Below are 113,230 nucleotides of genomic sequence, written 5' to 3' on the forward strand. Positions count from 1 at the left end.
CGGCTTTTTACTTTTTCTTAGGGAACATTGAAGAACAACATATTTCACAGCTTCAAAATATAAACTTATGTATTCTTGTAAAAGAAAAGTTCATTAAGAAATATAAAACTTACAAGCAAGTTTTAAGACCGTTAATTCAGGATTTGCTGACATTGCAAAATGAAGGTATTTTAGCCACAGTTGATGGTAAGCAGATTCGATTATTTGGAGGTATTGCAACTATATCTGCTGATAATCTTTCTGCTCATGCACTTGCTGGTTTTCGTCGCGTTTTTAATTCAGGGCGTTTTTGTCGTCAGTGTATGACTTCTTACGCTGACAAAAATAGAGTTATGACTGAATGCGATACGAGAATTCGAACTGATGAAATGCACCATTATCACTTGGCTGCGATTTCTGGTCAAGGTCTCATTTCTTCAAGTATGTATGGAGTTGAAAAACGCTGTCCTTTACTCGATCTATCATACTTTAATGTTACACAGTCTTTTCCACCGGACATTATGCACGATGTGTTAGAAGGTATCATACCACAATTAATAAGCTTAATTTTAATAAAGTTTAAAGAGCAACACCTTATTACAGTGGAACAGATTAATACGGAACTTAATATTTTTGAAATTGGTAGAAATGACAAAAAAAACAAGCCGGTACCATTTGTTGCACGTAATGGTACTTCTATCAACTTTGTCGGTTCTGCGTCACAAAAGTTTTGTATGTTTCGTTTACTGCCGTTTATAATTGGCAATCGCATACCAACATCCAATATGTATTGGTTGCTATATTTACAGCTTCGAGATATTGCAGATTACATATTTGCTCCAAAAATTTCCAAAACTGTATTGTCGTACCTTCAATTTTTAGTAGAGCACTTTTTGCAGAATTTCATTGAACTGTTTCCCAATAATTTAACACCTAAATTTCATTTCATGCTTCATTATGCTCGTCTAATCAATGAATATGGACCTTTGCGGTATTTATGGTGTATGCGTTTTGAAGCAAAACACTTGTATTTCAAAAAGTTGGCTTCTGTTATTAGAAATTTCAAAAACATAAGCTACTCGCTTGCAAAACGACATCAGCTACGACAGTGTTGGGAAATGACATCCTCTGACTTCTTTAAAGAAAATTATAAAAGTTCTAATCTGTGTTCAATTACTTTTGATAGTTTGTCAACTTGTATTCAGGAGAAATTAATGTCTTTTTTTGTCAATGATGTTTTTGATAAAAAAGAAACTCTTTGGAAATGTAATGCTATTAATATAAATGGGATTCAGTTTCATTTGCACGATACATTTATTTTATCTTTATTACACACTGAAGAAATTCCTTTGTTTTTCAAGATATTTCACATTATTCAATTTCGACAACTCTGGGTATTTTGTGGTAAGCTGCTAGTTTGTGACAAATATAATGCACATATGCATGCGTTCAGAGTTAAAGAAGATGAAACTTTGTCAATATGTTTACCAAATGAAGTTTGTGACTATCAACTGCTTGATACATATATACTACAAGATGGCTACACCTATATTACTCTTAGAAATTTGTGTTTTAAATAACTTTTTCTGTTATGTTTTTTATGTGAATATTTTGTTATTTAATAAAAGCACAGTAAAAGGGAAACTGGAATAATAATCTTAAGAGAGTCAATTCGAAATAATATTTTTAAAATGATTATTATTATTTGTTGAATAAAACAATTATTTAAAATAGTATAAATAGCAAATTAAACATTTGTTGAAATAGTAAGTAATATATAAACAACTATTGAAGGAATGCATTTCCTAGTTTAAATTTGCTGCGTTACCATGCTATTGTGAGTTTCTAATTAATATTTCCAAAATAATTTGTATTCTGTTATATATATACTTCATATATGAAGTCCACAAGACTACAAAAAGTTAACCTCTAATTTTTTTAAAAATATATTTTTAACTATAATTATTTTACATATTAAAATATTAAAGAAATGAAATGATACAATGAGATTTAGTAAATATCTTGATAAAGAACTGCATCAAACGAAAAGCTTTATATGGAAATGGACGCAATAGACTGTATGTGGCAAAGTCGAAATTTATAAAATATAAAAAAAGTTGTTTGATATTAAATGTTACTGCTTCATTTATAACTTAATTATTGCTTCAATATTAACAAAAACAGGTAAAATAGTATATTATGTATATATTTATATATTTCAAATCTCCATATTATAGTAATATGGAGATTAGAAACAGCATGAACATGTGAAACAACATGAACATTATATATATATATATATATATATATATATATATATATATATATATATATATATATATATATATATATATATATATATATATAGTATATATATATATATATATATATATATCATTATTAAATTTTAGATAATTCTTCGATCGAATGCGACAACAGAAATCTCGCGTTTATTTGTACATCTAAAAAACATTTATATATTGGACAATGGATTTAACACTAGAAAACATTTTTATTATTTTTACAATTGAAGACCAAGTCAAATTGGATTGTAAAATAAAATTTATTTTTGTTAATTGTTTGAAAATATTATATTTAAAAAAGTAGTTTTTTTTTTCTTTATTGCCATATATTGAAATATATGTTAAATATTTAGAAAAGTCATTGTTTACATTTTAATTTTGGCGTTAAGCAACTAGCTTAAATATCTTAAATAATTATAATTAAATATTAAAAGTCTATTAAATAATTATATATCATATTGATATTTAATAATAAAAAATGTTCAAGAAGTCTAAAAAGGATCCGTGCAACGTTAGCAAAAATATCGAACGGTTGGATGAAGAACTATAACGGCTTCTTTAAAGAACCTTATTTTAAGGTTCTTCCAAATAACCCTTTCAAAGGGTTCTTTGAAGAACCTCTGCGAGTACTCCACCAGCGTCAATGCGAAGAACCCTTAAAGGTTCTTTAAAGAACCTTACTTTAAGGTTCTTCCGAAGAACCTTTTCAAAGGGTTCTTTAAAGAACCTCTACGGGTGCTCCATCAGCGTCAACGCGAAGAACCCTTAAAGGTTCTTTGAAGAACCATTCGGCTTAAGAGTGTAACAGCTTTCTCATCCATCGTCCTGCTTCTTAAAATCTTGTTTTTAAGTCTGTAATCTAGTATTGTTGCAAAAACACATATAGGTTCGTTCTCGCAGCCTCCGTTACGACGATGAAAAGATTCACACAGAGATTCTTTAAAATTCCCGTAGTCCTCGATGTGATTAAGTGACATGTTAACTGCATTTATTATTGGGATAACTTCTGATGTGGTCACTTTTGATGAACTTGCAGTAAGTGTGACGTTTTCAAAAACTTTTATAGCTGCAACAAGAGAATCCAAACTGTCCCATTCTTTGGTTGACAATTCTTTGTTTTGTTGAGCAGCTTTTGGGTAATGTGGCGTTACCAGCAAAACTGCATCTTTTTATTTAATTAAACGGTTTGGCATGTGGAAGGTGCTATTCCATTTAGTTGGCTCATCTTGAATGATGTTGTGTTTAGGCTCATCTTGAATGATGCTGTGTCCACATGTCGATAGTTATACTAACATGATCAGCTTTCTTTGCAAACAAATGAATTTTACTTGATAGTTCATATAAAATGCGGACCACCAGATTCAACAGAGTATTTTCCAAATGCAGAAATTACAGCCATTCTAAAATGAAATGCACAAAATACAATTAAGACATTTTTAAAGCGTGGAGGTTCTTCATCTTAAGTCTGCATTGCAATTTTCTTGAAGCTGCATTTGCAATTTAAAAATTTTAATAAGAAATCATTAATTTATACTTCCTTTATGAAATCGGCTATAGTTTAATGTTCGGCGATGGTGGTTTTTTGGTTTTCAGTATAAAACGTACAAGGGCAAATGTAGCATTTCTGATTATAATACTTATGTTTGTTTTCACGGAGTGTTCTTTCCAAAGTGTTCTTTCCTTGATTTCATCTTTCCTTTTTGATTTGTTATTTTTAATCCGTAATTTTTCTTTAGTTTTTCTTCAGGTTTTTGTGAGACTCACCATAATTGAATTGCTCTCCAAATAATTCTGGCAACAGCATTTGGTACCGTTTATTTATGTAATTGGTTAAGTGTACCTCTTTCTTTTTTAATATGATTTCACCAATGTAACAACATATATTTACAAATAAATTAGAATGAACTTCTTATGTCAATTGCAGCAATATTTTAAGTTGATCAATTTTGTTCCGTTTTATCATAACTTGTTCCCTTTTTTCTTCTATTGCAGATAGTGTATGTTCAGCTTTGTTTTGATAATTTACACAAACTTTATTTGCAACAAAATTTGTGTTTTGTAACCTCATTATCATTTGTTAGTCATTCACCCAACGTGCATATGTTTTTATTTTACCTTGTGATGTTACCAGCTTTTGCTGATACGAGTTTTTGCTTGGCACTTTTTTGCTTTTTGTTTTCCCCCAAGCAAAATTAGCAAACCTCTTCAAACACAATAGTTGAAGATGACTTTAATGAAACAACACTCAAATTTTAATACTCATAAAAATATATGTGTAAAGATATGCAAGTAATGCTACAAGGTTTTGGATTGATTTGATCTTCTTTAGATTTATGTTTATCCGTTTGTGACTTTGAATAAACAACAAATCTTTGAAAGCACTCTATGTAGAAACCAGTAAACTCATCTGTTGTTTAAGGTAAAAAAGAACTCTTTATATTTTAGATTATCCACTTTTTGAAATTCTAATTTAAGTTTATTTTTTTAAAGTAGTTTAAGTTTAAATCAAATCAAATATATTTCGAAATAAGTTATAACATTTCAAGGAAATTTACAATGGTACAAATACTAATATATAACATAACAATATAATGTATAAAACACTGAATATGCAAGATAAGAATATAGACAATGATGAAAATAGTAATATTAATAATAACTGATACCAATAATACTAATTATAATAAAAAGAATATTAATAATAATATTAATAGCAATAACAATAATAATAATAACAATAATAATATTAATATTAACAAAAATAATAACAAGAATGATAGAAGAAAAGTTTCATTATTAAAGACAATAACAGCAGCAACAAAGGTTTAGTAAATAATGACAGCAACAACAAATATTTAGTAAGAAGTATAGAATAGATAGTTGATCGAAAAGAGATAAATAAATAGATAGATGAATAAAGAATGTCAAATTATTAGTACTAACAGAATACAAAATTTAATACAAGTTTAAAAACGGCAGATTGAAAACCAGAGGAATTAGATGTAGATGGATTAGTAAAGAATTTCAAAATGTTAAAAATATTAAATTAAAATCTGAAAGATCACGAATTGGTAGATATAATAAAGAATTTCAATATTAAACAGTAAATCAAACAGTTGGCCAGAATTGTTTAGAAAAGGCAAAACTATTTATGGGTTAAGTATAGACATACGACACATATTTATAGATTTTTGGCCCAAGGATTTCATTTTTGGGCTCCATTTTAATTTTGGAGTGGTCATGACTACACAAGTGGTTATTTTATGGGTTGTTAAGGGTGGTCATTGGGTGTCTCAATGGTTTTTAAATTAGATGGGACATGGTGTATATTTAAATATAGGTAACTGCAGTCAGGGAGGTCAAACCTGGGTATATTCGGTCTTTAGAAATGGTCATGATGACTCATATGGTCAATTTAATGGTTGTTAAGGATGGTCCTGAGATGTTTTGATGTTTTTTAATTAGATGGAACATGTAGTATGTCTAAATATAGGTAATTGCGGTCAGGGAATTCGAAACTGGGCATATTCGATCTTTAGGAGTGGTCATGATTGCTCAGGTGTTCATCTTAAGGGTGGTCCTGAAATATCCTAATAGTTTTTTAATTAGATGGTACATATTGTATGTCTAAGTATAGGTAATTGATACCAGGAAAATCAAAGCTGGCCATATTTAGTCTTCAGGAGTGGTTATGATTGCATAGGTAGGTGTGGTCATGGGTTGTCAAGACAGTTTTTGTGATTTTTATTTATTTTATGTACTTAACTTCTTTGATATTGTGAATATAAAAAAATAACGTTCAATAAAATTAAACTTTCTTAACTTTATATATATATATATATATATATATATATATATATATATATATATATATATATATATATATATATATATATATATATATATATATATATATATATATATATATATATAAGAATCTTTGTGATTATATACATCATACATTAGTAAATCAAGCCTCTTAGCCTTCTCATGTTGATTAGATTCTTTGACTTTTCCCTAACTCCTCCTTATTCTGGACACCTTAGTAACGTAGCTTACTAAGGTGTCCAGAATAAGGAGGAGTTAGGGAAAAGTCAAAGCATTTTCATCATAAGATCATAATTTGTTTGAGGCCGGGAGAATTTCATTGTGTAGCGCTCTCTATTTTTTTAGTCTAAAACAATAATATTTAGGTGTATGAAATTACTATTTTTCATAATTAATTTACAATTTTTCCATTTTATGGGCGTTATTTAAAAGAGCAAAACACATTTGATACATTTAAAATACAACTTTCTAGATGAAAACGGCATTTAAAAAAAGTTATTTAGACGGCATTAAAACTGAAAGTACTAGATGATGTAGTTTTCTTGCTTTCAACACAACGAGAAATTAAAAATCATTTTTTCTCGTAAACAAATTAATTTTTCTTTACTAAACTAAACTCCTCTTTTTCATAAATAAAAACTTTTTGCATATATACAAATAATAAATTTTTTCCTCAGTGACGGATCCAGCATTTTTTGGTGTTTGACTTCCAGGCATAGAGCAAACTCCAAACATTTGTATGTTTATGCTTATGTCAAAGAATGATGCTTTGCAAAAACTTGCGATGATTGGAGGCTGGGAACAAATAAGCCTCAGAATTTTCTCCCCCCACCCTACCCTAAACGTGAGGGCAACAATTGTTGCCCTCACGTTGCCTTACAAGAATAGTAAAACAAATATTTTATCTACTTAAGTAGATAAAATATTTGTTTTACTATTCTTAACTAGACTTGAATTTATCGATAAATTTCATTGTACTACGACGGGTAAATTAAAAAAGAAATTGGTTTTACTCAGCCTTTTTAGAGTAACTGTTCAGCTTTACGTGAATAAAAATTTAATCAAAATTGATCAAGTTTTTATTCACGTAAAACTAACCAATTACTGAGTAAAAATAATTGCTTTTTTTTTTTTTCACCCGGCCTATTATCTTGAAGCATTCAAAAATTATGACCATATAAAGTTTAAAACCTCCTCAATTTGAGGGGGTCAAAAATCTTATATGGTCATTATTTTGAAACGCTGGGAGATAATACTAATGAAATGTAAAAAGAAGTAATGTAAAAATAAATTTTTCTTCTTTTTATTTCTAACTCATTCTGACTCATTACTGCCTCGTAAGATCAGCAATTTTGCTCAATGTAAGTAGATTTGAGTTGTATTTGTTTGACATCAGTTGTTTTGATGGTTTCTTTAATGTACATTGCTAATCCTCCTCCACGTTTGTTAACCCTCATTTAATAATGGAGGTGGTACCCTGCTATAGAAATGTCTGCTATGTTAGTAAACCAAGTTTCTGCAATAAATATAATGAGTGCTTGACAATATGTTTTAGCATCAGCAATACGTGCAGTTCATCAAGTTTTCGGTCATTTAGCAAACAAGGGTTGTTAGCCCAGAAACGTAGTTGATTGAGTTCAGAATTAGGTTTAGAAGTAGGAAAACTATGCTGAGCTGGTGTAGTCCGTGTTTTGAGAGGGCGTTGTTTTTTGGTGTTTATGGTACTGATAGTCAATTAGTTATTGGCAGCTGCATTGGTTGTTCTTGTTGAGGCATTGAGCTGTTGTTTTTTGGCTTTAACTGTTTCTCAGACTTCATTAAGTTTAGCAAAGTTAGTTGATTTTGCTATGGCAGATTTATTACTGTCAATTGGTTTAATAGTGCATTCCCGTCGGTCCCGCCATTTCCGTCCTGGTGTATGAAATAACGAAAGGGTCGATCGAGGATACCTAGGTTGTCTAGTTTGGTGGTTTTGTATATTTATTTTATTCCTTTGATTAGCTGGTTAAACTGGCCCTGTTGTGCTGATGTACGGTCTTCCCTGACAAAGATGTTTTTATAATTTATGTCAGTTTCCTTGTAGTGCCTAGCAACAGAGAGAACTTTAATCTGATCTTCAGACTTATCTGATCTTTTTGTCTACTACATATTTTCGACACGTAGTAGACTTAAATTTGTTGAGGTCGGCGTTTTTGGTTTGACAAATAACTTCGCATTTTTTGTACGAATTTTTGTATTTTACCGGTGAGACTTCGCCTAAATTTAAAAAAATCATTTGCAGCTCTTTTGTTTTCATTGTTATTATTTGTTTCAGAAAGATTAAAGCCTGTAATCATTTCATTTCTTTTATTTAATCTTTTATTTTTTTCCTCTGTTGCGCAAACGTGTATCACTATATTGCGAGCTGTTTTTTGTTGAGTTTCCATTTAGATTTGTTTCATTTATGACAGTATTCTTTGGTCGTTTATTATGTTTTTCATACCTGTTATTTCATCTCTCATTTTTGAAATGACAAAGTGCAAAAGCACACCCAGCTGACCATATTGGGAAGCTTTTTGATAACCTTCAGTTACTGATAATTGCTGGAGCTCGTTTTCATCAATCACTGGATACTGGTGTCAGTTGAGATATTTGCTTTAGATGCTGCCATCTTCATAGCACAACAAAACTAATCTTGTCAAGTCTTGATCGAAAAGGAGGTGAATTATTTATTAGAATTAGTTAACTTATTAACACAAATAGAACTGTTAGTTTTTTGTTTGTTTTTCCCCGATCATGATTGATATATTTGTTCATTTTTTTTAAGTGATTTAACAACCAATAGTATGTTAGAATCATCAGCTAAATGGTAAGCAGTTGCAAATTTTAAAGAATTTAAGAAGAACAAAGGATACAGACAGGGCCGTATTTAGTGGGGTGTCTAACCCCCTACAAAAATTTTTTTTTTTTTGGATTGCTTTCTAAACTTGTGAATTAAACAACATTTTGAACTAATCAAGGGTTATATTTTAAGTTTAAGGCTGTTAAAGTGTACACAAACTTATTTATAATTTAAAATGTAAGTTATTAAAATTATATACAGTCTTGTGTAAATAAAATATGTTATAATTTACTCAAAACTGTGGTATTTTAATTCGAATTTTTTATTAATTTAAATGTCAAAAGTAAGTTTAACCTCCGTTCAAATATTTAAAATGATTTTCATATAATCTTTAATTTATTGCAATATCGCTCGGTTTTTAAATTATTTCCAACCTTTTCAAATAGTTAACCATGCATAATTTAACTATTGCTTTAGTTTAGTTTTAGTTGTTATGTATATAGTAGGACTTTTTCCCAACAAATATTCAAGTTGGAAAACATTTACTTGATTTTTTCGGTACATCCAACGACGTAGCAGACACGATTATTTTTAAACAAAAATAAATAAATTATATTACGAGATGGAGAGTTAAGTTCTACATAAATTCAACTAAAAATAACCATTAAAAACAAATCCACCATAGGGTATGTTATCTAAATAATACGTTATGCTAACAAACAATCACAATGTTTTCTTTTGCATGCCACACAGTATAGCGACCCCGACCAGTGGCGGGTTTTAGTGGGGGGGGGGGGGGGGCGGGGGTCTATGGGTAATTTGTCCCCCCCCCCCACTCCTCCTTGGGACTTTTTTTCAGAAATATTCTTTTGTAAATTGACTATTATACAGAATTAGGATATGCTTACAAATGAAATTGACTATAATACGTTATTATACATATATGAACTTGATTATTACACTAAAGTACAAAAAATTAAAAAAGAAAGTTACTTTTAAATGAAAATATGCGGACAAATTTTTTTTATTTTTTTTTTATTTTTGTTAAAGACCTTTTTAGCACCCTCTTTGGCGAGTGACAAGACCCGCCCCTGGCCCCGACTTTTAAACTTTTTGTCTAAATAAAGACGTGGATACTTGCAAGTCATCATGGTTCTTTTTTACTTTTCTATAAAAAAAAACCCTTTTTTTTTTATTTATTTAAATTTGTTTTGTTTTTTTTTCTAATTATAAAACCAGTTTATTTTTATTTTTGCTATTTTATTATTTAAACTTATTGAATAAAAGTTCAAGATTAGAAACAAACAAACAAAACAAAAATCTTTTGAATCTAATCGTTTTGTGTTTTATGTTGGTATGAGGACGACTTTGAGTATGTGTAAAATTGCACGAATATATCTTCTGCGGCTCGAAAAAGAATTAATAAGGATAAAGACCTGGGAGCTAACTAAGAAGTCCTTTTTCGATTTCTTACCTTACTCAAAATGGTTGGTGTTTACTATGAATAAATTGTTCTTACTTGCTTATTAAATCTATCTTAACCTTCTTAATCATGTAAATTTAGTCTTGTATAGTAAGCTTATTTAATTTGCTTGACTGTTATTTTTTTTATTACATATTTAATATTTGCATATATTTACCCGTCCATATAATTCTTGCGTAGTTACGTATTTTTCATGTTTTTTTCATTATGCATATTATATATTATTTTCATTATATAAATAAGTATATTATATAAAGAATAAACACATTAATAAAATTCAAATAGCAAATAATTAGGAAATTTCTACTGGTAATCTCACCTTTATTGCGAATACAGAATCTAAACTTTATTGTATTAAGAATCTTCATAATCTAACCTTAATGGTGTAAATACAGAAGAAATTTAAAAGGAGATAAGATGTATTGCAAAATATATGCTGACAAGTATACATTTAAAAAAAAAGCAGTTGTTCGGTTGTTAATGATATTTCTAGTATACATGCATTGAAAATTCAAAAACAAGCCTTATACAATCATTCTGCATCTAGTTATTTGAAGATCGTACTGATTGGAACGCTCTATAATAAAATTTTGGTTTTGCAGTTAAGAAATTAATATTAAAAAAAAATTTAGTTCTATCAAGTTTAATTCTATTGTATCAAATTCTTTGTAACATAAATACTGTTATCACAAGTATTTAGTGCTGATACAAAATTTGACTGATCATTCAATCTTTACTGAAACAACTACTAAAACTTATTAAAAATCGATATTCATAAATACGCCTAAATATGCCTAAAAAATACAAATTGTAAATCTTTTGTTCACAGCAATGTTCTAGCAAATTCGGAGAATAGCATTAACTTTAACAAATGTGTCTATGTTGTTTAAGTTTCAATAATAATGTATAAATAAATAAACTATAAAACTGCATTTTAGGCCAAACGAACAAAGAAGGTAGGAATAGTTGGTAAATATGGTACAAGATATGGTGCCTCCCTCAGAAAAATGGCCAAAAAAATTGAAATCAGTCAGCATGCCAAATATACGTGTCAATTCTGTGGAAAGGTTCGTATTTAATTGTTTTTAATGATTTTAGTTTTAAAAAAATTTAACTATATCAATAAAATTTTATGTCTTTTAAAATGTGACTTTAATATTCTCGTAACTTATTTTCATGATTAATTTTAGGATGCTTTGAAACGAACTGTAGTTGGTATTTGGAAATGCAAAGGATGTCGTAAAGTTCTAGCTGGAGGTGCCTGGGCACCAAGGTAACTATAATTGTCTAATTCAAATTTTTTATTGTTTATATAGTATAATAGCAGTGTATTTTTAGGACCATATTGGTCCTAAAAATAAACAGCTATTATAAATTAAAAATACACAGTCAATTGTTAGTTAAAAATTTACTATATAACTTGTAAGTAAATACATTAAATAATATTAACTAATAACTTGCCTGAAAACTGTAAAAGTCTAAAGCTATACCATAAATCATGATTCTTCTGTGAGTTAACTAAGTGAATAATGCAGATTTTAAGTCTTATATGAAACAAATATTGTTGAAAACCATACCCTAATCCTTAGGGTATAGTTAAGATATGGCTTTCAATAAAATAAACATGATTATTGGGTTCAGAATAATAGTATAGTATTCGATAAATGTTATGCATAAAATGTGGAATTACTAAATGGGGGGGTGCCTGTAATACACATCTGCCAATTAAACATTGTATTTTGTCTGTAAAATTAAGCATGTAACAAAAGTTTATTTTCAGGTACAGTTAAGCTGCCTAACTTTAGACACAGTTTCAGTTGTCTACCCTTATCATTTTATAGTTAGTCATAATAGAGACTTTAATGCAGATTAAGAATCATAAAACATAGCCCTAAAAATTTAAATAAAATACTCTAATTTAATGGTAAAGTTGATAAAGTTATACTTAAGGCACTAATATCACTATCTTTTTAAAAACATCTTTTGATTGGTTTTAATTAAGAAATCAATCGTTTAGAATTTAGTTGAGAATCATCCACAGCTCCTGCGTTTAGAATTCAGTTTAAAATTGTCCATTAGCTCCTGTGTTAATTGCATGTTTTCCAATGGATGTAATTTTCCATCCTTCTTTTATGTACTTAGTTTAATTTTTTCGTCCATCAAAAGAAAATTACACTGAATATTATCATTCATTGTTGTCTTTTCAGCTCTACTTTACAGCTTTACTTAGATTTCTTTTATTAACTTAGTCTTGATTTGTTGTTATCACTAAAATATCAGTATTTTTCTTTGAAAAAAATAGCATCTTTGTCAGAAAGCAGCAGTACCTATAACTGCTGCAGCTCTGTTAGATACTCCATGCCTAATAGTTGCTTGAAAAACCCTGGTAATATCAAAATAAAATATTTTTTTCAAACTAGAGTAATCATTTTTTGGATTATTTTTGTTGCAATTGTCAGAATTGTCTATTATTTGAAATTCTACTGCTAAAGAGGAGAATAAGTGCTCAAATTACATTAATCTTAATAAAACAGTTTTATTATATTTTTTAATTCAAGTTTCAACAAAAATGTTTTTGATATTCCAGCATTTACCTATATCCTCACTATTTGTTCCAGGTATTTTAGAGTCTGATTCTTTTCTATCTAAATATCTTGTTAACCGATATGTCTCTGATACATCAAATAATCCTATTTGTAAAGTTTTTTTGTCGTCAATTTTATTTCTTTGAGCTTGTAGGAAAAAAATCTTTTTGCACTTGCAAAAACTTTGGTTGTCGCATAAAAATTGCTCTTTTTTTTGAGAATTGCAATCAAACATTTTTGTTCATTTGTTTAACTTTTATCAAAAAGGCTTTTCTTTTACCAGTTTTTTTAATCATTTTATCTAATATTTGTTCAAAGCATTATTTTTGCTTTTTTTATTTAAATAAAAGAACAAAGGTTTTAAACCATGCATGTTAACTTGAATCCTGCCAGCGCTTTTTCGTAAATTTTGCACTTACATTTTGTCAAGTCAAATAATTTATCGAGTTTGTTCATATACATATTTCTTTTTGACATAGTTCTCAATTTTCTGATATCTATTGCAGTCTTGGTAATGATTCAACAAATTAGCTATAAGACCAACTTTATAACATAAAAAATCATACCGTTTCCTATTAGCCAATTTTATAGTTTTTAATAATAATGAAGAGCAGGATATAAGCCTCAAGCTTTCAAATTTTGATCGCCGTGTCTTATGATTCACCTCATTTTATATGCTAGTTGCATTATGTACATTTAAAATAACAAATAAGATTCTTATACTAATATTTTAGAGTTTTTAGTGAAATTGTTATTTTTCAAACGCCCTGCACCTATATGCAAAACAAACTTTAAGAAAAAATTATTCACGTTTCATCTGATATCCTACTACATAATTAAATTATTACCCACTTTTTTTAACATTAATAAATTATTTTTTTTTCTTGTAAAATCCATAATGGTAGACAACTTTTCTTATGTCCACCTTGTTTATATGGCCTTAAGTAAAGTAGCGCACCATAGGTGATATTTTATGCATAATTGTTTTTTGATCATTATATTCTCGTAAAAAAATTTTAAAAAGAGCAGAAAAGTGCCTTTATGATGAGTTTTTAGTAAAACTTACATTTTTCCAAGGCCCTGCGCACCCCCTAGATAAACTTTTTAAGTACGAAAAAGTTATTTGTGTCTCTTATAATATCCTAGTACATTAAAAATTATTACATGTGCTCCCATATCCAAATATTTTAAACTATGACCCACCCAAATATGCTCACCTAAAAAGCAATGCCTTGGTAGTAAATTATTTTGAAAATATATACTTATTAAAACATTCTTTTGAAATTAATAAATTTTAGTTTATTTTTAAACTTCTAAATGTAAATAGCTTTTGCGTTTTACTTGTTGTAACCTCAAATATTTAAATGAATTTGTTTATAATTATCTAATATGTAGTTTGCTAATTAGGAAAAAAAGTAATCATTTCATGGTTATTATATTGAAAAATTTCTACAGACTGCCGATCTGTTACTGTTTGTTGGATTGTGCACCAAACAATCTATGTTAAACGGTTCAAATTACTTACTGATTGATTTGATCCGAAAATAATTCGTTTTTTTTTTTTTTTTCATCAATTTAAAATCAAAAATTAGTTTGGATTATTTTCACAAACTGGAGTCCAAAATGATATTATTTATATGGATTTAGAATAAAGAATGCTTTTTAAATAAGATTCATTTTTATTTATAATATTCAATGAAAAAAAATGATTTATATGTTAAGTAAAATTATTTTTGGTGTCAACAGAACTGTTAATGGTGAATTCTTTTAATGGAACTTAATGCACTCAATGTTTATAAACTTAACATATACCAAGTTATGCTTCTAATGTTTAAGTCAAAACATGGTTTATCTCCTAATATATTTCATTCTTCGCCAAAATTACTCACCAATACCCCAAAAAGTTTTCAACTAATAATTTTGTTGTTCCAAGATCTTATTTAAAACTCAGTTTATTTTAAATTCAATATCATGTGGACCATTTAAATAAAGTTTTTTGAAAAATATTAAAAATAAAACTTTTCTAAGCTTCTTCCCAGACCAATTCAAAAAGAAATCTAAACGATTTTTATTAGAAAATAACTTCGATCTTTAAAAAAAAATTTAATTTGTAATTAAACTGAAAAAATTTATCATTACTCGCTTAATTTTGTTTTGATTTGTTTCTTATTTTCTTATAAAATAAAAAAAAATAGCTAAAAGAAAATATAGCTTATGATACGATTTATTATTTGTAATATATTGTGTTTTACTATTTGTAATATATTGTGTTTTACTAAATTTGTTTCATAAACTGAACGGGGCTCGGCGGTAAAACAATATGCGTCTTGTTGCTCCGGCCATTTATTATATATTTACGATCTTATTGTAAATTTTATTAACGCGCAAAGGAGAAAAAAATCATTAAAAATTGATTCATAAAAGTTTTTCGGATTAATAATCCGAACAGCAAAAAGAATCCGCAAAAAAAAATCGATATTCGTAATTTAATTTTCGGGTTATGGTTTGTAAAATATTTTACGATCACACTGTTTAATCCGCAAAATTAAGTCGGATTGACTTTTTGCGGATTTTACGAACCGAATCGGCGGCGATTTTAAGCTATTTATAGGCTTTAATTTAAATTCATAAAAAATCAAGTTGTTGAGGGTTTAAGTTTGTTCCGTGTATTTTCATATTTATTGGTTTTTATAAATTATATAATTATAATCAATTTGTTTACTTTCTTCCTAAATCAAATTTTTTTTTTTTTTTTTTTTTATCATAAGTTGTTATACATATAGATACGCGCATGCACTCCATTCTTGACTTGATACAAACTCTCAAACACTATGAAAATTAATGTTTTACTGATGTATGCGATAGAAAGTGAACGTTTTTTTAATGTTATTTACTAATTCTTGAACACCATACTTTATAGTAAATGTAACTTGTTTAATTGTTAACTTTCGTAAAACGCGAAATACTATTAAGGTTCCTAATATGTATATTAAAAGGCCTATCACATTTGAAGTTTCAAGTATTATATTTTTAAGCTTTGATTTTAATATTGTTTAGTTAAAGTTAATTACTTAAAAGAAAGGTTTACTTCAAAGTAAACTTTTTATTATTATTAAATTATGTTATTTTAAGTTTTTTTGTTTCTGTAAAGTCGCTAAGTTTTTTTGTTTATTTTTTTAGCACATCTGCAGCCGCTACAGTACGAAGTGCAATTCGTCGTTTAAGAGAAATGCAGACAGTTTAAAAAAAAAAGATAATTTAAAATCGTTGGTTTTTGTTTTAAGTAAAATAATATTCTGACCGCGCGTTCAATGTTCCTTTGGGGTCGTAAATGAACATCGAATTTATTAATAAAGCGATCCAAATCAGCCCATTATGCATCACAGTGCGATTTTACTCGCTAAAATATTTTATAACCTATAAAAGTTTGTATTAATAAAAAAATTTATTTCAAAATTTTAATTTGCCTTTAAGTGCGTGATTTTCATTAGGTCTTTATACGTTTACGAGTCTGATACGAAAAATAACTTATGTTGTTCATTTTTATTGCATATGACAGCATTTCTATTGCATTTTGACAGCATTGAGATTTATGCCTATTTACAATAACTTAAATGGCATAAAGCTCAATGCTGTCAAAACGGAGGTGTTGCTTTCGGGAAAAAGACAATTAACTAATTGCAAGATAACCCTAGACGACCATCAAGTAATACCAAATGAAAATCTAGGCTTTATTTGGGATACACAAAAATCTATTTTTGCCTCACTCAATAGAACAAATATTAATAGGGCAAACTCTGATTCAATCCGGATTGTACATCCATCTTCAATTATTCAGTTACATCGTTAGCAGTTCCGACCCTAACGCATGGTCTGAAACTCTGTGAAAATAAAGAGTCAACAATGCAAAGACTTGATAAACTTGGAAGAAATGCAGTTAAGTCATTTTTTAATCTCTAAGTATAGCAAAAACTATATAAACTATTTAAAGTTCGGGAGATATCGACTTACAATAAAATAAACCTACTTATCCGTCTGTTAAATAATAAAGTAACTTTTGAAATCATCAATTCTCAGCTTAACTATTGTTCATTAAAATATTAATTTAGATGATATAAAGGAATTATGTAAGATCCATAAAATAAATATGGAAAACTTAATTCAGGATAAAAAGAAAGTGAAAATTAATATTTCAGAAAATATAATTCCTAAAGATACTTATCAAATTTTAGTCCAGGCAATTCAATGTTTAAATGCAAAGAACAGCGAACAATTTTTAAAAACACTCTTGAAGAAAACATTCCAAGTGATATACTTTATTCTCTGTTTATATATCTTAAACTATTTTTGTGTATTTTTACCTTGTAAACACATTTACAGAGGGTGTTTAATAAAATAATGATAATATTAAATATTTAGTAAATTAAAATGATTGGATCATTGTTTTGTGTCTGTAGAGGTCGTCTGGTTGGGAATTAAAATAATTTTCAGAACGCTAATAACTAGGATCCGTATTTGGAGCAAGTATCAAAAAAACTCCAAAAATATCTACGTTTACCTTATGCTCATTCGGCAAAATGCCCGAATCGTTCCTAAATTATTTGGTCGTCTATAAATAACTAATTATTACTATTAATCTCTATTTTTCTAATGTGATAGTACAAATTTTTTGTTTAGATTGTTGTGTACCCTGGTTTTTTTTCATGTGTTAAAATAAAAAGATTTCGCACGTATGCGAAAAAAAAAAAATCCTTTTTTGCGCATTGCGCAACAATTTAAGGCATTTTTCGGGGTATTTTGCCCCTTAAGCACAAGGTAAACTTTCTTTTTGTAATTGCAGTTTTTATACTTGTCTCAAGTTGCGCTTCTTTTGTATTCGCGTTTTGGACATTTTTTTTTTTTTTGAACACCCCTGTTGTTCATTATATAAAGTTTTTTCATAAATTATCTGCAATAAATGGACTTTTTATTAGTGAAATAATGTTCTGTCTACCTATTAAGTACGATATTAAATCATTTCAATTGTGGGTTTTACTAAATACAGTTTAGTAAACAGTTCCTGTGCATTTTATGTCAATCTATATTTAAATCATCTCCATAAAAGTTACAAATAGTTTTTGGAGAGACTTCTAAATTAATTTGATATTTGGTCTTTTTCACGTTCTGCTCGATTTTCATTCTTCAACATTACATGTTTGGAAAATTTTTGGGTTTGCTCCTCAGTTGGATTTACTACATTATGGTATTCATAACATGTATTACATAAATCAGTTTTTAGCTTTTGAAATTCGATGTTAAAGTCATGCTCAAATATGAATCTATACATATGCTTCTTAACAGGGGCAATATTCTTTTCTTTGCAATAGGTAGATTAAAGTTCATACATTTTATTAAGATTTAAAAAAGCTTCAAAATGTTCTCTTTTTGTTCTTTTACGACAGTAGTGTGATGGTACACGTGGAAATTCATTGATATGATCTTTAACACTTTGTTTTGATCTTTGATCAAAAACCTTTTTGGTGTGTTTCCCCCATTTTGAAAAGGCTGGGCTTCCAGTAGCATCATACTTGTTTTCATGTTGATAATAAACTCTTCTACTACTTGTATTTAAAGTAGTGAGGTAAAATTCTTTACAAACTCGAGTTTGCAAATCACCAACAAAAAAGCTGTAATAAAATGAATATGTTTTTCGCGAATTTTAATTGATGGTTTGATGACGTTTCTTCTGGAGTCGTTCAGTAGTTCTACTGTAGAAATGCTTTTTTTGGGTATCATCCATAGACCAAAAATCAGAAAGTACATGTGCTCGTTCTTCATCACTGATATGTTGTCTACATTTAAATTTTCAAGAATTTAAACAGTCTTTTCTTATGGTTACTGACTTGCATGGAACATTTTCTCCTTTTCTATTTTATAAGCTTGACCAAATTGTCTCAACTGCTTTCTCACATTCTGTATCCAAGTTTTAGGTGCTGACTTTCGTTTCCTAGTTTGGCCTCCATGTGGGGGCAGACGACTAGCTGATGCTATTTCAAGTGCACCATTAGGATATCCAAGAACAGTCAGATCAGTTTCTAAAAAAAAAAATATATACATAATAATAAACAAATAACAATAATACCCAAACCATGAACAATATATATATAAGAAAGTTCAAATGTAATAACTATGATCTATAAAAAAAAAATTATATATATATATATATATATATATATATATATATATATATATATATATATATATATATATATATATACATATATATATATATATATATATATATATATATATATATATATATATATATATATATATATATATATATATATATATATATATATATATATATATATTTAATTATAATTTTAATTTATAAACTGCATTAAGGAGGTGGAACAAAATGCAATGTCAGGTATATTAAGAAATAATTTATTTTTTACTGATTTGGTAGTAAAAAATAAATATTTTAACTATAAAAAGAAAAAAAATTTATCTAACTCAAATTTTTTGATTTGTGGAGATAGAACAAAATAATTCTTTAGTCAATTCCGAAAGTGAACGTGATAAAAATTAAAAATGGCGAAATATACTGTAGTGCAAATTAAAGATTTATTAGAGATACATGAAAACACATTATTAAAAATTTTTAACGAAAAGTTTGAAAAATTAGAAAGCAAATTAGTGAATTTGCAGGAAGTAAATACATATTTAAAAAAAGAAGTATGCGAGTTAAAGAAATCTGTTGAATTTGTAAGTGAGAAATATGAAGCAGTAAACATCAAACTCACCGAGCAAAAAAATGCAAAAACTGCATTAAGGAGGTGGAACAAAATGCAATGTCAGGTATATTAAGAAATAATTTATTTTTTACTGATTTGGTAGTAAAAAATAAATATTTTAACTATAAAAAGAAAAAAAATTAATCTAACTCAAATTTTTTGATTTGTGGAGATAGAACAAAATAATTCTAACCTCGCGATATATATATATATATATATATATATATGTAATAAAGTATATATATATATAATAAAGTATATATATATATATATATAATAAAGTATATATATATATAATAAAGTATATATATATATAATAAAGTATATATATATAATAAAGTATGTATATATATATATATATATATATATATATATATATATATATATATATATATATATATATATATATATATATATATATATATATAAATATATATATAACAAAGTATGTATATATATATATATAATAAAAAAATATAACTTTCAGTTATATAATAAATATCTGCCTTCTCCAGTCGCTTCATGAATCCGTTTGCTCCCATTTCATTTTTTTCAGTATTAGACAGTTCTGAAAAGAAGTTTCGTTATTCCTCATAATTGTTCAGTATTGTAGCAAGCCTTTGTCTTACGATTTTTCTCCAAGACATATTTTTACGCTAAAATGTATCTGCATGTGCTATAATTTTTTTATAATAAAAGTTTTCCTAAGTTTTCTATCACTTTATGCTAGTTACATATTAAGTTTTAATATCTTCATGAGTCTGGCTTTTAATTTGTGGAAAAAGAAAAGAGTTGTTTCTTATTAAATAAAAGCATTGGTCCAATATCAACACTGTAAATATTTTTTGTAATTATAATATATTTTATATATTAAAATGTTATTCTTAAGAGTCAGAGGTAAACCTTAATGCTAGGTCGCCTAGAACAAAATCAATAACTTCTTTGTAGACTTTATTGTAACGCTATTTTACAGCGAAGAAGTGTGGCTCTGTAAATCCACAGTCAAATCAAATTGGTGTCTTTCTTTTCCTTGGTTCTTTAGGTTTATATAAGCCAAAAAGTTTCTATTTTGTTTCCACAAATTGTTTTTTTATCAGTAGATTCATCAGGAAGTCTAATGAACCTACTGATCGAGAAACTATTTGTTGAAGAAAAATCTTGATAAGTGTTTTTACTATTTATATTTATATATATTGATCACTTAACGTTCACATTTGCTTGTGAACAATTTCTTTAAAAATTATTTATTTCCAGAATATTAATTTTAATCCTGATGTGCTCTTCCTAACTTCTATAGTATTAAAATTATGTAACTATATTTAACTTTTAAACTGTCAATTTGTTTTAAACCCCCAATACAATAACCTACCTTCCATCAACTTTTTTTCCAAAAGTGCTAACACTCGTTATCACCTTCATTCCAATAGTAATTCAAACCTGTCTGTCTCTAAACACCGCTCTCACAATTACAGACATAAATCGATAAAATATCAAAGCATTAAAACTTGGAACAACCTTCCTAATTAACGAAAAACTCTCAATTAATCAACTTTTAAAACCAGTTTATTCTACTTTTTATTTAAAAAAATACAGTTAATATTTATAATTTCTATAATCAATTTTTGTTGTCTTTAGTATTGTTTATTATTAATGTTATTAATAAAACACGTTTGATATTTCTAATTTTTATAATATTTTTGTTGTCATTACTATTGCTTATTGTTATTTTTATAAATATTTACATTACTATTGTTACTAACATTAATATTGTTGTTGTTATTACTAGTAATTACTATTGTTATTATAAGTAATTATTATTGTTATTATTAGTATAATGTTGGTATAATAATAACTAGTTTTATTACTATCGTTATTGTTGTTGTTATTTTATTATTGTTATACTTTTATAGTATAACTATAATATAAATTACGACTATTAATGATATCTATATTATATTTATTGTTGCTATAATCATTTTATTATTATTGAATTTGACAGGTGTTTACTTAAAATTGAATTTGACAGGTGTTTACTTAAAACTGAATTTGACAGGTGTTTACTTAAAATTGAATTTGACAGGTGTTTACTTAAAATTGAATTTGACAGGTGTTTACTTAAAATTGAAATTGACAGGTGTTTATTTAAAACTAGCACTCATTACTGTTTCACTACCATTTTAAGTAGGATTTTTTATTTTAAAGGTAATAAAAAGTTTTTATGAAAAGTAAATAAAGTTTAAATTACATAAACTTACACTTTTTATTATTTGAAAAGTAAATTAAAAGTAATCTAAATTAAATAAGTAAGTAAATTTACTTATATTCTACAATAACTTTGAAAGATCTTGTAAAACAGTGATGGAAAAAAGTAAAGCGTTTTTTTGCGGCGACATTTGGACTGCGTGGTTTTAGGTATTTCTTCCCTGCACACCTTTAAAATATCAATAATAGATTTCTGCCCATAATCAAAACCCTCTTTAGTACCGGTCCATCATAATTATGTCAATAAAAACCATGCTTTGAATCAAACCATCTCAAAAATATTCAATCTCTTGCCAACTATTTGAAAGGTCTGAAATTTAGGCATAACTGAAATATGGCATTGAGCAGGAGACGCATATACCCTAGGAAGACTAAGAAAGGGTAGACTATTTGAAAGACATAATTGTCATAATTGTTAGCTCTTTTTTACAAGCATTATGCGTAAATGTTTTTATTATTTAAAAACTAAGGAGGAAAACCTATAAACCCAAGCCCCTATATGAGAATCACCAACTTTTTAAGAAAATACCTAATAAACACCTTTGTAAATTTTTAGTATTTGACATAAATGATTTTTATCCGTCAATTGATGAAAACATGCTAAATAAAGCAATTGCCTTCGCTGAGCAACATATAATTATAGACGAGCAAAGCAAATCCATTTTACATCATGCAAGAAAATCTTTCATTTTTAATGGTGGCATATCATGGATTAAGAAAAAAGCAGGATTGTTTGATGTTACCATGGGAGCCTATGATGGCGCGGAAGTTTGCGAACTAGTTGGGATTTTTCTTTTAGATCAACTTTCGCAGTCTTACAACAAAAATGATTTTGGTTTATATCGAGATGACGGGTTAGCTGTTTTTAAGAACAAAAATGGCCATCAAACGGAACAAATAAAAAAGCATGTCGTTCAAGTTTTCAAACGTAACAATCTCAACATCTCTATCAATTGCAATCTTAAAATTGTTAACTACCTTGATTTAACTTTTATTCTTACTCAAAATTCTTTTCAACCATACTGCAAGCCTGAAAATAACCTAAGTTATGTGCATGCTGATTCTAACCATCCACCTAGCATAATAAACAATCTTCCAAAAAATATCGAGCTAAGATTGTCCGCCAACTCATCAAGTGAAGTTATTTTTAATAAATCGATACACCTTTATGATGACGCATTAAAGCAATCGGGATAAATTTATAAATTGACATATAAACCAAGCATAAATAATGTTCCAAAAAATAACCGCAAACGAAACATAATCTGGTACAATCCTCCATTTAGTAAAAATGTTACAACCAACATACAAATACAACGATAAAGCATACATTGAGATAAGCGAAACCTCATTTAAGCTACGTTATGCGAACCATCAAAAAACTTTTAACATAAAAAAATACAAAAATGACACTGAGTTGTCTAAGGAAGTATGGGAGTTAAAAGAAAACAATTTTACAACTTCAATCAAATGGAATATTATTAAACGCTGTAAGTCATACAATCCTGCGTCAAAAATTTGTAAGCTTTGTTTAAATGAGAAATTCGCAATATTATTTTACAAAGGAATCAATCTGCTAAACAAAAGAGACGAACTAGTTTCTAAATGCAGACACAAAAATAAATTTCTCCTTTCATTATTTGATAGCGGAGATTAGTTTTCCATTACGTCTTCTTGTAATAAACGTCAGAACTCATTCTACCGTAGTTTGTAATTTTTAAACGGATTTTTATATTTTTGATTTTGTACTTCATGGCTGATGATTGCCAATAGGCATGAAGCATTAAGTTCCATTAAAAGTTGTTTTTTCTAAAATTTGATTATATATATATATATATATATATATATATATATATATATAAATAAATAAATATATATATATATATATATATATATATATATATATATATATATATATATATATATATATATATATATATATGTTATAAATATATATATATGTTATAAATATATATATATATATATATATATATATATATATATATATATATATATATATATATATATATATATATATATATATATATATATTTATAAATTTGTTGCTCTCACGCAAACAGCAAAGGAAACGTTTTAGAGGTTTATTTTTAGCAGAGTCCAATTATCGCAATATTTTTGCAAAGCTTTGTTTTACAATGAAGTTATAAATATTTGGAGTTTGCTCCGTGTCGTTACATAAAGTTAAATTCTCAAACAAAAACAAAAAAATATGTTACGGGCCTGATTTAAATATGTGATTGGGATTTGGTTGTTAAAATATCGTAATTTGCATTTTTGTTAATTTTTTACTTTTAATTTTTGAAAATTTAAAGTTAAATAAGTTACAAAAATTTACTTAAAAAAAAATTAACTTAATGTTATTTTATTATAGAAAACGCTTTTCTTCACCATTTAACCATACAATTTTAAATTAAAGAGTGTTTTTTGAACCATCCTACTGCATTCGTTATATTAGGCCGGGTGAATAAAAAGCAATTGCCTTTACTCGGCGTTTTTGGAGTAAATGTTCAGCTTTACGTGAATAAAAATTTTACCGAATTCGATCAAGTTTTTATTCAGGTCAAGCTAAGCAATTTCCTCCAAAAACGCTTATAATTGCTCAACTTATCACGTTAAGCTGTTTAAAAGTTTGAGCAAAGTTGCTTAAATTTTTATTCACGTAAAGCTTATCAATAACTGAGAAAAAGCAATTGCTTTTTTTATTATTCACCTGGCCTATTATATAGATTAAACTTAGCGGCTGTTGTGGGTTTTTTATTTTTATTTTAATTTTTTTTTTTTTTTTTGATTAATTTTGATATTATTTACATCAGTTATTTAAAAGTGTGAAAATTTAATTTTTAATTTGTTTTTAAAAGACTGTCTGGTTTATTGTTCTTACTTTGGAAATGGCTCTGCATTTTGCCATTTTATTCTAAATTTTGTATTTTTGCTTCTTTTATTCAGCCGGGTTGTTAATAAAAAACAATCTAACCAAAATGAAAGTTATTTCTGTAAATGACTAACTGTAGTAATTGTTATCTGGAAAAGACTAATTGAAATTAGTATATTCCAGACAACAGTTTCTGTTTTTAGTTATTAATAAATAAACAAAAAATAAATTAGTCAATTTTCATTTCTGTCAGAGTGGTTGTTAACAACGATCACGTTGAATAAAAGAGGCAAAAAGCAGCAGCGTAGCTACAAATATACCCGGCTCCTTTATGGTAAACTTTTATCTGGGCCACTAACTTAAGTCTTCCTGACAAAAGAAACTAATACTAAAACAAGTAAATCAAAAAAATGCTTTTTTAAAGCTATTTTGTAAAAAGTCTTTATTACTAAAAAATTATAAACCAACTTAAAAGAAAAAAATATTTGAGAAAAAATGTTAGCGCACAGCCCCCTTGCCCATGAAACAGATTTTAAATGCATGTTCATTGGGACTACGCAAATACTGTCAGAGTTCTAACAAATATGAAAAATAAAATTAAATAAAAGAAAAAGATTCAAAAAAGTGGAGTTTTCTGTTTGACTCTGAAAACTATTTAAACATGCGCATTCATCAAATTTACACAAATGTTGAAAGTTTCAGAGCTCTAGCTAGTCTGGAAGGTATCAAAAGAACAATTGCATGATTCGGGGACAACTGATAACCGACAAACAAATTTGAAGAGATGCAACCTTATCAGATGCTAATTTTGCAACTGATTTGATATATGGTTTCCAAGAAAGATCGGAAGTAAGAGTTAATCCTAGAAGATGAAGTGAAGATGACTCATTGAGTACATTACCGTTCATAAATATAGGAAGATCTAAATTATTGAGAAAAAAATTGGCTGAAAAAAATTGGGTTTTATCTGAATTAAAGTTCACCAGGCACTGTGAGCCCCATGCTGTAGCAGAAGTGAGATCCTTTTCAAGCTCATATGCCCCTCCAAGCGATCAGAGAGTGTTGGCTTCTTATCAAGACGAGAATAAATGGTAGTATCATCAGCGAACAATACCACCTTAGATGTGAGAATATCTGGAAAATTGTTAATGTAAATTAAAAAGAGTATAGGGCCAAGGATTGAATCTTGAGGAACCCGTGAAGATACAGAATAAGAATAAGAGTGCTGTCCATCAATTACAACTTTTATACTACTGTTGGAAAGGAAGGATTCAATAATCTTAAAGATGTTACCAGATAAACGTAAGAAGAAAGCTTATGGAGAAATCATAATTATCAAAAGTATGAAACAGATCGCTCTCCAGAATTTTTGAAGATAGGGATAACAGATGCCGCTTTCCAGTAGGCTGGAAAACAAGACTCTGATAAGTACTTGTTGAATAGTTTTAAAAGTATAGACGACAGCTCCGGAGAAGTCTGCAAGACTATAACAGGTATGTTGTCCGGGCCACAAGCTGAAGAAGAGTCTAAGTAGGAAATCACTTTAGGTACAGAAGCTGGAGTGATACAAATGTCAAGCAATAGATCAATCTGTTTGACGGCTATATCAGGTAGAACTCAACTAGTGGAATCAAGAGATGATATTGATGAAAAGTTTTTAGCAAACAATTCAGCTTTGTTTTAAGGTGAGTTGATAAAGTCACCATAAAAAAGAGGTGGAATTAAAGATTTGTCCTTATTATTGATACTATTAAAGATTCTCCAGAGAGAGAGAATAAAAGTTTCAATGCCTACCTGACTCCACAAAGTTATGTAAGAAGTACATTTGTCAACAGGAAGATTTCTATCCAAGGAAGAAAATCACAGAAAGAGTCCCAGTCAGCTTTAAGGTTGTTATAAGAGGTACTATAATAGAGGGATTCAGATGATAAAGAAGAATGAGATATTAGTTTTAGAGAGATTAAACTGTGATCAAAAGCACTTAAGGGTAAATGTGGAGAAACTGAGCACTGACTAAGATCAGAAACAAGACACAAGTCGAGTAGAGAAGGTAAATGATTCGAGTTGTCTAAAAAGCGAGTTGGAAAGTTGACTATTTGAGTTAGGGATTGAGAAAGGCAAAAGTTGTGGGCTTTAATGGCTGCAGAATTACTGACACCAGAGCCAAGTCATTCAGAGTGGTGAACATTAAAGTTACCGACAACAAATATGTTAGCTGATGGATAAAGAGAGAGGGCTTGGTCAATATGATCAGAAATAACATCAAAAATAGTGCAGTCTTGAGATAAAGGAGAGCGATATACAACAAAGAGAAAGGCAATAGAGTGAAATGGTGCTAAACAAAATCACATGAAAGAATAGTGTGCGGATTCAAACCTAGTTTCAAGACAAATGGGTGAATTCTTACGAATGTAAATGCCCAGGCCAAGCTTGTGACTATTGGAGTCTTTACGAATTAATGGAAGATAACCATCAACACCAAGATCGCAAGATCATACAGCTGAACTCAAATTAGTCTCACAAAGAGCAAGTAGGTTTGGTGAACTTTGCAAGAGAATAAGATTCAACAGAAGAAAAGTTACTTCGAAGACCACGAATATTAGTGAATGATAGGTTTAGAGAACTTGGTGGTGATGATGGTTTTTTGTGTTTTATAGTTTTTGGTACTTTATTCATTTTTAAATTTGTTGAAGAACTTGACTCAAAGCATAGATAGTACTCAGAACACTGTTTAATAGCCCAAGCAATTGCCTCATTACTACTAATAAACCCTAAGCCGTAACAAACGGCTCCAAATGTGGCCTCGGCAATGCACACCAAAAGTACAAACAGGGACACCATCCATGCGCAACATGGCACTGTTAATACTTTGATAATTTTCAGCTGTTGATGGAATCAGCTCTCTGAGAGTTACCACAGAGTTCGGGAAACCTGACTACCAGCCGGCCTCAGAACCATAAAATAAAGTTTTAAAGCTGTACCCTCATTAGAAGATAATAGAATGAGTTGCCTAGTCATAAAAACAGAGACACAAGCAAAACCCATGGATTGAGTCAAGAAGATCCAGCATTCAACATCCTAAACTGGAAACAATGTATTAAAAATACATCTGCGCCAGCCTAATAAATGAAGAAGGGATGCGAGCCTGGTCATTAGATAGAATCTGTTTACCCCTTAAAGTATTATGTATATATTTATACACATAAATATATATATATATATGTATATAAATATATATGTATATATATAAATATATTTGTATATATATAAATATATATACATATGAATATATTCATATAAATATGTATAAATGTGAATATATATATATATATATATATATATATATATATATATATATATATATGTATATATATATATATATATATATATATATATATATATATATATATATGTATATATATATATATATATATATATATATATATATATATATATATATATATATATATATATATATATATATATATTCCTAATTAAATTCTGAGACCTTCATAGATAGCACAGATGCTATTTTCGGTATTTTGTAACATATCTGTAAGTAACATAAATTTATTACCAATTACAATTGCTCCTCTCTAAATTTAAATTATCTAAACTGTTTTCTTCCAACAAAGGTTTAGTTCTTTTAGATTTGAAAATGAACATTACAATTTTAAGATGTGATACACAATATTATACAAAACCTGTCTATATACAGTAATGCAGTTAATTTAATAACCAAACTTGTGCATTTAATTATGCAATTATGAAACTATTTAATTATTTTTTTTTAATTTCAGTAACTCGCAGAGTAGAAGTTACTAGACAAACAGAAACTAGACCAACAGGTAAAGTTATGGAATAGTTTATTTAAAACTTGCTTATATGTCAATATATAATGAGAGTTAAAACTCATTTTTTGTAAGAATCAGGCAGTCAGTGGAAGTGAAATTGCTCTAAATTGCTTGAATTTTTTATATATTGATCAGAATATAGAGAAAACCTGTTGGGGAAAAAAAAAGTTTTTAAAAAATGTTACGTTCACTCGAAATCTGGGTTTAAAATTTTGAGACTTTTTGAAAATTTTTTAGAAATTTAGTTCCACCTTTGAATCCATTTTTTTGGCAAGACAAAATGGAAAGAAAGTTTTGCGCTACCTAAGGCCTATTCATATATTAAAGTGGTACACCACGAAATATTCTAAATTCTTTAAAACTTGAAAAAAAATAATTAATTTGATATTAATACAAAATATATAAATTGAGAATGCTTTTTTATACTTAACTTTATTTTGTCTCGCTTATTTTGCCTCGTTTATATCAAAAAACCCGTCTTTTTGATGGGTCTATTCAAAACACAATATCTTGAAATATATTAATGCATAACCTACGAAGTTTTTTGCAAATGTTCTAGACATGTAAACTAAGGGATTGACAAAGGGATTTTTAGATTAGTTGGCTGCATCAATAACTATTGCAGTTCTTCTATAGAACATTAAAAAAAATTTTTAGGCCTAAAAACTAATAAATAAAGAGATGGGAGAATAATTTTTGAATTTTGAAAAGTCATTTCTTACAACATAGTATAATAAACATTTCCTGAAAATTTGAAGTGATTTGCTTTACTACTTCACAAGATATCATGTTTTCAATAACACCATGTTTCACAAAAATCAATTACAGAGAAAAACGCAAAAGAAGATTTGATGACAAAAAAAAGTAAACTATAAAGTATGATAAACTAATAAAATCCAGCAGAATAAGCTTGGCATGGTTCTAATTGAGCTTCCTTATCATTAAACCCTTTTTTTTGGTAGCGCAACTTCTGTCGTTGGGATTTTGCAGTAAGTCAAGACTTGATTGTACATTTTTTAATTCTGCATTTATCACGGTTAATCAATCGGATATGAGTAAAACGCCCAATACATATTCCCAAATTTTTTAAAACATCAATAATTCAATGGGTACCTTCATTAAAATTAATAGTTGCAGAATTTACTGACATTTCAATAATATTTCTATTTACAAAAATATGTTTGGGGCATCGTTTCCAGATTATTGCATTTAATGCTTCATTATTGTTTTGTGTAAGAACGTGTAGACACTTTTTAAGTAGTTCTTCATTGCTTAAATTTTTGAATACAGGGACAAGAATACTTTTTATTGCTAATGGCAAGCTTAGCTTGGGTTTATATGTTTTATGTCCACTTATATGGTCACGTTGCCATTTACACCAGCTGGCAATAGTTCGTGGGCAAAATTGATGACGTATACTCATGTCTTTAATATCAGAGTTGTGAAAAAGTACTGCCCATACAGCCTTTTTCATTTGATATTTATTACCTAAATTTTGTCTAAAAGCCATTCCAAAACAATTTTGTAAAAGGTTAAGTGCTTTATCGGTTAACCTCCCTTTTCCTGCTACCGGTTTTCCATCACATAACTTTTTTCCACGTAGACGTTGACGCAGTACGCGACCACAACTTCCTATCTTTTTTTGGATTTGCCCAATACATTCTGCTTTTTTGATCTCTATATCTTTGTATGGACATGAAGTTAATACTGCAGAATACGATGAGGTATCACCATCACCCAAATAACTAGTATATTGTAACTTATATTTTTCGACAGACCGATGGAAAATAGTAATTGCACCTGCACCTTCCATAGCACCAGATGATCTTTGATGATTTGCAAGACATTTATGGTATGCTTTCCAATCCTCATATTCTGGAGTTCCTTTTTTGCTTTTCCTAAGAATACTTTCTTTACAATGTTTTGACAACACAACAGCATCTATACATTTGCCTGTTAAAGTAGATATGGCTGTGACAACACCATTAAATGATGAGTGACCTCTTTTTTGCTACGTTCCGTTAACTGAAACCTGACATTGAATTGTATCATCATGTGAAGCATTATTATTAATCAAGTTTCTAGTTTCTAATGCTGCTTTGTTAGTAACATGTTGAGCAACAGTTTCATAAGCATTGTATAATTTTTTGTTAATTTTATCATATGCATTGTAGGTAATTGAAGGAATGTTCATTAGTTGGTCGTATAGTTTCATTGGTTCATAACCTTCACCTATTTCTCTAAATGCTAATGCAGAAAGAACATCTAATTCATAGCTATCTCTTCCTACAAAATTATTAAAAAGATTTGAAATAGGTCTGGAAGTTTGAAATGAATGACACCAATCACAGGAAGTACAGCAAAGTTCCAAAGTCAAACAAAGTCCCATTCTTTTATTAGGACGATTTTGTATAAAAATTGAAGAAAAGCAACTCGGACATTTCATAACTTCGAGAATCATTAAATGAAGTAACTCATAGTTCATTATAAAGTTGAAATCATTATAAACAAGTTCTGGATTTTTCTTTGCAATAATTTTTTTTGCACTGGCTATTGTTGTAAAAGAATTTGGCTCTTGTGGTATAACTGTGCTCTGGCATTGATTTTTTTGTGCTTTGTCGTAAAGATTAATGCCTTGGTAATGTCTTTTTTTCCTTCTAGCATAGGATCTGACCATTTTAAGGCTAATAAGTTAACAGAATCTAAGTCTTTTATTCAGAACAAATATTTTTTTAATCAGTCAGATTATTAACTATTCAACAAATTAAGCAGCATTTAGCGATTTTATTTACAATTTATTTTGAGAAAGTAATAATGTAAAACCACTATAAAAACTTATTTAAGCTTATGACTTATTAATTACAGAACAAACTAGAAATTATCCAGTTGTGTTTATGGATGTTTTGCGTTGCTAAGGCCTTTGGTATGGAACTTTTTTTTTTAAAGTTACTTTTTCTCAATATCAAAAAAAAAAATTTGCCAACTAACTTTATATATTATTAATCTACAATAAATTGTCTATTAAATGAGCTAAATATCAAAAATTTCATTTTTTTAAAGATTTTGAGAAAATATTTGGTGTTGTACCACCTTAAGACTTAAAATTGAAAAAAAAAGTTATAGTATACTTACAAAATGACCCATTACGGCAGAGGCGTTAAGTTTTGTAAAAATGCAAACATGTCATAATGTCAATACAACATGGTCCTAACATAATAATAAAAATAATAACATGAATAATGATAAAACTGAACAAAAATCGAACAGCAAAAAAACAGTATTGCTAATTAAATGAAACATAAATCGTTTTGTTTCGTATTTCAATTTGGTTATTCCATAAGCAACATCATGCAAAATAGCGCTTGAAAATATAAAATTTAAGAAATGTTCACACTTTGTTTGATCAAGACTAGATTGGACAAACACTTTCTTCTCTGGAAATGCCAACCCCTCATGAGATATATGTCATTTTCTTGCTATTTCTATACAATGTACACTCAAATATATTCATTATAAACTTTTTGGTATACTTAGTATGGTCTCATAATGAGAGGATAACTAACTTTCCCATAGAATCACTTTGTTTATATACTCTCTTAGCGCGAATAATTTTATCTGGGAGAGGCTATTTATTTCAAATTAAGTTTGCAACAAGCCCGTTCTCTTCCCAATCATTATTATCGTTGGATCGCATGACCTAAAAACAATTTTTTAAACAATTATTAGCAGTGTCATTTAAAGCATTGTTTATAATATATATTGTTGTTATTATTAAAATAGAATATTGTGAGAGTGTGATTAATTTAGTGATTATTTATTAAAAGAGTGGGGAATCAATTACAAGAGCCACGTTTTTTTGTTCAAAGTGTTTTGTCTCAAAATCTTACTGCAGAGTAGTTATAAAGTATGTAATTATAAAAATTATATTATAGTCTGCGTACATTTAAAACACATAATTATCTTTAAGTTGATGATGTATTTCTTGACATCAACTCTCCCAGCTGATGAAATGTAGAACATATTGTTTATAATTTTATGTTTTTTGAATGATTCACAACTTCATTTTGAAAAGCAACAAAAGCTTTTATAATAAATTTTGTTTTGTTCCAAAATCAACTAAAAACAAGTTCTATTTATGCAACCCGTATTTCTCAATAAAAATGATAAAATATCTAGTCTATTTATGCAAATTTTAAAGATCGTTAAAATAAAGTTTTTTGATGGTAAAATAAATTATTTTATGACGATCGCCCACTAACTAGTTTTTCCATAATCGTGATATCGGAGATTCTTCATTCCGTTCAATCACCACAAGTTATTTGCTTATTAGGCCGGCGTCTGTTAACAGAAAAGTCTTCTAAAAAAAGAGTTTCGTTAGACACATTTAGTAACTAATTTTCGAAAGCGTTATTTTGAAGATCTAAATGACCTGATATAATAATTAAAAGATCCCAGATTTTTAGAGTCACAGTAACCGGATAACTGAGGTCAAACATTTGCCGTATATTAAAACCATCCTTTGATTTTAACATAAACGGTTTCAACTAACTAAAAAAAACCTAAGTCTGCTTTTTGTTTAATTACCCCCAAATAAATAATATTTGTGATTTCAAATTTTGTTAGTGTATTCCTCAATAAATTGCCAATATTATATAAAATTTTGGACAATTTATGATATGGGTAACCTGACTTCTACACCTTTGTATTTTTGTGCGCTGTTTTCTTAGGATAATTATCAGTTACCATATTTATGCTCCGCTTCAAAAGAGTATTGTATTTAAAATATAAATATTATTATAACCGAATTTTTTATTTTCATTACTACTGTTAATGCTTATCTCACAGTTCAATGTCCGAAAATATAAAAGTAGCAATGATATAATAAAAAAAAGTTAAACATTTATTCCGTATTACTATCGCAATCGGACTCTGACTCGGATAGTTTGTCTGACTATTCGTCATCCTCTTCCTTGGGATGGTTATTGTTGCAGACATTACATTTGAAAAGATCTGTGCAAATTATAAGCATGTTAAGCAATTATTGCATGAACATCTTTTTGTGGAACAATCACCATTGCAATAACATTCAACAAAATCAAGCACCAAATCTGGTGCAGCAGGCGATTCCATCCAAGATATGGCAATGGAACCTTGATCATTAAACCAACCATTTCCAAAAGGACTTGGTGAATTAATCAATGCTACATGTGATCTTTTTCTTATAAAAGCTTCATATTTAGCTCTTTTTATGTGTTGCACAAGAGAATCTTTATTCGGTGGCAACATTTCTTTGCTAAATTTACCAGATTTAAATAATGTGTAATGAGCTACATTAACTGATTCTTCTTGTTCAGCCCCGTATAAATCACAGACATATTTTTCCAGCATATTTATTAGTTCGTCAGATGGTGGTACTGAATCACCTAGAGTTTTAAAAGCTTCTAAATATTTTGCTTTCTTCCGTAGGACTTTGAAAGCTATTGCTTTTCCTTTTCCATAAAATGCACTTGTTGAACCGCATCCTAAATAACAACTATAAATATAAACTTGAATAAATTTAAAAATCTGAATTTATAGTTTTACCCCGTCTAAACGGTACAATATTTTCTAAAGAAACAAAAATCGTCACCTGTAAACAAATGAAAGCCAGTCATAGCAATCGAAAAATCTTTACCAAAATCAGGTTCATATTTTTTTATATTAATGATACGGCGTTTGTTACCAACAGCAGAATCGAAGTATATAGTTGACGGAAGGCAAGTTGACAGAGCAAACACAAATACATCAGTATCAGGACTACTAATAACAACAGTTTGATAGTGCAGTGACGCATGTGATGCATATAAAATCAACTTAGTATCAGCTTCTTCGTGGTCACTGGCAAGCTCATGAACTTCACTTACAACAATAAGGCTGTCAATTGACTGAATTTTGTTACACAAGTTCGTGTGTGTTACGTAGAGAGTTATGTTGCCAAGAATTTGTGGATCACACTCACACCATGACATGTATAGAAAATTTATTAGCTCCTCTTTATTTCGTCCGAGAGACATAAATTTTTTCCATTGCTTTGGTACCTGTTGAGTAGCACTATAGATCGTAAATGCTTGTACACCGAATTGTGCACTTTTTTCTCTTTCAGCATTTTTTGTGCTAATTAATAGGTAGCAATCAGATACAAATTTAACACGAGATGATTTATGGTAATCAGCTAATTGTATTACTTGTTTAAGTACTTCATTTGCTAGCTCCTTGAATGTGCCCGCTATTGCTTTTAAGCTTTGTAAAATTGCCATAGCATCAATGAGTAGCGCGTTGTCTGTAGGAATAGTGGTCACAGTAATATCATTACATTTTGATTCAATAACATTTAGTAACTTGGCTTTACATGTTTTTACAAGTGACCCTGTGATTGTCGATAAAGGCTGGATACACTCTCAATGAATATGCTAAAATTACCTTTACATCGACTTCTCTATCTTTACCAATTAGCACTAGCCTAACAAATAAGTCTCTGTCATTCTTTAATGTAACTAGTTTACCATTTAAAGACTTAGATTTTGTTACCTGCTTTAAGCTAGCAAATGTTTTCAAACTATTTCGCTTTATTGTTGAAAATATATCAGGATCTTCACACAGCAGTTTCTCTTTTACGAATGAGGTAAATTGTTTACCACCTATATCATGGGCATTACGAAGATCAGATTCAATATCAGTGGGAGCAATAGTTGAGATATTGAGATATTGAGTAGTTCTTTGCTTTCAATAGTAAATGGATTTATCATTGCATCAATGGTATTCATCACATTTCGGACATTATCCTTATCTTTTAGTATTCTAGACTGATCAAGGTTTTTTCTGTACCTAAAGAATTGATTCAATTGACAACTACTTATCTTAATTTATTACTATTTACTTTTGTAACGTTGGCGAATACAGAAAATATGATTAGAGTATGGGAAGATAAATAATTAATTATTTATCTTCCCATACCGTGAAAACTTTTAACTTAAAAACTCCAAAACGGTAACAGATTTAAATTTGGGTTTAGCGCGGAATAATGATACTAAATTATTAATTAAATTTTTTTTTAATGCTATTTTTAATTTTTCGTAAGATCAAGAATAATTAATTGAGTATTTTTTTTCTTTTTCGAATCTTATTATAAGCATTCGTTTCACATCTTAAATAAAGTATAAAAATCATATAAAATAAATATTCCCTAGGGCTAAATAACTTTTAATTATTAATTGGGGTAACCTATTTGGTTTCTTAGAGAAAATATATAATAAAATAAAACCGATTCAATAATATTTCTGTGCTAATCATATAATGTTCGTAATCACCTACCATATCAAGAATTATAGAACGTTATATAAAAAAAACTACAATTTTTGCGATAAAATTTAGATTTGCTTGAACAATTATTTTATAATTGATATGCTTGAACAATTACTTTTATCGAAAAAAATATATTAATTTTTTGCCATAAAAAAAAGTAAATACATTTTTTACAAGAAAGCAATAAAAATCATTCGCAAATAAAAAAAATCTAAAAACTTTAAAAACAAATCAATTCAAAAATATATAATTACTGAAATAAATTAGTTTTGTGTAAAACAATACAAAAAAAATTAATGAAAAAAAACATTTAAATTTTCTTATTTAAAAAAAATCGCGATAGGGGCTGGCTCCAGGTAGGGAGGAAGATATGACCCTACTAACCTTTTTTTTAAATTGATGCCTGCCATCATTTCGCATTCACTCGATATTGCAGCTCTATCACTTTGAGCTAAAATCCACCGATGAACTACTCCTTGGTGTAAGGTAGAGCCAACAATACCAGCAATAGTTTTGCAATCACGGTTAGCTGTTTGTTTAATGGTTTGGTCATATGCAACTGATGAAAAGTTATATTCAGTCTGCCGTTGGACTGTCCATTGGTTTGATAGCTCATGTTTGACCCCTATGATAAACCACTTATTTTAATTGTATTTAAATTTTATAATTAACTTTTCTATTACAAACAATCATAACACCTTGTTAGTAAACTTATCAGGATGTGTTTTGTTGAGCAATGTCATTTCTAACCAGTATGACGAGAGATACCTTGAATAGTTAACTTGATCATAGCTAAAACACCAAGGCAAAATTGATCTGGTAGTTGGCAAATGAAGGTTCCTATCACCGCAACATGTAGCACTAATGAAATAATAACAACAATTCTATCATTTCAATAAAAGATGACCAGAATGCAAACGTTGGTGACTGTTGATTTAATTCGAGAATAAAATCATCATACCTATAACAAAATAATAGTCAAAAAATATGAAAATTTAGCAAAATGATTGGAAACTGCAGGGTTTTTTAATAATTTCAGAAAAAAAAATTGCAGATCTACGCTGTTTTAAAATGACAGTTAATATAAAGCACAGTTTCAAAAGTACTTCAGAAAAAAGAAAGGAAACAAAAATACCTCGCAAAGATTGACAAGTAGTCGTCCTCTACTAGATGATCTGTAAACTGATTGGGAAATTTTTCTCTCAGCATTGCAATAGGAGTATTGAGGCATTCCAGTTCATTTAAATTCAATGTTTCAGTGAATGAATGCAACCTTAATCGTTGTAAGGCTTCGTATAAGATTTTATAGGCATATACTGAATGATTATAGTGCTTCCCTCATAACACTCCATTCAAAGAGCCAGATGCTACGACACCAGATTCAATAAGAATATCTGACTACTGCTACTACTGCTACTACTACTACTACTACTACTACTACTACTACTACTACTACTACTACTACTACTACTACTACTACTACTACTACTACTACTACTACTACTACTACTACTACTACTAATTAAACATGTGATTTCAGAGAGAGTGTTACCAATAAATTATCTGCCTGGTTAATCAATAAATGTAATATTATTAAAATAAACTTGGTAACTGATTTAACTTCATAACCTATAAAATATAAAAAATAAACTATAAAATAATAATACTGCTAGACTAAATACATACAAATTTTTCATTTTTCTTGCAAATGATACATATATCTGGGAGAACGGCTGGTCTGCTGTTACTTTGTTTTATAACTTGTGACGATCGCGTTTTCTTTGGTGAAGAAACTGAAACATTTAAAGGTTGTTTTTGATTTTTAAGTGACTTACCTTGGTCTTTCTCTGCTAATTTTTGAGCTCTCTCAATTTTTGTTTTATTAGTTAATAATTTGTAGCAAGCAATGTGGCAAAACACCATTTAATTTTCATTTGCTTCATAGTCAAGAGTAATGCCACAAGATAAAGCTACCTGTTGATGAAAAATGAGCATGATGAAAATGATTTAAGAGACTTTAGTGAAGGTGATGAAAATTTTTCTGATAGAAATCATTCAAAAAGATTTTTAAAAAATTCATTTTCTGTTTTATTTAAAAAGGAAGTTTACACAAACACACACACACAGGTATATGTATATATATATATATATATATATATATATATATATATATATATATATATATATATATATATATATATATATACATATATATATATATATATATATATATATATATACATATATATATATATATATATATATATATATATATATATATATATATATATATATATATATATATATATATATGTATGTATATATATATATATATATATATATATGTATATATATATATGATATATATGATATATTTATATATATATATATATATATATATATATATATATATATATATATATATATATATATATATATATATATATATATATATAGGTATGTTACATCCCGCGTTTTACGGAACCGATTTTTGTGCTAAAAAACTGTTCCACGTTTTTAGAACTTCGCGTTTAGGCAGTATGGTAGGATGGTGTTTTGTAGCATATTTTTTTAGAATTTTATATTAACTTAGAAGTTTTTCTAAAAGTAGAATAGTTGAAATTTTTTAAAGAGTATTTTTTTATTATATTGACGTAAGTTAAAGTGTCATTTATTGATATCAAAAAGTGTGTTGTACTTCTTGTGCTTAGTAAATGTTAAAGATATTATCTTTTTTTTTTTCTATCCTATTCTTTTTTTTAAGTTTATATATTTTCTATGCACATGCCAAATTTCATGAATTTATTTTAACTAGCAGATACCCTATTTTTACCCTCACTTTTGGTACCTAAATTTTGTTTTTCCGAATTCTGTTTGGGGGAGAAGGATGGGGGTACTGAAGGATATTAAATATTCGTTTTTATAAGTCAATAACAATTACTATTAAAAAGTTTTTCTAATAGAAAATATAATACATGTTTTCATAATATTATAATACTATAAAATATTATTACTAATATTATTGTCTAATATTTATAATACTATTATAAATATTGGACAATAATATTAGACATAATATTGTGTCTATTATATCTATTATATATTATTATATCTATTATATCTAATATTAAATCTATACCCAATAATATTAGACATAATATAATATATTATGTCTAATATTATTGGGTATTAATAATACTATTATATATTATTTAATAATTTATTATACTAATACTATATATATATATACTAATACTAATGCATATATATATATATATATATATATATATATATATATATATATATATATATATATATATATATATATATATATATATATATATATACATATAACCTTCCTCTTTAAGCAGAAAATATATGGCATACGAAGAAGCTGAACATTACCAAATAACCTAACCAAGTGTTGTTTATATTCAGGATAAAGTAACCATAATTTTTTGGCACGTTTATTAGATAATAGTCATTTTTCAGAAATTAAGATCAAATCGTCAGAAAAACCATCAAAGTGAATAGAACAGGCATTCATTCTGCTCAACTAGAAAACAATTTGTATACTAATATTTATGAGGTTTTTAATTTACAGAACTGTTTTCTACACCAAAAAATTGTAAAAATCTTTGATAAAAAACGTTCTGCAAAATATTTTATAAGAAACCGAATGAAATCGATAGCACACGATAGACACGATAATGGGTCACTTTGGGGGTCTATACTGGCCGCTTGGGACACTTTTAGAGTGGGATCTTTTTATTTTAGATTCTATGATACTTAAAACGCAAGTTGGTCTTTTCAGAACTTAGTTACTCAATGTGTCTAACGAAAGTGATTGAATTTCATGCCACAGACACCGGCCTATATGACGTAAGTTTACTTTTTAATTTAAATCTGATCGTATATTGTTATTATCGTATTTTATTATTATTATTTATTTTAATTGTTATGATTTCTATATCATTGTCAGAAACGCTTAAATTTTTTCCCAACAGTGCGTGCAATGTTTTCTGCAATGCTAAATGCTAATTTTGGAAGTGAGAAATTTTATCGTGCAAAAACCGATCCGAATCCCTCATTTGTGCGTCCCAGAAAATATCTCTTCGTACTTAATCATTTTTAACTCTTTGTACCTTTAATTGCAACTTTATATCTAAAGATCACATGAGTTTTTTTTTTTTAATTATGTTAAGGTCATGTTATATTGACAATTTAACATGATTATATTTTTTACAAAACTTAGCGCCTCTGCCGTAATGGGTCATTTTGTAAGTAGGGGAGATGGGGGCGCATTGATCGCCGTAGCAGTGTTTTGAAAATTGCGCAGAACCTGAAAGAGATGTAAAAACTTATTAACTACGAAACACATGTAGAACTATCTGGCTTTTGGAATATATAAATATTTTGATTTAAAAAAATGATAAACATGAATAATTTTAACTTTTAAACAACCCTCTCAAAAGATCAATGTACCCCAAACTATGGGATACTATGATCTCCGACTTGAGGCACATTGATCTTATATGCGTAATATTATCTAAACGTTTAACACTTCTATAACTAAATCTTGTAAATAATTTAGTCAAAGGGTAATATTGTATAACATATAATACATCTGAATTTTTTAATTATTTTTTAAATAATTAAACCCACTAGTCTAATTTTTAATTAAAAAATGTATAAATCACAGCAGCTATAAGCTACCCGCTTTATATACGTTTAAAACTTTACAACAACTTGAAATTTATAAGAACTGAAATATAAAGACTGAAATAAGAATACAACTTTTAAGTTTACAAAACTTGTTAAAAGTACAATATTTTGATTAAGAATATTTCATCATTTGTGAAAGTCAAGTTGTGAAGCAGCTTTTGGTTTACATTGTTTTTTATTCCTAAGCAAGTAATTCTTAGTTTCTTTCTTATCTTTTGTGGAGACTTTTTGTTGATTTTTGGTTTGCTTCAAAATTTTCTTTTCTTTTGACAAACGAATTTCATTTCTGACAGGAGTATCAGTCAAGATCCTTGTTTTTAACTGCCTACTTTTAACATTTTTTTTTCTGGCAGATGCTTTTGGGTAAGGTTTTAAAACCTCAGGTGAGATTATATAAGCAACACTTGTTGACACTTTGTTTAAAATACTTGTTTCAATATTTACTATAGTTATTTCAGACTCTATGTGATTAACATGTGCTGGTATCATTTCAGATTCCATGTTGTTGACAGGAGTGATAGTACTGTATCTGGAGCAGCTCTATCTGTAACTGATGATGGTAAATATTCGTCATCTTTGAAAATTTCAGAATTGAATGGCTCAATGCCAGCTACTCTAAATCCTGTCTGTATATTAGATGGTGAGAAAGCTTTTGTATACGGTTCTCGAACTATTGAAACAATATCATAAATGGTCATTGGTCTTGGGTTTGAAACCATCCAATTATCACATGCAGAATTGTAAAACCTTTTCAATGGTCCAAAAACAGTTCTATCTAATGGCTGCAATTTATGGCTGCAATGGGGAGGAAAACTTATCATTGTAATTCCGTGTTGAATTGCAAGCTCCAAGCCTTTAACAGAAATATGACTTTCATGACTGTCGAGAAGTAACAAAACTGGAGATTCCCGAGAACAGTTTGAATATTTAACAAAATGTTTAATCCATTCTATGAAAATTTCTGAGTTCATCCAACCAGAAGGATTTGCAAATCCCACACATCCAGGAGGTCCTTCCTTAATCATGTAATCATGAAACTTTACCCTAAAAAAAAATAAATAATGGAGGAATGGAATTTCCAATAGCATTAGAGGCACAACATGCAGTTACCAATGTTCCTCGTTCTGCAGATGTGATTCTTCCAACTTGTTTGCTTCCTCTACCAGCTAAAACCTTTACCGGCTTTTGAACGGTTGTTAAACCAGTTTCATCAACATTATATATACAGTTAGGATTATATTTATATCGATTTTTTAGCGTTTTAAGATTTTGAAAAAACTCTCTTACAGTGTGTTTGTTAAAAGCTGTTGATCGAGCGAAGCTCGTTGCTTCAGGTGTTCGTAGAGACAACTCTGGTTGTCTTTTCATAAAACCTTGCAACCAATTAATGCCTGCAATTTTATTTTTGATCCATGATGATGGGCATATCTTATTGTTTTTTAAAGCAAATTCATATGCCAATAATTGCGTTGACCTAGTTGAAAGGCCATAGTTCATTTTTGATGCAATTAGTAAATAACTTGATAAACTTTTTTCATCTTCTGCTGTAAAAACTTGTCTATTGTTGTAGTTAGGCTTGAAAGCTTCATTTGGATTAAGCCTCTTTTTACGACAATATCTTTTTAAAGTCATTCTATCTATGTTAAACTGACGTGCTACAACATTCAGTTGTGTTCCTTCTAAAACTTTATTAACAGCTACTTTCATTGTTTCACTTGGTATAGCAACTTTATTTGTTTTTTTTAATTCTATTTCTAACCATTTTAAGATCTGTAAAAAAATATATCAATAAAAACATATGTTTTTAATAAATGCTAATATTTAACATAATAATATTATGTTAAATATTTTTTAATTATTATGTTAAATATTATTCTTTTGATATTATAAAATAATAGTATTATTATTACTAGCCTATAACATAAGTAGATTTAAAAAATGAAATGCTAAAAGCTATTGTTTGTTTATATATAGTTTTTTTTTAAATTATAAATACAATTCCATTCGTTTAACTGTATTGCTTATAAACAAAAACATGGGGCACTTCGTCTTCTATGGGGCACTTTGATCCTCCGATCAATGGGCCCCGCATAGTCAAAGATATAGTATAGGTAACATATTGATAGCAATATCTACTGTATAAATTGCAGCCAAATAAAAATTATATATTATATTATACACCTAACACTTACAAATTTAAAATAAAATTGCTGTTAACCCATACAGATATCTAAATAAAAATATATTTGAATTATAGTACGATTTAAAAAAATCACTTTTTATGACGAAAAACAATATTTTCTTTATTTTTTTTAAAGCTGATTATGAAAAAATATTACGAATAATCAATTAGGAAAGCATAATGGTTAATTAAATTGCAACCTCACTTCTAGTAAGGCAAAAATGAACGAGTAAAAGCCAAAAGATCATACTGCCCCGGCGATCAATGCGCCCCCATCTCCCCTATACAATAAAATTTCAATTTCAAGCCTTAATATATGAATAGGCCTTCGGTATCACTTAACTTTCTTTGGATTTTTAGACTCAATACCTATGATACTTACAAATCCTGCAAGAAAAATTGTGTGCAACACTTCGCCATTAGAAATAACTCCCATTAAAAATTGACAAAACTAAATGTTTTTGTACTTTTGAACTATGATAATTAGCCAACCGCACAGTGTGAACTTTTTTAAAAAAACTAAATTTCTAAAAAAATTTGCAAAAAATCTCAAAATTTTAAACCCGGATTCCGAGTGAACGAAACATTTTTAAAAACTTTTTCTTTACCCAACTGGTTTTCTCTATATTCTGGTCAATATTTAAAAAATTGAAGCAATTAAGACGAGGTTACTTTCGCGGTTTCAGGAATTTGCCTGATTCTTACAAAAAACGGCTCTTAACAACAAAAATTTGCAATTCCCTCAAATTCGTTCTAATAAAGGGGTTCCAGGATGTAGACAACCAAAGAAAAGGGAAAACTCAAAATCAAGAGCTAACAATATTTTATATCTAACAACTTGTTAAAAAATTTTCATCCACAAATTGCGAGGTAAGAATTATTTTGCTCTATCTCCACTTTTAAAACAATTTGAGTTGTTGATTTTTATTATGTACCTCAAAATAATGTTTTTCTACAATATTGAAACCTAAGTTATAATCAAAAAAAAGTTGCGGAGAAAACATATATATAGCCGTAGTGAAGTGTATATACACTATGTATATACACTTCACTACGGCTATTCCAATTTAAGTTAGTAAATTTATGTAGACTTCGATGCGTCTACATTAATTTTCTTACGATGCGTCTACAGTAGGCACTTCAACATTTTTTTAAATGTAAAATTACAACAAATACCATAATTTTTAGCTAAACGTTCAAAAAGTACTAAACTTATTGTTATATTATTATTAGTTGAAAAGTTTTTAACAACTTTTAAACCGTAAAAATTATGATTTTTTTAGTATAACTTTTGACGTTTTCAGCAGCACATTTTGACATTTTGAAGAAACGCATCAGCGTTTCTGTCCATTCTTTTACAGCCTCGCATCAAAAGTAACAATAAACAAGGCCGTTATTATTCATAAATCCGTAATAAGACTAATTAGAATTGTAATGGCTAGGATCCACTCACCCTTGACATAATAAATCTGCGATAATACATTTTTAGAAATGTTTTATTTAATGGTAATTCAAAAAATGTTTTGCAACAAAATAAACTAGTAAATTTTTTTTTACTATCTTTTATGTAAAAAATTTAAAATAAAAATGTAAAAAATCAAACTTCTCTCTGTTTTCATATTAAAATTTTCGTGTTAAGTCTTGAAAATTGACGAGAACTAAAATAAAATAATTTTTTTTTAAAAGTTAACTTTTTGGTGAGAGGCATACTTTTTGTGTGATCAACGCTCACCATTCAAAATTATGCACATTATTAGGGTAATATAATGCTATAAATGATTTTGTTATTAAATCAAAAAAACAACAAGTCTATATATATGTGATACATATATATAGATACATATATATGTGATACATATATATATAGATACATATATATATATAGATACATATATATGTGATACATATATATATATATAGATACATATATATGTGATACATATATATATAGATACATATATATGTGATACATATATATAGATACATAAGTAATGATAAGATGAGTTGTTAAAGTTAGTTTAACTTTGAAGAAATTAGTAGTTGCTACGAAGCTATATGATTAGTAATTTGTCTCTGGGTTGTAGTAACTGTTTAACCGCATTTGGCTCATCATTGATTCCTCATTGTCTTGTTTTTAATTTTTACCATTTTACTATTAAAAATATATATAAAACTTACAAAATAGATAAATCATAATTATCCTTATCATAATTATCATAACTATTATTAAGTTGGAATTGTATTGAAAGAAACCCTATTACATCATATGTAGCTTTGTATAGATAAAAAAGAAATATTTTAACATTAAATTAAATAAAATACTTTAACATTTTAGCCTTTTGTTCTTTTAATTCATATTATAATTACTTCTCGATACTTCGATAGTATATAACATAATGAGTTTTACACTTAAGCAGAATTATTTTTATAAACTTTTGAAAAAGTGCTCAACTAATATTATTTAAAAACAAATTGTTTTCGTCGTGCATTCATCGCAAAAAATTTTTTGAAGCGTATCGTGCAAAACAATATGACGCGATGTAAAATATCGTTAATAATCAATGCTTGATCAGTGTCCTAAAATAAAATAGAAATATATTAACTTCAGTTATCACCATTATTTCATTTATCCAGAAAATTATTTCTTAGATTGTTTTGAACAACTATTTTTTTGTAAATAGAACAAAAAAGAGAATATTAGTTTAATTACGAAATTAACTACTAAATTAAAAATAAAATTTTTTAAATGTCAGAAACACAATTATGTATCAATTTGCCAAAAAAAAAAAAAAAAATCTAAGACTTAACAATCATGTAACATCATTACTCACGAAATACTATTATTTATTTTAAATAAAAATATATAATAATATTTATTCTCAAATTTAATATAAACTATTATAAATATCTTTAGCAACACTGCGATTTGCAATCAGTATTACATTGCATGCAACCATGGAATCAGTATCAGATACAAATCTGTACCGCAAAAATCAAAAAAAAAAAAAAAATTATAAACTGAAGCAATTCATTTTAAACATTAAGGAGTTCATTTTTCCTAAACCTTGTTTTTGAAAGAAAAAAAAAAAGAAATTTATCTTACAGAATGTGAAAAAAAAGTCTTTCAAAAAAAAGTAAAACTTTTATAACAATATGAATTTTATATTTTTCAGCAAAATTTTTATAACAATATAAATTTTATCAAAAAAATAATGTAACCGTTTTGCAATGTTGCTTCTTTTTATAACCCATTTATAACTACAATCTATAATAAGTAACCCCTTGTGAACTTAGGATAGTCACTTTAGATTTTGCACTAGATCAGCCTTCATTTCAACTTAGGATAGTCACTCTAGATTTTGCACTAGATCAGCCTTCATCTCTTTGTTCTCTGTGATAAGATTAGACATGAAAAGAGTGAGTTGCAGTGGCTTAAGATTTCTTCACAGTTTGGGAAGTTAAACGATTTTAATTTTGGGATTGAAATTGTTATAAAATCCCTTGATGTGGTTAATGACTCATAAGAGAGGGCCATTAAACCAGTAAAAAAACTGATTGGAAAATTAACCACAGATAAGAGAAGACAGGATTTGTTCTTGCTTAACCATGTTTACAAAAGAAGTAAATAAGGAACAAAAAAACAGATTTAACATCAAACGCAACTAATAGCATTTTAAAACAATGACTTGTTAATAATTTAATGACTAATGTTGCGTTAATTTTTCTCACTCATCTACCTGCAAATTGAAAGAAAGGTATATTAATATGGGAGAGTTAATCTATCTTACTTCAGATACTTTACTAACTTTGATATTCAAAATAATATAGCATATTTTAATAGCTTATTTATAATTTGATTTAAGTGGGTTTTGTTATAAAAAAGATTATAGAAATAGGGACTTATAACTTTTTCTGTGTTGAGAAAAAAATGTATACAAAGAGTGCCTAATTCTTTTTCAATATTAGCCAAAGTGAGAATAAATATATTAAAAAAAAAATTAATTCGATAATGTTTAAGGGTAGCGCTAATGGGGTCGAAAAATGTCAAAAAAGGGTTAAAAAAAAAAAAAAAGTATTTTTTGGCCGCGTGCAACCCTTAAAATGTTTTTAATTTTTTTTATATATAAAACAAGGGTCTGCGCTCCTTATAAGCCTCCACTCTAGTTAGAAAAAAATTTTCACCTTAATCTAAACCACCCTAATAGTATCGCTCTTACTGAGTTTTGCATGTTTACATAGACTTACATGTAGTAGTAGTCTAATAGAAAAGCTTGAGTCTTTGGAGTTTCTAATTAATGTTTGGAGTTTTCTTTTTTATGTTTTCCTGGTTTGTTTAAATTACAACTTTATAATTTATCAGTTGAACGATTTATTTTCTTTTTAACTATCCTCTTGATTTCTTAGTAACTCCCAAAGTAAATAGTAGTAGTCTGCTGCCTTGCTGATGGTAAATTTTATCCTTGTCCCGTAACAGGACTAAAAGATCCAAGAGTCAGATCTTCATGCTAACCAATGAACAGCCAATTATATACCAATGCTATGGTGCCACAACTAACTATAACACTTTGTTAGTCTAAAAATAATAAATGTGTCAGACCAACTAACTTGTGGTATACTTTTAAAAACACATATATCATTTCTAGCACACCAAAAATTAATATTTATAATCGCACTTAAGCAAGTCAAAAAAAATTATTTAAATTTGCTACGAAATACTTTATAATTTCAATTATGAAAAATTTTGAAACTACAAAATACAAGATGATATTAAGATATAATTTCAGTCATTAAATTATTCTATATAATAATTTTGAAATAAATACGTTAATCATGGCAAAAAATGTTCATATGATGTTGACGTTTCTCTTTTTAAAAAACCAAATTGTAACTAATATTCGGACGTTGTTGACATTTTTTAAATCACCAAATTTTAATATCTTATCTGTCTTTGACGGGGCATTCTCACTATAACGCCACATTCTCATTTTGCCGACACATCCTCTCTATGACGCCACATTCTCGTCATTTTGAGTACCGTCTGTTTCTTTATTGTCACTTGAATTAGGATAAACACTGAAATGCAGTTCTAATGGTTTTCTCTAGTAAAAACATAAAGAATGTTTAAGTAATTATAAACAGTTTACCTTAAAACACATTAAAATAATTACCTCTCTGTACAAACCATATATTTGTACTATTTGTTTCAGTGTAAGATTATCCATCAATGTTTCATCGCCACGCCACAAGTCTATCTAAACAGTTTTGAAACTTATTTTAGAATAATTCCGTTGTAAAAAAAAAAAGTTTAACTTTAGTTAAACATTTTTTTTTTACAACGGAATTATTTTTAAAGACAAAATTTTACAACATTTATTAAATCATCAAGTTTGTTTTAGTGTATATATATATATATATATATATATATATATATATATATATATATATATATATATATATATATATATATATATATATATATATATATACAGTATCGGATGTAACTGTTTAGAGACAAAGTTCTTCAAGTTTTATTCATCACAAAGTTCATTATTTGTACACGAAAATTAATAAATTATTCAAAAGTATTAAAAAAAGTTGATTTCTTTCTGGACAAAACAAGTGCAACTCGACAAAATGTTGACCAAGCTCTATTTTGCTATCAATATTTCGTGGCGAATCCTTTGTTGTCGATCACAGCCTTGCATCTTCGAGGCATAGATTCGATCAGGTGATCAATGAAACTTTGTGGAATCGCTGCCAAGGCCTATTGGATTTGTTCAAACAGTTGATCCTTATTACGAACACCTTCATGATTAATTCTGCGGTTGACAATCTCCCACAGGTTCTCGATAGGGTTGAGATCCGGAGATTGAGGCGGCCAATCCATCACTGATAGGTGGTTGTCTTGAAACCACTGTTTGACTACTTGTGCAGTGTGTTTTGGATCGTTGTCTTGCTGAAAAACCCATTTTATTGGCATATTCCATTTAGCATGAGGTAACATAACATCTTTCAGGATACTTTTATTCATGAAACGGTCCATTATTCCATCGTTATGATGTATTGGACCTAGACCGTTAGCAGAAAAACACCCCCAGACCATTACATTGCCTCCACCATGCTTCACGGTCTTATGGCAGTAAGTAGTCTTATGGCAGCGGTCTTCCACCTTTGTTATCTGCTGCCAACTTCCCCGTAAAATGATATTTGGAACATAGTCTTGATACGGTCCATTTTTTCACACGAAATTTATCACAAATACTTTTTTTGACATTCCACTTATGTAATTGCCAATAATTTTCTTTCTTAGTTCCAATCCAAGGCTGTCGAGAGCCATTTTTGCACTTGAAGTCATAAAAATAATAAAAATAAATAATCTTCTCAAGGCTTACCGTGTTACATTTACCTTGTGATGATACAATAATGCTCTGTGGAACACAACGTCTTGGTTGGATGTGGACTGTACTGATGTAATGAAACACTTGTTGTATTTCACTTCTTGTATTGATGTTCTTCGATAAAACACTTTGATAAAACTCACTTCGATAAACTGTCTTGATAATACTGACTGATTGACTTCCATATACTGACTGAATTACATGTCGATTTACATGTCTCTTATATAGTAAAATGAACCTGTGTGAACCTGTTCTGGAAGATTCTAGATGGTTCTTTTTGATGCTTCTGGAAGCTTCTGGATGCGTCTGGATACTTCTGAATGTTTCTGGATATTTCTGGATGCTACTGGATGCTTCCAGATGCTTCTTCTGGAAACTTCTGGAAGCTTCTGGATACTTCTGGAAACTTCTGGATACTTCCTTTAATTAATAAAAAACTTCCATGACATTAACACAAAATTAAACAAACCAAAAAAGTTGCACTTGTTTTGTCCGCTGCAAAATGGCACTTGTCAACGAAATTCTGCCTGTGTGCTGTCACCTGTCAGCTGATTGCTCATGTCATGGCATGCTATGACTCCAGACTCTTGAACTGTTTGCTGTGGTAGTATAGTTCGTTTTGTTTTTAAGATATGTAAAATTAGCAACACTTTTTAGCATTGTTCGATGTTGGTTGCAAATGTTTTGTTTAATACTGTATATATATGTATAACAATATATATATATATATATATATATATATATATATATATATATATATATATATATATATATATATATATATATATATATATATATTTATATATATATATATATATTTATATATATATATAAATTAATAAATTGACTGTTCTTGGCTATCATGATTATACAACCAGCTTGTCATCTGCCCCCGCCTGGAAGTAAAACTAGGAAACGAAAGTCAGCACCTAAAACCTGGACACAGAATGTAAGCTAGCAGCTAAGAAAATCTGGTCAGCTGTACAAAAACGGAAAGGGAGAAAATGTTCTATGCAAATCTGTAACCAAAAAGAAAGACTTGAATGTATAAGATAGTTGAATATATTTATCTTATACTTGAGTGTAAGATAAAATAAACAGAATACTACAAACTCAACGCACAATTCTTATGAAAAATTTTTGCTGTCATGTTAAAACAATTGCAATTTAAAACTATTACGTTAGTTTTAAATTGCAACGATTGCACACTAACCTTGCAGTGAGAGTCCTAATGATTGATATATTGCAATGCAAAATCATAAAATATGGTACAAAATAAATACTTAAAGAACACAAAATTAGCATCAGGGTCAAACTTGACCTTGTGAGACCTTGTGAGGTCTCTTCTTATAATGGTTAAGTATATGGTAATCAAAAAGATTTCAAAGAAATTGTATAAAACTATGAATGACTACATTTGACATCTCAACAATTCCTGGTGAAATAAGAACGAAATAGTCATATTTGTTCTTGCTATATAAAAATATTAATTTTGATCATTTGTTTAAAAGCAGCTGTAAGTTATAATAATCATATATAATTGTTTATTAGAATAATTCCTAAAAAGTATAATGATATTTGCCTAGTTGCACTAGTCTAAATTTTAGAGTTTTCATGAAACTTAACATAGAACTTTTATAAAAAGTTTTTTTGTCATGTAGTCATGTTGGTTCTTTATTATGTTAGTTGTAAATGACAATGATAGCACACTAATCTAGCAATAAAAAATGATTGATATATTGCAATGTATTATCACAATAAGAAATGTTTACAATTGTTTACAAGTACTATAGGCATCATATAAAAAAAAACAAAAAAAGGTTAGGCTCTCACTGTCTTCTCTAATGTCACACTCTTAAGGTCTCACTGTTCCCTCTAATGCTATGGAGCATTTTAAAAAAAAAGTTATAAAAAATAGTTTAAAAAGGTCAAGCTTGACTAGCAGCTTTCATAAACTTTGACATCAAAAAGTTATTAAGTTAAAATTTATGTTGTCAAAAATTTAAAAAAACCAAATCAATTTTTACAGAAAAACTACAAAATTTTTTCTACTAAATATGAAAATATTTAAAAAAATTCAAAGTATTATCAATAACATATTAGTAAAAATATAATACTTTATTAAATTTTTTTTTTTTTTTTTTTTAAAACATCTTTGCTTCCAATAAGGCTGCAAGCAACCACTAATTAAAGTTGGAAGGTACTGGAAGAGAAAAGATGAAGATTGTAGAGCAAGATAACGATTGACAGACAACTTAAAGGATTGCAAATTATATGAATCAGGAAAGCAATATGAAGGAAGCGAATTCCAAAAAACTAATGTTTTGAGGAAAAAAACTAGACAAATAAGAGTTTTTGGAGCACTTAGGAACAGTCACAGAAAAAGGATGAGACTTAATTGAATGATGAATAACACAAGAATAAATTTTAGTAGATAGCGCAAGAGACGCTAGCTCTTTAGAGCTAGCGTCTCTTGCGCTATCTACTAAATTTAGTACCCATTACAGTATTTGTAGATAAGAGAAAGAAAAGCAACACTACAACGATGTGATAATGGTTGGAGGTTGGCTGCAAGAGCAGGTCCAACTATGTTTACAATGCGTTTCTGCACTCTGTCCAAAAGAGAAAGGGCATCATTAGAAGATCCGATCCAGATATGGCAACAGTATTCCATACAAGACCTGATTTGAGATTTATAGAGATAGAGAATAGAATCCAAATTAAAGAGTCGAGCTCGATAAAGAGATGCAACCTTAGCAGATGCTAATTTTGCAACTGATTTGATATATGGTTTCCAAGAAAGATCGGAAGTAAGAGTTAATCCTAGAAGATGAAGGGTAGATGACTCATCGAGTACATTGCTGTTCATAAATATAGGAAGATCTAAATTATTGCGATAACGATTGGCTGAAAAAAATTGAGTTTTGTCTGAATTAAGGTTCACCAGTTACTATGAGCCCCATGCTGTAGCAGAAGTAAGATCCTTTTCGAGCTTAAATGTCCCCTCCAAGCAATCTGAGTGTTGGCTTCTTATCATGACAAGAATAAATGGTAGTATCATCACAGAACAATGCCACTTTGGATGTGAGAATATCTGGAAGATAGTTAATATAATTTAAAAAGAGTATAGGGCCAAGGATTGAATGTTGAGGAACACCTGAAGTTATAGGATATGAAAAAGAGTGCTGTCCATCAAGGAAAACTTTTATACTACGATTGGAAAGTAAGGATTCAATAATCTTAAAGATGTTGCCAAATACACCGTAAGAAGAAAGCTTATGGAGAAGACTAGCATACCAAATTTTATCAAAAGCTTTTGAAATGTCAAGAGTGATGTCCTTAACCTCTCCACCTTTATCTAATGCACAATAAAACCTATCAGTTATTACTGTTAGCAAACCAGCTGCAGAACGAGAAGATCAAAATCCATATTAATGGTCAGAAAGTAAGTTGTTAGATTTAAGATAAGAGATTAAGTGTTTGTCAATTAAAGATTCAATTACCTTGCTTATGATAGTAAGAACACTAATGGGACGGTAGTTAGACAAATCAGATCGCTCTCCAGAACTTTAAAAATAGGGATAAAACATGCCACTTTCCAGCAGGCTGGAAAACAAGACTCTGGTAAGTACTTGTTGAATAGTTTTGAGAGTATAGACGACAGCTCTGGAGAACACATCTGCAAGACAAAAACAGGTATGTTGTCCAGGCCACAAGCTGTAGAAAAGTCTAAGCAGGAAATCACTTTAGATACAGAAGCTGGAGTGATATGAATGTCAAGCAATGGATCAACCTGTTTGTTGGCAATATCAGGTAGAACGCAACTAGTGGAATCAAGAGATGATATTGATGAAAAGTTCTTAGCAAACAATTCAGCTTTGTTTTTAGGTGAGGTGACAAAGTCTGAACCATACAAGAGAGGTGGAATTAAAGATTTGCCCTTATTATTAATACTATTAAAGATTCTCCAGAAGTCACGAGAGCCTAATTTTTGTGATGAAATACAAGATTTCATGACTTGAGAATAGTGGGCTTTGGCGTTGGACAAAAACTTTTTACAATGGTTACTAGCAGTAATAAACAGATGTCAGTTTCCTGGATATGGAAGTAATGGTTTCTATTGGCAATCGCAGCAGCACAATGTGAGGAAAACCATGGAGAAGAGTGAGGTTTCACCTGGAATCGTTGAGGGGGAACAAAAGATTCCATGCCAGCCTGAATCCACAAAGTTATGTAAGAAGCACATTTGTCAACAGGAAGATTTCTATCCAAGGAAGAAAATCACGGAAAGAGTCTCAGTCAGCTTTAGGGTAGTTGTAAGAGGTACCATGATAGGGGGATTCAGGTGATGAAGAAGAATGAGATATTAGTTTTAGAGAGATCAAACTGTGATCAGAAGCACTTAAGGGTGAATATGAGCACTGACTAGGATCAGAAACGAGACACAAGTCGAGTAGAGAAGGTAAATGATTCGAGTTGTCTGGAAAGCGAGTTGGAAAGTTGACAATGTGAGTTAGAGATTGAGAAAAGCAAAAGTTGTGGAGCTTAACGCCTGCAGAGTCACTGATTCTAGAGCCAAGCCATTCAGTGTGATGAGCATTAAAGTCACCAACAACAATAATATTAGCTGATGGATAAAGAGAGAGGGCTTGGTCAATATGATCAGAAATAACATCAAAAATAGTGCAGTCTTGAGATGAAGGAGAGTGATATAGAACAAAGAGAAAGATGATAGAGTGAAGTGGTACTAAACAAAAGCACAGGAAAGAATACTCTGTGGATTCAAACCTAGTTTCAAGACAAACGGGTGAATTCTTAAAAATGTAAATGCCCAGGCCAAGCATGTGACTATTGGAGTCTTTAGGAATTAATGGAAGATAACCATCAACACCAAGATCGCAAGATCATACAGCTGAACTCAAATTAGTCTCACAAAGAGCAAGTAGGTCTGGTGAACTTTGCAAGAGATAAGAAAAGAAAATTTACTTCAAAGACCACGAATATTAGTGAATGATAGGTTTAGAGAATTTGTTGATGATGATGGTTTTTTTGTGTTTTATAGTTTTTGGTACTTTATTCATTTTTAAATTTGTTGAAGAACTTGACTCAAAGCATAGATAGTACTCAAAACACTGTTTAATAGCCCAAGCACTCTGAACTCTGTGGTAACTCTCTCTGAGAGTTACCACAGAGTTCAAGAAACCTGACTACCAGCCGGCCTCAGAACCATAAAACTGAGTTTTAGAGCTGTACCCTCATTAGGAGATAATAGAATGAGTTGCCTAGTCATAAAAACAGAGACACAAGCAAAACCCATGCATTGAGTCAAGAAGATCCAGCATTCAACATCCTAAACTGGAAAAAATGTATTAAAAATACATCTGCGCCAGCCTAATAAATAAAGAAGGGGTGCGAGGCTGGTCAACAGATAGAATCTGGTTACCCCTTAAGTCTTTGCCTAAGAGGCCTTCTACAAGACAGTAGCTGGATGTATTTAACGTCTGCCCAAGATGAGTAGTTTTATCAACACACCATTTCTAGCTTTTATACAAGCAAGAGCCCCAAGGCAGGGGGTGTTTTAAGTCGGAGTTGGTATCTCCTAGCCTTTGCCTAAAAAGGCGTATCCTACAAGGCAGCAGGACATGAAGCAGATTGTACTGGGTTACATGTTACCAGTAGCAGGATAACATGACCTGACTTTATAAAGTATTAGTATCTTAAATATATATTATCTTAAAATTTATACCTATGAAGTTTAGTTTTAAGTCTAATTCCTTTTGGAATTTTGTCATGTTAAAACATTAGAGATTAACTCTTTTATCCCTATTTTTCCTATTCTTATTTCAAACTAAACATTCTTTGAACTTATAAATAACTGATACTAAAATGCATTTATATATATATATATATATATATATATATATATATATATATATACATATATTTATATATATATACATATATATATATACATATATATATATATATAAATATACATATATATATATATATATATAAATATATATATATATATATATATATATATATATATATATATATATATATATATATATATATGTATATACACATACACACACACATATATTGTATAAACCTGAAATGTTTCTGAAGAGATATCAAATTTGTATTGGACAAACTTTTTAAGTACTTTAACAGGCATATTAGGCTTGCAACATAGATATCGTGTAGGAAACATTTGAAGCACCTGTAAATAAAATTAAAAGACTATATTTCAATGATTTGTTTAAAAAAACTTTTAAACAAATCAAAAACTAATATAATAATATCTTACAGATTCTGTTTTGATCCGCTCTATTCGAGAAGTACCTCTAAAAGTAATTTGAATAGAACCTTAAATACTTAGTAATTATGTATTTAACATAAAAATAAACCAATAACAAGTTAAAAACTATATATATATATATATATATATATATATATATATATATATATATATATATATATATGTATGTATGTATGTATGTATGTATGTATGTATGTATGTATGTATGTATGTATGTATGCATGTATGTATGTATGTATGTATGTATGTATGTATGTATGTATGTATGTATGTATGTATGTATGTATGTATGTATGTACGTATGTATATATATATATATATATACATACATACATACATAGTAGCATATTGTGTAGGGTTCCTACATATATAAAGAGTGTATAGCAATTTTGAGGTCTGTGCTAGCCACCGTAGGGGTCGCACATAAAACCAGATTTTGTGTGTGAACCTTATGGTGGCTAACCCTAAAAAACTTATGCATTTTTTTCCTAGATTCTAATAAGTTTATTACAAATTTATGATTCATAGCCATATCTAATTTCTGATGCCTTTGTGACTATTCCAACAATTCTTTCCATATTTTGACTATGACAAGGATATTTTGGAATACTTAATGGACTGTCATTGGCCTTTAAAATATTTTTATTTAAAAAGACATTAAGTAAAGGTGGTGAATTAACTTCCTCAATGTCCCAGTTTACTAACTCACTGTAATCATTGCCTCTAAGATTTAGTGTTACAGGAAGTTTAAAATGTCTATTGCATTCGTGACATTTTATATGGCTGCAGTTCTAACTTCTTTTCTTTCATCATTTACCATTGCCAATAATATATTCTTAGTGTTAGCAAAATATGAGTTTTGTTTTAAAATTTACTCCATTACCTCCTAGTATTTTACATCAATAACTGCATTTCTTATTAACTGAGCCAGATACCATAAATTTTAAGTGCCATCTATTGCCAAACAATGTGATTTAATATAGAACCATCCTGGTGCATAGTATTGCATAATGATTGTATCCAATTCAACAAGTTTTTTTATCGCCATTAATGTAGAAATATATAAACGTAGAACACAATTTGCTTTTGTGAGCCACAAAGCATGATGAATGTTTCCAGAAGAACTTTTAGATATTTTATTTGCAACCTCTCCTGATTGAATAGATAAACAGATACTGTGAAAGCATTTTTGATCTGAGATTAATGTACTAAGGATGTTATCAGAAGGTATATGAAAAACCCCTTTTTTTTCGAAAGGAACTACTGCTAAATTAGTTTAGTCTTCTGTTATTTTTTTACCAAAATCTCCTTTAAATGATGCTGACCAAGAAGTTTTTCCATCAATTAACTCAAACACATTTTTAAATGGAAGTTCATTTAAATGGAGTTGACAAATGAGCCACTGGATTAGTCTATCAAGTTCTGTTTCTATTAGTTTTATCACTTCTCCAAACTTACCAGTGTTTACTACAGTTGCATCACATAAGATAGCAATTAAAGAACCACCACTGTCAGTTTCAAATATTAAATGGAGAATTTCATCAGCATTGCAGCGAGAAGTTCCATTATCAGGTGTTAGATGATCTATATAGCTGCTGTTTGGTTCACTAACTATTGTAATATGTTCTTATTTAACTGTTCCTGTAGCTGTTATTGCATTGTCTTTTCTTCCATCAAAACCAATACATTGTAATTTCAAATTTTCTCCCGATTACATTTTTTTATCAGACACAAAGTCTTTCTCGTTCTGCTTTTTTCTTATCAAACATATTTGATTCATTTAGTATTCCCATGTCTTTTAGAGCAGCATTAACAATAGCAGAAGTTGCTCTGCAACTGACACGATAATCAACCTCCCAGTTCATCATGAAAAATTATATTTTGATTACATTTGTTTAAGAAATGTTCATAAAGTTTATCATTTTCATCGTTAGATGAATCTAATTCAATACTTTCCTCAGATTCATACAAATTATCATCAGCAATTAGGGTCGATCCATCTCTTACTCAACATTTTTACTTTTATTTAACTGCTGTTGCCTTGTTTCAAATTTATTTTTTCATGTTTCACTTTTTTAAAGTAAGTATGATCAAGTGGTCCAAGTTGATTTTTGCGTTGCTTTTGTCCAACAAACGCATCCCATTCTTTCATTAACACTTTTAAAGTACACTTTTAAAGTTCTCTCTAACTACTCCTGCATCATAACAACTGCATGAATATATATCAAACATTTTGTTAAAAGCTTTTAATTTAGCATAAAAATTATGATTTCTTCTAAGTCTAGAAATTTTATTTAAATTGGATGCTTTTTCCATTATTCTACATAATTTTGAGAAAATTCCTTCTGTTTCAATTGTTGGAAAACTAAATTTATACCATTTATTTTCAATTTCTCTAATAACTAATCGATAACATTCATGAGCAGAACTTGACACGTTGCTTTTAGCATCTTCATTTCTGTGTACATAAAAGCAATATTTTACATCTCTTTTGTAAGTATCATTGCTGTTGGAAATTAAGATCCATGCCCAAATGTTAAGTTGTCAGTATTACTGCGAGTATGAAATGCTGCCATAATGAGTTATTAATTATATACTACTTTAAAATATATAAATTGTATACTATAATATATATATATATATATATATATATATATATATATATATATATATATATATATATATATATATATATATATATATATATAAATATATATATATATATATATATATATATATATATATATATATATATATATATATATATATATATATATATATATATATATATATATATATATGGTTTATATTTCATCCCCAGCCTCGCATCATTTTTCATCCCTACCTCAAATTTTTTTAAATTCTAACCAGTGGTACCAAAAGAAAAAGAAAAAAATCCAAAAAGAGTTTTTAACTCTGAACAATTTAAGCTTGGCCTAAATTTTTTTGCTGTTATCATGGTGTTTGTTATGGCACCTGTTTATGAAAAATTTAAGTTATAGTAGAAAAAATTGACTGAAAATTAGTACCTGGCCATTCTTAAGGGTGCTGAATTTAAAAAATGTAGTGAAAATAACTGAATTTGAAATTTTTGATGGTCTTTTGATGCTAGGCTATCCTAATATTATACAAAGTATAACAATGTTTAAAATTCCAAGTCTTTTTTTTTTGTTTTTAAATTTGCTTTTAAATGTTGTAAATAAATGTTGCAGAATGTTAAAAATTTAAAAATTTATTTAACACGATGCTAAAATTTACTTAATACCCATAATCCAATTAATAGACAGAGCTAAAAAGATATTTATAGCAGTCACGACTTTTATTTCTAAAATTTGAATTTTGAAAGTTACAATAATTACTAATTACAATAACAAGTGTTCATTGCAGTCAAACTTTATTTTAGCTATAAATCTTAATTTAGCACTAAAATTGCAGAATTAAAAACCAGACAACATTCAGCTTTTATAAACAAACTTAATAAAAATTATTTTATCAAGTTTATTTATAAAAGCTGAATGTTTTATTAAATTCATAATTTATACAAAATTTATTTTATTATACAGTGTTTGTGAAATCAACTTGGATATAGCAAAGTACAAAGACAAACTTGTAGTACGAAATGAAAAGCTTTGTTTGCAATTCAGATATAAATTACCATTATTAGATATAAATTAGCATTATATAAAGAATTAGAGCAGAACAAGATAATATTTATTGAACATGACTATGCTGTAGTTAAATCATTTCTCTACAGTATTTTGTGTGAAACTAAAAGCATTTCCTCTGAAAGTTTATTAACCAAAAATTTCTAAAAAACCTTTACTTAAATAGATAAAAATAAAAAAAATTAAGAAACTTGCAATTGTTTGGGATGTCACTGAACAACATTGAAGTTTCAAAGGAAAGTCGAATCAAGGGTGAAATCTACACTTCCTTATTAAATGTATAAAATAAAAAAGTTGAAGCTTCTACGAGAAGACAGAAACTATAAATTTTGAAATTTCTGTCTTTTCTTAAGAAAGTGTTATAAGCTTTAAAACTATAAACCATTGAAATAATTGTCTGCATAGTAAAAATAAAAAGCAATATTTGTTAATCCAACAGTTTTTGCAGCATAAAAGCTGCCTAAACTTTTTTACAACAGCTAGCTTACATAGTTCAACAACAGATCAAATACTGTCTGCTGAAGTATAAATTTAAATGAATGCTGTCTAAAGTCAATAGTTAGGATCATGTTTTTATGTCATCATCATTTCAATTTTTTTTCTTTTTTAACACAACCTTTTAGAAGACCTTTATTGTTATTTATATTAAAATTGTCATCTTTCACTAAAAAATACTTTTAACATGTGATCGTTGGACAAATTCAAGAAAAATGAAATTGTAACCCATGGTAACGTAACAAAAAATTTGTATCAATCTTATTAAAAGACCAAAAACCATATTTTATATTAAAATGGCCTAATATCTCCTCTTTCATTTAAAAAATATTTTGGATCCATAAGATAACTCCCAAGAGTCAGCGAAAGCACAAAATGGTAATGAAACAGAAAAATTGTCTTGACTATTTCAAAATTAGAAAATGTCCATCAAAATATTATAAATTAAATTATCTTTTCTATATCATTGGATTCAGCACTCCAAAGAAAAATTAGATAACAATTTTTAGCTATGTACTTCCACTAAACACTACCACAAAATCTGTATTGGTAGACATTGCAAAAAAATGACTGGCCTCCTTATCTATACTAAAACTATCCCCCTGCTAACATGTGTTGAATATGTGAAGCACAATTTAGGTATTTTTTAATCATCCTTGAATATAAACCTGAACAAAAATAAATTGTGGCTGTTGTAAAATTTAAAGCCTTTAAAATTTGTTTAATTTTTTAAAGCTTTTTAAATTTGTGTGATCTTGTTTAATAACATTCCTTAAAAAATACTTTACAAAGTAACTTATATTTATTATGCATTTTTTAATTAACAAAAACAACCTACCTAAAATATTTCAAAGTAACAAGTATGCGAGATTCATTGAACAAATCTTTTGTAAATTCAAATGAACCAGGTTTGTCCAAATTTTCTAAATAAGTCGCTTGATGTAAAATTACATGCTTATATATAGAAAATCAGCTTGATAAAAAACTACAAACTTATATATGAAAAGCCAGCTTGCTGTGCAACTACATGCTTATAAAAAGAATGTCTGCTTGAGATAGAGTTACTTACTAATTAATTATATCTGCCTATAAATTAAGTTATAATTGAATTATAATTGCTTATTAATTAAACAAACAATATAAAATTATAAAACTTTGTAAAGATTTATTAAAAATATTACTAAGTACTATAAACATATTCTTTTAATTGAAAAAGCACTAAAAAAACAAAGTCATTATACTTGGTTGCCAAATTTAAATCCACAGTTATTTTTACAGTGGTTTTAAGTTTGGTGACTAATAAAAAGAATTTATGATTAAAATTTTAATTAGCTATCAAAAACTTATTTTAATTAAAAATAGAATGCTTACAAGAACTTAAATTTTTTTTTAAACATCTTCACTACCTACAAGTCTGCAAGCAACCACTACTAGAGTTGGGAGTTACTGGAAGAGAAAAGATGAAGTTTATAAAGCAAGATAACGATTAACAGACGACTTAAAAGATTGCAAATAATATAAATCAGGAAAACAAGATGAAGGGAGCAAATTCCAAAAAACTGATGTTTAAGGAAAAAAACTTGACGAATAAGAATTTTTGGATCACTTAGGAACAGTCACAGTAAAATAATGAAAATTAATTGAATGATGAGTCACTGTGAGCCATAAAGACCGTCAGGTTCAACTTTTCCCCACCTCTAATTTTTTTTTTTTTAAAAGTAAATGCAGTTAGTGTAAGTCTTTTTCAAGTGCAGAACAAATCTAAAGTCGATCAGAAGAGTTAGTATTTTAAGTATTAAAAATTAGAAAAACCTAAAAATTTAGTCTTAAAAATAATGCAATCCGCCATTCTCGGCTTCTTTTTCTTTAATAGTTTTGAAATGATTCAAGTAAAAAAATATGGTAAAGATGGCTGATTTAAAACAGTCTGTTTGTGCAGACTGTTTGGAAAAAAAAGGTAAATATTCAAAATCTTTAGTAAAAGTACAACCATCTGTAGCAAATAAAATCAAGGAGTTAATTTGGCCTGAGTACAATGTAGAGTTTAATGTCTGTCCGGATGTAGTTTGTTCAAGTTGTAGAAGAAACATCTTTTTGCTGGAAAAGGGATCAAACACTTATCTTTCAAACTGGATAAGTAAAGTTTCTCAGGTATATGACTTTAAACTTATTTCAGTTAAATGATTAATACATATAAAGATTTTTTATTAAATGCTATTTTGAATTAGGTTGACAGACCAAGAATTAGACGTAGTACTGAGCTTAGCGATATTATACAATCATCTCATGTTAATACAAAAGATGTTGAATCTCTGAAAAAAAATATGTGCAGCTGCTGCTTTACTCTCCTTGCAAGAGGTTAAAAATTTATAAGTTACTTGATAAGTAAATTAAAAGTTATCAAATATTCATTTATAAACTTCAATAAAAAGCCTTTAGGCGTATATTATTTTAAGAGTAAATTTTATTCTTCAGGATGTCATAACAACTGTTGTTTTAGTCAGGCTGTTTTGAATTTAATTAATTTGGCAGAAACTCTTGATCCCACGTCATGTGAGCAAGTTGCTTCAGGCATAATAAAAAACAAAATGGAGCGAGAAGGCATTGAGAGAGGCCAGTCCTTAAAAATATCTACAGGTGTTTAGGTTTTTATTTTCATTTTTAAATAATTAAAAAGGGTTTATATGTTCAGATAAAACTTAAATGCACATATAAAACACTCAGTAGATATGAGGCTTTTGTAACTAAGCAATTGTATTGGTTGCTAACAATTTTTTCAAAATGTTTGCATTGTAAATTTAGAGTAGGGGTAGGTTAAAGATACATATAATTAATTATACTTTATCTTTAAGGTGGAAATCCGTTAACTTTAACTGTTGGAACTAAAGATAATAAATCTTCTAGAAAGTTTTTTAATCAGATATCATTTCAAACAGTGATGGAATTAACTTCTGTTTTGGAATTGACAAAAAATAAAACAAAAAAACTGATATTAAGTCTCCGTAAGAATATGGGATCATCTACTGTTGTGGAGAATAATGTAATTAGTATGATGACATCATTACAAGAAGAAATTGAATCTAAATATAAAATAGAACAAGAGAACTTTATTTGGACTGATGAAATTGTAACAAGACATGTAGTATTTATCTATGACACTTCTGAATTTATTCTTAGTATTTTAATTGAAAGAGGAATGGATCCTCTCTCCAGTATGATACGTATATCAATAGATGGAGGTCAAGGATTTCTGAAAGTAATTGTAAATGTCTTTGATAAAACTAATAAAAATGAGATTTACATTGACAGTGGAGTTAAAAGGTGTTTTATTCTTGCTATTGTTGAAGATGTTTGTGAAGACAATGGAAATTTGCAGAAAATCTTGAGTAGATTAAATCTGGATAATGTTACATATCACCTTGCATTTGACTTAAAATGTGCTAACAGCATCTTTGGTTTGTCTTCTCATTCAGGTAAATATGCCTGCTTGTGGTGTGAAGGCGAATGTTCCCTAGAAAGTGGTACTCCAAGAACGTTAGGTTCTTTTGATTATTGGTACAACTTATTTGTTGAAATTGGGGCAAAGCGGTTAGAGATGAAAGATTTTTAAAATGTTATTAGTCCTCGACTCGTTTATTTAGACAAAAATGCTGAAGATGAAGTTAATCACTTAGTCCCTCCACCAGAGTTACATCTTCTTATGGGGATTGTGACATTACTTGGTAGACTACTTTTAGATCATTGGCCTCTTTTTAAAAACTGGCTCGAAGAACATTATATCTTACTTCGAGGTTATCATGGGATAGGCTTTGATGGGAACAATTCCAATAAACATCTGAAAAAAGTAGATATTTTAGAGAGAGATGTGTTAGCATCTCAAACAATTTATTGCCTATAGTTCATTGCCTCAGAAAGTTTGAAAAGGTTAAAGAGTGCACCTTTGGATACGAATTAGGCAGCAATGCTTCTTCAGTTATTGAAGAGTTTAAAGTATCATTTTGTGACCTACAGCAGTATGCAAAGATGCATTTAAATACAGAGCTGCAGGTTACCTGGAAAGTCCATATAGTTATCTGTCATATTCTTCCATTTGTAAAGTTTAATTGTTGTTCTTTGGGATCATATGCTGAACAGACTGGAGAAGCTGTTCATAGTGCCTTCAAACCAAGTTGGTCTCAATACAAGCGAAGGATTGAACATAAAGATTATGCTAAAAGATTGAAATCTGCTGTTGCAACCTTTTGCTTAGATAAAATGTAAATATTGTAATATAAAAGTAGTTGAGTTATTTTTGTTGCATTTATTGTATTTTTTTTCTTTTAACTATTGGTATAATAGTGTACAAGGAGTTTAAATCACTTTAATTTAAGATTAGTAAGAAAAAGTAATGATTTTTTTAAGGAGGATAATGAAAAATTAATTAAAAATTTTTTTTTTTTTGAAAGGAGGTAATATCATCATAAAGGGGATAACTGATCAATTGAAGGGGGGTAAATAGGGTAAAAAAATAAGTTTTTATGTTACTTCTGATCGACTTTAGATTTGTCCAATACAAAAAAATAACATATCTAACCAGCACTTGTCTTAATATGAAAAAAAATTAGAGGTGGGGAAAAGTTGAACCTGGCGGTCTTTATGGCTCACTGTGGAGTAGCAGGATAATGAATTTTAGTAGATGGCACAAGAAACGCTTGCTCTTTAGAGCAGCACCCATTATAGTATTTATAGAAAAGAGAAAGAGAAGCAACATCACAATGATGTGACAATAGTTTAAGTTTGGCTGCAAGTGCAGGTCCAACTATGTTTAAAATGCGTTTTTGCACCTTGTCTAAAAGAGAAAGGGTATCATTCAAAGATCAGCTCCAGATATGGCAACAGTATAGTATATATAGAAATATATTATTATGAGAAATATATTATAAAAGAGAAAGAGTATCATTCAAAAATCAGCTCCAGATATGGCAACAGTATAGTATATATAGAAATATATTATTATGAGAGATATATTATAAAAGAGAAAGGGTATCATTCAAAGATCAGCTCCAGATATGGCAACAGTATAGGATATATAGAAATATATTATTATGAGAAATATATTATAAAAGAGAAAGGGTATCATTCAAAGATCAGTTCCAGATATGGCAACTGTATAGTATATATAGAAATATATTATTATGAGAAATATATTATAAAAGAGAAAGGGTATCATTCAAAGATCAGCTCCAGATATGGCAACAGTATAGTATATATAGAAAAGTATTATAGTATTTATAGTTAAAGTCTCAACAATAGTTGAAGTTTGGCCGCAAGCACAGGTCCAACTATGTTTAAAATGTGTTTTTGCACCTTGTCTAAAAGAGGAAGGGTATCATTCAAAGATCAGCTCCAGATATGGCAACAGTATCCTATAGAAGGACGGAATCGAGATTTATAAACTTAAAGAATAGAATCCGGAGTAAAAAAGTGGCAAGCACAATAAAGAGATGCAACCTTAACAGATGCTAATTTTGGAATGGACTTGATATATGGTTTCCAAGAAAGATCAGAAGACAGTGTCAATCCCAGACAAAGAGTAGATCTCTCATCGAGTACAGATCTAGATTATTGCAACAATGATTAGCTTAAAATTTGAGTTTTATCTGAGTTAAAGTTCTCCAGCCACTGAGAGCCCCATGCTGAAGCAGAATTGAGATCCTTTTCAAGCTCAAATGCCCCCTTTAAGCAATCTGAGAGTGTTGGCTTCTTATTAAGATAACAATAAATGGTAGTATTATCAGTGAACAGTGCTACCTTAGATGTGAGAATTTCTGGGAGATCGTTAATGTAAATTTAAAAAAATATAAGGTCAAGGATAGAACCTTGCGGAAACCTTGAAGTTGCAGGAAATGATAAAGAGCGCTGCCCATCGAGGACAACTTTTATGCTGTGATTGGTAAGGAAGGATTTAATAATCATAAATATGTTACCTAACACACGGTAAGAAGAGAGCTTATGGAGGAGACCAGCACCCCAAACTTTATCAAAGACTTTAGAAATGTCGAGAGCGATAGCCTTAACCTCTCTACATCTATCTAATGCACAATAAAACCTATCAGTTATTACTGTTAACAAATCAGCAGTAGAACAAGAAGACTCTGATAAGCACTTGTTAAAAAGTTTTAAAAGTATAGACGACAGCTCCAGGGAACACTTCTGCAAGATTATAAAAGGTATGTTGTCCAGACCACAGGCTGTAAAAGAGTCTAAAAAAGAAATCACTTTAGATACAGAAACTAGAGTGATACGAATGTCAAGCAATGGATCAACATGTTTGTCGGCTATATCAGGTAGGATGTGATTAGTGGAATCAAAGGATGAGATTGATGAAAAGTTCTTAGCAAAAAATTCAGCTTTGTCTTTAGGTGAGGTAACAAAATCTAAACCATGCAAGAGAGGAAGAATAACAGATTTGTCCCTATAACAGACACTGTTAAAGATTCTCTAAAGAGTCTCTGGAGCCTAATTTTTTAGATAAAATAGAGATTTTATGATCTAAGAATAGTGGGCTCTGGCATTAGACAAAACATTTTTACAACGGTTGCTAGCGATAAAGAGATGTCTGTTGTTATTAATTAGCCAAGTTATTAAAAAAAAGTAATGGAATTTAAAGCAGTTTATTTAAGTACAAAAAAAAAGCTAACTTAAATTTTAATCAACAAAAACAGACAAATAACTGATGACTTACAACTAATTGAATTTGAAATTTAAACGACTAAATTTATTTGGTTTCATATTGGTGTTGAAAAATGGTGTAAATGAAAAAAATATGTAAACAAGCCTTATTAGAAAAATTTTTTTGACATTAAAGTAAAAAAAAAAAAAGATTGATGTTTAAACAATGTTTCCTAAACCATTTGATATATATATATATATATATATATATATATATATATATATATATATATATATATATATATATATATATATATATAATATATATATATATATATATATACAGCTATGCTCAAATGTATGGAGCACCTATTTGTTTAAATATATTTGTGTTTAAAAAATGAGATATACATGATGAATTTTTTTTTAAATGGTATTTTATTTGTTTTTTACGTTTAAGCATTAGTAAATCATTTAATGCATGTTGAATTTGCTTGTCTGGGCATGATTAGACTTGTCTTAACTTGTCTACATACTCACTTAGTATAAATTCTGTCGAATTAAGATATTCATTTCATTCTTATCTTAAACGTAACTATTGTCAGCCGCTCATTATCTATTGTTTAAAAGTAGTGATTTTTTTTATCGTTCTTTATTTATTTTCATTATGAGTAAAACACGCGAACTTTCTGTGAGTGAAAGAAGCCAAATTGTGATACTCCATAAACAAGGACATTCCCAAGTGGAAATTTCAAAAATTATGAAATGCTCAAGGAAAGCAGTGCAAAATGCTATAAATAGATTTAGTGAAACTGGTTCATACGAAAATAGACCAAAAACGGGAAGAAAACGTATACTTTCTCCTAGAAACCATCGTTTCCTCAACAGGATTTCACTTCGAAATCGGACCAAATCTTCTAAAGACTTGGTTAGCGATCTGTGGGAGCACAGAAAAATTCAAATTTCTGCTCCACGTGTTAGAAGATACTTAAAAGAAGGTAATTTACATGGAAGAAGGGCTCGCCGAAAACCATTGCTGACTGAGCACCATAAGAAACTTCGTTTAGAATGGGCTAAACAGCACCAAAATTGGTCATCAGAAGATTGGGCCAAAATTATTTGGTCAGACGAATCAAATATAGAGGTAAGGCATCATTATGACTTACGGTGTAACCAAAAAATAAAAAATAAATATCATTTCGAAATTATTCCTTTAAGTACCTGAAATTTTACATGTTGAAATTTATAATATCAAATTTGTATTCCTTTACTTTTTTGACCTAGATTTTCGGGCAACCTGGAGGCACCTTTGTAAGACGACGACCAGGCGAAGCATTTGAGCCGGAATGTATCATCCCTACAGTCAAATTTGGCGGTGGTGGCACAATGATCTGGGGTTGCATGGCCTCCAGTGGCGTAGGTGAAATATTTTTATGTGAGGGTAGGATGAATGCAGAGCGCTACATTACCATGCTAAATGAAGTTTTGGAGCCATCAATATTGAAATTATTTGACGAAGATGTCCCTCAATATTATTTTCAACAAGATAACGCTCCTTGCCACAAGGCAAAAAAAAGTTTGGACTGGTTTTCAACAAATGAAGTTCCCCTCATTACGTGGCCCCCCCAGTCTCCAGATTTGTCACCCATAGAAAATTTGTGGTCTATTTTGAAGAGGAAGTTGTCAATTTACAGATGTAAATCCAAAGAAGAATTTAAAGCGAAAATTCTGGATGAATGGGAAAAAATACCAGCGAATGTATGTAAGGATCTTGTGGACAGCATGCCCAAAAGACTACGTGCGGTGATGAAGGCAAAGGGAGGTGCTACAAAATATTAATTATATTAAATAATATTGTTGAATTGAAATAATTTGTATCAAATAAACACATTCACATTTACTATTTGTTCATTACTTTTGAATTTTAAATAAAATATAGGGGTGCTCCATACATTTGAGCATAGCTGTATATATATATATATATAACACAAATTAAAAAAGTTTGTTTAAAAAAAACTATGAAAATATGTACTTTTTTATTTTTAGTTAAAAAATGGTAGTTTTTAAGCCATAAAATTTAAAATAGTAATCTTTATATAAAATGATTATTATTTTTAGAATTTTTATAAAATTTCACTTCCTTTGAGACCCAACATAATATGCATTTGAAGAACTTTTTTTTTCAAAATATTATGGACCCGTCTGATGTTTAAGGGTCTTGAGCAACCCCTAAAATTTTTTTTTATTCAAAAATTTTTTAAATTTAGTATTAATTTATTACACAGAACACATTTAGGGGGTGGCAGCAGACAATTTCAAAAAAAGTTGTTTTTTGAATTACCCTAATATATATATATATATATATATATATATATATATATATATATATATATATATATATATATATATATATATATATATATATATATATATATATATATATATATATATATATATATATGTAAGACCTCGACGGGAAGCAAGAGGCCTTATATATATATATATATATATATATATATATATATATATATATATATATATATATATATATATATATATATATTTATATGGCCACACTCCCCTAAAGTGGTTTACAGGAGCAATTTATGGCTCTCACAAAAGTAATTTTTTCATAAATATAAACCACTTTTTTTTTTTTTAGAAATTGATTAGAAAAATTAAATAAACTTGTGTAAACTACATACAAGAAAAAAGACAAAGTTTGAGTTTAAGATAGACTTTTTTTTTTTAAATTAATAAAAAAAAAAAATTATTTTATTTCTAAACACAGATAGATATGCAGTACAGAAAGATTTTTTTTTCGCAAATCTTTTGTGTGAAATACTGTGTAATATCATTATAACATTCATGACAATATGGTCAAGTTCACAAACTTGTTTATAAAACATAGATCATACATATTTTCAGAATCCAGAAAATTATTTGGGTAAAATATCCGAAAAAAACCCAGAATATATTTTCCCATACATCAGCTGAGTTGTTTCCAAATTTTTTTCAAACTTTTCTTAATTTTTGTATGAGTGATGAGTGAAAAAGCTTAAAAAACAATTATATTACAAAAATATATACCCAAACTTATATGTATGTAAAACGTTTTGGATATTTGGAAAAACTAAAAGTTGAGAAAAATATTTGGAATTCCGGAAATATCCGGAAAAAAATAAACGCTGATAAAAGAAAAACTTTATTGTTGTAACTAAGATGAAAAAGTCATTTTAAAAATAAACTAATAATTGCATCACAAACTCAATGCTTTATTAAGGCACGGTTAATACAAAAAAAAAAAAAAGAAAGGGTGCCAATTGAAAAGCAAATGTTTTTAATTAGATTGGACAAACTGATTGGTTTCTTAAATAAAAAATCAGTAAAAAAATCCTATTATAAAAAAGTAAATTGATAATATTCTTGTAACAAATATAAAATTAAATTTTGTATTTAATAAGCAATATATTTATAGAATAAACAGATAGCTCACTCAAAAACCAAAGACTCCCATAAAAAAGCTGTTGACAGGAGCTGATCGCATGGCTAGCCATGTTAGTTTTAGGAGAGCTTTTCTCCGCTCTTGCACTCATTGCACCCAAGGCCTGGTACAATATTGAATACATATATATATATATATATATATATATATATATATATATATATATATATATATATATATATATATATATATATAATTGTGAAAGACACAAATTATGACAATAATATATATCATAAAATGATATATATTATTGCCATAATTAAAATTTGTGTAAAATTCAGCAAGTTTCACGATAATTAGTTGAACTTTGGTCAATCCTAACAATTTTTTTTTTAAACGATGTGAACATATTTAGTTTTTGTTTCAACAAAATTATTGAAACCTCAACTTTACAATATGCAATTAATTTAACTTTTTGTAAAAGGGTACACTTTATAAAAGTGGTACACTTCATAAAGGGGGTACACTTCAAATCCACAATTTGACTTTGTAGCACTTTTTTGTGTTTAATTATAAAATTCAGAAATTTTAATAACTCTTTTCACATTTTCCTCAGTTTTTCACTTTTTTCAGTAAGATTCAATGACTCATTGCTCAGGACAGTTCGGTAAATTAGCATTCTTAAACCTATCCTATTTTTCCTATTAAAAGTTTTACTGGTTATTCTGGCTATATAATTCACTATTCAAAAAAACTAATAGTTTACTTATTTGGAATAGTCAATCGATGCCAGATCTGGCCAAAGAAAAATTGGTCGCCTATATTTTTTAATTAACAAAATTTTTTTTCAAAACATTCAGTCACCTGTAGATGGGATGTTAAAATTTGATTCGTTATAAAAGGAGAGCTTTCAACGCCACAACTGCAAATAGCCTGGCATACAAGTAACTAGTGAATAAATTCTGTGAAAAACTTAAATCTTAAAAGAAGAAGAATAATTTAATCTTTAACTTTAATTAATTTAAAAATAAAATTATACTAATTGAATATTTAAAGTTAGAGCTCTCCTAAAAAAAGGATAAAAAAAAATTTAAACTCCAAGTTAAAAAAAAGTTTTCAAAGCATGAAAATTACTCTAAACGTGCTTTTAATTTTAATTTTAATTTCTGCTTTTAAATGATCTTTTTCTATTTTTTCTATTTTTGTTTCTTAAGTCTTAAAACGATATCAGGCAAATTTTTATTTACTTAACATTATAAAAATATTTTTCAATAAAAAAACGTTGTTTCAATATTTAACCGTAGCACAATAAAAATTATCCATTGATTTATCTACATACTCATAATTATTCAACTTTTATTTGAAAATTATCATTATTACATCGTTTAGCAATAACTTTAATGCTGTTTTTTTAAATTACCAACGTAATGCTAATTAATTCACAGTACATGCATGTTACGTTGTTTGTTTTTACAATAGTTACTTCTACTAAACAAATCATAGCAAAATTAACTTTTTACTACTTTTGAGTACATAAAAAAATATAAAACTAATATATAAAAATCTAATTTTAAGAAACATTACCAATATTTTTGTCAATTTTCTGCCATTTCTCTCTTCTTTTTTCTTCTTCTAAAATCATAAAATGGAGAATAAAATAAATTGTAATTTTACATAGCATGCTTGGACAGGAATGGCGCGTTGTGACTGATCATGCTTATAACTTTTTTCTTTACAATTTGACTACGGCTGTTTTGATGTTTTAACAATTTAAATGCTAGAAAAAATCGTTACATTATCAATAATTTTTAAACATTTATCTTTTCCAAAGTTTTTATTTTACTCAAAGGCTTTAAATAAAATTAAAAATTACTTATAACGATTGTTTAAAATAAAAGTATTTTGTGTAAATTAACAAAAATGTTATATTTAAATTTTGTAGGCATGTATTTTTTATGATAAATTTAAATGTTTGAAACTATTTTTCCCATGTCTCTTTAAAAATCTTTTAAAAGATTGGTTTTTCAAATTAATTTAAATTATGAATAAGCTAAATTAAATCTTCCCATTACATCGGAATGATTCAATTGCTTTATTTTATTTTTTAAATACTATTATTTATTTTTATTTAAAAGACTTATTTTTAAACTATTTATATTAATATTTGAAACTTTTTTTTGCTACTTTTTGGAAAAAATGTTTATACAATTTAAAAATATTATACTTTTCTCTTTTTGATAATTTGAATAAAAATTGTGCATTTATTAAATAATCATTAGAAATAATTTGTAAAAACATTTTTTGTAACTTAAATAAAGAGTTTCAGAAGATAAGTGTTAAAGAAATTAATTTCAAATGCCATTCCTGTCCAAGCCTGCTTTGCCATATAATTTAATATATTAAACTTTCTGACTCTACACTCATTGGTTTAATTTTTTTTAAAGCATTGAGTGTTAAATCAGGAGGGACAAGGGTTTTGCATGCTCACAGAAAACTACTTTTAAAAGTATGCTCACAGAAAGGACCATTTCGCTTTAAAATAAAATTTGTATTTTATTGCAAAATAGTTCTTTCTGTGAGCATATTTTCAATAGTAGTTTTCTGTGAGCATATTTTAATTTATTTTATGTGCAAAATATTTTACAATAATGTATTGAACTAGATTATAAATTTTGTTTTAATTTTGAAGGATAAAGCAATCTTGGAGTTTAACAAAATCCAAATATTTGATTTTCTAACCTAAAATCCTAGAATAGAAAATTTTCTAGATTTTTGCAAAAATTGCAGTTATTACAGTTGTGCATATTATTTCATATAGTTAGAAATATTTTTTATTTAACTAGTTTTCTTTAATTTGTTTAACTTTTATGATCACCAAATGCAAGCATTCAAATTATAAATAAAATTATTTTTTATATCTCATTAGACAACTATTCCGAAGACCAACACATTGACTCCACTGAACATCTCAGAAACTTTTAGTACATTTCTTGATTCCTAACTAATTTATTTCACACTTGACTTAATTTCAAAAATTAATTCAAACACCAGAAACATACAAAAACAGATACAAAAACATTAATTAATGTAAATCAATTAAATTAAAATAAATCAAATTTGCAAATAAGAAGTGTGCACATCTTTGTGCACACTTCTTATTGTGCTTCTTATTTTTTTTGGGGTCCTGTTATGAGGACTAGGCATGCACTTATTAGCAAAATAAACTAGAAATTGGTTAAACATTTGAGGGTATGTATTTGTTTTTACTGGGTTTTTTTTTAAATTCTGATTCAACAAGGCTCCAAGCAACCACTATTAAGCTGGGAGTTACTAGAAAAAAAAAAAATATTAGAACATAGTTAGAGAGCAAAGAAACTGTTGACAGAAGACTTGAAAAGTTGTAGGTTGTATGAGTCAGGAAACCATGAAGATGGGAGAGAGAGTTCCAGAGGGTTGAAGAGAAAAAAACTAGATGAATAAAAGTTTTTAGAGCATGCAGGGACAGATACAGTAAAAGAATGAGACTTTGCTGAATGACAAGTTAAATGAGAATGAGTTTTAATTGATAGAACTAGAGATGATAGCTCTTTTGAGCTATCATCTCAAAACATCCATGATAGCTTTTGTAGAAAAGAGATAGAAATGTAACTTTATGATGATGGGAAAGTGGTTAAAACTTGGCAGATAGAGCTGGCGTAACTACGTTTACAACGCGCTTTTGGACCTTGTCTAGATGAGAAAGAGCATCATTAGTGGAACCAGCCCAAATATGACAATAGTATTCCATACAGGGACAAATAAGAGATTTGTAAAGGTAGAGAATGGAATCAGGAGTAAGAAAATGGCAAGAAAGATAAAGAGAATCAACCTTAGCAGATGCTAATTTAGCAATGGATTGTATATATGGTTTCCATGAAAGGTTAGTAGTGAACCAAGAAGACATAAAGAAGACATAAAGAAGAGGACTCAGTGAGAGGATTGTTATTCATTAATATAGGAATATTGACAGTATTGCAATAGCTATTTGCAGTAAACAACTGAGTTTTGTTGGAGTTAAAATTCACAAGCCATCGCAAGCCTCGATCTATTACAGAAGTGAGATCAGATTCAAGACCAGCTGCCTGTCCTAAGCGATCTAAATTCTTCTGTCTTGAGATAAAGTCTAAGACTTTTTGTCAAGACAGGAGTATAATAATATATTTTATATAGTATAATAGTACATTTTATTCAATCATTGTTACATGGTGCTTGTTTGAATTTTGTAAACTTGTAACTAAAATTTAATAACAGTTTTCTTATGACAAGGCTTTTATCTTCTAGTTTTCTATTCAATATTCAAATTTCTAATATCTTGACCACTTATTTTCGGGAATAATAAAATCTATAAAAATATAAAGGTTGAAACCTTTATGTTAATACATTACTTATATTTAATTAATTTGATGTAATCTTATACACCTAAACAAAAAAATCTATATTTAAGTGTATTTAATTATGTTTAATATAGATACTTGCATATAAGCATATGTTTATTAATAGGTGCATATGCATAAACATGTTTACATTTATCCATATGTTCATCAAACAGGTTATACATGTGAAAAAAAAAAGAAGCTGTAAAGTAGTGTAAAAAGCAGTAAATGCACTAAATGCACACGCATATGGTATAAAAGTTGGTGAATATTTAAGCCTTGTATTGTTAGTAATCAGGTTAAAATTTATAACAGACCAATTGTACTTCAGGTCATTAATAATGAATTCATTTATGACCCCAAATAGCAGCATGCAGACATCCTTTTCCATAGAAACTCTAATTGTGATATGTATATATGGGTTGTTCTTAGTTTAGCTAATTTATTCAAATTAGATGAATATATTTCTTTAATATTTATAGATAACACATTGACTTCTTGCACAGCCAGATGGTTACTTAAAAGGGTCCCTGGTTAAAATTTATCAAAATGTAGTGAAGCTTATTTGTAGAATTATTTCTATAAAGAACCAACAGTGATCTCATTGAAATACTTTAGTTTTTTTGCTTTGAGTCATAAATATTTTTTGAGTATTATTACAACATATTTAGTTAAGTAAACACACAAGTAATTAATTGTGTAATAATTTACACACACATGCAATTACGTAATAATTTACATGCATATAATTATGTAATAATTTACATACACGCAATTATGTAATAATTTACATACATTTAATTATGTAGGTGTAAAAGTAACCAGGTGATAAATAAAATGTGAAAAAAGAATTTCTAGAAAGTTTAGATATTAAAAATTAAAAATTTTAATTGAGATCAATTTTAAAATTGATAATGAATATTTTTATATTTAAAATCTAATGAAAATAAACTTACCAAAATATAATTCAGGAACCAGTTTATAAACTATTTCTTGTAATACCGGATCTGACCTATTCAAACATTATATACTGTTATTGCTTTTTAAAAACTTGAATATCTTGTTTTTATAAACAAAATTTTTATTGCATAAACAATGTCAGTATATAACTTATAAGATATAACATATAAAATTTATATAAAATTGTACTTTTTTGTACTAATTTGTTTTGTATGAAAAATCGATTTTTAATAAAAATTAAAGCATTTAATTATCCAGCCATATATTTTATAAGTGTTTTAAATATGACTTATGAATTATTTTGAAAGTAATTATTTAAGTCACACAATCCTGCAAAAAAAATGTGTTAAGTTTACAAAAGATTTGTCAATTTTTCAGTTCTTTATATTTTATTGTTTTATGTTTAAAACAATAAAATTAACTTAGTTATAAAGTTTTTATAACAAAGTTTAATATTTTCTAAGTTTCTCCAAGTTTATTGTGCTAAATGTTTCCTAAGTTTGTTTAATTTATTTGTGATTTTTTTAATGTAAAAGCTTTTAGATTAATTTATAAAATTTTGAAAATTTTATCATTAAATAACAAAAAATAGTTAGTAAAAATTTTCAGTTTAAAAATTTAAAAAATTTCAAATAATTCTGATTTTTACAAAATTAAATTAAAAAAAACAGATTGCGTTTACAACAGAGCTATAGAAATTAAAAATTAAAAAAATTTTTAATTCCTATAGCTTTCTCTTCTTTTTATTGTACCAACATTTTAATCATAAAAAGTGATGGTGGGAAAATCTGAACCCATTTGCTTATTGTCCCAAAAATTATTAATTGCTAACTATTTATTCCTCTAATTTATTTAAAACCATGTTCAATTAATGAACAAAGGTCTAAAAGTTTCCTTTTAGTTCCGTGTTGACATCATCTCACAGTGGTTACTTCATCTATTTCAGTAACAAAACTTAAGATATTCCACTAAACAGCTGGCCATTTTAGAAGATGCTAGCTCTCAATTTTTTCCAAGAAATTGCAAATATCCACAAAGAAAGTGATGCAGCACCAGTCTGTCCGAGAGTAACAAGATGGACAGCCCAGAAAAGAACTCTCTCAGTCAACTCTTAGGTGCTCTCTTAGTCAGTTTGAAATATGTGAACTTGAACATGATTTGTTTGCTACCCTTGTCTCAAAAGAGTTTTTGGCCACATTACTCTTTCTTTTCAAAAAAAATATGAAAGAAAAAAAATTATTTTTAAAGAAATTTTTATTTTTGAGTTATTTCTTTTCAAAGCACCCACAAAATATTTGAAGGCACTGTCTAAAAATCCTTCTTTTATACATTTTGGAGGCAATACAGAAAATAACTTTAAGTGTTACTTTAAGTTGCTTAAGCAAGACTTCAGAAGTTTCAATCTTGAAAAAAGGCAATAACTTTAAACAGTTTAGGTACATTTCTTCAGTTACATTATTGAATGCAATTGCTCCACAACTTTGTGTGTTATTGCTGCATCTCATAAGTAGAATTTTAATTTCTTTTCAATTTTATAATTTTCAATTCAATACTTTCTCTGTAGCTCTTGTTTTTTTTGAAACATAATTGAATTACATCGACACAATATGACAAAATATAACTAACAGGTTTAGAACAAACTGCTACATTTCCCAGTGAGACAAACCTTTGCAAACAAAGTGTCTTTATACGGGAAGTCTAGGAAGAAAGCACATATAAAAATTAGTATCTGCTTTTAAAAGTTGAAACCAAAGTTTATTACTTTTTGATCCATAGAAGTTACCTGAAGCAGATGAGAAGATTGATTTGTACAGTGTAATAATAAAACTCATGTTCTTGTGGAGTATAATTATACAGATAAAGAAGGTGTGTTCAAATGAGAAAGATCTTTTCAGATAACTGATATTCTTATGGATGTTACAATGGTAGAAAGGTGCGGATGTAAGTCAATCATAAATTTTATACAAGAGTGCAGCAATAACACACCAGCAAAATAGTAATACTACTTAGTGCTGGTTGCGTAAATGTCTTTTTCCTAAATTGAAACTTCTGAAGACTTGCTCGCACAACTAACTTAAAACAACTCCTAAAACTTTTCTCCATATCAGCTCTGAAACAAATAAAAGAAGGACTTTAAGACAGCCCATTTAAATATTTTTTTGATGCTTCCTAAAGAAATAAACAGAAAATAAATATTTTTAGTTATTTATTTAAAAATAAGTTTTCTTACTTTCATATTTTTTAAATTTATTTAAATAATAATAATAAAATAATAATGAAAACAATATTAAAATTTTTTGTAATAACTGTTTTTGAAATTTTTTAAAGATTTCTATATAAATGTAGAAATCTTTAAAAAATGTCAAAAACAGATAAATAGATTAAAAACCATAAAAATTTTGTTAGATAAGTTTGTTCTTCCGACTAAAATTGTTTAGATATCTGGTCAAAGGAGCATAAAATAAAACTTATATTCAAACCTTGTATATTCAAGTGGCTTTGTTTTATGAATTTCTGTTGTACATTTTGGACAGTTATAAGATGACTCCAAGTACTTCAAGAGACAGCTTCTACAAACTGAGAAATAACACACACACATATATATATATAAAAAAACACACACAAATATATACAAACAAAAATAAGTGTGTGTAGGTAAGTTGGGTGGGTGTAAGGGGGTGTTGATATATATATATATATATATATATATATATATATATATATATATATATATATATATATATATATATATATATATATATATATATATATATGTTATATATATACATATATATATAAATATTATATATATATATATAATATATTATATATACATACATATATATATATACATATATATATATATATATATATATATATATATATATATATATATATATATATATATATATAATATATAATATATATATATATATATATAATATATAACATACACACACACACACACACACACGCGCACGCACACACACACACAGGCCAGAGTACAATGCATGATTTCCACACAGGCACAAAGGCTTTAAATTTTATCAAACATGTACTTTTTTTTGATGAAAATATGAGATAAAAAGATATAAGTGTTTATAAGAGAGATTTAAAATAGTATAAATAAATATAATAGCTTCAGTGAAAAAACTTGTATGTTGTTCTTCGTATTCTAAAACACACACTCAAACATTGGATACTTGAAATGTTTCACATTCTTTAATGCAATTATGTGAGACCTCATTTTGAGTATTGCTCAGCAGCATGAAGATCCTTTTTATTGGAAAATATGAATGCTCTTGAAGCTGTTGAAAGTCAAGCCACAAAATTTGTCCTATCTTTTCAAATCATGAAAGCCACTTGGACACATAAAATTCTTGTGTAGCATAAAAGTATTTTCATGTAACCGTGTGGCAGCCAATTGGAGTGCACTACCTTATTATCTCATTAACATCAATAAAAAAAAACCAGAAACTGTGAACGCTGACAACTTGAAAAAAGTTTGACAGACTTTTTCATTAATCCCGACAAAGACTGTTTGATTGCTGCAATTCAATAGTACTTGCTTCTATATGGGAACCTGAGCAAAACTCAGAAAAAATGTCTAAAAAGCTCTCAACAGTTACAACTGATGTTTTAAAATCTTATTGCTTTGCGTTGGAAACTAAACTAACTGAAAATGGAAAAAGTGAGTTTTTCTTGCAAGAAAATAAGTTTTTAATTAACTTTTACTTCTCATTTTACTAATATTTTGGATGGAAATGCTTTAAAATATTTGCATGTAAAACGATTTGAATGAAACCTATGTAAATGTATATATAGCATTCAGATCTCTTCACTAATAATTTTTTAATTTAAAATTAATATATATTTAATTTAAAATTAATATATTAATAATATATTAATATATAAAATAAAAATTCAGCTACTTGTTTTTTGTTTGTTTAAAATTAATAATGGACAATTTTAGAATAACAAACTTAATATTTATAACATTTAGCGAAAAGATTATTTTCTTTAATAAGCCTTTGAAAAAACTTAAGAACTTTATAAAATAATGAACACCTTTTATTGTTGAAACTTTGATGTAATTATCTTTGAAATGTTAATGTAAGCCTTATTGTTATATTTTATGTGGAAAAGTTTATTTACATTTTTTATTTTGTGTGCAGCAATTGAACTTCAAGTTTTAAAATGTCAAAAAGAAAATGCAAAAGTGTTATTTTGAATAATCTCCAGTCCACTTACAACAAACTGCCTATTTCTGAAAATTTGACTTCTTATCAGCTATGTTGAAAAGGACATGTTATTTATTTGTATATTCAAAATGGATTTTCAACTACTAAAACAGCAAAAAATATTTTTGAAAGATTTGGTCTTTCTTCAAGTAAAAATCAAATTAGGCATTTAATATGTTACAGTATCAATAAATATAAAAAAACAATATCAAGAGATATAAAAAAGTTTCAAAAAATTTGCTTAGAAGTATTTTTTGCATCAATTTCTTTAACTATTTTACCTGACATTGCAGCTGTTACAGTGCCTACTACAGTCTATAACGCATCATTTACATCCAGTTCTTTGCATTGTTTAACCCCCATTGAACCAAATAGCTCAGCTGAATCATGTGCTAATTCCTTTTCAAATTCTGAAACTTCACCTCTTGATTCATAACTACTGTTCACCAAGTTGAAAGAAAACTAACTGACTCCAAGAAAAAGTCCTTAAACAGAGGTTATCTATATTGGGAAATGAAGTCGCCACAAAAAGCCTCTAACATAAAGAGGATTTGAAAATTTTGAGAGAAAAAATTTGATCCAAACCATATAGGTTTAAACAACTTAATCAGACTATTGCTTGAAAAGAAAAAACAATTCGTCAACTGCGTGAGAAGTTAAACAAAAATTGTTCTAACTTAAAGTTAAAGCAACTTCAAAATATTAATCTTTATTCGAAAAAGCAACTAGCGTCAGCCCAGAACCGGTTGTCTTCTCTAACAGCAATATTACAAAAGCAACTTGTTGACAAAAATGCAGAGATTCAAGTCCTGCAGAATGATATGTTGATATTACAGGAGAAATTGGAATCTATGCAGCAAATAGAACAAAACTCAAAACATTCCAAAATTTACTCATCAAGTATTAAGGCTCTAATATATGACATGGTTATGTGTCATGTTCCTTCTCACAGTGTGCCACTGCTACTCCATAAAATTGGAGAACACACAGGATATCGTTTCAGTGATATTTCACACCGCACAACTGTGGAGCAGATGATGCGTGAACTAGGTGTTATTTCAGACCTACAGACTGCTGAGATAGCATTGTTAACAAAAGATCTTACTCTGGGTTTTGATGCCACAACTCTGGAGGGTGTTCATGTAAATGCAGTACACTTTACAACTCAGACAATAAGTATGGTTGTGGCAATTGACCAACTTGCTGGAGGTACAGCTAATGACTATCAGAGTCACGTTACACAGTCCATAGATCATCTTGCAAAGTTATAGTGACTTCTACCAGCAAAAATAATTGGAAGTACAAAGTACTATTATTAAAAATATAAGTAACACCATGAGCGACAGAGCTGCCACAAACCATGTAACAGTAACTAAGTTAAACAATTTGTGGAAAAAATTGTTAAATGTACTTAACTGTCATTTTCACCCATTAGACACAATGACCAGTGCTTGTAAGTCATCACTTAAAGCATTGGAAACCTCACAAGGGAATCTTTTTGGTAAAGACTGTGTTGCTGCTAACATTGTTGTTCAGCTTAACAAACTCTGTTACATGGATGGTAATACTATATATATATATATATATATATACACACACACACACACACACACACACACACACACACACACACACACACACACACACACACACACACACACACACACACATCATAAGCAGTCTTTATCATATTTACTTTATTGCAGTGTAATTTTGTTAGTGCAGTTATTTTAAGTTTATATGTTTTTGTATACAAGATTTAAAAAAGGGAAATGCTTCAAATTTGCAAAAGACTTCTATACAGGGTATATATGTATATAATTTGCGTTTTCTTTTTTAAAGGTGACCCGAAGGGTTTTGTTATATTTTTGGATAACAACAAGCTTCCCAGAGGACTACTACCACGCTACAGGGGAAATCGACTACACATCCTTTTTCACACATGTGCAGTCTTAATTCATTACTAAGCTCTGTTGAGAACTTTCCTGCATTCTGGTATGGTTTCATGTGGAGGACTAAGAAATAGCTTGCTCCTAGACACTGGTAAATTGTTTATTTATACTTTATATATTGAAATCAAGATAATGGCTTTTAATCTTTGATATGGGTTGTTTTTTTTATCACATTTGTATATTCATTTTCAGGTATAGGCGAGCAGTGTGCAATAGGTTTAATGGGAAAATTATTGACTGGTCCTTGAATGATCGATTTCTATGTTACATAAAGTCAGGGATTGGACTATTTTTCTGGTGTTGAAGTGGTTAAAGATGTTTGCAACATTCTTGTTGAGAGTCAGAAAAATGCTCTTTCTTTATTAAACCGAACAACAGACTTTTTTGATGGTTGTATTAATCATCCGGTATTTGATTCTATTGTTAACTTTTCACCAAGGACTGATGAAATGAGAGACCCATTAGCCTGCTGTTGTTAGTGTCATTGACCAGCAATACCAGCAACTGTTAAACTTGAATACAATTGATAAATTTAAATCCCAAACATTATTAGCATGACGTCACAACATTGACTCAGAAGAACTTATGGTTATGTTTAGTGCCGCAAAGCAAAAAGCTCCAAATGCTACACTTTGTTTCTTATTAGCAAAACTGCACACATGCAAAAATAAAACCACTGATTTCCTCTATGAAAAACCTATAGATATTCGAAACAAGTTGAAATTATCTCCATTGCAAGAAAAAAGCGATTTGCAAACATACAAAAAGATGAGGAATTGAAGATAAAGCTGATTAAACGAATAGCTGCCAAGCTTCAAAAAAAGGAGGAAAAAGAAATAAAAATTTTGAAAAGATTATAAAAAATTGTGTACCTCAGCAAATAAAACTAATTTTTCCTGATCTAGAAAATAATGAGGCTGCAGATATTGAAGACATTCTTTTTGGTTATGTTATTGGACAAAATATCTGCCACATGTGGTTTGATTCTGTCACTAACGCTCAGGAAATCTACTACAGCCAATTTTTTTAGATTTAAAAAAAAGAATATTGGTGTATATATCATTTCTTACTGGAAACCAAATGAGTGTGAAGACGAGGATGCTGTTGAGTATGATATGAATAAATATCAACTGTTTGCAGATATTATATGTGGTGATTTGGTGTTATCATGAATAAATTGTGACATGGTTGTGATGTATGTGAGTTATTAAATCATAAGGTATATTAATGCTGATAATATATTTATACAATTTTGTTATTAGACATTGTTTAGAGTATAAAGCCTTTTACTCTAAATGTTATAGACGCTTTGAGTTAACATATGTTTTAAATTTAAGTAAGTCAGTTAAATGAAAATCATCTGCAATTATGCATTACTCAAATAAATAGAATAATGTAAATGATAATATGATTGAATACTAAGTATATTATGTAAGTATATTTTGTAGTATATTAATTCAAGTAAAATGCTTTTGTTATATTGAATGTGAATTAGAGAAGTTAAAAGTTAGTTTAGTTGTATAATTGTAGGTATAATTATAGTTCACATGATTGAACTATAATTATACCTACAATTTTTCTGTTATCATTTTCATATACATACTAGATTCATTTTATTTATCATTGCAAAGCTTTGATTCAGAAGAGATAGACCTTTAACACGATGATACAAGATCAATGCTTTAATGAGATGATACGCATTTTTGGAGTTCTTTCTATTAGGCAGTAATACTCTTCAAAAAAAAACCCCGACTATTTTCATAGCCATAATTTTCTTAAGAATATTATTAGGCAAATAAATGATTGATTGCATAATCAAAATATTAGGTTTATTTGGGGTAATAAGTAGTTAAATTAAGCAGTTGTGGTGTAGTGGTTAGAGCTCTGGCTTCAGAACTGGAGGTCCATGGTAGGAAGCCAGCTCTGGCCATATATGCATGGTTGATAAGAAATTAGGCATGAAATTTCTGGGTAAATGCTATTCTGTAATAAGACCCTTACTATACAAAAAAAAAAGCTTAAAAGTAGTTTTGTGACACGTCAAGCATAAATGCCCCCACCTAATATATATACCACTGACGCTTTTAATACATCACACTTTTGTTGCTCTCTCTAAGAATCAGGACTAATGTTCTCTCTAAGAATCAAGACTATAGTTCTTTCTATGAATATTGTTCTTTATAAGACTTATTTTTATGCTGGTTTAAAAGCATTTACATTTTGTAAGCATTTAACCGAAAATATGAGTTTTTGTCTAAATACTTAAAAAACCAAAGGGGGCAGGCAGGTAAATCTTCCCCCAGTTGCCCTTTATAAAATTTTGATATGTCTTCATTGTATCTCTAAAAACTTTTATTTGGTACCAATTTGTGTGTATTTAGATAAAAAATAACAATAGGACAGTTTATCCTGCAAAAAATTCTAAAATCGGTCACAGTTTTCTTAAGTAATCCTTGTACTTAAATTTTGACACTTAAATCCTCATAAATTTTTATTGAATCATCCAATTTTGATAAAATTTCACCATTGTAATACTAATTAGAAGCTCTTTCTAAAGATATATAACATTTTAGTATGTAAACATTTTGAAATTTTTACACACATATCTATATATAATACATAGTATTGTAAGACTACTTTTTCAATTGTATTCATAGTATTGTAAGACTACTTTTTTATTTCTTCAATAAAAAAAACTTAAGATTGGAAGGGGAGGCATACACCCCTCACCCTAAGTCAATTTATACACTACTATTTACTAGGTTGTAAAGTATTAAAAGCTGATTTTTATTTTCTACTAGACGTAATCATTTTAGTAAAGATGAACTATTTAAAAGAATAAATATTTGATAGGGAGTGTGTATTTGATAACCATCGCCATCACCTCGACCCCAAACTCTCAAAACAGATACACCTCAATAATTAAAAATAAAATATATTAGTTATATGTTTAAAAAAAAAATAATAAGATTAAAATTAATTTTTATTACTACCATTTTTTATAAAGTTTTTTTAATATAAAGTACTAACAAGAATGTGAGCATTCCACAAGAGTAGTAGCATCTATCAAGTACCCACTACATAACATACAAGTCAAATAAGGATTAAGCTCCTGCAATTTTAATAGCCGTTGCATGATTGCTCCACATAATACAATAAAACATCAGAGAAAAATCAATCTATTCAACTTCCAGTTTTACATAATCTACCTTTTCTAAAATATAAAAACAACTTGTTTAAATGTCGTATTTTTGGTTAGTTTCACTTAGACTTTGTTTTCCATTATATTGTTGCAATTCAGTCCGAAGATTCTTCATAGTGTTTACCGTAATAAAAAATAAAAACAGTAACTATCCAAAACTCGTTTTATATTTTATCATTTGTTTCAATATGTGAAAAAAAAATTTACAAAAAGTTTCTTAACAAAAATTTTGCTTAAATAGGGTATAACTATAAAATATATTTGAAATTTTGACAATAACATTGAAAAAATAAAAGCAAAAACTTCTTGTTTTAAATAATATACAATATAAACAGAAAGGGACTCAAAGAAGGCATGGTTGATAAGACTATTACATCAACCTTTTCATTGAGTCCCTTCGACGACCTTTTATTAAAAATTCCTGTTAATATAACACCTGTTGTTTTTTGATAAAACAGGATTTAAAAAATATATACATATATATTTTAACACTTATAAAAATACTTATAAATGTGTTTCCGTAATACACTTTGGTTTTTAATTAAGAAATTATTACTGCAGAATAAAATAATAAAAAATAAAGAGAAAAAAGAGAAGAAAAATAAGACCAGGAAAGATTGTAGTAATGAGTCATTATAGAAAAGCCTTGAGTCACTATAGAAAAATTTGACTTATGAGAATTTTTCGAATCTGAATAATAGTCTCAGTATTTGACTGAAGGTTATACTTTTGAGAAAATTTAAACGAAAAAATATCGGAAAAAAAGGTTTGTAGTAAGTTATTTTTGTACTTATTCATAAATATTAGGATCTGTAAAAAATTTAATTTAACTATATCTAAGACCTTCATTATTTTCATAACATGGGTAGCATTATCTAATTTATTTAAACAACTTATTGCTTAACATGAATTGTAATGCAAGCCTTGGTTTTTTTAATTTTGTTTTGTGAGTGCCTGCCCATACAATATTAGCGTATAAAAGATGACTATGAACAAGGCTAAAGTACAGCATTTTTCATGATTTAATATCTAGTGCAGAGGACATTTTTGTTTCTATTAGACCTGTATGGTATTCCCATGTTAAATGTTTATCAAGTAAAATTTCTAAAAATTTAGATAATTTTCTCTCAAATTCTAAAACAATTTTGGTATTTTTAATGGAAGGTTAACCACTTGTCTTGTTTTATGAAACAAAGTAAAATTAAAAACTATGCAATCTGATTAAAATCTATGCAACCAACAAACAACTTTTTAAAAACATTTTTTTTTTAATAAAAAGAAATTTTTGAAAACGTTTAATAATTTTGTGGTTAAAATGATTTACCACAAAATTATCAAACGTTTTTAGAAATATTTAGTGAGAAGTAACTTGTATTGTAAGTGCTATTAAAAGAGTTTTTTGCTTTGTAATAAAAACATTTACTCCATTATGAAAGAAATTTATTTTAATCCATCAAGGCGTTTTGTTAACGACAAATGGCTCATAATTTACAGAATTATTCAGATTAATGTAAATCATCGAATATCAAGGAAAAAATAGTTAAATCAAGCATTACGATATAATTGTTGAAGATATTTTACACATATATCTTTTAAATAGTTAAATACGAGGCCTGACTATCGTAAAAGAAAACACGCTTTTGATAGACAGTATTAGATGAACCTATAGGATCCTGTAAGAATTTGAAACATAAAAAATTTCAAAATTGAACTCCGTTAAATTAAAACACAAGTTAAAAAGTGTTTATAGTTATAAAAGTTTTGTCTTTTTTTTGTTGTTCTAAAATTGTATAGGTCCTAAAGGACTTTTTGGCTAGGGAAAGACAACTCAAGATTTGAAAAAAATGAAAATCCACTTATTAACACAAAGCAAATTTGTAAACGGCTTACATGACTATGAAGTCTAATCAAAGAGTTAAAAACTCCTATAAAGCAAACAAAGGAATTCATAAATTTACGATCATTAAACATAAATTCATAAATACAACATGATCTCATCAAGTTTATTACAAATTTACGTCAATGTAGGACGGGTTCCTGTTTTTTTGCAAATATAAATCCTAAGTATATTATAACACAAAAAAAAACAACCTTTAATATACACAAAACTTTATTAGTCCTTTTTGCTTTCAAAAAACACTGTACACAAATTAGATGACTTTCCTTGAGTGCAGTTATTAAAACTTAACGCCAAAAAAAGACAAACGTCACCTAGAAATCGTTAACAAAGTCTACATTTGTATAAATACATAAGCTCAAAATAAATATCTATTTTTTAAGTTTTTACAGCGCTACAAATAAAAAGTAGTAATACAAATAAAAATTGGAATAAGAATATTTATATATACAAAAAAAATAAACAAATCTTTTGCACATTTATAATGCATGATTGTGTATGACGCAGGATTGCAATTTGTATAAAAATAATTTATTCATAAAAAAAAAAAAAAAAAAAAAAAAAAAGGTAACTTTAAAAAAATCAAGAACCAATTAAAAAATAATAAATTTGACTCAAAAAACATAACACAAACAAAAAAACACGAAAAACTAAATTAGATGAGAATCCAAAATATGTTTTAAATAAATCCAAAAAAAACAATTTAAAAAAAAATCACAAAAACCTAACTCAAAAAACTTTTTAAATATATTCTTTGAAAATGCAAATAAAAAAAAACATGATGGCAGGTGGTTTAAAGCATTCTAAACAAAATATTATCTAGAGACAGAACTTAATATGGCGGTTACTTCCTCTGCCATAGCCATTAATGCAAAGTCAAACTGACCCTAAAAATAATTTAAGTTGGTTATTTAGGTCAAAAATATTATTAAAAAAAAAACTAGAATTAGTTAAAAAGATTATCTCGCCTTATTAGAAAAAAATTCGAATTACCTTGGTTTTCACCATATCCGCTCTTTGATCGCGAAGATGTTCAATTGCTGCGGCGATGTCTATTTCTTTTGCACCTTCAATTAAAAGTAAATATAGAAAAAGAAGTACAAGCAGGCATACGAAAGCAAATATAGAAAAAGAAGCAAAGTACACATAAGAATGTAAATATAGTAAAAGAAATACGTGCACGCATATAAAGATAAATATAGAAAAAGAAGTACATGTTTAATAATCTTTGTATTTAAATTATGAAAAAATAACTAATAATTTTATATAATTTAAAAATAAAATCTCATAATACCTTTTATCATTTTATTTAATATCATATCTAAAAGTATGTATGTTCCTGTTCTTCCAACCCCATTATTACAATGAACAACAATTGGTCGTGCATGACCACGATAACATTTATTTACCTTCCTACATGAAGTAAAAAAAATGCATTCGTAATGAATAACACATTTAACGCGCTTCTAACACATTTTTAATTAATAATACATAATTGTATTTTGATTAAAGATGTTATAATCAACATCTTTATTCATCATATCGAAAATGTTTTTTTAAAGTTCAAAACAATCTTTGTTTATTTTATTTCATATTAACTCACTTCCCTAACGCCGAGAAAGCCACTTCAGTCGAAGAGGCTACTTTAGTTGTGGCTACAAACCTCTCTCAACTCTATACGAAACTTGACGAACAAGGCTGCTGCACGGAGAAAGAAGTTGAACAAACGAGAAAAGCAAGAAAAATCTTTAATCATCTTTATCGAAGATGTTAAAATCAACATCGTTAATTATTGTTTAAATTTTAACTTTTAAGTTTAAACTTTAAAATTCTTAAAATTTTAATATATTTTTTATATTTAAAATTAGTTTAGAAAGTTTAGAATTAGTTTTTTTTTCCGGCTTTACCTTTAAAGCAGGGGGTCCCCAATTTTTTTGTACTCTACATTCTAAAATATTGGTAGGGTGTCAGGCTATTTTTGATCAACAAACTCATTCTATAACTTCTTATTTTCCCATAATTTATTTTCTTATATTCATAATTTATTAATAAATAATAAGTAAAAATGTTTCAAAATAATAAAATTACTATTCAACTTACACACACAGAGAAAAAAGTTTTGTAACTTCACAATTTCTCTTGTATCTACTATAGTAAATCTTGGCAAGCAGCCTTTACTCTGTGCAACTAGGAAGATCAGAGATCAAGTCTAATGCATGAAGGGACTACATGGATAAAGAAAAATAAAGATCTTACCCGCACTCATTGTTAAGTGGTTATGGGTTATCTGAACTCGTTGTTAAGGGGTCAGCAATAAATTTGGTGCACCACGATTATGGTGGCTAACATCCCAAAAATCATGGTGCACCTTATTGATTGTTATGAGCAATAAAATTACAATAAGTGACAAACCTTTGGTTGGAAAGGGTGTGTAGCAGTCAATAAACAAACAGTAGGAACTGATGGTATGGAAGAGCACATGATAAATCAGGAACATGTTTGGAAATTATAGAGTATAGAAAAGGCTGTTAGACACCTTGGGTGCCATTCAAGCCACCAAGTCTACCAGAAAAAAATTGAGCAACATTTCAAACTTATAATATCAAAGTGTGATCATTAGGGTTATCGCTTTTTTTCAACCCCATACTTCTGTACTGTACTTGTTTGATGAGCTTTTACCTAAAAAGCACAAAATGAACTATTATTTGCATGTCTTTTAAAAAATGTTCACTCCGCCATAGAAAAATTAATTTTTAACTATGCAAACCGGTTTTTATTGTCATCATCATTGAAATTTATTTAAATTCAGTTAAATATTCTAATGAGTATATATTTTTCAGTCAATGTATGTGCATCTTAAAACTATCTTAAAGATTTTTTATTTAAAAAAAATATATACTTATTAAAATATTTAACTAAATTTAAATAAATTTCAATGATGACAACAATAAAAACCGGTTTGCGCAGTTAAAAATTGATTTTTCAATGGCAGGGTGACTTTTTCAAAAGATATGCAAATAGTAGTTCATTTCGTGCTTTTTAGGTAAAAGTTCATCAAACTACAGTACAGGAGCATGGGGTTAAAAAAAAGTCATAACTCTAGTGATCATTTTATACTACTAATTAAATTTTGAACATATTTTAGAAAAAAATTTTTTTTCAAAAATATGTTCAAAGCTATTTTATTATGCAGAATTTTATCCTCTGACATTAAAATTAGAGCAGAGAATTAAGTTTATAATAAAAATATGTAACCAAATTAGTATTCAAAATATAAAACATTTTAATAAGTATTCAATTCCTAATATGTTTTACCTTTTTTGTTTATTTCATAATTCCGTTTACATACACTTTAAAAACTGTTTAGACTTTTTGGCATTTTAAATATGAGTTTTGCATACATTTTTTTCCTCATGCACATACATTTAAAACAAATTAGTTAATAAATAATTAACTATAATAATGATAAATAACTATGCGCAACTATGCATTATCTGTATATATGAATTCACAGAATTCATCAGATCACAAAAATTGAGAAACTTGTTTAAATCCTAATGTAGTTTTCAGAGTGAACACATTAAATCATTTGAATTGAGTTTGTTTTATAGCAAATATAAGCAAATATTATATTTCTTTATATCTGGTAATAACAGTGTAACCCAGTCATTTAAGTTATGCTATTCAAACAAATAAAAAGTAAAAAAGAAAAAATACTTTGATGAAAAATATTTATAATTGATTAAACTTTTTTTTATAATTCATGGATGTTTCTCTAAATGGAGGTTTGAAGTTTTCAGAAAACTTTTCAAATGAAAATTTGTCACCATTTTGATAAAAATAACATATAAAGATATATAAAAGTAAAATAAATTTTATCATACACAAAGCAAGTGACTAGTATTTATAAAAAGTTCATTTACCTTCTGAAATCAAGCAGTGATTTAGGAGATATAGGAACACTCAAATCAGGCCATGTTAAATAATGAAATTGAGTTACTGTGCGTGTTTCAGATGTCTAAGTGTAATAAAAGCTATTTTTGTTAGTGCACACAAAATGTTGAAAACAGCATAAATTAACATAATTAGTACAAAAATAATGATAACATAAAATAATAGCATAAGAAATATAGGAAACAGCATAACATAAGAAATACTAGCATATAAAAAAGCAAGATGTTTGTTCACAAACCTTGCTTTTTTATATGCTAGTATTTCATATGTTATGCTGTTTCCTATATTTTCCCTTTTTTTGTTTTTATTTGCACATGTTTCACATTAAATAAAGCTAAACTGATTACTGTTTCAAAATTTAAAAAAATTTAAAAATATAAGCATTTAAAAAATTGCTTAATCATTTTACCTGCATATTTTTTAAATACAAACTTCTAACAAGGTAATCATCACACCAAATGTGTTCAGAAATCAAGTGAACCTATTAATAAACAAACATTATGCAATCAATTATTTGCAATTTATTATTACTTTAACTTGCTACTTTCATTTATAATGTAATTTATGTAATTAGTTATTTTAAAGTATAACTTATTATAAAACTCATCATTATTAGCTTTATTATATTTTGACATTAACTGTTGAAACTAATACAGAAAAAAACTGTTTTTAGTATTTTTTTTAAAGCAAGCAAAATTTGTTTGTTTGAGAAGTTACTTTCTTGCAGTTTTGAATGCATTAACACAACCTGGTACACTATCAGAATAGGTACCATGTATCATTGTCTCTGCTTTGTTGGGAAATTTTTTTATCCAAGGGAGAAGTAAACCATAATTCCATAAAGTTTTAGTTTTGCAAGATGTTTGTGTGGGACATAAGAAAAAAACTTTTAAACACCAATAAACATAGATATTAATCTTTTTAACTGAAATATTTATGTAATATTATTAGAATTTTGATTTAATAATTAATTATAAATTGTAATTTAACCAACCTCATATATATGATAAATTTCACTTCCATCTTCAGGCCAATATCGATGACACAGTGGCTAAAAAAGTAAAGGATAAAAAAGGTAATCAAAAAACTGCACATAAATAATCTTATTTCTTTTTTGATTTTAATTCCACATAAACACTACACATATATTTGCATAAAACTACACATATTATTGATAATATATTGATAAATGAAATTTAAATGTTTCTATGTCATAATATAAATTAGGCGGCATTACAGTTGTAATGCCACTTAACCTATACTTCATAGAAACCAACTTGGTATTTGAAAAAAAATATAGCATACTGACTTACAAGCCCCATATCAGAAAGCCTAGTAAGGTTTACAATAATAACAACACCTTGCTCCCATATCATCTAAACAAAAATAAAGTGAATATATAAGCCAATCTATAGTCTATTATATTTATTTTAGTCTATCTATATTTATTATTTATAGTACTTATATATTATATATTATATTATTATAGTACTATCTGTACTTATTTTATTCTATATTTCCTATAGCCAATCTATAATTATTTTGATTTTCTGGTATCAACATAAAAATACATTGCAAGAACATTAAAAACAAAATAGAGAAGTACAAAAAATAAAAAATAAATACAAAAGTACATTGAAAACAGAAACTGATATAGTTATAAAAAACTTTGAAAACTTTTTATAATGGAATAAGTGTAAAAATGTAGTGAAAAAATAAACACAAAATTTAAAAAATTGAAATTTTATGCATATTATATAGGTGTACCTGCCAAAAATCTGAAACTGTATTGTAAAGAGGACCTTGTGCAGCTATGTATTCAACATCTCGAATATTAGTCTTAAATAAAAATTAAATAAAATTATTTTACAAATAAAACTTTATCTAAAAAGAAAAAGAATTATATGCTTACTATAAAGCTAGCATTAATATAATCAGAGTGGAGAGCATTTGTCATGGGATTTAACTTCACTCTTGAATGATCATCTAAAATAGATATCATATAACCATATGACATGGAACCATATATTTATACAATAATATAATCTTATCAAGACATCTTAAGTTTATATAAAAACTATTTATTAAAAGTTATATTTAAAACAGAACTAAAAAATTACATGGAAGAATGTCACGGTAACGATTCTTGATGGCATTTTTCATTTCACTACCTTGCGTTACTGAAGTATCATCTGGTCGATAATTACAAAGTGCCTAAATTAATGAAACAACTTGAAATATTAAAATAAATATTTAAAACACGGCCTTCTATATTTTACAAGTCTTAACAGCAAACAAGTTGTTTAATTATTCTTTTTCTTTTTAAACTTAGACATTTTATAGTTTGAGCTACTAGCTAGGGCTAGTGACCCACCATTGTCTTTGTCTTAGCTAACACTTACGTTGGACTGAAATTGGATTTAAGAATTAAATATTGAAAAAATTATTGTGTTTTAGAAATTAAACATTATAAAAACATTTTTTTACTAACTGGAATATAATGTTGCAAACCAACTTTTTAAAATTGTTGCATGTTTTTAAAATTTCGTAATTGAGAAAAAGCATAATTAAGTTTAAAAAAAGTTATGATAAATATAATAACAACTTTTTTTTAGCTTCTTGCTGTATCAAAGTTTGCTAAAAAAAATACAGAAAAAACATAAAGTTTCATTAAGTTTAATACCCTATAATATAATATATAGTATAATTATCTCTATATTTATATAGAGTATTAACTTTGACAGGAAATTATTATAATATATAAAGTATTATATATTGTAATATATAAAATACTTAACCAAAATTTTACAAAAATAGGCTAATACCTCCCATTCCTTATTTAAACGATTGTCATTTTTCAAGTGATCTTCCATGTATGCCTTAATTATAAGAAACAAAAAATTCACTGTTTTATAGTACAATAAAAGACCATATTTAATGAACTTTCATGGTTTAATCAAAATAGCTAAAAAGTGTTTCAAATCAATTACAAACTGTTTTAATTAAAAACTTGTAGTGTTTCAACTACAAGTTTTTTAAAATTTGTGTTTTTGAATCCATAAAATAATTATTTAACTGAAACTTCATTGGAACTTTGCAATCTGGGATGGGGATGGAAACCATGGAAACCTAGTAACTTTGGGATAGAAACTCAAAGTACCATAATTGACAAAAAACACTTTTGAGTTCTACAAATTCACATGTATAAAATGTTTATTTTATATATACATATTTTATTACAGTTTCATATATTTTGGTAGAGAAAAAATATTACCAGTATTACATGTCCAGTAGTGATATCCATTTTGTATATAGAATCTTCACTCCTGTCAATAAAAATAAAAAATAATTAAAATATAAAACATAAAAATCTACATATTACGAAAGTCGTATTTTTATTTAATTCTTAAAATCATACCATGCTTGTTTCATACTTGCTTCTTTTTCAGTTAACTTATCATCTGGCTTTGGTAAGTTAATAATGGACATCTGAGTTCGCAATAGTTCCTATAGACATAACAAAAGCTATATCAGTAATGTATCCAGCATCAATAGCATAAGTTTATCAGTGACGTATTAAGCACCAATAAAAAATAAAACTTAAAACATGGTTTTTACAATTATTTTATACGGAAATTAAATAATTATGAAAATTTAAAGAAAAGGGTTTAGTTTAGTAATTTTATAATTAATGTAAAAAGGTAAAAAATGTTAAATTCATCTAATTTGTTCAAAGTTTAATGAAACAATTTATTGGGATTTTCAAAAGATTTTTTATCTACATTTTTCATCTCAAAGAAGAAAAAAAAGGGGAACAATCTGTTCTTTTTATTAAATTTCAAATAATAATAAAATAAGAACTTCAATCTTTGAAGTCAACAACATTGAAAAAAAAAAATTCACATTTTATATCTCTGTTAATTAAAATCTTATAACTTCTCTCTTACCTAAACATTAAGTTGATGCATGCACTTGAACCTCTACAGATAAGTTCAATTTAATATATATTTAATAATGTAATATAATATTAATTTAATTAACATAAGTTCTAATAAGACTATATAAAAATTTTTTCTATTGCATAAGTTTAAGAGACAAGCTTGTAACATTTTTAAAATTAATCTTTTTTATACTTTAGGCTATTTTAAAAAACCCTAAAAGAAAAAATCGTTCTTTTTTTTTTTCCTTCTTTGAGAAAAAAAAATGCAAATATAAAATCTTTTGAAAATCCCGACAAATTGTTTTATTAAACTTTGAACAAATTAGATGAATTTAATATTTTTTACCTTTTTCCATTAATTATAAAATTACTAAACTGAACCCTTTTTTTAATTTTTCATGATTATTTAATTTCCGTATAAAATAATTGTAAAAACCATATTGCAATTTTTTCAATTGGTGCTTCATACATCACAGGGTGCGACAAATCGATGAACGTGCAAACGTTTGTTAAGAAAAAGACAGAAAAACGAACATCACGTTTCTTTACTTTTACTTATGCAAACGTTTGCGTTGGCTTGAAAATTTTAAAAACAAACGCGTTACTTTTTTTCCAAATAGTTATGTGATTGATAGTTTTTTATTTATTATAAAAAACACATATTTATAATAATAAAAAAATTTACAAGTTACTAAAATTTAAAATGCATTTTCAACGACTTTAAAACAAACCATACTAAAACATGATTATTTTCTTCAATAACGTTACTTTTAAGTTTAATAACTAAGTACTCAACTGAAGAAAGTAATATGTTTGAGCATGGCTTTTACATGTGTTTACAAAAGCATTAAAAATTTTAGTCAAAATGAACCCTAACCCTGACTTTAAAAGAAACCATGCTAAAACAATGAATTCTTCAAAAGCGTGCTTTTTTAAAATTTTCTTATTATCATAGTAACGTTTAACATTATCAAAGTAATGTTTGTTTGCATACTATAAGCACTTTTAAAAGTTTTAAAAAGTTTGTTTAGGTTTTACTGAAATATATATAATTTAGCAGAATATAATATATTCTATATTATAGAGCTATAACGTTTATTATAGTTTCCATTTTAAATTGTGTGTTTAACAACACCATATATATAACAATAATATGATATTTTTATCATTAAATAATTAATATTATAAATATAATAGTATCTTACTAAGTATTTAATAATAACTTATTAAATGAATAATATTATATTATTTTTAAAGGTTTAAAAATAAAAAAGTCAAAGCAACTTTATTTTATTTTTAATTCCCTTTATTTAAATTTTTTCAAGTTTATACGTTTTTTTATAAGTAAATAAATATAACCAACTTATTTGAGAAAAATTCACTACTCATTTTGTATTAATGGATAACAGTTTATAGTCATAAGGTTATTGCATATTAGTTATCATTAATTTGCTCGCACTTATTGTAAATACGTGAAAAATTGTTTTGAATTTAACAAAAAATTAAAAATAAGCATCTTTGATATATTTAATTATTATTTTATTAACTAGAATAAAAGTTATTTGTAAAAAAAACTCATTTATAGTTTAGTAAAAAATTATTTAAATGAAAAAATTGAAAACTGAAAGAATTAAAAATAAAACTGGCTAATTTGACATATAATTCTTAAATATATATATATATATATATATATATATATATATATATATATATATATATATATATATATATATATATATATATATATATATATATATATATATATATATATATATATATATCAGAGGCGCAACCACATAATTTTGGAGGGCCAAAAATTTTTTAAATTATAATTATTTGGGAAAAACGTATATGTAAAATATTTTTAACAAATATTTAATCCCATACCTCCTTTAAAAGAACCATAGGCCCCCCTAATATCAAAAATTGCGGTTACGGCTCTGTGTGTATATATATATATATATATATATATATATATATATATATATATATATATATATATATATATATATATATATATATATATATATATATATATATAGTAGCAGACAAATATTTTGGTATCAAAATATAACTTTTTGTAATCAAATGTTTAAAATGTAACAAAATGCTTGAATGTTAAAAATATTAATAAATTACTTGGTAATCTTGAACTGCTTCTTGTTTTTTTAATATTACAGGTGCACCTTTGGAATTACTATAATGATAATATGAAAGGCTAAAAATATTATAATTACGAAATATTTTGACCAACCTATTAATACATATATTTTTAAATTTAGCTAAAAATAGAACCAATTTAAACCTTCTAATAAGACAAATGGCAGCAGATAAAATAAAAGTTGCTAGGACACAACCACAAATAAGAACTGTTGTCAAGGTTATCTTATCCCAAGTTTTCTCCTTTGGTATTTCTACTCTGGAATTTGCAACCTACAAAACAAACTCTTGTTCAAACAACCATACATTCAAATATATAATTTTACAACATTTAATTACTACATGCCTGTAATACTGGATCAGCTGAGTTTGCAGATAGCAATTCAACCCCAGATATATTCTTTATTACTTCTCGAAGACTCTGATCTAAGCATAAATTATTTTTTAAACAGTGAAGAAATTTAGTCAAAGTGTCTTTGTTTACAAACTAATATAATGTATACATATACATATATATATATATATATATATATACATATACGTGTATATATATATATATATATATATATATATATATATATATATATATATATATATACACACACACACACACACATATATATATATATATATATACACACACACACACATATATATATATATATATATATATATATATATACACACACACACATATATATATATACACACACACACACACACACACACACACACACACACACACACATATATCTTATATAGTGTAAAAATTTGCTTTTGTTTTAGTCGGCTAGAGTGTACTTTGCTTTTTATTTTGTAACTAAATTTTTATCAACTAAATTTATTCAAAAACGAAAAAAATGGCAACAAAAAGTATTAACAAACTAGTTTTAAATTAAAATAAACTTCCTTTAAAAAGTCACTCTGTAGTGGATAAATTTTATCATGCAAAGTTTCCTTTACTCAGTATTTTTTTGCACCGGTCTTTAATAAAGTCAACAATAAATTATCAGTCAAAGAGTTGCAAAGTTAGTAGAAATCAATTGAACAGTGCATAATATCATATTAGGGCATTTAAAACATCTTCAAAATGAACTAAAACAACATCGTTACTTAAAAGGTGTTTATAAAAACAAACAATTTGATTAAGTTTTTAAATAAATATATTTCTATGAATGAATCTCTTGAAAAACATTTAGACATTTTCTGCTTTTGTCCAGAATGCTTTAAAAATCTAGAAAAGATTTTGATATTTCAATGAATGCTAAAGACTATATTTTTAGATAATATGCTTGGTGACAGAAAGTTTAGATGCAAAATGTTGATAGGTCTTTCTATCAAAAAATCATTAATGACAAAAGAAAAATGGAGAAAAAGAAATGAAACAGCAGTTTATCAGAAAATGTACTTTGATAATGATGAAAGCAATTTAAGTCTATTTGAAGATGAAAATGAATTACTTGAAAAATTGGGAAAAAGTGAAGATTAACTATTTGAAAAAAACACTAAAACAATTTTTAAAAAATTGTATTTGTTGAACCAAAACAGTCATACATGATCAAAATCAAAATTAGTAATAATATTTAAAGATAACTTTTATAATATTTGTTTTCATAATACTTAACTTTTTTAAACTTGTTTAAACACCAGTTAATTCAAATATTATAAATATGGTTTTTGAAAAATTAAAAACGACCAAAATTTGGGATACTTAATTCACGTCTTGTTGGAGATATAATAACTTACGCAACTGACTCTACCACTCAAAAGCATGTTGGGACTTCTCTGCACTTTCTGGTTTACATATTAATCAAGAATATTATTTTCCTTTGTCTACAATAACAATTGCTTCAGAAACTATGGCAAATATCTCAGATAGAAAAAAAATAACATTTGAAATGTTACAGGAAGTATCAAAACATTGATCAAAAGAACAATACCAGAAAGTCGATGTTCATATGACTGACTGTACTGTTCATAGTATAGGCTAAAAATAAAACTGATAGACTTGATAAAGAAACTTCTGCTGGTCAACTGTCAACATACAGCTTTAGGTTTTGACAGGTTCTCCATATTCATTTCATTTTGAAAAATGAAATGAATATGGAGAACCTTTTTAAGGGTTTTCTGTTAGATATATCTATTAACAAAAGTACCGAGTAATTATCTTTGACTATCATAGGTACTAAACTTGTCCCTGTGATGTCATAAACTTGTACCTATGATGATTATAGGTACAAAACTTCTTCAATCGTTTGCTTTCACTGGGATGAATTCAAGGTGTTTTTAGACCAACATGAATATATCACAAATAAACTTGCTTGTGATTACATAACAACTACTTTATTTATTGTAGCAACTTTTTCAACCAATATAAGTCATTTCACCATTTTACTGTAAAACTTAAAGTAAAGCCACCCATTCTGAACTGTCGATGTTCTTCAGTAAGATGCGTGCAACTTTATTTAATGTCTTAAGAGAACAGTTTTTTGAATTTAAAGAGCCATGTGTTCAAGTATCAAAAAGACTTTTGGAAAATCTCATCGATGAAGATTGCTGCTCATTAATTATAGAAGTAGTTTGTAAACATAATTGTTACCATTAATAAACATGATTGTATCATTCTTGCAAATATAGTTTGGCAAAATTTAGCTATAGTTCAAAATTTAGTTATATAAGAAAGATATATTAATTATATAAGAAACATATATTTAGTAATATAGGAAAGATATATTTAGTTATATAAGAAATACATATTTAGTTATATAAGAAAGGTATATTTAGTTATATAAGATATATTTAGTTATATAAGAAAGAGGAAAGTATTCTGATTTAGAAATAAAAACAATGAATAACTGGTGAGACCATTTTAATAATGTTGTTGGAGTTGATAAAACAATTACAAATAACATTGAATTTGAGAATCAGTGTTACTTGCATCAGTGTGGTACTCATTACTATTGGCTTTGAAAAAAAAAGTCAATTTCAGCTGGAACCAGAAACAGATACAACTGAGACAAAAGCAGATTAACAAAAAAATGAACAGTAAGCTTTACATCAGGTGTACAGGATCAATTTTAACTTGTTTAAAATTACAAGGCAGCCCATTTACTTGTGAACTAGATGTCAATGGATATATTGAAAAAGAGAAAGATTTCTTAAAATACAAAAAACAATTAAACAATAAGATCATTTATTTTAGTGATACAAGTAGGTCATTGTCATGGAGATCAACTTCATTTAAAATCACGATTGTTGATAAAAATGCAAAAAAGCCCTGTCTTTTGTCTACAGAAAAATTCACTGACAACTTTTCACTTATAACTTGAACGAATTGTTAATAATATAGAATGTATAATGCCTAGTTATTGTGTTATTTATAACTTTTATTTTTATCAACAAAATACGTAATCATAATAATCATAATACATATTTGAATGATAAAATAAAAATATTTATCATGGCTTCTACTTATTTACTAAATAATGATATCATTTAATTTAACAATTGACTATTTTATCAAAATGATAACTTTTGTTAAAACTGAAACATAAGGCTAAATATTTATAATAAAAAAAAGGTATTATGTGATTCAAAATAAAAAATTGCTTGGCTTTAAAACAAGTGAAACCCACGGAATAAAGCTGTTTCATTGTTTTGCTGCTTCAACAAAAAATCATTTTAAAACACTTTCTCCCCACAAATTATATCATACCTATTATTTCTTTTATAATTTTTTTTGCAGAGACTAAACTTTCTTGTTTTTAAACTTCTCGCATCTCAAGTTAATTGAAGTAAAAATATAAATAAATAGTTTTAAATGATAAAACAAAATAAAAAACAAAACAAGTAAAAAAAAAAAGATTTAAAAATATAATAATCATACCAAATCACCTTAAGTGAGAGAATGCCAGACAATTTGAACAAAAGGAGAATATCAAATTTAAAAAAATTCACTTTTGAATAAATTACTATGGTAATGACTGCTTTTTTTTTTTTTTTTTTTTTTTTTTTGCTAGAATAAAATGTTTGTTTTCTAATTTTATTTATTAGAGCATTGCTATTTTTTATGCTTTTTTTAATTGAATAACTTGTCTTAAATGATTACATCAAATTTTTTAAAACATACTTAATAAATGATTTTCTTTTTTAAATATATTTATTACATGTATTTATTTTTGATTATTAAATTTTTAAGACAATTGTTCTTAAATGTTCTGTTCAAAATGTCAAGACTTTTTTAAAAAGATTATGTCACATGTCATAGTAAAGCTAATTAAGTGGTTTTTTATATCCACATTGCCAAATTCCAACCTGGATTTAATGTGTGTCTGTATATCTATATATCTATATATCTATATATACATACATATATATATATATATATATATTTATATATATATATATATATATATATATATATATATATATATATATATATATATATATATATATATATATATAAACACACATACACACACATATAAACTGATATACTTTAAAATTTTAAATTAGCTTATTTACAAATAATATAACATGTATTAAAAGAAAATATAAATAAACAGAATAGAAAACCAAAACAAGTAATCTTTGCTTTGTTAAAATCAAAATGAAGTTGATATATATTTGAATAATTTTCTACAAAAATTAATTGCTGTTGGCAAACAATTAAAATATTGGCAATGTTGACAAAAATTTTAAAGAAAGTTACAACTAACAATAAAAATGGGAATATTAATATAACAATAAAAAAGGTAAAATATAATTTCAGTAGCATGTTGATATTGTTTTATAATTATGCAAAACTTTCTATTCTAAATGGTTGAATAAAAACCAAAACAAAAGATGAATAACAATACTCAATTCAAGCTACAATAGTTCGAACCTTTAAATAATGAATAGATTTTATTTTATTATTCTCAATTTAATACATTAAATAAAATTAAAATTTAATGATGATTACTGTTAATAAAGTAAGATAAAAGATCAAAAAAAATATATTTTTGAATAACAATACCAGTATTAATGCTTTGGATTATACTTTGCAAGGTTTTTGTAGAAACAGGTAGGGAAGGTGTATATACAAGATAAGTAATTTCATTTCCTTGCTGTCTAAGTGAGAAAAAAAACAATCAAAAAATGAACAAAAATTTTAGTTTAATAACTTTTATTTTCAAATTTAAAATTTAATTTTTTATTTTTATATTGTTTCATATGTATTATTTCTTTTTGTTTTCTTTATAGTACTTTTTTTCTTTCTCTTTTTGTATTTACCTCCATTTCATCTTAAAGTTAAGCTCTAATAATTCTATTCAGTAAACTTTTAGCATCATTAAAAAAGCTGATATTTACAAAACATTAAATTTCAAAAGTCAAACAAATTATTTAACCATAGAATACTTGAAATAAAAATGGACAAAATAAAATAAAATTTATAAAAAATATAAAGAATTATTGATATATCAGATTTATTTCTGCAAACATTTTTCCAGCATAATTAATATAATTTTATTATTGCTATATAACAGTAACTATATTATTATTGCTATATAACAGTAACTATGCAACAGTTTCTCAAAGTTTCTATTTGAAGGATAACTTTTGCACAACACAAACCAATCTATTTGAATAACTTTTGCAAAGCACGTAAACCAATCAAATTGCAATTAAAACTTTCATTAAATTTTTTTATTATGCAGTAAATACAAAACAACTCATCAGACTTTCATTTATCATTGCATACTTATATGCTTTTGAAAAACTATTACAAAAAATCAGAGACACAATTTGTGATTTTGAGACATCTATATTCCACACATTGATTTTGAAATGTTAACTGCAAAATTTTTTTAAAATTAAAAATTAATCTGTCAATACAACCTATAGTGAATTCAATGAATAAACTCTTCATGTACTTTAAATGAACTTCTACTATCAATAAATACATACTTATTGAAAATAAAAATAGCTTTTGTAATGTTTTGCAAAATACTTCCCAGTGATGCAGCTTGAATTGAATTTAAACTAAAAAAAAAAAAATTTAAAATAAATACATTAACAAAAAATAAAAAATGCTGTTAATGTTAATGATTTAAATGATGTTTTATACATTTTGATTTTAGATTTAAAAGAACTCAAATAATGTTAAAGTATTAGAAAACAAAATTATTTAATTACTTTCTACTTTTATTTACTTATATGTTTTATTAATATCATATTTATTTAAATGCTTTTGAAAATAACGAAATGATTAATTAAATATGAAATATAAAAATGAAATAGAGGAAAAAAAACTTACATTGGATATGTATACACTTTTATATCATTTTTATCATTATCGTTTTCTGAAATATCTTCTTCATTTTGACTGTAAATCACATTAGCTATTCTTTCCAAATCATGAACATTAGAAATTACATGTTTTTTTTCTAACACATCAGAACTAGTAATAGGGTAAGAGGGGGAACTTAAGACTTTATTTACTGATTGGGATTTTGGTACATGACTAATGCCATGAATGTCTTCTTTAGAAAGTTCTTTATTGTAAGGTTTTATATCTTTGTTGAGTAATTTTTGGATAATTTCAAGAGCTTGATTGACAATTTCTTTTTTTAATTTTCTGTTGGCATCACTTAAAAATTGATCTCGTCCTTTATGGTCACTTGAAAATCGATCTTTTCTGTTGTCAACATTTAAGAACTGATCTTTATCAGCTCGTTTAACAGTTTCTTTTTCAATTGTTTTGTGATAATTCTTTGTGTTTTTATCCAAATGATTTGAAAAAAGTGCCAAACTTAAAAATGTCACTGGATTGGATAACACTTTTTCAAAACCTGGAAAAAATCCAGAAGTAAAGTTAACACCATTTAGTAGTAAACAAATAAGGTCAAAATTTGACAGAATCTGAGACCAAGTTTGATAAAAAAAGTCAGAGCTGCATAACTATTGATAAATTCTATAAATAACTTGTCTTATATTCAAACTCATGTTAAATTTTGTTTGTATATATATAATAGTGTGTATATATACTATATATAATATATAGTATATACATATATAGTATATATAACATACATACTATATATAATATATCTTATATATAATATATACTATATATAATATATATACTATATATAATATATTTACTATATATAATATATACTATATATACTATATATAATATATATACTATATATAATATACTATAAATAATATATATACTATATATAATATATACTATATATAATATATACTATATATAATCAGAGGCTTTTCTAGGAAAATGATTTGGGCGGCGGTTAGTTATTATATACATAAAAAATAATTTTTATAGACATAATTGCATAAAAACTATTATTTTTTAGCTGAAAATAAAAAAAGTCATTATTTTTAAGTTTTAAAAGAATAATTTTTTTTTTTATTAATTGATAGACTGCCTGCCCCAACCAAACCCTAAGTCAATGTAGCAGCACTCCCTTGCAAGTCAGGTTAAAAGATAGTAGATGTAGCAGCACTAGTTGCGAGTCAGGCTATTTGTCAGTCGATATAGCAGCACTCCGTTGCGAGTCAGGCTATTTGTCAGTCGATGTAGCAGCACTTTGTTGCAAGTCAGGCTATAAGATAGTCGATGTAGCAACACTCTGCGCATGTAAAATAATAACATTGTTTATGTTGTTAAAAATATTCAGAATGTTTTTAAAAACTTTCTGGTCATTTAAATTTGCGTTTTTGCGGGTTTTTTAAAAAACGATTAATTTGTAATTAAATTAATGGGTTTTTTTTTCTGACTATACGCAAATGTTGGACGAAAGTCAAAAGTAATTAAAAGTGACGTATGTGTTGGCATAAGAATCGTTTTTCCCTTCCGTACTTCCCGAATGCAACAATCTACAGAACTATATATATATATAGTTCTGTAGATTGCCTTCAAAAATTCCATATATATTTAAAAGTGAGTTTCCACTCATTATTTTTTTCATGGGAACAGAAAAGGGAAGGGAAAAATTATCACGTGGGCATGCATATTATAAGTTTTAATTTGTTCCAAGTAAAACTACGCATGCTTACGCAATCATTTTTCCCTTTCCTATCCCATTCCAGTAGAAAAATGGAAATACAAGTGGAAACTCACCTTAAGACTCTGGTCATCTACTACCACTCAGTAATAGAAAAATGTGAAAAAATTCAAGTAAGCAACAATGTGAGAATTCTCTAAAAGTAGTTCTCTAAAAATATAAAAAAAAATTTTTCAAATCAGGTCTAGTAAACTTCAAAAACTGAATTAATGTTTTGTTAAAAAATTGAATTGAATTTTATTTTATTTAAAACATAACACTTAATAACTTTAATGTTTACTACCATAACCACTTTGAAAAAAAAAGGTTCTGGAAAAATAAAATATTTGTAAAACTTATTTAAGAGACTTTAATCTATAGGTATATTATTAAAATGTATACAATAATAGTAAACATCTGTTTGTATTATCACAATTTAAATCACTCAGTTCTCTATTATAAAACTACCTCATCAAATCACTCAGTTCTCTAGTAAAACTGTCTAAAAAATAGGACTTCATCTATTATAAAATAAAATTTTAAAAGATTATAAAATGTAAGATAAGATACAACATAAATATTTCATAATAATTAAACTCACCAATCAAATTTCTATAAGGTTCAAAGTTAGCACTTAATCTCTCCAAACATTTCTCATAAAACACTAAAGTAGCATAAATTTGTATTTGCAATTATAAAATATTTGAAATATAAATAATTAAATTAAATTAAAATTATCTATTTACTATTAATTGTAATATTTTAATTAGTAATGGAAATAATAAAAATAACAATAGAACAAACACTATAAACAACAAAAAAAAGACAACATAAAGTAAAAAAAAGTATTACCATATGTTTTTAATGCAATAACTTAAAATGCATTAAAATATTTAAAATTATAATACTTAAATAATTTAAACTATTTTCATTCGATTTTTTTTTTTTTTAATTTGATAATTGATAAGTTTTCTTGTTAATAAATTAAATTATTTTTAACATAAGAAAAAAAAAATTACATTAACAAACTGAAAACAAAACTGGTGTTTTCAAATATTTTCACTCTCGACGTCTCCAATGGTAGAATATTCATCTTGTTACTTAACGCAGCAGCCTTGTTTTTCAAGACATGTGTTTTTGAGATTTAAAGGGTTGGAAAAAAATTATAACAGCAAAAAAAGAAGTAGCCTTCAACTTGTTACTAAACATATCAGTCTTGTTTGTAAAGAAAAGGGTTTAAAGTTCGAAGAGAATTGTAACAGCAAAAAAAAAAATTTAGTAGCATTCAAAAATGTAGTGGCTCTTTGGGCTTGGGGAGGTGAATACAGTAAAAAATAATGTAAGGAGATAATGTAAGGAAAAATAATGTAAGGAGATAAGTAGAAATAAAGAAGATAATTCATTAAAAAAAAGTTTTTTATATTGTAGATAAAAAAAACTATATTTGCTGTTAAAAGCTATATATCTTCCAAAATCTTTTAATAAAAAAAAAAAAAACTAAAATAAAACAAAAAACTTAAAAAATAAAAAAGGAGAAAAGTTATTTTGAAACATATAACTAAAAACTAAAAAAAATTTCCTTTATTTAATTTTTTTTTCTTTTAATAAAATTTTTAATTGAAGATTTTTACAACTTTGCAGGTGAGAAATTTTTTAGCATATAGATAAAAACTCGCAGAGTAGTATTTGTAAGTATTTATAGTATTATAATAAATATAATTATATTAAGAACAATATAATTTATTTTAAATTAAAAATACCCTCAGCATCCCCACATGTTGGATCTTTAAGACACAGAACAGCAAGCACTTTGCATCCTAAGAATTTGAACATTAAAAAATAAATTAACAACCTTATATATTGTTTTTTATTATTTTATATTAAATTTTTAAAATCTAATTTGAAAAATGCAAAGAACAAAAAAAAAAAATGTATATATATATATATATATATATATATATATATATATATATATATATATATATATATTAGTAGAAAATCACTTAAAAAAAATTATGTTAAGTGATTTTCTACTAAACTTAATTTATTGTTCTGCTCTTTTAAGAGCATTGAGCACTCTATTTTGTAGAATACATTTTAAATTTTTTATATATACATATGTATATATATATATATATATACATATATATATATATATATATATATATATATATATATATATATAAAGTTCTATAGTTTGTTGGCTTTAGGAAGAGCGGAAGGAAAAAAGTGATTCTTACGCCAACACATACGTCACTTTTAATTACTTTTGACTTTCGTCCAACATTTCCGTGTTGGACGAAAGTAAAAACCATTAATTTAATTACAAATTAATCGTTTTTTAAAAAAACCACAAAAACGCAAATTTAATTGACCAGAATGTTTTTAAAAACATTCTGAATGTTTTTATAACATTTTGAATGTTTTTAACAATATAAACAATGTTTTTATTTTTATTTTTTTTAATAAAATGTTTTTATTTTTATTTTTTTTACTGTAAATCATGCGCGGAGTGTTGCTACATCGACTATCTTATAGCCTGACTCGCAAGGGAGTGCTGCTACATCGACTGACAAATAGCCTGACTCGCAAGGGAGTGCTGCTACATCGACTGACAAATAGCCTGACTCGCAAGGGAGTGCTGCTACATCGACTGACAAATAGCCTGACCCGCAAGGGAGTGCTGCTACATCGACTGAGGGTTTGGTTGGGGCAGGCAGTCTATCATTATTAAAAAAAAAAAATTCCGGTCTTGCATTTTAATTTTTACTTTTTGTCAACAAAATATCGAAAAAACTTTCGGACAACATCTAAGGGTTCTATATATATATATATAGAACCCTTAGATGTTGTCCGAAAGTTTTTTCCATATTTTGTTGACAAAAAGTAAAAATTAAAATGCAAGACCGGAATTTTTTTTTTTTAATAATGATAGACTGCCTGCCCCAACCAAACCCTCAGTCGATGTAGCAGCACTCCCTTGCGGGTCAGGCTATTTGTCAGTCGATGTAGCAGCACTCCCTTGCGAGTCAGGCTATTTGTCAGTCGATGTAGCAGCACTCCCTTGCGAGTCAGGCTATTTGTCAGTCGATGTAGCAGCACTCCCTTGCGAGTCAGGCTATAAGATAGTCGATGTAGCAACACTCCGCGCATGATTTACAGTAAAAAAAATAAAAATAAAAACATTTTATTAAAAAAAATAAAAATAAAAACATTTTATTAAAAAAAATAAAAATAAAAACATTGTTTATATTGTTAAAAACATTCAAAATGTTATAAAAACATTCAGAATGTTTTTAAAAACATTCTGGTCAATTAAATTTGCGTTTTTGTGGTTTTTTTAAAAAACGATTAATTTGTAATTAAATTAATGGTTTTTACTTTCGTCCAACACGGAAATGTTGGACGAAAGTCAAAAGTAATTAAAAGTGACGTATGTGTTGGCGTAAGAATCACTTTTTTCCTTCCGCTCTTCCTAAAGCCAACAAACTATAGAACTATATATATATATATATATATATATATATATATATATATATATATACACACATATGTATATATATAAAATTTAAAATGTATTCTACAAAATAGAGTGCTCAATGTTCTTAAAAGAGCAGAACCATAAATTAAGTTTAGTAGAAAATCACTTAACATAATTTTTTTTAAGTGATTTTCTACTATTTATATATATATATATAATATAATATAATATATATATATATATATATATATATATATATATATATATATATATATATATATATATATATATATATATATACACTCACACACACACATAAATATGTTTGTGTATATATATATATATATATATATATATATATATATATATATATATATATATATATATATATATATATATATATATATATATTATAAATGCAGATCTAGATCAAAAACCGCACTTTTTTTTGCTTAATTTGTTGAATACAGCATTTTCAAAAGAAGAAAAAAAACAATATTTAAAAAAAAAATTGCTGCACCAACCAAAACCCTTAGTCGTAGCACTTTCTTAAATGTTTTACTTATTAGTCATTTGATGTATGTACTGAAGCACCTAGTAGCCCCCTATTTCATGCTTAATAAATAAACAATAAAACTATTTTAACATTTTCTAAAAGTTAATTTTGTTGATGTAAATTTTGTTGATGTAAATTTTGTTGATGATAAATCATTCTTAAACAAAATTAAAATTTAGTTTACCTTTTAAAAATAAAAATAACTAGTATAAACTCAAAATTAAACAAAATACACATTTTTTGTGCACAATTTGTGCATCTTACCGTTTTGATCGAGTAAGTTTTGAGTCGTTAAAGTCACTTTTGCTAGCAATATTATTTGAAAAGTAACATAAAAAAGCTGCTTCATGGATAAAACATGGATTTATAATCCATTAAATAGGTATTTCCATTCAAAAATAAAACGGTTTCTGTAAATACATCACAAGTATTGTTTATATAAGAAAAGCTACAATAAAATATTTAAAATTCAAACAACTTCGTAAAATCAAGCAATATATTATTAACTCGATTTCCCATCTCTTTCCATCTGCTAATTTTTACTTCCGTTAACACTCTGACGCTGTTTTTGAAATCTTTTGTTTTAACCACGTGTTGTTTGCGTAAATCTATTATTTAAAACCACGTGACTGTCTGTTCTGAAAACTTTAAAAACAATGCTTAAAAAAATGTATTTAAAATACATAAAATACATAAAAAAATAGAAACCCTTAATTAAAGTCTAGTTTAAAATAGACTCTACATTTCAACCAAAAACATCGTAAAGTTTTCTTCGCAATTATTTACTATTCTTTCTAAACAAATCTTAATTCATGTATTAATATTTTGAGTTTTTTTTTAATAAAATCTTCAGCTGACGTCTGATTAGGTTTTAAGAGTGTAAAAGAAAAAAACACTTTTTCAGAAATCCATTGCTTCTTAATTACTAAACCAATTCTAATAGAAATATGCAGTAAAAAAATTAGTAGGACTCTATGACTATGAGTTAAAACGTCGCAATTATCCCACGTCTTTTATAAGGAATATCCTATTATTACAAACGGAACACATAAAAGACGTCATTATAGATAATCGATGGAATTTATTTAAACCTTCTAAAGTGGGTATATATACTTTTTTAATAAATTTTTTTTTAGCAAGAAAAAAACGCGCCCAACTAAAGCAACTGCGTGCAACAATAGGTTTAAAGTTGTTTCTAGTTTTTGCGATCAAAGCAATAAAATCAAATCAAATGCGCTTGTGAACGTCTTAAGTGCTCTCAAAAATAAGAAAAAGATAAAGGCCTAACATATTACAGTTTGATAAATGTTCACTAACATATTACAGTTTGATAAATGTTCACTAAAATAAACTTAGTTTAAGATAAATTAGATATAATTTAGAAAGTTTAAAATACAGCGCAAATTAATATAATTAACATTTATATTAACACAAGATATAATATGAGATTTAATATACAGTTGAATCCCGTTAACTCGGACTCTGAAGGGGTATATATTTATTGTCCGACTTAGCGAATGTACGAATTAAGAAAAGCTCTCGTTAAGTCGGACTTTTTGAAAATGTCCAACTTATTGAGACTTCGAGACTTATCGAATGTTCTTCGATATATAAATATTATGTACATATATATAGAACAATATAATCCTTTGTGAAATATATATTTTTATATATATAATATATACTATAAACGAAAAAAGTCCGAAATTGATGTTTCTTTCAGTGACTCCCACAATTCTTTTTCAAATAGCTTTGGAGCTCTTCTTCCAATTTAAGTAAAATCTTCCGAAACAAGGTCCTCATCACCCTGACAAAACTGATCAATTGAATTTTTTAATGCAGAGAAGTACTCTTCATTTTTGTCTGGTACTCCTACTCCTTCCTTAAATCCTTCTTTGCAGAAGCAGTTAATAACAGTGGTTTCTAAAACTTCACTCCAAGAATGAACAAGCATTTTCATAGCATCAAATATGGAGATTGAAGGCATTTGTTTTCCGTTATCAATAGCATTTATGATCTTGTTAATTAAATTAGCTCGGTACTTACACTTCAACGATCGAATGACTCCTTGATTCATCGGCTGCAAACATGAAGTTGTGTTTGTGGGTAAAAAGTAGAGTGTGACCGATTTAAGATTCTCAATATTCGGAGGGGTGGTGCAATTATCAATAACCAATGCTACCTTACGGCCTTCCAATGCAAATTTTCTGTCTTTTTCTCTAACCCACTCCTCAAATAGTTCAGAGGTTATTTAGCTCTTTTTTTGCGCACGGTAACAACATGGAGTGCTTGTAATTCCGTTAAAGCAACAGGGTTTGTTTGATTTCCCAATAACAAACATTGGAAGTTTTTCTGCTCAAATGTTAGCTGCAGCTCGCCCAGTTAGTTGTATCTTGCAATTCTTACCTTCACTACATTTCTTACCTTTCAAATACATACTTTGTTCTGGATAAAACAAACCGAACTGCATTGAATATATCAGGCAAATTATGCTTGATATTGTTTTAAACGATACATTGTTTCTTTTTTTCCATCGATCTAACCATCCATCGGATGCTTGAAAGTTGTCATAACCTTGTTCTTTTGTAAAATGCAAAGCTTTGACTTTGAAAATGGTTCCAGACACAGGAATGCTTTGGTATCGGGTGTTTAAAAGCCGCATATAACATGCTTTATCCAAATCCTCATTTATGGAGACACGCATCCACACTCTTTTCACAGAAGTTTTAATTTTTTCGACTTATATATTGTGTTTTTTTCTTTTGACCATCCTCACAATGTTTGCTTTGGAATGCCATATTTCTTTGATATAGATACAGATGATTCTCCTTTGTCGAGTTCTTTTCGTATTTTATATTTTTCTGCTATAGTTCTACTTAATAGCTTTCTTTTAGCAACCTTCGAAATTTTTAGTAAATAAAACTTATACATAAGTTATAAGTTATAAGGTTTTAAGTATAACCGAATTGAAGATATCACTGAAAATGTTTAGCTTCGTGAAATAATGTTTGACGTAAAGGAATTTAATTTTCGAATGTTCTAAGTTTTAAATTTCAATTGATATTTTTAAATTTTTAATGTAATAGTTATTAATAAATAGAATTTAATCGAAGCTAAACTGAATCGAAAGATCTCTGTGAAAATGTTTAGCTATGTTTACTTATATTTGACGCAAAATTATTTTATTTTCGAGCGTTTAAAGTTTGGAATTCTTATTAAAGTACTGGAAGTTTTGCAATTATATGCACTTATATGCAATTCAAAATAAAAGTCCTAGTGAAGCAAAGTTTTTTTCCCAAAGGGACCTCAAAAAACAGTACGAGCTAGCGAATGGTCCGACTTAACCAGGATACGACTTAAGCGGATGATTTTACAGTAAGTTGATAGAGAATGTTCAAAGGGAATTAAAATTCCGTCCGACTCAGTAAAAGTCCGACTTATCCACAGTCCGAGTTAACAGGGTTCAACTGTAATATGAAAAGATTTGTGGTTTTTAAAAAATTGGTTCCAAAATATAGACTGTTATCCTATCTTATGCTTTTATCTACCTTAGAATAAAAATAAAAAATTCTTTTTTTTTTCTTTAATAGCTGGTATAATTATGAATATATTTCAAATCGCAGGATCATTATAACATATTAACATCATCATTATAACGTATTACCATCATCATTATAACATATTATTACCAGATATTTACAATAAAGTAAATTGAACTTTTTTTAAATCAACAAAATGCTTTAGGGTGAGGTAAAAATATGGTCCATAACAAAAACATGAAAGCATTAAGAACATTTAACCAAGAAAGTTCACGTCCCCTTCCTTACCAGTATCGTTTTTCTTGCCTGAGTCGGTATCGAACCTAGAACCTTTTGGTTCAAACAATATAAAAAAAGCATCAAAGTGTCGCCATACGCTTCAAACGTATCAAATAGATTCATATTTGGTTCTGTTATCCGGTTAATTCGTAAATCTTTTGCAACAAACGCTATACTTAACAATAAGTTTAAATGTTTTTATCGCCAATCAATAAAGCTTTGCTTTTTACAATTTTGCGTATTTATATTGAGTAGTTTAGGTAATAAAGCATAATATGGCTCACAAAAATTTCCATAAAATCCCTTTATAAATAAATACCTGAAAAGATATGAACTTACTAGTATAATGCTCTTCTACGATGCTTTATAATAAAACAGAACTTCTTGGAGCACCTTAATACATATATAAAAAGAAAAAAATTCATAAAAAAGAAGTTATATAGACTCTTATGTGGATTAAAATTAATCTAAGTATAAACATAAATGGGTTGATTGAAAGTGTTAATCGCAATTTTCTCCATCTAATAAGTTATAATAAACAGCTTGAGGACAATATTGCTAGAAAATAAAGTCTAAGCATTATACTGTA

At 27.4% G+C, this 113,230-nt stretch overlaps 4 protein-coding genes across 4 annotated transcripts in view; 2 read left to right on the forward strand and 2 right to left on the reverse strand.

Moving 5' to 3' along the window:
* LOC136087522 (uncharacterized) overlaps positions 1–1,650 on the forward strand; it is a 3,219-nt gene extending 1,569 nt beyond the window's left edge. The window contains exon 1 of the mRNA XM_065810465.1: positions 1–1,650. This exon is cut by the window's left edge and continues 1,569 nt beyond it. Within this exon, the coding sequence (XP_065666537.1) occupies positions 1–1,559 (1,559 nt within the window). The 3' untranslated portion in view covers positions 1,560–1,650.
* Positions 1,651–10,280: 8,630 nt separating this feature from the next.
* On the forward strand, positions 10,281–16,263 carry LOC100197873 (large ribosomal subunit protein eL43). The gene is made up of 4 exons (XM_065810468.1): positions 10,281–10,418; positions 11,353–11,481; positions 11,605–11,687; positions 16,180–16,263. Exons 1-4 carry the CDS (start codon positions 10,416–10,418, stop codon positions 16,241–16,243), a joined length of 279 nt encoding a protein of 92 aa, XP_065666540.1. The 5' UTR covers positions 10,281–10,415; the 3' UTR covers positions 16,244–16,263.
* A 31,473-nt stretch (positions 16,264–47,736) lies between these two features.
* LOC101241434 (polycomb complex protein BMI-1) lies at positions 47,737–84,911 on the reverse strand. Its single transcript, XM_065810469.1, has 9 exons — positions 84,610–84,911; positions 77,867–77,963; positions 75,383–75,438; positions 71,599–71,646; positions 60,757–60,841; positions 55,747–55,783; positions 55,549–55,659; positions 48,204–48,287; positions 47,737–48,134 (listed from the first exon to the last, which is right to left on the reverse strand). The coding sequence occupies exons 1-9, from the start codon at positions 84,713–84,715 to the stop codon at positions 48,039–48,041; spliced, it is 720 nt and encodes a 239-aa protein (XP_065666541.1). The 5' UTR covers positions 84,716–84,911; the 3' UTR covers positions 47,737–48,038.
* A 1,962-nt stretch (positions 84,912–86,873) lies between these two features.
* LOC100214427 (receptor-type tyrosine-protein phosphatase N2) lies at positions 86,874–109,471 on the reverse strand. The gene is made up of 22 exons (XM_065810470.1): positions 109,088–109,471; positions 106,547–106,603; positions 105,388–105,450; positions 103,031–103,565; positions 102,682–102,756; positions 101,750–101,844; positions 97,079–97,158; positions 96,878–97,005; positions 96,712–96,769; positions 94,051–94,139; positions 93,907–93,958; positions 93,458–93,511; positions 92,753–92,846; positions 92,545–92,618; positions 92,400–92,471; positions 91,946–92,008; positions 91,627–91,683; positions 91,042–91,113; positions 90,602–90,696; positions 87,973–88,091; positions 87,672–87,745; positions 86,874–87,565 (listed from the first exon to the last, which is right to left on the reverse strand). Exons 1-22 carry the CDS (start codon positions 109,170–109,172, stop codon positions 87,494–87,496), a joined length of 2,163 nt encoding a protein of 720 aa, XP_065666542.1. The 5' UTR covers positions 109,173–109,471; the 3' UTR covers positions 86,874–87,493.
* Positions 109,472–113,230: the final 3,759 nt, after the last annotated feature.

This window comes from Hydra vulgaris, chromosome 11 (assembly GCF_038396675.1).
Source record: "Hydra vulgaris chromosome 11, alternate assembly HydraT2T_AEP".
NCBI lineage: Eukaryota > Metazoa > Cnidaria > Hydrozoa > Anthoathecata > Hydridae > Hydra > Hydra vulgaris.

Coding starts and splice junctions, on each gene's coding strand:
- LOC100197873 (XM_065810468.1), top strand. Junction 11,482..11,604: donor CGTGTCAATTCTGTGGAAAG/GTTCGTATTTAA, acceptor GATTAATTTTAG/GATGCTTTGAAACGAACTGT. Junction 11,688..16,179: donor GGAGGTGCCTGGGCACCAAG/GTAACTATAATT, acceptor TTATTTTTTTAG/CACATCTGCAGCCGCTACAG.
- LOC101241434 (XM_065810469.1), bottom strand. CDS start 84,715: ATGCAACGGCTATTAAAATTGCAGGAGCTTAATCCTTATTTGACTTGT. Junction 75,439..77,866: donor AAGCCACTTGAATATACAAG/GTTTGAATATAA, acceptor ATGTTTGAATAG/GTCAGATCCGGTATTACAAG. Junction 48,135..48,203: donor TATATGGTTTGTACAGAGAG/GTAATTATTTTA, acceptor TGTTTTTACTAG/AGAAAACCATTAGAACTGCA.
- LOC100214427 (XM_065810470.1), bottom strand. CDS start 109,172: ATGAAGCAGCTTTTTTATGTTACTTTTCAAATAATATTGCTAGCAAAA. Junction 90,697..91,041: donor TGTATTTAAAAAATATGCAG/GTAAAATGATTA, acceptor TATTACACTTAG/ACATCTGAAACACGCACAGT. Junction 87,746..87,972: donor ATTAAATAAAATGATAAAAG/GTATTATGAGAT, acceptor TTTTAATTGAAG/GTGCAAAAGAAATAGACATC.